The sequence below is a fragment of the Psammomys obesus genome, unplaced genomic scaffold, assembly GCF_907164565.1.
Source record: "Psammomys obesus unplaced genomic scaffold, mPsaObe1.curated_primary_1811, whole genome shotgun sequence".
NCBI lineage: Eukaryota > Metazoa > Chordata > Mammalia > Rodentia > Muridae > Psammomys > Psammomys obesus.
In genome coordinates, this window is record NW_026590656.1 from 336,564 (window position 1) to 480,742 (window position 144,179).

The window sequence follows — 144,179 nt, forward strand, 5'->3', positions numbered from 1 at the left end:
TTTACTATCTTATAATGTCTATATTTTAAGGGAGAATTAATTTCAAAATATTTTTAAAAATGTGCCTTGATTAATACGAGATAAAATGTTCACATACAGAAGTAATTAATGTCTTTTAATGCAGTGGGTGTATAATATATGCATGCATATAGATCAGGGGATGCTAATAATGTGACATTAGTTGTAAACAATGCTCCTATAAATATTAATGATCTCTAATCAGAAGATAAGCTGTAATTCTTTGGATTATTTGCCATTTTAATAAATTATAATGGTACTCTACATCAGATAATGATTATATGTAAAGCATAATTAAATTTTATCACTGTTGAACTCAGATATACTTCCTTAAAGTAATTATAAACCTCATTATTATTTTACTACCTTTCCAAACTTTATCTTATTTATTAATGTTCTTGTTTACAAACTGGCTACATACATGCAGAAAAAGGCATATATAATAGTGGAAAATACCTTTCGCACGTAGGATAGAACTTTTTTTTTTTTGTATTTTATTTTTTTCTTATCAGTTACATTTTATTAACTCTGTATCCCAGCCGTGTCCCGATCCCTCATTCCCTCCCAGTCCCTCCCTCCCTCCCTCATCTCCACCCTGCCCCTTGCCAAGTCCACTGATAGGGGGGACCTCCTCCCCATTCATATGATCCTGTTTTATCAGGTATCTTCAGGACTGGCTGCAAAGGGAACAAGGACTATTTCTAACAGGAACTCAATGGCTGGCTCTTTGGCCTCCCGACCCCCCAAGGGAGGAGCAGTCCTGTTAGGCCACAGAGGAGAGCTTTGCAGCCAGTCCTGAGGATAGAACTTTTTAGCTTATAAATCTTTTCAAGTCTAGTTACACTTGAAAATACTAGAATGTTCATAAAAATTTGGAAGGGCTTTTCTTTTTTTGAATTCAATTTTTATTTTTTATATTAATTACAGTTTATTCACTTTGTATCTTAGCTGTAGCTAGGTCTCTCCTTTCCTCCCAACCCCACTCTCTCTCCTTTATCTCCTCCTATGCCCCTCTCCAAGTCTACAAATAGAGGGGTTCCTCCTCCCCTTCTATCTGACCCTAGCTCATCTGGTCTCATCCAAACTGGCTGCATTGTCCTCCTCTGTGTCCTGGCAAGGCTGCCGTCCCATCCAGGGGAGGTGTTGAAAGAGATAGCCACTGAGTTCAGGTCAGAGATAGTCCCTGTTCCACTTCCTAGGGTACCTGCTTGGATATTTAGCTTCCATGGGCTGCATCTGAACAGGGGTTATAGGTTATATCCATGAATGGCCCTTGGTTGGAATATCAGTCTCAGAAAAGACCCCTGTGCCCAAATATTTTAGTTCGCTAGCTCTGCTTGTGGAGCTCCTGTCCTCTCCAGGTCTTACTATCTCCTCCTTCTTTCCTAAGATTCCCTGCACGCTGCCCAAAGTGTGTTTATGTGTCTCATTATCTGCTTTTATACATTGCTGGGTAGAGTCTTTCAGAGGCCCTCAATGGTAGGCTTTTGTCCTGTTTTCTGTTTTCTCTTTCTTCCAATGTCCGTCCTATTTGCCTTTCTGAGTGAGGCTTGATCCCCTTACCCAGGGTCCTCCTTCTAGCTCGCCTTCTTTAGTTGTACCAATTTTTGTAGGTTTATCCTATATTATATGTCTAGTATCCACTTGTAAATGAGTATATACTGTGTGTGTCTTTCTGTTTCTGGGATACCTCACTCAGCATGATTTTTTTTTTTTTTTTTTTTTTAGTTCCCACCATTTGCCTGGAAAAGGATCTTCGCCAACCTTATATCTGACAGAGGGCTAATATCCAGAATATATAAAGAACTAATAAAGTTAAGAAACAACAAATTAAGTAATCCAATTAAAAATGGGATACAGAGCTAAACAGAGAATTCTCTGTAGAGAAATATAGAATGACAGAGAAACACTTAAAGAAATGCTCAATGTCTTTAGTCATCAGGGAAATGCAAATCAAACAACCCTGAGATTTCACCCTACACCAGAATGGCTAAGATCAAAAACTCAAGTGGCAATACATGCTAGAGAGGTTGTGGAGAAGGGAGAACCTTCCTCCACTGCTGGTGGGAATGTAAACTTGTACAACCATTTTGGAAATCAATTTGGCACTTTCTCAGACAACTAGGAATAGTGCTTCTTCAAGATCCAGCTGTACCACTCCTAGGCATATATCCAAAATATGCTTAAGTGCACCATAAGGACATTTGTTCAACCATGTTCATAGCAGCTTTATTCAGAATAGGCAGAACCTGGAAACAACGAGATGTCCATCAACGGAGGAATGGATACAGAAATTGTGGTACATCTACACAGTAGAATACTACTCACCAATTAAAAATAAGAAAATCATGAAATTTGTGGGAAGGGGTTTTCTTAAAGTAAGTTTGCTTTGCCAGGAAAATTACATCTTTTGCTTAATTTTGTTTGTGATTAGCTCTTTTTGTTTCTAACTGCTAGAAAAGGTGACTACATTATTGTTTGTTCATTGATTTAAAAACTCTTGGTAACACTTCAAATCCTGTGTAATGGATGGCCAGTGATAAATTATCTTGGGGAGAAGACAGGGAGGCAGGCAGACAGACAGACCGACACACAGAGAGTTCTAGAGTCTAGAAATGACAATATTCACAATGTATATTCTCCTGTAAGGAGGTGCCTCTTTGTGCATATGCTTGTGGAAGGCTGTGGTTGCTGAGTGGCTTCCTTGGTTACTCTCAGGGTGTTGGGATGGGACTCTTGAGGGTTCCATAGCTTGCTAATTCTGTCTAGTGTTGGAGTGAGTGGCACCTCATGGGCTAGGCTTTCATCTAGGTTTTTACAGATTTGAACTTCAGTTCTCATGCTAGTGTGACAAACAGTTTATCCATAGGCATTTCCCAAGCTTTAATTTGTTGTTGCTGTTGTTTGAAACACATTAGTGTATACGGGTTTAAAAACCAATCAACCAACACAAAGTAAATGGTTCCAAGGTCATTTCACTTGTAGATTAAATATACATTTCTCTGTTCATAATTTTATTTTAGGATAATTACTTGTTGCTCTTTCTAGGCATCGGCAGCCAGTGCCATCCACAGAAGTGCAGTGTGTTTGCAATAACTGTTTCTCACCTCTGCTGGCTGGCACACAGAAACCTGAGCTGTACCCCTGGCTTAAGTAGTCAGCTGATAGAGACTATGTTATTAATCAGTTAGAGATTGTTTCCTTCTTGTGATCTCTAGACTTTAAAGATCCTGTAAATCTAAGGCTGTCTATGGTCCCTATAATCTCTGCTAGAGGCATCTACCCAGATATGGGGCCAGAGGGCAGTAGGAAAGTATTGAACAATAGAGAACACCTCCTTTGGGTTTCTTTGAGGACTTGGAGTCAACAGAGGCCAGAAGTAATGCAAGTCTTGGACTGTCATGTTCCATGAACTAAGCCAAACCCAAATGAAACTGCAGTGGAACAAACAAGCCATTCTTATTTAACTTGGCTGCAGTTGGACTTAATTCTTTTTTTTTAATAATATTTATTTTTTATATTAATCACAGGTTATTTACTTTGTATCCCAGCTGTAGCCTCCTCCCTCATTCCCTCCCAATCCCACTCTCCCTCCCTCATCTTCTCCCTGCCCCTTTCCAAGTCCACTGATAGGGGAAGTCCTCCTCCCCTTCCATCTGACCCTAGCTTATCAGGTCTCACCAGGACTGGCTGCCACAGGTGGTTAGCACAGAGAGGACAGGAAGGAAGAGATGATGGTTGAAGGACATACAGAACAAAGGAGGAAAAATGAGCTTCTGTGATTCAGGCCAATGAGTGTGGTGATTTGATTAAGACTCTCCCCATATTGTAGGACATCTAAATACTTGGTTCATAGTTGGTGACAGTATTTGGATAGATTTAGGAGGTATGGCCTTGCTAAAGGCTGTTTGTCACTGGATCTTTGAGGCTTCAAAAGCCACATGTCATTTCCAGTGAGCTCTGTCCATTTTCTGTTTGAGGTTCCGGATGGGAGCTGTTCCTGCTGCCATGTATTATGGTTGCAACCAACCTTCTACAATCCCATCCTGATAAACTCTTACTTAGTTATTTGAGACAGCTGTACAGGTTCAGGCATAGGTGAAGGCAGGAATCTGAATTTATTCAAATGTATTTATCAGCTTCTCATGGCTACAGTTTAATATCTAAGGCAAGCTATTTTTTAAACAGATTTTGCCTTGGCCTTATTTATAATAACAACATAGGACACTGGTCACCTGTAAATAGTGTGTAGGTAGGTGTGTCACACCAGTCCATCTGTCTTCATATTGGCAGAAGTCTTTACTATGGGGCCTTCACAGAGGACTGGGCACCTTTGGGAATCTGAGCTGGGGCTGAAGCCCGAACCTTAGCTGGAGCAGCGACCTCTGCCTTGGTTTGAACCCGGGCTTTGGTAGGCAGAGCCTACAACCCTTAGCTATGTAGCTTCTAATCCCCTTCCCAAGCTTGGGGTAAGTGATGAAAGCCATACAGCTGGGTTTGCGGCTGGAGCCCTTTGGCATCTTGGGCCTAACGGCCACAGGCTTCACAAAGTCCTTGATGGCCTCTTCTTGAGCACTCATACATTTGTGTTGTTTGTCCGCATCTTCTTCAGGCCTTCTTGTTGTGCTTCTTGGCAAAGCACATGTTCCTCAGGAACTTGAGGTGACCCCCTTAAGAGATTCATATTTTTGTGACCAGGCTTTCTTGATGTCATTTCTGTGCCATTTGCAGGTCTGGTTGTGTGTGGTATGGTTCTTGGACTTGGCCATGTCTGTACTGTAACTCATGGCTCCCAGAGTGCCAGGGACTGGAAGAGAAAGTTACTTTATTTAATACATATTTTTGAACCTTAAGTAGCAAGATATTGCTGTCTATTTTTTAACCTCTGGTGAGGACCAAACAGCATTACAGTGGAAATTGCTACTGAAGGAGTATCCCCTTGCAAAACAAGTTTCTTCTGCAAGAAATAGCATTTTGTAACAATTCACTGTGAGAATTACTTTAATCCTATCTGAGAAAGACCAAGAGCCCTATTTTGATCTTGCTTCTGAAGATTCTTCCTGTTCTTAAAATCACCACCCTGGGAACCTGCATTCCAAACATGCACTTTTAGAGTACTCTCAAAAGCATCGATGCCGTAGCATGATGGTTTGGGGCTTGTTAGGAAAACCGAGAAAGTTTATGCTGTCGGAAGAGACTACTACAAAATTTGAGAACTTCAAACCAAGTAAGAGTTTGTTGGAGGTTGGAGGGAATTAAGTCTAGAAAGTACTGGTGATCCATTAGGAGTATATGGCAAAGGTACTCGGTGGAGGCCGGGTGCATTGAGATAATGGACTGGGTGCACGTGTTTCTAATTGCAAGGTCTTGACTGTGACCATTATGGTGTGAGGGAGTACTGAGGAAAAAGTAAAAGGAGAAGGTGTTTTGACAGGCACATATTGAAGGTGCTGCCGGCCAGGGTGAGAACCGTCTCCAGGGTCAGCAAGATTCATTTTGGTTAGACCTTGAGTGACCTTGGAAAAGGCGTTCATTTAAAGTAAAACATCCAAACAGATGAGCTTATAGTTTCTGAGAAGAAATTGGATCTACATGTTTGTATCATTTACTTTTTTTTCTAATGCCCTTTTCAGCTGAGCTCAAGTTTAACTGACATACAACAAGCCAGTTGCTCCTACCGACACAGGTTTCCTTCTCACCTCCCTTCATGCCACTTATCACTCTAAAATCCAGAATTAGCTCCTAAAGTCTCTTTTATCCTTTAAGACCCAGAGAGTAAGAGTCAAGGAATCGTTAAAGCATTACTTGGGTCCCACAGGCAGAATTAATCACTTCTCCGTTCACTTGTTTATGTGTTTCTAAATTCCAAATTATAAATTCTAAGGGCTGATTCCATCTTACATGTAATCTTTGATCACGTCTCATTGTGGTGTTTAGAGGATGATAAAAGCTCCAGGACCAGTTGAGCCAATGACTGAATGGACACAAGCCAAATGGAATGAACTCCCCACAAATCTGATATTATATAGGGCAGCCTGGAGAAAGCCTTGCAAAAGCCTTGCATGGTTAGTTATCAAAAGGCAAGTGGACTGTGACTTCATAGATGTATATCAGAGAGAACTTGGGAAGAAGACTACTTCAAAAGACAGAAACTGTACCACTGAGGTTTGCTTCTGAAGTGTGGCAACTCCGGTCTGTCCCTGGGGCCTTGGGGGCTGGCTGTGATGAAATACCAATGCAGAACCTGACCAAGGGCATTTCTGAACATGGAACTCTTTTTTAGTGCGGTGGTTAGTATAAAGGCAACAGCAGTGTAGAACTCTCCCTGGGATACTATTAAAAGCAAGCTATTAGCAGGCAAGAAAAATGTGTTCTAATACTCGTTGGAGGAGCTAGGGCAGGGGCTGTTTCATCTGAGAATTCCTGGCTTACAAAGACACAGATAAAAAGTACTTTAGGACAGGTGCCTCAAGTCTAGGTTTGCAGACAGGGCGCTTTGCTGGCACAGCTCTATTTAGAGGCTATTCAATGCTATCACACTGTGAATAAGGGACTCTAACCATATAAAAGTTTTTATTTTATTGGGCATTAGTGTGTTGTGTGACTGCTTGTGCATGGCCATAGTGTGCACGTGGAGAACAGATGACATTTCTCAGGAGTTGATTCTGTCCTTTCAGTGTGGGTTTCTCAGGCTAGTCCTTTTACCCACTGAGCTATCTCTGATTTGCTCCTGTGTTTTTGTATAGGTAAATAACTTATTATGGGAGTATAAAAACTGAGAAATTCAGTAAGAATTGGGTTCCTAAGCTTAGCCAACTAGTTTCTTTCTAGTAACAAAGCTAGGTGCTCACTGACTGCTCTGTTTTTCCGTTTGTCATTAACGAGGGCTTTATTTTTGTATGGCTTTGCAGTATTTCCAATTGATCGCTTACAGCTGCTTTAGGGTTTGTCAGTTTTATTCTGTTAGTTTGATGCTCAATTTAGATATTTTTTTCCCCAAAGAGAAGATTTTATTTGTCTCTATTTCAGAGAAAAGACTAATATTTACTTTTATTGTCAAAATAAAGACAATTGTCCATTCCACACCAGTACAGAAATGTCCCAGCATGGCTTCTGAACCTGTCAATCAGGTTTTTTTTTTTTAATTAAATTTTTAGTCTCATCCAGAAAGAGTAGACCTTTTCCAGCACTTATAGAAGAATGACAAATTTAAGTCAGTATCCAGAGAAGAACCCCACCAACACAATATAAATTGTTATGGTTTTAAGCTGTGTATGCATGCTGGAATAAAAGGAGACATTCAGTATAATTATGAGAGCCCTAAAATTCTCCTTTTCTGGAAAAATTCTTTCCTCTCCAACTGCCTCTTCTTACCACATTTAATTTTGTTTTAAAATTGGTTAATTCTTCTTAGTTCATGATATCTGTACTGGTAGACTTCTCTAGGTAAGTAAAGGTCATTTTCAAAACAGTTTGACTTGCTAATTCCATATATTTTCCAAGCAACTGAGTTATATCATATAGTCATGGGAGGAGATGTCATTTTGGGGCAAACACTCTTCTCTTTGCTTAGAGACAGCAAGCTTGCCATAAGCATGGTAACACAAAGAAGAGATGGGAAAGTAACAAAACATAACCTCGATCATAGCTTTTCTCACTCTGGCCTGCAACGGTTGAAGCTAATTTTGGTAGCATGACCCAGGTTGGCATTTGATCCACAGCCTCTAAGCAACTAAGGAATTATAAATGCACTCTCCCTAGAGCACAGCTTCAGCTTACACTGCATTTTAACAGAGCCAGTTTTTCTCCTACTTAATCATCCTGCAGTCCAGATGCCATTCAGTTCCCAAGAAACAGAACAACAAATCACAAGCAGACACATTTTGTGAGAGAATAATGCACCTTACCATTGATGAGAGTTTTGTGAAAACATCCCAGAGTCTTTAAGGGTTTCATTTATACTAAGACATAGTAAAACTAATAAGAATTATTCTCAGATTTTAATAAAGAACATATGAATCATGAAAAGGAATGCTGTCATATCAATATCTTTCTCCAAAGCCAATAGAAATTCACCAGGCAATGAAATGAATGCATGTCATTTCCATCCACCCATCCCTCCACCTCTGACAGACAGACAGACAGACAGACAGACAGACACACACACACACACACACACACACACAATTGGAATCATTTGTGTAACAAAAACTATGTTTGGGTAACATATTAGTAATATTCAAGAAAAATGTACTCAGAAGCTAAAACAAATTTGCTTCTCACAGCTCTGAAGGTTGGAAGCTCAATGCGTCCTAGGACAACTTCCCATAGCTTGGAAACAAAAAGCGGCCCATGGTCTCAGATGGTATTTTGAGTCACTAATCTCTTGAGTCATTCTCTTTTTTCAAAAGGATCTTGTCATACTGACTTACTGCTTCATACTGAAGACCCAAATTTAAAAGTTCTGTCTCCAAACACAGTCACATTATGAGGTCCTGGAGACGAATCCTCGAGCTTATGAAATCTTGGGGGGGGGGACAGTTCAGTCCTTAATATTGGCTGTTTAAAGTGGCCAGTAAATCAGAAGCTTCTTCGAAGCACTTTGAAACATGACATTGCAAAGTAACACTGCAATAGGTTGACACAACTCAGCTGAAATGTTCTAGTGATTGACTAAGCTTTAGAAAGGCACGACCTTTCTCCAGCCCACAATTACTTTGCATGAGAAATGAAGTTTTTTATTTCTGGAATAAAAGTTCATTATAATTTATTCCCTCAAAATGTGGCCATATAACTCCCATCTGAGGGTATGAAGGATACTGTTAACACACATTTTCCTTCTGATAGAAAGAACTAGAAGGACAAAAGGAGCTATTGTTCTATAAAGAAAGTGTGACTTGTGGGCTTTGGTCCAGGATAAACCCTCACCCAGACACATAATAGGGCCTTGTGGTAGGATGCCGAGATGAACAGTGGATTGTAGACAGAGGAGGAGCCACTTTCTAAGACTCATAATTGCATGACTTTCAGGTTTAATTTCAATCACATCAATTAGAAAAGTGATTTTGGTGGGGGAGGGAGAGGAATAACCTCATTCTGTAGTCAAACTCATATTATCTCATATTTTTGTTTCTATATCAAACAGCATTAAAAATTCATTTATTTTATGTGCATGAGTGTTTTTCTTGCATTCATGTCTATATACCACATGTATGCCTCATGCTTGGGGATATCAGAAGAGGACATTGAATCCCCTGGATCTGGAGTTATGGATGGTTATGAATCACCTTGTTCGTGATGGGAACCTAACCTGTGTTTTCTGCAAGAGCAACAGGCACCCTTGACAGCTAAACAATCTCTTCGGCCCCCTCAAAAGCATTTTCAACTTTATATTTTATGCCTTTAATAACTTTCTGTATTCAACAATTGGGAAGAGAATATAAATATCTTGTACATATTGTTTGCATGTGGTCAAGTTAGGATTAAATACCTCAACAAATACTGAGTGACAACGCCAGACCCCAGGTTAGTAGTTTCAGTTATAGATTTGTGGTGCTTTAAGAAATATCAACCTTGCCCTTACAAGACTAGCTGTAAAAGGTTTAAAAACTTCTATATTTACACCTGTTGGAGGTTGTTCAGTATTTTACAGTATATTTTGTAGGAGTGTCAAATTGATAAAATTGCAGAAGCCAATGAAAGTGAGTCTATCTTAAAGAGTTTATGCACACACACAATTAAAATTGACAATAAAAATTGCAATCGTATAAAGTAAATTTTTTCATCACTTTATTTTATAAAAATATTGTACTTGTTTAAGTTCTTTCGGGATGTTAGGGTATTTATGGCATCAACTTGAATTTCTAGAATACTCACTTTTTATAGAGTCACTCCAAAATTAGTCCATTGGCCACTTTAATATAAATCAATTTTTTAAATTTTAAACATTGGTGAATGTTTGTTCAAGTTTGTCTTACAGAAATAATTTTGTGCTGTAGAAACTTTATTAGTATAGGTCTTCTTGGGGGTAGTGACAAAATCCCTTCATAGAACAAGCTAACAAATATGTCTTAAATACATACTAGCCCCTTGGTTGACTGAAAAAATTGGGAAAAACAAAGAACATCTAACTTTATGGAAGATACAGTTCTTTTTCCTCATTAAATAAACATGAAATAGAATTATTTGGAGAGAACAGTTAATATATAATTAATTGGATGCATTTATAATTTTCTCTGTTTTTGTTTTTTGAAACAGTCTTTCTACATAGCCCCATCTTGGAATTCAGTATGAAGGTCAACTAGGTTGGCCTCGAACTCACAGAAATTCAGAGATCTGTGTGCCTCTGCATTCCACAAGTTGGGACTAAAGGCATGCCTCACCACAATGGCCCTATAATTTCAAATTAATTTGATCTTTATCCTTTTTATTCCTCCTTCAACCTAAGTAAGCTCTTTGCTAAAAATTCTGTAAAGGCCCGCAGAGTTCTCGCTTCCCAGCAGATGGCGATGTTCAGTGAGTGACAGCTCTTCCCAAGCCAAGTGGTCCCATTTTTCAGCCTTCATTACACTTTGCATGCTATGCAACACAGCTATAAAATTATGCCAGAAACAGACTAAATGCTTGAAGTATATTGAACAAATCTGACAGGGTTCATAAAGCTTTGTTTACACGTGTAAATGAATGTATTTGTAGAGCCTCCTATGAGAAGGGGCGTGTAAAGGAATAGATTTCTATTCTTCAATTTTCCCAGAGTTTGTTATAAAAAAATCAAAATGCATTTTGTGAAGATTAAGCTGAAAGCCTCCCTACCGTTTATTTTAAAGGTACATTGCTTTCACATTTGTTCTGACAGGAAAAATCCATACATGAAATGAAAAAAAAACATTGTGGTTAATGTAAAAGTCATGTAATTTCCTTTTAGGGAGGCGGGGGTGGGGGGAGAAAAACACCGAATGACATTAATAAAAGAGCTGTAAAATAAATATTATAAAACTACACAGTAGCGATTTGATTAGAAATTGATCTTAGGAGGTTTGACCCACTTTCCTGTGAATTAAATACAAAACCCCCTGGTGGCCCTCTGAGCACACGCTGCCCCTTAAGAAACACAATTATCTGTTTTTAAATCTTTAACGCAGTTTTCCTAATGTGCTGATGTTTTGAACTGTGTCTTTTAACAAACTGCTCTTTTAGACAATAGTATGTCATCCGGACAGGTAAAGGAGAAATAAATTAGGAAAAATAGAGATTATTTGAAAAGTGCATTATAAAAATCCTTCTGAATAAGAAACATTAATGAGCCTCTGGGAGGATTCTTGTATGTAAGACTGCCCACATTTGGAGGCAGATTATTTAGTTATTGCACAGGTTCAAGTGGAAAAAATATGCTCTTGCTTGATGGCTTCCCAGTTGAAGACAAGCATCCTGAGACAGACTTTGGAAACCCACTACTTGCCCCTTCAGAGGCTCATGAGTTGGAATTCATTTTCTGATTTTTATCAACACACCAAAACAAGACCCACCTCTTTGAGACGTACTCGTGAGCAAAGCCCCAGAGATGGACGTATAAAAACACAAGGCCAATTTGTTTCATTCACAATGAGTTCAGTCATCACAGGAAGAGCAATACACGTGCTGGGTCATACACCTCTCTCCCTGAAGGCAGAACTACTTGAAAGGCTACACTACAATCAGAAGGGTTCTTGGTGATTATGTATTTTAAGACATCATTTAAATCAGACATAGTTCTAATCTTGGTTTTTAAAGATAGCAATCATTATGAAATTTCATGAATATCAGGAAACTGAAAATCAGAAAATAAATGTAATTATATGGCTTCTTTATCCTCAAACCAGAACAACATTATCAAATACCAATTAGCAGTAAGCTGGGTAAATTGTTGCACATTCATTTTCTAAATTATGAAAAGTACAAATATCAAAATAAGGGAGCTGGAAAGATAGCTCAGCTGTTAAGAGCACTGACTGCTTTTTCAGAGACCTGGGTTCAGTTCCCAGCAGCCACATGGCAGGTCACAAGTGTCTGACACCCTCACACAGGCATACATGCAACCAGAGCACTAATGCACATACAATAAAAATACATACATTGAAAAAGAAAAGAAATATCAAAACAAATCAGGCAATACTGCACTTAGAGATGGCGAACGGCATGAGTCACAAAGGCTTCACATGATTTCTTTTCCTTAAAAGAAAAACATAAAAACTCCATCAATTTTGTAATGCATTTTTGACCATAAAAGCTTACAGTGTAGGTACTGTGAGCAAAGCAGTAATTGTTACAAACCTAACGGGAGCTGATATCTCTAGAGAGAAGTACATGATACAATGCTGTTCATGGTTTTCATTGTTAACCAGGCCAGGGTTACGTGGGGACCTCCTAAACTATATATTTTACTTACTGTATTTTTTGTGTGCATTAGCTTGCTATAAGACTTTTGACAAAACAAATAATAGTTTCTTTTATTCTAGCCTAATTTATATTTCATGAAATGACACTTCTTAATACAATATTGATGGCAAAGTAGATTGTTATATAAGTAAACACACACACACACACACACACACACACACAGAGGCTTAATGCATAAGCATAGTTCCCTGCTCCCTCAGCTGAGGAGGCCTAGAAAGACTGACACTTCAACAGCATTAAGCCCACCTGACACAATTAGCTTGTTCTCTAATGTAATTTTCAATTGATAACAACTAGGGCACTTTGGAGAAATGACAAATTCTGAACTTTGTTGGGGATCTTGTATTGCTAGACAGTAAGGGGCTGCCCCAAAAGAAAAAATAGTGCGCACACACACACACACACACACACACACACACACACACAGGTCTGAGAAGGAGAAGGGCTGTGAGGGCAGGACTGGGAGAAGAAAAGGAAGGGGACTGGGATCAGGCTATAAAGTGATAATAAAATTAGATGAAAAATCTTAACATGATTTATTTTTGTCTTGGGGAAAAACATGTTATATACACTCAACATTATGCACATAGAAACATATTTTGGATTTCATGATATACCTTACTGTTGCCTGGACCTCTGATTTCACTCTTTTCTCTGTGTCTGGCACATACCTTTTCCTTTATTTGCTTCTTTCCATTACTGTTTTTAAAGCTTAAAGTTACAGATGTTTTTCATAATTTACAAGGAATATTTGAAATAAGAATTGTTACAGAAAATTTGGATTACAAGGGTTTATCCCTGCACCTTTTCCGTGGCACATCAATAGTCAAGATTAGTTAATTGACAGTTATCTCATTTTTTAAATTTCTTTTTAATTTTATAGAAAATAGTTTTATTCTCATATAATATATCTTTATTATAGGTATCCCTTCCTCTTCTCCTTCCATGTTCCTTCCTACTGCCCCTCCCATCCAGTTCCACCCCCATTCTTTCCTTTGTTAGGAAAAAAATCATGCTTCTAAGGAATAGTAATAAAATAAAATGGCATAAGACAAAATTAATACATCAGAATTGGGTAAAACAGTAGGGCAAAGCCTGAAAAAAGGGACAAAACCCAGATATTGACACATAGACTTATTTGTTTGCACTCTCAGAAATCTCATTTAAAAAATACACTAAACTGGAAGCTTTAATATGTATCCAAAGAATCTCTAGGGTAAAAGGAGAGAAAATATAAATAAAATTATTAAAATAAAAACATGATGAAAACCCTTGACAGCACATTATGAGACAAGGGTCCTTCAAAGACGCTTTTGAGTTCATTTTCTGTTGTCATCTACAGCTGGCAAGTAACCCGACCTTAGGAGTAGTTTGTATCCCAAGTGATACTCCCTTGGTTAGTCACTGAAGAAGAATTCTTCTGGGTTATGGATAAGGCATGTGTCCACTTTTCTTTTCAGCTCTATGACCCAATCTGTTGCAGACTCTTGCATGCCCTGTGCCTGCTGCTTCAGGCTCTGTGAGCTCATATGTCTGTTGATTCTGTTGATTTAGAGGGCCTTGTTTCCTTGGTGTCTTCCATCTCTTACACTGTATTGCCTCCACTTCTGCACTGTTTGAGACATTCTTCTTAGGGCTGAGTGTTCCAAGATCTCTCACTCTGCATACTGTATGCCTGTATTTGTTTTCATCTGCTGCAGGAGAAAGCTTGTCTGATGATGGCTGAGTAAGACACCGATCTATGAATATAGAAGATTGTCATAAGAGTCATTTTATTGTTAAATTATTTTAGGATAATAGTAGTATTTGGTTTACCCTAGATTCCTGGGCTATCTAGTTTAAGGTTCTTGGTCACCCAAACAATGTTGAGTATGGGCTCCACCTCATGGAGTGTGCTTAAGTCAAATCAGATATTGGTTGGTTACTCCACAAGCTTTGTGCCACCAGTGAGCTAGCATATCATGCAGGAAGGATGCCATTGTAGATTGAAGGGTTTGTGACTGGGTTGATGCTTGTGTTTCGGTAGCATGCAGAATACCTTCTTGTATCAAAGATGTCTAGCACACAGCAGTGAAAGCTCTATGTAGGCACTACTAGCTCGACTTCTCGGTGTTCAGTGCATTGTGTAGGTGTTGTCCTCAGCAATAGGGCTGTTTGAGAGTTCCCATGATACCCTTTTGGGCAAAGCCTCAGTTAGATATAACACAATTCTAGTACTGGAAGCTTCATTTGGAGATAAGAGATGGGCAGTTGGACCTCTGTATCTCCATTATTTGGCAATTCCAATTAAATTGCCTTCATATATGTATATATTTCAGGGAACTTCTACTGTACTAGGTTTTCATACTATCCCTCAAATGGTCCTTAATTTTGGCTGTCAGTTAGAGTGGTCCTAAGGATCTTGATAGTCGGTAGAAACAACTACAAGCAGCCAAAACCAAAATATTTTAAGTGGAGCCAAAGAATGAGCATAAAGTATTATTTGATGATAGCCCAAACTATGAAAGAAATATCCCAACACTATTATATAATGACTAAATAAATAAACAAATGGAAGAAGAATAGATATCTATCACATGCACATATTGCAAATAATTTTTATATGTGTTAAATTCCTGAGAAGATAGAACATAGCTAAATCCCCCCTTAGTAATACTGTTCCACCCACATGATCCCTCAGCTATGTTGTCCAACTAATTCTAAGTCCTACAGATTGTGTAACTGAAATGTTGTAAGAAGAATGTCACTTTTCCTCTATTCTTCTCTCCCATATACCAATAAGTCCTGTCTATTATGAGAAAAACCACCAAGAAAGTTCTATTTTATAGACATTGCACAAAGTTTGCATGGCCAGTACAAAACCTGTCACTGTCACCATAATGACTAGGAGTAGGAGAAGCTGTCACAACTCTAAAGAGCCTGAGAATGGATAACGGCTTAATAGAATGTGGTGCTCTGAATGAATTACTGGAATGGTATCGGGGACAGCTGCTGAAGTCAGAGTAAATAGTGAATGATAGCGAAAGATGATATATGAGAATTGGATCATTGATTGTCCTAAATGCCCCATACTAATGTATAGTGTTAGTAATTGGAGAATCTGGGAGATTATGGGATGTCTTTTCATTATCTTTGCATGTTTTTTTTTTTTGCAGTTCTAAAACTATTCTAAAATAATTTTATTTTAAAATAACTGAAATCATTGTATATTTTCTTTTTTTTCCCCAAGTATCTAAAACTTAGTGATTTTCATTTCTTTGGGTACATATGAAAAGTGATTTACATAATGGACACATTTTATCCCAAAAAGTATTTTTACTGTATTTATTACTTTTTTACTGTTTTATTTACAGTAAGAAATTATTGTATAATTACCAAGTCTAATACAAAGTGTTACATTGTATTAGTCTTTGATCAGCTGTGGTGAAGTCAAGGTGAAACTTCACCTACACAGTTAATAATAAGTTACTGTTATTTGTAAGGAAAATTAAACATTCTCAGTACAGACAAAGGGATATGAAAATGCTATTCTTGTTATATTTCAAGAGTGAGCCTGATTGACAAGATAGAGTTGTCTGTGATACTGAGGCTGAGAAAGCCAGCTCAGTATATTTTCAGAAGGCCAGAATGGTTGGGGAAAGTAATAGGCTCAACATGCCTGAATAAAATATCAGATCCAAAGTCAATTTATCTCACTTGTTGGTAAGTTTTATGTGCTTGTGTAAAGTATCTTTGATCAAGTGTCCAAATGCTGATCAATTAATATGTGCCTCATTAAGCCACTACTAGCTGATGGGAAGATGTGCCTGAGCCATCACAGTTTACCATTAGGTGTGATTGCAGGGACCAAAATACGTTAGGAAAAAAAATTGTGCCTGTGAAGGACATTGAGAATATTTATGCACAGAAAGGGGGACTGAGTATACAAAGAGACTGAGTATACAAAGCCACAAGTTCCACACTGACTTGGTCAAAGTGGCTTCAAAGTCTTTAGGCACAAGAACAGCTTTTCATTCTTCATTTTTTAATGGTCAGACTATAGCTGAGTCTTGAGCTTATTTCAGGTTAACGGTATTGAGAACAGCCACAGAAACAATGATTTGAGAGAAAGGAGAGCAAAAATGAGAACTGGGTACATAATATTACACTGGGAAACGGTGATGTGCTTGGTTTGAAGGGAAAGCAGTTGTTTCTCTTCATGAGGTGTTTAGGAGCTTTCTTGATGAAGAAGGGTTTGGGTTATTTTGTATTGTCTTAGGTAGATCAAAGTAACAATAGGTCATCATCACAGGCAAGCAGATAATGCAGTATTGTAAGTAGGCTAGTTTTAATAGAGCTTTTGGGTGACAGGTCACTTTACCGAGTGAAGAGATCCTTTTCATTACAAATTTCTAACAGAGTCCAAACAATTTCACAAACAATTGACTCAGCTTGAGAAACAGAACCAACACTTAACTTGGGAGTTAACTCAAATGTGTATGGGGCTTCAGGAGTGCTGATGAAACAGTTCCACTTCCAGAAGGAAGAGCTGAGATACAGAAAAAAACTAGTGTTTCATTCAAGTCCAAAACCAAGGAAAATATAATTGTTATAGCTGGAAAGATGACAGCCAGTCTTCTTGTATTTTGACCTCTAACTAAAAAATATAACTTAACTTCCATACAGGGAGTATCCTCTGCTTTATCCAGTCTACCAAGTGTTAATCCCATACAAAACACTCACAGAAACTTTCAGCTTAATGCCTGACCAAAAGTTTAGGTATCCTGTATGCTAGTCAAGATACACACCATTGGACATGGAAGTCTAGGGGCCACAGACCAGAATCCTCAGGCACCTAAATTGGCCTACTGTGAAGGTAGATAGGGTGGATCACAGTGAAAATGATACAAAGGTTAGACATGGTGTTGGTATCTAGCTATCTATTACCTGAACCACTTCCATTAACACCTTATCAGAGTTTACTTTAGCAAAACATTGTGTTAGACAAACTTTGTTCTTCTGGGACAAAACATCTGACACAAATAACTTAAGCTGGGAAAAATAAATGTTGTTCATGTGCCAGGGGCCTTTCCTGGCCTGTTGTTGACAGGATTCTTTCTGGAGAGGAGATAAGGAGGTGATGAGGGGAGGGAGGAGTGAGTCAGAAGATGTGGTCAGGGGAATGAGATTGCTTCTTTATTTATTAAGATTTATTAGCACAAGAAAACCCAACAAGGATTATCCAAGAACAAGTTATGTGTTTGATTTTTCAATACATGTCCAGGGTTACAGGTTCAGTCACACTAAAAAAATACACATAGAACAGATTTTATTTTTATTAAAGCCCTATAACTCCAATTTGAAGAATCTGAAGTATGTTTCTTCTAACGCAAACATATTTATAACATGACAGCCTACTTTGAGGCTGACAGTGTTTTCAGTTTTAAAACACTCCAAACAAACAGAAAACATTTGTACTGGTCTTTTTATGAATAGTGAATACTAACACTTAACTTCTTATAATGTATCATTTCATCATCTACCGTATAAAGTAGAAAAAGCTTATTTGAATAAATCTATCTTATTTACTGAGTTCTAGTCCTCCAGGAGTGTACCCTGTATTACCTCTGTCTTTGAATTACATTTTCAGAGAGTTCTAAGTGTATAATAAAAGCTCTTGGATCTGTAGCCTATTCTTTAGCTGTCTCTGTTTTCCCTCTTCCAATTATACTGTTTGAGTTTGCGTTGTGGCAGATAGCCCGGGAAGATTTATGGAGAAATGACCTCATCTAGCTATTTCTTATCTGTGCTTAATGATCTCTGGGGCAGAAGGAAGACTCCTGTTAGGGGTTTAGACACAAAGTCCCACCCCTAACCAGTTTGTTGTTTTACTTTTTGTTTGAGAGAGAGAGAGAGAGAGAGAGAGAGAGAGAGAGAGAGAGAGAGAGGGAGTAAAGTTCAGTGGATACGGAGGTGGGAAGAATTTGGGAGTTTGGTGAGGGCAAATATATGTAATATGATCAAAATATATTGTAGAAAAGTTTAAATATGCATATTAAGTAGATCTTAATAAAAAGAAAAAACCAAGCATAGTGGAGAACTATGTAATGCTTTAGTTCACATGTACATTGTACAAAATCACATTCATTACTTCTTTTTAGAGAAAACAATTTTATTTCTTTATTACAATTTATTCACTTTGAATCCCAACTGTAGTCCCCTCCCTCATCTTCTCCCAGTCCCACCCTCCCTCTTTAAAAAGTTTTATTGATTAATTTCTTTCTTTTGCAATTCCCTTTGCTGTATCCAATGGGGTTTGTGTAAGTTACTTTTCTATTTTTCATTTGTTTCAAGAAATAATTTTGTTTTCATTCTTGAGTTCTTTCTTGATGTACTAGCCATGTATATTTCTTGATCTACAATTCATGTGTATTATTTCCAAAGTTTTCTTTGTCTTTTAAAAAAAATTCTAGTTTTGTTGCAATTTAGTCAGAAAAAATAACTGGTAGAATTAAATTTTAAAAAGATTTATGGAGACTGTCTTGTGGACTATCATATGGTTTGTCATGGAGAGTATTCCTTGGGTTTACATGAGCCATACATATATAACTATGGGATAGAAAATTTTATAGGTGTCTGTCTATTAGGTCCATTTGGCTAAGGGTTCAGTTGAACTCTCTTTTTATACTGAATTTATATCTAGATAGTTGCTGCCCAATTTTGAAAGTCTCTAGCTATTTATTCCATTCTCTTTCATATGGCTCTTTATGTCTGTATATCCAGAATTTCTAAGCAGACACATTTTCTGAACCTGTAGTCACTTTTGTTATGTCAGCAGTGGATGATGCCCAGATCAATATTTTCTGGGAGTCTGGCATTGATATGTTGTCACTGTTCCAACACTAGTGGGCAATCCAAGCCCAGGTTTGTCTCAGATATACTCTTGGTTCAGAAAGAAATAGGAGAGTAGCTAGAAACAGTAGTTAGTTCCCTCATCTCTCTGAGTCCAGGGCTAGCCCAGATACCTTATCCATAGTTAGTGACTGATGGTTAGAAGCTACAGGATTCTGGCTGGTGCTGAACAGACTCACAGGTTCTTACACAATACCTTTGGTCAAAAGTGATGACAAAGTATGTCACATCCTGAGCTCATTAACTGCTGAAACAAGCAACACAGTTGAGGAGGACCAAAACCCGTGGTACAATGGAGTACCCTTTGTTGAGGTATTACTGTAGCCCAGCATTACTGCAGCTGGTCACAAGAGATGTTGGGATAGAAATCCAATATAACGGGAGCATGTAACTTTCCCTGACATTGGAGCCCCTCAAGAGGCTTTACCCAAAGGCAGACCTGGTGATGGGGATGATAATATCTGTCCAATAGTAGGGTTTACTAGAATTGCCTGAAGTTATTGGGAAGTGTTTTGCACTTATTGCTTTGTCTCATCCTCTGTAATTGGCTTCTTGTACCTTGTTATGCTACCCAAGGTTTGAATCAATGTTGTAAAGGACTTGCCTTGTCTACCTAAGTTGACTCCAAACTGGGTTGGCCTTAGTCTCCTTAAATCAAGAAGTGAACTTATAGTTTCAGGGACAGGGCAGGTGTGGCCAAGGCTGGAAATGACATGCCCAAATTCAAAGCTTTTGCAAACCCACCCATGGAGAGAGTGAGTGAAGTTCTGGATGACTGTGTATTGTTGACACGGGCAACTGTAACAAGGATCCCAGTACCTCAGCCCTATGGGAGTGGCAAAGCTTTCCTCAGGTGAGGCTTAAAGGGATGGTAAAACCCATGCGTGGAGCAGAGATTTTCAATTAATAACCTAAGAGCAACATGTTTTAAAATAATGTGTGCTTCTGTTCAAACTCCTTTGAAAATTGTATTTTAAAGTATCTTACCAACTTCATAAGGACTTCTTCATACAACCTTAGTTTTGATTGACCTACACCTATCATTTCTTTCCCCTACCTCTCTGTTGCCATACCCCTTAAACCTTATCTCCCAGTATTCCTTCAACCCCTGTTCTTTCATATCAAATGTGTCTTGCTTTTCCTTGTTATTATATGCATATATATCTTTTACTATCATTTCAAGATCATAGGTCCCAAAATACCTTCTTTGTGCATACTTCATTCTGGTTATGGTTTTACCTGGCTTCTCATTTCTCTGTCTACATCATTCTACTACGTGAACCATTTTGCTCCCAGTAAACCCCATCTGCTTTCATTTCACAATATTCTGCTATTCTCCACCTTAGTTGCAGCCTGCCCACACCAATAGCCTCTTTCTAGTTTCCTGGCTTCCACAATTGTTCCATGTTAACAATACAAAAGAAAGGATCTAAAACTAGGTTGTTCCTGTTAGAGAGAACATGCAGCATTTGTCTTACAGAGACTGGATGTCCTCACTCAGTATTATTTTTCCAGTTCTATTTACCTGGACATTTTTTGTTTCAGTTTTTTTATAGCTGAGTAACATTCCATTATGTGTGATATGACGTTTGCATTATCCATTTCTCAGTCGGTATGCATCTAGTTTGAGTCCATTTCCCAGCTATTGTGACTAGAGCAGCAGAGACTATGGATGTGCCAGCGTCTCTGTTGTGATATACAATAACTTTGGATACATGCCCAGGGATTGACTAGCTGAGTCATGTGGCAGTTATATTCATAGTTTTGTGAAGTGATTTTCACACTAATTTCCTTTGGCTTCACTGGTTTACACTACAAACAACAGTGTATAAAGATTTCCTTTTTTTTTTTTTTCGATATCCGTTCCACCATGTTTTGCCATTTGTATTCCCAATGATGGTCATTCTGACAAGAATAATGTGGATCCTTGAAATAGATTTAATCTACATTTCCATGTTGACTAGGGATGTTGAACACTTTACAAAGTGTTACTATTTTTACTTTTTGAACTCTCTATTACCTATTTTTAGATTTGTTTTTTTTTGTTTTTTTTTTTTTTTGGTGTTTAGTTTGTTGAGTCCTTTGTGTATTCTAGACACTAATCCTCTGTAACAGGCACACCCAAAACAGATTTCTCTTCCCTTCTGAATGTTGTTTTATCCCTTAATTGGCTCCTTCCTTTGGTGTACATAGCTCTTTAGGTTCACGAGGTTTAGTCTGACAATTGATCTTGCTTACTAAGTCATCAAGTCTTCTATATAGTCTATGCCATATCCCCTCTTCAAGGGTCAGGGACCAATGCATAAAAGGGACCAAAAGTTTATAAGAGCCAGAGGTCAAGGAAGACTAGAGCAAAGCTGGATCTACTATACACCCAGGAATGACACACTCATGACTCACAGCAGCTGCGGGTTCCTGTCCGCTACCAAGACAGCCAACATTATGACATGGAGGAGGGAAGAAATCATCAGCCCCTCACCCACACCTGAAATCTAGTGACACTGGTGGTCTCTCTCTTGGAGGGAGGATCAGTTTTCCTTAATGTGTGGCCCCTGTAAATAAATAGATGACGATCCAGTAGATCACCCCACAATCTCATTGCTCCATGTAGGTCTGTTTAAATTATTTATTGCATCTTGGTTGAATTTTGAAATGTTGTATGCATCTAGAAATTCACCCATTATTTCTCAAATATTCCAATTTAGTAGAGAGAAAGGTTCTTTTTTTGGAAACTTTTATTGTCTTTAATTTTTATTATTATTACATATATTATAAATTATATGATGTGCATAACATATTTGCCTTTTCTTTTTTATTTTTCGATTAATACAATTTATTCACTTTGTAGCCCCTCCCTCATCCCCTCCCAATCCCACTCTCCCTCCCTCTTCTCTTCCCATGCCTCTTCCCCAGCCCACTGATAGGAGAGGTCCTCCTCTGCTACTATCTGACTCTAGCCTATAAGGTCTCATCAGGACTGGCTGCATTGTCTTTCTCTATAGCCTGGTATAGCTGCATTCTACCCATGGGATGGTGATCAAAGAGCCAACCACAGAGTTCATGTCAGAGACAGCCTCTGTTCTCCTTACTAGGAACCCACTTGGATACTGAGTTGCCATGGGCTACATCTGAGCAAAGGGTCTAGGTTATCTCCTTGCATGGTCCTTGGTTGGAGTATCAGTCTCAAAAACACCACTGGGCCCAGATTTTTGTTTCTATTGGTCTCCTTGTGGAGCTCCTTTCCCTTTAAGGTCTTTATATCTCCTCCTTCTTTCACAAGATTCCCTGTACTTTGCCCAAGGTTTGACTATCAGTCTCAGCATCTGCTTTAATAACCTGCTGGGTAGAGTCTTTCAGAGGTCCTCTGTGGTAGGTTCCTGCCCTGTTCCCTGTTTTACTGAGAAAGGATCTTCACTAACTCTATATCTGACAGAGGGCTAATATCCAGAATATATAAAGAATAGAGATTCTCTTATATTTTTGGTTGTGAGCCTAGCCTTTAACAGCTGAGCCATCTCTCCAAGTGGATCAAAGACCTCAACATAAAACCAGACACATTAAATCGGCTAGAAAAAAAAGTGGGAAATACCCTAGAACTCATTGGTACAGGAGAAAACTTCCTGAACAGAACACCAACAGCACAGGCTCTAAGAGCAACAATCAATAAATAGGACCTCATGAAATTGAAAAGCTTCTGTAAAGCAAAGGACACAGTCATCAAAACAAAGCGACTGCCTACAGATTGGGAAAGAATCATCACCAACCCTTTATCTGACAGAGGACTCATATCCAGTATATATAAAGAACTAAACAAGCTGAAAAGCAGCAAACCAAGTAATCCACTTAAAAAATGGGGAACAGAGCTAAAGAGAGAATTCTCTGTAGAGGAATATTGAATGGCAGAGAAGCACTTAAAGAAATGCTCAACCTCATTAGCCATTAGGGAAATGCAAATCAAAACAACCCTGAGATTTCACCTTACACCCATCAGAATGGCCAAGATGAAAAACTCATGGGACAACACATGCTGGAGAGGTTGTGGATAAAGGGGAACTCTTCTCCACTGCTGGTGGGAATGTAAACTTGTACAACCACTCTGGAAATCAATCTGGCGCTTTCTCAGACAACTAGGAATAGCGCTTCCTCAAGATCCAGCCATACCACTCCTAGGCATATACCCAAAAGAGGCTCAAGTACACAAAAAGGACATTTGCTCAACCATGTTTGTAGCAGCTTTATTTGTAATAGCCAGAAGCTGGAAACAGCCCAGATGCCCCTCAACTGAATAATGGATGCAGAAACTGTGGTACATTTATACAATGAAATATTACTCAGCAATGAAAAATAAGGAAATCATGAAATTTGCAGGTAAATGGTGGGACCTGGAAAGGATCATCCTGAGTGAGTTGTCCCAGAAGCAAAAAGACACACACAGTATATACTCACTCATATAACCATACAACATAGAATAAACCCACTAAAATTTGTACATCTAAACATACTAAGCAAAAGAGGGGACCCTAACTAAAATGTTCAGTCCCCATCCTGAAAGGCAAAGAGGATGGACATCAGAAGAAAAAGAAAACAGGAAACAACCTAGGAACCTGCTACAGAGGGCCTCTGAAAGCCAGAAGAAGAAAACAGGAAACAACCTAGGAACCTGCTACAGAGGGCCTCTGAAAGCCAGAAGAAGAAAACAGGAAACAACCTTGGAACCTGTCACAGAGGGCCTCTGAAAGCCTCTGCAGTATAGACTGTCAAAGCAGATGCTAAGCCTGATGGCCAACTGACGGGCAGAGTGAATGGAATTTTATGTAAGAAGTGGGAAATAGAAAGAGCTGGAGAGGACAGGAACTCCCCAAGGAGAGCAACAGAACAAGAAAATTTGAACACAGGGAACTTCCCAGAGACTCATACTCCAACCAAGGACTATTCATGGAGATAACCTAGAACCCTGACAATGCAGCCACTTCTGATGAGAACTGATAGACTAAGATCAGAAAGAAGGAGAGGAGGACCTCCCCAATCAGTGGACATGGGGAGGGGCATGCATGCAGAAAGGAGGGAGGAGGGTGGGACCGGGAGGGGAGGAGGAAGGGGCTTATGGGGAGATACAAAATGAATAAAGTGTAATTAATAAAAGTTAAATAAAAGCAAAACAAAACAAAACAAAAAAAGAATAGAGATTCTTAAAATATGTGCCTATGATTTTCTAAATTTCATTGCTATCTTTTCTATTATCTCCCTCTTTATTTGATCTTAATGCCTTGGGTATTCTCTCTGTTTCTCCTGGTTAATTTGTTTAAGAATTTGTCAACTTTCTTTACTGTTTACAAGAGTCAACTCTTCATTCCATTGATTCTTTGCATTTTCTTTCATTTCTATTTAATTAATTTCAAACCTGATCTTGCTTCCTTCTGCATACCTGATTTTCCGTTTGTTTTGCGTTTGCTTATCCAAGACATTGCTGCTCGTAATTAGGTTATTAATTTGAGATCACTCATTTTTTAAAAATCTTGGTTTATCACTATAAACCTACCTGGATAGTGATCCCACTTTCATGTCAAAGTTATGCCTGGAAAAGTCCAATCTAATCCAGATAATAAGCTGAATAATTTGTATATATATTTAATATATTTTTATTTTTTAATTATTTATTAATTACACTTTATTCACTCTGTATCCCCTTGTAGCTCCCTCTCCCCTCCCCTCTCAACCCCTCCCTTTGACCCCTTATTTCTATTTTTATTAATTAAAGTTTATTCACTTTGTATCCAACCTGTAGCTACCTCCCAATCCCACCCTCTCTCCCCTTTCTCCACTGATGTCCTTTCCTAAGTCCACTGATAAGGGAGGTCCTCCTCTCCTTCCTTTTGATCCTAGTCTCTCAGGTCTCATCAGGGGTGGCTGCATTGTCTTCTTCTGTGGCCTGGTAAGGCTGCTCCCCTCTCAGGGGGAGGTGATCAAAGAGCAGGCCAATCAGTTCATGTCAGAGACAGTTCCTGTCCCCATTACTATGGAATCCACTTGGAGACTGAACTTCCATGGGCTACAACTGTGCAGGGGTTCTAGGTTATCTCCATGAATGGTCCTTGGTTGGAGTATTAGTCCCAGAAAAGACCCCTGGGCCCAGATTTTTGGTTCTGCTGCTCTCCTTGTAGAGCTCCTGTCCTCTTCAGGTGTTACTCACTTCATTCACAAGATTCCCTACACTCTGCCCAAAATTTGACTATCACTCTCAGCATCTGCTTTAATACCCGGCAGGGTAGAATCTTTCAGAGGCCCTCTGTGGTAGGCTCCTGTCCTGTTTCCTGTTTTCTCCTCCTTCTGATGTCCATCCTCTTTGCCTTTCTGAATGAGGATTGAGCATCTTAGCCAGAGTCCACCTTTTTAATTAGTTTCTTTAGGTGTACAAATTGTAGTATGTTTTTTCTATGTTATATGTATAATATCCATTTATGGGTGAGTATATATCCTATTTGTCTTTCTAATTCTGGGATACCTCACTCAGGATGATCTTCTCTAGTTCCCACCATTTGCCTGCAAATTTCATGATTTCCTTGTTTTTAATTGCTGACTAATATTCCATTGTGTAAATGTACCACAATTTCTCTAACCATTCATCAACTGAGGGGCATCTGCAAACCCTAGAATTTTAAGAATTAAAATAATTTTAAATGAAATCACTTTATCTAATTACTTCATTTAAAAAATAAATTACAAGGGAAATTTAACAGAACTACTCAAATACTTGCTAAGTCCCAAACAGTACATTGTGGTGAGTTTCTATCCAGTTAGAATGGACAGTTTTTAAAATATTAAAAAGTTGGTGGTAGGATCCAAGATGGTGATGCTGGGAGGACACTGTGTCTGAGGAGCAGGAAAACAGAGTCAGCAGAGTGACCAAGAGACTGAACTCTGGGCCCTAAAACACCAGCAATTGCAATTCCCAGATAAGAAGAAACCCCATGGTGTGGGAAGCAATCAGGTCCATTCTCAGGTCACCCGGCTAAAACCTGGAAGAGTTCCTGGGTCCAGGCAGGCACTTGGTCGCCAGCGTAGAGCCACATGCCTGGGTGTCTTGATCACCTTCCCAGGCTGGACTGTGGGCACCAAAAAAAGCAGAGACTGAGGTTCCCAGTCATGAGAAAAAACCCACAGGGAAAAAAGCAAAATGGACTGACCACAGGTCACCTGGTCAATCCCTGGAAAAGCTCCCAAGAAGATAAAGTCAAACAGATTATGGCCATATGTAAAGAAATACAGGAAGATAAAGACAAACAGATTATGGCCTTTAGAGAGGAAATACTTAAATCACTGAAAGAGATAAAAGAAATAGAGGATTGTTCAAACAAATAGCTGAAGGAATTGAAAGAAAAACAGGAAAATACAGTCAGACAGGTGAAGAAATCAACAAAATGGCTAAAGATCTGAAGATAGATTTGGAAAAATTGAAGAAAACGCAATGGAGGAAATCATGGAGAGAAAGAACTTAGGAAAGAAAACAGGAACTACAGAGGTAAGCATAACCAATGCGCTACAAGAGATGGAAGAAAGAGGTGGAAGATACAATGGAAGAAATCTATATATCCGTCAAAGAAAATGTTAAACCTAAACAATTCCTGACACGAACCATCCAAGAAATCCAAGACAACATGAAAAGACAAAACCTAAAATCAATAGGAATACAAGATTCCCTCCTCCAAGACCCAGAAAATATTTTCAATGAAATTATAGAAGAAAATTTTTCCAATTTAAAGGAGAAGCCTATAAGAATACAAGAGGCCTACAGAACACTTAATAAATTAGACCAGAAAAAAATTTCTCCCCCCACATAATAATCAAAACAGTAATTATACAGAACAAAAAAAAATACTAAAAGCTGCAAGGGAAAAAGGCCAAGTAACATATAATGGCAAACCCATCAGAATCACACCTGACTTCTCAACAGACTATGAAAGCCAGAAGGTCCTGGGCAAATATCATGCAGACCCTAAGAGAACACAGATGTCAGCCCAGGCAACTATACCCAGCAAAACTCTCATTCCTCATAGACGGAGAAAACAAGATATTCAATGACAAAAACAAATTCCAACAATACCTACACACAAATCCACTGTTAAAGAAGATACTAGAAGGAAAAATACAATGAAGGAAAGCTAACTACATTCAGGAAAACACAGAAAATGAATAACCTCCCTCACTATAACAAAACTAAAAGTAACCAAACACACAAACGCACTACCACAGCCAACATCAATATTAAAGGATCTAACAGCCACTGGTCATTAAACTCCCTCAACGTCAATGGACTCAACTCGCCAATAAAAAATACATAAACAGAATAAATACATAAACAAGATCCAACAATCTGTTGCATACGAGAAACACACCTAAGTCACAAACATAGACATTACCTGAGAGTAGAGAGCTGGAAGAATGTTTTCCAAGCAAATGGACCCAAGAAGCAAGCAGGAGTAGCCATTCTAATATCTAATAAGATATATTTCAACCAAAATTAATCAAAAGAGATGGGGAAGGTCATTTTATACTCATCAAAGGAAAATTCCACCAAGAAGACATCACAATTCTGAAATCTATTCCCCAAATACAAGAGCACCCACATTTGTAAAAGAAAAATTAATAAAACTAAAACCACGTATAGATTCCCACACATTAATAGTGGGAGACTTCAACACCCCACTTTCAACAAAGGACAGGTCAACAAAACAGAAATTAAACAAAGAAATGATGACTCTGACAGCAGTCATGAATCAAATCGACCTAACAGACATCTACAGAACCATTCACCCAAACACAGAAGAATTTACCTTCTTCTCAGCACCTCATGGAACCTTCTCCAAAATGGAACATATAGTTGGTCACAAAGCAAGCCTCAACAGATACAAGAAGTTTGAAATAATCCTTTGTATTCTCTCTGACCATCATGGTCTAGAGCTGGACCTCAACAACAAGAGAAATAGCAAAAAGCCTACCCAAAAAATGTCAACAGATTTTAGTTATAGGTGAAGAGCTTGTAATCTCTTCCCTTCTGAATGACAGAATGTTGAGCGGCTTGATAGCTATAGCTGCTGGGAGTTCATGACGGTACCTGTCTTGTCATGTTCAGAGCACTTTACTTTGCTTCTGTCTTCTTTGATCTCCGCTCTTAAAGGCTTTTCGTCCATCTTGTGCAATGGTCCCTGAGCCTTGAAGGGGGATGCTATAAAGATATCCCATTTGCAAATGAACATTCCGCTGACACAAATTCTCTCTACTTTGACAGGCTCTGAGTTTCTGCATTAACCATCATGCACTCCACCAAGAAGTTTCTCTGATGAGGACTGAAGACTGCACTAATTTATGGGCAGAGAGGTATGAATTTAGAGAGCTGTTTAATACTCTGTCCATTTAGATAAATAATAGTAGCAAGTTCACTCATGGGGACTTTCAGCTCCTTAACCATGTATTTTTGGCCAGATTTACAAATAAGGCATGTGTTTCCGTCTGTGGAGAAGGTCCCCAATCCAGCCAGAATGTAGTTGGTTATCCTTATATCATTCTTTTCACTATTGCTCCCTTAGGCATATCTTGCTGTCCCAGTCATTAATGATTTTCAACAGGCTTCACAGTTGGGTAAGGCCCTGATTACTTCTTCCAACCCCACTGTCACATTTTATATCTGCTTTATTTCTCATTGATATATCCTGAAATTTTCTTAATAGGTGAGAGCCCTAAATTAATCTTAATACCAATACAACAAACTGACTTTAAACCTTTTCATTTAACTATGGCACTGACTTTCTTTTTTTTACTACTGTACTAAAACATAATGTCAGCATTTTTCCTGCCTTTGATGTCAAATCTAGGCATTTCCATCTCATCTGCTCACCCACTCACCTCTTACTCAGGTACGCGTCTCTTTGCATCTTTCCTCTCTTCGTACCTCCACTCTGCTATGTTTCATTGATTTCACGATGCAGTTTTCTGGTCCCATTTTACATCTGAAATTGTAATGCTTAAAGTATGTGATGGTTTCTTAAGTGGGAATATTTGCTTTTTCTAGTCTATAAACTGGCAATATTAAATCAATATTTTGAGTCCATGAAATGCAATATTGTCACATCAAGTGATTTACAAGTTCCTGTTTGTAAACCATACCAAGTTTCCCCTATTTCTCTGCTACTTCTCAGGAACACACTATCATCATTTTGAGAGCATATCATTTTAAGAGCGCTACAGTGTTCTCTTCTGATTCTAATATCGCTCTTACAAACTGCCTGGGCTATGCACCAGCCTCAGCTAGCCACATTATCGCCAACATGAACTGTCCAGTGAAAATAAGTTTGTTTTAAGCATGTTTAATAGATTTTTTAACATTTCGGTTGCCTAGATATTAAAGCCCAGACGCTTCTGTATTCATTGTGTGCTTACTTGTCAATGCAACTCAAATTTTCATTTCACTGTGTGGGCTTTTCCCACACAGTGTTGTCATGATATGTAGAGTCTACATTCTTTACAATGTTTCAAAATGGCCTTGTCCAGCAGCAGCCTATGCCCACTCTTCCTTCACTGGTTAATGATTAATTTACCTCCCAGCTTTCAATTTAGATGTTAGTCTTTCTAAGAAGTTCCTTTGACCTCCTCAAGTCTGGGTTAAAGATCCGTGTGTAACATTTCAGAATTCCCCAGTCAGCATTTACCATCAAATTGCTTATATTTTCTGTAGAACAAGATAAATTATATCCTTACTAGCATGATTTGTGTTTCTCCTGCTTCATTTCCCTTCTTTCAGTAAGAAAGGCATAGTCTTTGCCTTGGGACATTTGTGTAAGGCTAAAAGAGGATATCATTTGCAAAACAAATTTATTGAAAATATTAAGACAGCAATACCTTCAGGATAGGTTTGGAAATGAAAAAAAAAATCCTGTGTTGCTGCCACACGCAGTAGTAAGAACTTGTTCCTATTTTGTGCAAATATTTAAGGTAAGTACTAAGTGACTGGCTAAGCTGAACAGCGGGGAGCCACATTCTAGACTCAGGCTCCCCAGCACCATCTCGGATTCTAGGCCCCTAAAGATGATAGATATGAATGCGTGCCCAGTGGGCTGGGAGACCATGTGGACTGAACTGTAAAATGCAATAGTTCATGGGAGGGGAAACCTCTGGAAATGAGGTGATGATGAAATACTGTGACTGCTATTGTGTTTTCTTGCCAAACTTTTGAGGGATGAACTATGAAGATGTTTAGGTAGGCTTAATTGCAGTTAATAAACACCATCTATGTTGGCCGACTACATTTTTGGAATACACTCAGGAACATAACATGTTGTCCTTTGAATATAAAGCATCTCTTCTCTTTCATCCCACAAACTTTATTCCTTCTAGAGTCCTCCTTTTCCTCTCTCTTGACTTTCCTTTCTTCTCATCTCAAAGGATTGTATAATTCTTAATCTCCCAGTTGCAAATACTTTAAAAAAGGAGATAAATAAATTTTTCTCGTTCTCTCTTAACAGAACAGAATGGGCAGAAATTATTAAATGCTGAACAAGAGCAGCAGCAATAGGCATGGTAAAGTGGTTTAGTGAAAGAGCACCAGACCCCATCTTCACAAAGAGATCTACAGACAACTGAGGAATTCTGACAACAGAAGAAATGATATTCCCAATGGAAGAGCACACAAATTAGTTATCCAATGATTGGCCCTAAAAACATGCATACAAGTAACATTACAAATACTGAGCAGGTTATATTTAAAAATATAAATGTATATACATATGTTTGTCTAATGATAATCCATAAAAAGGTCACAAATTTAAAAGAGAGGAAGAAAGAGCTTATGAGAAGGGTGAGAGGGAAGAAAGGAACAGGGAAATGATGTAATTATATTATAATTTATTATACATTATATTAAAAAATAAAAGTAATTAAGACTTCATCATATTCCATAGTTTGTGTATCTTTGAATATCATCTAAGAAACCTATTATACTTTTTCAGAGTTCCCTATATATGTGTGTGTGTGTGTGTGTGTGAGTGAGTGTGTGTGTGTGTGTGTGTGTATTAGTTTTAATTGGAGTTTATAATGCTAAGAGATAAGGGGTTGTTAACACAGTAACAAATGGACGTCTGATTGGTATGAGGCATTATCCTGCACACGCCACATTTGTGTATCTTCAGTGCATAGCATGGGCACACAGTGCCACTTCTACACAGCACAAGAGAATCTGAAAAGGGTGGATCATAGGAAGGCCGTTTTACAGACTGAATTCTTTTTAGTATATATATTCTATATGGAAACGGATTGAACTTTTGAACTGGCAGGTAGAAGGAAACTCTGCCAAATATGACAGTAAAAGCCCCCAGCTTAGCGCACAGTCCCACCCCTTCCATCTGCATGGACGGCACATTAACAGCATTTAAAGGTAAATGAGGCCCTTTGTGACAACCACAGCCGTCGTTAAGAACATATTGCACAAGTTTTCTAGAACGGTAGCGTGTAGCTTGTAACCTACTTTTATTTTTAAAGCTGAAACATTCCATGCTGCCGGTAAAGTCCACTTAAGTTTATAACCTGTGCCACAGCAAAGAATGGTGATGCTGTTTAACTCCCCTTTTATAATTATGGCAAAAATGTGCGAGAGGAATTACAGGGGACTTGGGATGTTTGGGGAACTGTAAGCCTTCTTTAAAGGTGTGAATGAGGGTTTTGATTTTAAATCTTTCAGTGTTTTTGAGAAGTCTTGCATACATTTATGGTGTAGTCATTGGAAATGAAAAAATGGGAGTATGTATTTACATATATATGTGTGTATATATGTATATATACATATATATATATACTCCCCTTACATACACACATACACACACATACATGTATATACATACTCTCCTTACGTATTTATATACCTATATATACATATACATATATATATATATACATATACATACTCCCCTTACTTTATTTCATTACCATCCCCATAGAATTTGACAAGAATTGCTATGACTGAAAAGTCTTTGAGTCCTAATGAAAACTTTATAACAGCGTTCACGATTAGCCTGAAATGCATTCTGTAGGTAATCTCTCCCATGTTTCTGGAATGCTTTCTTAGACTTTTTGGGTGTGCAGCAGCTTACGTGTCTGAAATGACTTGAACCCCATTTTTTTTTAACGATGTGAATTTTGGGACCAGCAGATCATTCAGTCATCAGGTAAAGCCATTTGTCATGGGTCCTAGAGCTGAATTATTACATCCTCGATGGTAGGAGAGAAACAAGCGCTGCAGGTTGTCCTCAGAACTTAACCCACTCCCACATTGACTAAATATATGTGTATGTTTTTTTAAGATGCGGGCCTTTGCTTGTTTGCTTGTGATTGGTAGAGGTTTTTACTCCCTGGGCATGGCAAAATTAGAAAGTTTCCCAGGGAATACAATAAAACTATACAGGTTCATTTTTCCTTTCATTATGGATAAGCAAATTGATTTCTTCATGTAAATCGTGATTTTATTTTACTCTTCTTCATTATTTGTTAGCTAGCACATGAGAAGAAATAAACAGTCCAGTCATCTGGACCACTGTTTTACAGCCTGGTGAAGTGCCTACTTCTTGGAAGATAAAGACATTATCAACCTGAAGATCCCAAGGTTGCAGTGAAACAAAATCAGAAATAAGAAGCTCAGATTAGGTGATCTCCTGTGGAGCCACACATGCTATTTGCATTAAAATTCTTTGTAACTTAATTTAGTTAGCTTTGCTTCATTCTATTTACTATTTCTAAAATTTATCTTTTTAGTTTTTACAACTATAAATGAATCAGCTATAAATCCAATAAGCCCTAATAGATTTTCAAACATGCTTATTGTTATTTATCTTTCTTTCCTTCACCTCCCTCTCTGTTTCCTTTCCTCCTCATCCTCACTTAAACCCTACTGCTGTATTTCCCTTCCTTCCTTCATAGCACTCAGGTCTACTTCTGCCTCTATAGAGTTCCACGTGCCCTCTTTCTACACTCAGGATTTCTGTGGTGACTGCATGTTATACATTCAAATCTAAGTATTTTAATTTAAGATCTATGAATTATTTGTCTAAATATGTAATGATTATTAAATGCTGGTTTTGGTTTCTAGAATTTGTATCACAAATTAATTTAGTGTTATATAAATATGAGTGGTTTTTACCATTTATCAATAACATTGGTTTTGGATTTGCACATTTAAAAAAATAAAATTGCTGCAAACATCTTAAATATACAGCTCTGTAATGATAAATATATTCATACTGTTTTACATACAGACTCAAGAACTTTCCAACCCTTGGATTTCTTGAGAGTCCTTTCTAAAAGGCCATTGAATATAGAAGTCCTGTGATTCCTCACTCCAAAGAATGAAATTTTAAACTCTATAGAGATTTGTGGTATGAGGATAATTACAAATTCAAAATAATCTGAGAAAAACAGAGAAATGTTCCATATTTTAAGAAAAGTCATACATTTTTTTTCCATTAATTACAAAAGCTCAAGTAACTTGGATTTCTCTTTGTGTAAAGGAACTAATGATTTTCTAATTTTATGAGTTACTGACATTTTTATGTGGGTTGTCACAAGGTTGTCAGAGACCTAAATTTACTGAACCCAGAAGAAAACCTAATAAAAAATGACAGATTTGTGAAAGCATAATCATAGTGAGTCATTATTTTATATTCATAAATCTACATTTCTATAGAACATGAATTTTTAGTTACATGTAACCTTTCTTAAAGAAGACATTAGTGCAATGGTGAGTACAGACCTGTCTATAAGAAAGAAGCAATAAAGATCTATAGAAATAAATAGAAGAAGTGGCTTTTTAAAAATAGAAAGATAAGCATCTTCCTCTGGGGCCTGAAATCTGAAAAGTAGGAAGGTTAGGCACCATCCAAGCTCCAAAAAAAAAAAAAAAAAATCAAGAGAGGATGCTGTATAGTGTCTGTAAAATAAGGTGTATGCATCCTGTTTTTGTCTCATTAGGGTCAACAGTACAGAACGCTCATTGCTACAAAACTATAAAGTGCCAGGGAAGGCTGTGTTGGCCACATTTAAGGTTTACACATTAAGGTTATGAGAAAAGAGATGATATTATCTGATTTATTCTTTTATCTTTTATATTTATATCTTTTATATTTTGTTATTGTTTGCTCAATGTTTGTTTGTTTGTTTAAGGGCTTCCTGTAGGGTGGCCTGGAATTGCCTATGCAGCCTCAATTTCTTTTTTATTTTTTTATTATTATTAACTACAATTTATTCACTTTGTATCCCTGCTGTAACCCCCTCCATCATCTCCTCCCAGTCCCATGCTCCTTCCCTCTTCTCCCTCATGCTCCTCTCCAAGTCCACTGATAGGGGACAACCTCCTCTGCTACTATTTGAGCCTAGCCTATCAGGTCTCATCAGGTATGGCTGCATTGTCTTGGTCTGTGGCTTGGCAAGGCTGACCCCACACCAAGAGGAAGTAATCAAAGATTCAGCCACTGAGTCCATGTCAAAGACAGCCCCTGATCTCATTACTAGGGAACTCACATGGAGACTGAGCTCCCTATGGTCTGCATCTGAGCAGGGGTCTAGATCCTCTCCATGCACTGTCCTTGGTAGGTACATTAGTTTCTGCAGGTGCCTCTGGGACAAGATTTTTTGGTTCTGTTGTTCTCCTTGTGGAGCTCCTGTCTCCTCCAGGTCTTTTTATCTTCCCCTCTTCCGTAAGATTCCCTGTACTCTGCCCAAAGTATGGCTATGAGTCTCAGCATCAGCTTTGATACCCTGCTGGGTTGAGTCTTTCAGACGCCCTCTATGGAAGGCTCCTGTCCTGTTCCCTGTCTTCTCCTACATTCAGTATGTATCCTGTTTGCCATTCTGAATGAGGATTAAACCTCTTCCCTAGGGTCCTTGTTTAGCTTCTTTAGGACTATAGCTTTTAGTATGTTTATACTATATTATACGGCTAAAATTGATTAATGGGTATGTACCATGTGCTTTTCTGGTTCTGGGTGATCTCAGTCAGAATGATTTTTTTCTAGTTCCTTCCATTTGTCCGAAAAATTCATGATTTCCTTGTTTTTAATTCCTAAGTAGTATTCCATTGTGTAAAAGTACCACAATTTTTGTTATCCATTCTTCGGTTGTGGGACATCTGGGTATGTTTCGAATTGGAGACCCAGAAATATTCCCACAAACCTACAACTACTTGATTTTTGACAAAGAAGCCAAAACCACAGAATGAGAAAAAAAATCATAGCATCTTCAACAAATGGTGTTGGTCTAACTGGATGTTTACATGTAGAAATAATGAAATAGATCCATATTTATCACCGGGCACAAAACTCAAGTCCAAGTGATCAAATACCTCAATGTAAAACCAGACACACTAAACCTGTTAGAAGAAAAAGTGGGGAAAGAGCCTTGAACTTATTGGTACTGGAGATAACTTCGTGAACAGAACATCAACAACACAGGCTCTAACATCAACAATCAATAAATGGGACCACATGAAACTGAAAAGCTTCTGTAAAGCAAAGGACACTGTCATCAAAATTATAGTCTACAGACTGGAAAGGATCTTCACCAACCCTATATTTGATAGAGGGCTAATATCCAGACTACATAAATAACTCAAAAAGTTAAACACCAACAAAACAAGTAATCCAATTAAAAAATGAGGTACAGAGCTAAACAGAGAATTCTCAATAGAGGAATACCGAATGGTAGAAAAACACTTACTGAAATGCTCAATGTCCTTAGTCATCAGGGAAATGAAAATCAAAACAACCCTGAAATTTCACCTTATACCCATCAGAATGGCTAAGATCAAAAACTCAAGTACCAATACATGCTGGAGTGGATGCAGAGAAAGGGAACCATTCTCCATTGCTGGTGGGAATGTAAGCTTGTACTTAGGAAATCAGTCTGGTGCTTTCTCAGAAAACTAGTAATAGTACTACCTCAAGACCCAGCTATACCACTCCTGGGTATCTATCTGGAAGGTGCTCAACCATACAACAAGGACATTTGCTCACCTATGTTCATAGCAGCTTTATTCTTAATAGCCAGAATCTAGCCTAGGTTTCTTAAACTCTTGATGCTCTGCCTCCTGCTGGCATTACAGATATGTTGCAGATTCTATTTTAAATATCACATGGTTTCAGCAGTTTTAGTGATTGCCAAGAAATTGAAGACCCACCCAGAGAGATCATGTAGGCAGCTGTGTCACCACAGCTGTTGAAATAAAGTTAAAACTTAACTAGAAGAAAAGGATAAAAGGGGGAGTGGAAATTAAGTACACCTTAAAAGAGATAAAAATAGAATTTAATCATTTGACAGGGAAAGCAGGCAGAAGAATATGGGATGATTCCTATTCCTGGGTCCTTAGACATTTTTGTTAGTAGATTAGCCTGTAGTCTGTAAGGTTATGTAATCACCAGGAAGATCAAAAGATGAAATGAACTGCATATGAAAGTCCCTCTGGAAAATATTAGAATATACCTAGAACAAACAAAAATTAGTTTTCTTTCTGCAATATACATACACACACACACACACACACACACACACACACACATATATAAAGAAACATTGACAAAGTCACTGCAAGTATGTAAGTTTTGTTTTCAGAAACTGAGTAAGAATAATAAAGCATAGAGACTTCTGATTATATGAAATGGATCATTAGAAAGGATCATTAGTGCTAGAATGTCATTGCCATCATTTATATTGTTTGTGTAAAAAAACCCAACTTGTTGAACAATATATTAAATGCTAACTTAGATGTTTCTGTTTGTGAGAATAGAACAACTTAAGACATATTACTTTTTAACACAAGAATTTCTCAATCCCTGAATGGATATAACACATATGCTTGCTAAGTGTGTATACAGTGACATCAGCTATCTAAGCGCCTCCTACCATGACTTTCCCACCATGATCAAATGTTCCCTTCAACTGTAATCCAAAAAAAAAAAAAAAAAGTCTTGCTTTCCTCAATATATTCTGTAACCGCAACAAGAAAAGTCATTAATAAACAAGCTTCGGGAGGTTGTCATGAATTTAGTCGTCAGCCTGGACTAGACCAGGCCAGCCTGAACTACAGTATGAGAGTCTGTCTCAGAAACACAAAACAAAACAAAAACTTAGGAAACAGCATCTCTAAAGAAACCCACACATGATTTAAAATGAGGACTCATATCCAATATATATAAAGAACTAAACAAGCTGAAAAGCAATAAACCAAGTAATCCACTTAAAAAATGGGGAACAGAGATATACAAAGAAAATTTTATTTGCATAAATGTGACCTACACTTCAGATAGGTTTTTGTACTTATGTAATTAATATTAGATAAAGTTTTCCTTCATATTTGAATGAAAGAATCCATATTTTCTATTTCATGCAAAACTAGAAATCCAGCATTCTTGCAATAGTTTCAAAGAGTCCCATTGCCAATCACCTTTAACAGGTCCCATTTTCATTCTTGCCTCTGTATTACCCAATTTCATAGTCATTCCTTCAGTTTTAGAGATTTTTTTCATTAATGTCCCACTTTTGGGTACCCAAATCTCTATTAATGCATGTGAGTTTCCATGACATCATACCATAAAATGTGATGGCTTAAGCAACACAAATTTATTCCACACATCTTTAGAGGCTGGTATACACAGTGTGTAGCCAATGTAGTCTTGGAATAGTCTTGATTTGCAGATATCCTAGCAAGGTGTGTAGAGCTGGTGAACTCTCTGAGGCCTCACACTGATCAGGTCTCCACCCTCAAAAACTCATTTAATTTCCCATACTTCCTTACTCAGACGCAGTCCTTCTAATGGGTAAAGCTCTAGCCAATACACTTGACTGGAGCACACTGCTACTTCCTGGAAATCTTATGTTGTGTCCTTTGTTAAGGATTTGACCACTCATGTGCACTTTGACCACTCATGTGCACTTGGTTTCATATGCATGAGCAAGACTGCATTCTTCAGTTTTCACAAAACAACAAAGCAATTCTTTGGAGCAGATTTCACAGCTGACTGACGAACAAGCCATATTCAATCACTTTAAAGTGAGTGTTAGTTAGGATTCTCTTTAAAGTCCTTTGATTTCTTCTGATAAATGGAATTCACTTTTGCATAGATTTCCCTATATATTTCTATCCTCTCATGGAGGTCATTTTTGCTTCTAACATTTTTTATTTTCTTCCTTCTGATCTCTCTGTGTTCTCCATTACTGGGTTTTCAAAGCCTTAGGTTGAAGCCTACATGTACTGCCTCTCCTCTTTAAATTTTTCTCAATGTCTAATTTTAGTCATCATTAAAAATATTGAAGTACAATACACATACAGAAAAGTGAAGGTATCTTAAAAGTGCATCTCATTGAGCTGTGATAAAAGGAAAAGATCTGTATTAACATCAGGTAAGTACAAATAAAGAATATGTCTGTTCCCTAGAAGAAGACATGATGGCCTATTTTCACTTCTTTCTCTTGTTTCCCCACTTCAGCACTATCACTGTGATTTTAACATTGTAGAAGTTTGGCTTGATTAAGTTTTAATCTTTTGTCAGTGTTACCACTACGTATTCTGTTTTGTCTGGATTGCCTGATCAGATTTTAATTCATTTTTTCTCACTATTTTGGTTTGGTGTGTATGTTGTATATGTGTGTATTACAGAGTATGTGTTGAAGTCACAGGACAAGTTTGTGGACTTGGTTCTCTCTTTGAACCCTTACGTGAGCTCTGTGACTCAAACTCAGGTCTCTAGGGATGTGTAGCAAACCCTGTTACATACTGACTCTGGAGCTCTGGATCAGATACAGGATGATCTCTGTCTTCTCTACTGTGACATATACTTTATTTAGTAACATGAAGTCATGGGTATTTGTGCCTGCCTTACCTTGGAGTTGTAATGAACAATGGTTCATGGGCATTTGTTTCCATTTCTCTTGATCATATCTTTGTGTGCATTTGTAAAGTTTCTCGGGGCATACTTTTAGCCTGCTGATTTAAACAGGGAGTATCCACAAGTTAAAGAATATATTTTCAAGTCTCTTGTGATTAATTACCATTTTGTTTTTATAATAGCATATATTTATGTCTTTGTTTCCTTTGTAAATTTAATTACCTAATGTGTACTCTTTTTATTTAAATTGTGAAATACATCCCCATTATTGAGTGTAGCAGTTTAATTAAAATTTTAAATCAAAAGGCAGTATTTTGTTGTTTGGATACATTTTTTTAAATCCTTAAAATTATTGGTAACTTAAAAAAAATATTAATTGTGAATTTCACATCATGCACCCCAGTTCTGCTCATCTCCCCATCCTCTCATATCTGTCCTTTGCCCTTGCAACCTCTCTCCCAAATAAAAATTACACAAACAAACAAATAAACAAAAAAGAAAAAAAAACCCTAAAGCATAGACAGCATCTCATAGAGGAAGCTGTAGCATGTCAGTTTGTCCCATACTGTATCCCTCTGTCCACATACCTTCACTTGCAAATGTTCATTGCAATGAGTCTTTGGTCTGGTTTCTGTGACACCATCAACATTGGTTCCTCACTGGCCCTCCTGGTTATCCTGTATCATGGAGGTCCTGCATCTTTGGATCAGCACGATTGGGCCTTTAATGCGTCCCATCCATTAGCAGATGGTATAGATTTTGGGGTACGCCAATTCAAATCTCTGGGACTGGACCTGGGTGGTAGTTGAGGTGGCTCTTCCTTATCTGCAGCACCAGGGTGAGCTCTCCAGCGCTGCTCCAGCTAGCCCACCCAATGCTTACATCAACAGGAGGTAGGTCGGCCTCCTGCCCTCATGCCCTCAAAGTTGGCTCACGTGCACCCACACATCCAGAACCAGCTCCACTCTGCTACCCAGTCTCCTACTCTCCCAAGTGCTTCAGCCATTGATAGGTTGGGTCAGCAGCTCTCCTGCTCTCACACTCTCGGGGGCTGACTCACCCGATCCCCCTCTACCAGGGTTAGCTTTCTTTGGGGCTCAGGCAAGGTGTAGGGCCTGCTTTTCTACACTTACACCCTTGGGCTGGCTCACCCACAACCTGACTACCAGAGCCAGCTTCATTGTGCTGTCTGGGTAAGGCACTGGGCCTGCTCTCCTGAATGCTCTTCAGAGCATGGTATCAAGTGAGGGGCAGAGCCAGTGCTGCGCATCCCCTGGACATCCTTGTGGTTCCTGGAAGCTGTCCATGACCAGGGACATCCCATTGTTCTCTAGTAATAATAGGAGCCACAGACACGGCCCCCTGGTGACGACAACTCAAGCTGGGGCCTCACTGTGGCCTCAGGTGGTGGGCCTCGCTGCTCACAACAGGTTACCCCTCTCTCCAGCCACAAGTCTCCAGGTTCATCTCTCTTCATTATGCTCAAGCTGCTTCACTTCTCTTTCTCTTCAGTCTGACCACCACATGCGCTCACATTGTGGTGGCTCTTACTGCATGATAGCTACATCTAGAGGCTGGTAGGCCCTTAGATGATATGCTCTGCCCTGTGTGGTACAGCTGCAGGCCAGTGTCTACAGACCACTTGTGCTATGTGCTGGAAGGCAGGTCTGTGATTGTTACGGTGGTCTGCAGGTCTCTGTCTGTCTTTCTGCACTGCCTGGTGGCAGGCGGAGCTCTGTGTGTCTATGGCCCACCCTCGCATCTGGGTGTGGGATAGGGGGGCATGTCTGCGGACATCTTTCCCAGTCCACACGACATGGCATAGTGGAACACAGGTTTCTGTCCTCCTCTTCCCGAGATACACTGACTGAATTTTATTTTTCCGTGTCCTAAGCATAAAACATCTTTGGCTGCCATGCCTGCCATCAAGCTAGGATGAACAAAGACTGCCCTCTGCTCTGCTCCTGACTAATGTAAGAACAACACATAAGAACTACTATAAGAAACAACTTGTTTCTTTGCCCATTGCCTGGGGTGGAAGTGTTGGGGAGTGAGGGATGGGAACGATTCTTTATTTTATTTTTTAACAGTCTTGCTATGACCCTTTTCCATGTATTTGTTCAATCTGATACACATTGATTTTCATTCTCCAAGTGAAACCATTTAATGATGTCTTAAGCATTAATTGACCCTCCTCATAATATGTGAGTTTCCAAGGCTCTGTACTCCTCTTCAATACCTGTCACTGTCAAAATTTTTACTTTCAACACCTTTTTTTCTTTATTTTACTGTCTTGTGTCCTATGACTACTGGAGTAGACTAAAGATTTTGTAATGTTATATATTTTCTTAAAACCATTTATGAAATTACCATTCATATATTTTGCTAATACTCTGATGGATTTTTATCTTTTTCATTTGTCAAATTCCTTAATGTATGACAGATAAAAATTATTTTAAAACCATGTATGTATTTATTATTTTGCTACTTGCCTAGTTATTTTATCTCAGCAGAGTTTTGGTTTCCTAGTCTCCTTTGTCCTTTTCAATAAACATAATGCCATTACTATATTGTGTAAGAAATCTTTGCTTACTTTAAGGTTATATGGATATTAGTCTATGAAATATTTTCTGTCTTATATTTAACGTTTACTGTATTTTACTCCATTTGACAATGGATTTTGACATATTGTGGAAGGTATGGCCTCCACAAAGACTTTCTTCATGTACCACAAAGTAGCTTTTGTCGGGTGACAGTTTCTTCACTGGTAGAGCACATGCTTCTTCTCTCTCCCACTGATTACTGTAATTTCATCCAGCCCTAGGCCATGCCCATCCTATGTGCTGTGGATTCAACCCAGGACCTGCTACATGTTTACCTAGTCAAAGTAATTCCACTGTCTTAATTAGAAGAGTTCTACAGTAAAACAGTATAATAAAGTCAAAGAAAATTCTTGAGCAAGTGTTTTTTTTTTTTTCAGGACTACTTGACTTAGACAGTAACATTTTGATTTAAATGGCAGAATGCCACAACTCTTTCAGACATTTAAATTCAGTCTTTTTACTGAATGGGTCAATGCATGTATTTATAATCTTGAGTTCTCCAATCTTCATTAGATATATTACCTTATTTATAATGATCTTCAATTTTTTTATGTAGTATCCTCTAGATTTTATTGGTGATGAAATGCTAACATTTCCTTAGAATTGATCCCTACCTGTTTATATTCATACATGTTACTACATTTTACTAGTAGAAAATATCGGTAAAGTTTTATTTAATTTTTGAAGCATAATTATTTTCTTTTTTTTAAAAGATGAATAACTTTTGTGGAATAGGAATGTTGCTAGTAAGAAGGTTGCAAAATGTGTGCTTATCACAAGGCCACACTGTTAGTGCTGTAGGCTTGTCCTTGGTTTATTTGTACAATAACATGATTTTGTACTTCTTTTTATGTTAATTTGGTAAATAAGATGACAATTTAACAGTGATTAACTAAATTTACAGAATAAAAATAAGCATAACTTGAATGTGGTATATTGTCATTTTGTATTTTTATTTTCTTTTGTTTGTATTATTGTTAGTTTTCTTTGCTCCTATTTTGTTAAGGAGTTTTAGACTGACATTCTTGAGGGTTATTAGTGAATAATTTTCTTTCTTTTAATGTTCTTTCCAGTCTTGGTATCAATGGTGCATTAACTTTCTCACATAAGCTGCAAAATAAGGTTTTTAGTTCAAATATTTTTTAGTTTTAATTATAATTTTATGTAGACACATTATTTATAAGTAAACTCTTTAATATTTATATAGATGGAGCTTGACTGTAATTTAATTACAGTAAGCCAACAGAATGGTAGTGTGCTTCCATTTTGAAATTCTCTTTGAAACTGTTAAGGCTTTAGAGTTACTTATTTGTACATGGTTCATACGAAGTGATCATATATACACAAGCAGATTATTAGAGCAGTTTTTTATATGTCACTGCAATTAATTTTGTTAAATATTGGCTTCAAATTTCCTAGTTTTCGATTTGCTATATATTAAAATTATTCTATTAGAAGTGTTTACTGCACCAGTTAATTTGGTTATTTGCTTTATATCTTTGTAATAATATTATTTTTCGTATACTTAAAACTGATTCTTTCATTATTACATAATATGTTTTAAACCAGTAATAATTTTTGCCTTAATAAATACTTTAATATTTGAATAGCCCCATTGCTTTTTCATGCCAATTTTATTCTTCTTTAATGTTTCTATGTCTACGTACACACACAGGTAAATATATTTAAATCTAATGGGATGTATATATAATATAGTATGTACTGCTATATACAGTTGTAATGTACTTAAATTTACTGACATAAGCTTTTCCTCTAGATGTTCATTTGTTTCTATATCTTTGTCTTTTCCTGTGACGTAATTTCTTTTTATACCTTTCATTACACTATTATAACGATAAAGTATTCTGAAAGTTTGTCTTTTTTGTTTAAAATACTATCTGATACTAATTTTGAAATGTTTTTTTTCTCTGAATAGAAAGTTGAACTTGTTTTCTTTCAGTACTATTAGGAATGATCCTAAGTATTGTGCTTATATTTATTTGTTTTGCAAATTTAATAATTAGTCTAATATTTGCTGCTTTGAAGCTAACTTTTTCTATGTAAAGTTATAAATATTTTCTTTGTCATTTATTTGAAGCAACTTTAATATTATATATTTGAGAAGACCAAATGACATCTGCTCTAAAATTAATGTCTACTGTCAATGCAAAACTAGCTTAAATGGAATAAATTATGAGTGACCATGGCCACAAGTATTTGAGTAACATGACCATGTATATGAGTGAATACAGATTTAGGTTACTCAGTATTCCATTTTCCAGTGTAAAGAATTTTAATAGTAATGTAATAAAGAATGTGATAAATCAAAACACTTAAATGCTTCAAATTTATTGGTGCTGTTGATGAAAAAATTAAAATCCTTCAAACTAAAACCAACCAACCAACCAACCAACCAACCAACCAACCAACCAATCACTTCTCACTCTTAAAGGAATTAAAGAGAGTTTATTATAGAGCCATTTTGAGGAACCATGTCTAAGGAACACATATTCATGTTACCCCAAATTTCATGTACATGAAATTTTATAGTTTTATAGAACAAAGAAAGTTATAGATTAAGATGAGTTTAAAAGTATGTTGGTGGGTATGCCAAGAAGAGATTACAGAAAGTTGGGGAGGCTTTTCAATAGGCTTCAATGGCTACTGACGTTCATTGCTTTTGGGTTGGCAGAAGCTTGTGTTCTGCTAATGAATAGACTTCAAAAAGGTTTGCCCAGCATGTGTGTTCTAGGCAAGGAATGTCTATCCAGGGCTATAAAGGAAGCCCAAGATATAGTAATTAGCTTTTTGATCTGCAACATTCTGATGTGCCCAATTAACTGTAGTTTTAATCACTAAATCAGTCTTTGTAGACAACTATTTGTTGTTTTTGTTGTAGAAATCCTCATTTGCAGAGACAACAACAGCGAAGTGAGAGGTAGACAAGTGGGGAAATCTGTTGTCATCCCCAGATTTTATCTGGAGTCAGTTTAGGTTTGGATTACCAGAAGCTAGGTGGCTTGCCAACCGTATAATTTAAAGTTGTCTATAGTCACAAGGTTGTTAGGGCAGACACTGGGATAGGCAATGCATAGCTTTCAAGGGACTAATAACAGCTGAAGACAATAGAGTTTTGGCCTATCACATTTTAACTCTCCATAATTGCTAGTTAAGTCATTTGGCTAATCTTGAGCATAGATGTTGCTCCTTTCTCCCCTCCTGCCGCCCTGGAAACTTCAGTTCACATGACCAAAAACTTTAGCATGTGCTCATATTTGGAAAATTGGAAAAGAATTCCTGAGAAGGAGCTGTGTTTACAAAGGATGGCAATCTTCTTTTTTTAATTAAATTTTTATTTTTTACATTAATTACATTTTGTTCGCTTTGTATCCCAGCTGTAGCCCTCTCCTTCATTCCTTCCCAATCCCATCCTCTCTCCCTCATCTCCTCCCATACCCCTCTCTAAGACCTCTTAGAGAGGATGGCAATCTTGGTTTCTATCCTTTCCTTTGAAGAGGGGATATCAACACCTTGGTACCATTTCTCTAGCCTTAACTGTGAACTTTCTAGTTCTGGTTGTTTTCTTCCTATAATCAATTCAAGGCCTTCTGTGGCTCACTTCAGGCTCTCTGCTTCATGAGGGCACCAACCATGCTATCCCTGGAGGAAATAATTACTTTCTAGTTATTATTCCTCTTTCTTACCCTTTGCATGTGTGTGTGTGTGTTTGTGTGTTTCTGTATGTATTTTTTAGAGGGAGCATGTAGAAAATATGGTTTAATAACTCGTGATGTTTAGAATATTTTTAGTCATTCTAGTTAAGGAATGTTTCTTTGTTTTCACCATAGGGTTGCAAGAATACACAAATTCAATGTTTTTATTAGGTTCTTATATGACTCTTAAATGTTTCTTATATTTTGTGCTATCTTTATTCAGTGTGTTTCCTTCTGGATATTTTAATCTAAATGATCTATTGTTTTACTAAATTTCTCTTCATTAGTAAATATTTATCTATTAAAACTTTTCATGAGATTTAATTTCAATGTTTATATTTTAAATTTTCTATTTTTACATTACTTTTTCTTATATCTTATTTTACTAGTTGGTTTTTGTCAGCTTGATACAAACTAAAGCCATTTGGGAAGAGGGAATATCCTTTGAGAAGATGCCTCCATCACCTTGGTCGGTAGGCAAGTCTGTGGGGAATTTTCCACATTAAAGATTGACGTGTAGAGCCCAGTCCACTGTGGAAGGTGGTGCTCTGTTAGGAGACTGTTGTCTGAGCCCAGCCATTTCAGGAACAACCTCCATCTTAATAGCAGGGTCAAAACTGAGTTCATGTGCACAGGCTCTGGAACTAACTGCTATCCTGCTTCTTCAGGTGTTTCATGTTTGTCCATTAACTAATAAAAAAAAAAATGTAAGAAGCGATATTGCAGCTTATTTAAATAAGGCACAGGAGTCATAAATGTACTGCCTGTCATGACTTAAACTGAATATGTACAAATTACGCACTTCTTTGTTCCCTTATCATTCTGAATTCTAGGCCAGAAGTCCAAGAGGGGATCTGTCTGCAAAAGGTGAGTCAAGGTCCAGTCCCAACTTTCTCACTCAATTCCTTGGGACAAAATATGATTGCTCCCCCTTCCTTTGGGGTTCTTTTTTTTCTGAAAATACTGTACAATTTTTCTTCAGGTTCTCAGTTCAAATCTTCAGTCTGTTGTGAGGCCCTGATCCACCAATAGCAGCCTGAGTGCAATAAGATTGTGTCATCTGCTTAAATACTCACTAAGATGAATGTTCAGAAATACTCACAGCTCCTGAGTCTGTGCTGTTGTCTCTGTCTGGTCAGATTTTGCTGCTTAATCCAAATAAAGATCTTGCTTTGCTGGATTCTCGTGATTGCCTGGGTTGTTTTGTTTTTCAGACCCCAACACTTACAAATATAGGAATGATACTGAGTCTGAGCCTCGCTAGCAGTTTAGTATGTATAGTTCTAATTTGTGCTCCTGTATCTCACTTCCTGCCTTGAATTCCTGTCATGACATCCCTCAGGGATGAATGGTGACTCAGGATAAATAGGCTAAATAAACCTTTTCCTACCCAAGCTATTTGTGGTCACAGAGAGATTTTTCACAACACTAGAAATCTAACTAATGTGGCTTGTTAGCCTTTAGTATTTCACCAAAATAAAATGATATACTTTCATTTCTTGAGCATATTAAGCAAAGTCACTTTTACAGTCTGTATCATCTCCTCTTACTGAATTTCTCTAGAGCAGTGGTTCTCAACCTTCCTAATACTGTGATTCTTTAGTAAAGTTCCTCATGTTGTGGTGACCCTAACCATAGAATTATTATTATAATTTTGCTACTGTTATAAATCATAATGTAAATATCTGAGATGACATGAAACCACCGTGAAAGAGTCTTTGGACCCCCCAAGGGGTCACAGACTGAGAACCACTGCTCTAGGTTATGGCTTCCAACTATTTGCTCTGGTTTTCATCTAAAATGTACCTCATCAGCTCACATGTTTGAACAGTTTGCTCAAAATTAGTAGTAAGCTCTATGATACAGTCTTGCTGGAGGAAGTTTATCACTAGAGTGGACCTTCACAATTTTTTTTTTTTTTTGCCATCACTACTTCCTGTGCTCCTTCCTCTTTCTGGCTGTGTGGCCTCATGCTCCTGCTGCTATGGTTTTCTTTACATGAATGAGCTGTGTTCCTCCAAACTGAAGCTAAAATAAGCTTTCCTTTTGAAGTGCTTCTTAATAGGTATTTGGTCATAGGGGTAAGAAAACTAAGTAAAACACTGCTTAACGATAAAAGAATGATAATAACTGGGAACACAGTTTCAGTCACCGTTCTACTGGTGTGAAGAGACACCATGACTATAAAACAAATTCTTATAAAACAAAGCGTTAGACTGGAGGTATGCTTTCAGTTTCAGTGGTTTAGTCCGTTATCACCATAGTGGGGGGGGGGGCAAGGAGGCATGCAAGACACTGGAGCAGTAGCTGATAGCTACATCCTGATCCCTAGGCAGAGAGAGAGAGAGAGAGAGAGAGAGAGAGAGAGGCTTTTGAAACCTCAAAGCTAATGACATATTTCCTCCAAATGCTACACCTCCTTGTCTGTCTAATCTTTTCAAACAGTTCTACTCACCTACTCACTGTTGAGAAAGCATTCAAATACATGAGCCTTTGTAGGTCACTTTTATGCAAACCACCATACTCCCCTCCCTGACTCCCATAGTCTTGTAGTTATATCACAATGTAAAATGTCTTTAGTCCAGTTTCCAAAATCCTCACAATCTCTCACAATTTCAATCCTGTTTAAAGTTCAAAGCTCAAAATCTTTTCAGAGATTCATGACAGTCTCTTTACTTTAAACCCTTATGTAAACAAAATAAAAAAGCAGATCATATATTGCCAAAATGACACTGAACAGCTATGACCATTCAAAAATGGAGGAAAAGGAGTATAGAAAGGAAATATTGGACCGAAGTAAGTTGAAAGCTTCCAGGCAAACTCCAAATTCTTCATCTCCATGTTTGATTCCAAAGTATTCTCCAGATCTCCAGCTCCTTCCATCTTTGTTGACTGAAACACACCTCTAGCTCTTGAGCTGTTGCCACAACTGGTCTTACTTCTAGCCCTTAGGCTGTTTCCACAACTGGCCTTCAGCTTTCCTTGGCAGGAATCCCAGGACTTTAGCATCTCTATCAGCTTGGGGTTACAATGGAAATTTAGACTTCACCATCACCACCAGTGGCCTGTCTGCTTCTCCATGTAGAGTTGCCCGTGGCAAATACCTGGCCTTTGCCACTTCCCTTAGCTACAGAGGGAGATTCTATAACCTGTTTCTTGTGTCCTTGACTCGAAGTTTAGAACTACATGGCTAGACTTACCAAGTTCTCCTGCTTAGTAGGGCTGGTACTTGGCTCCCTGTTTCAGACACATTTGTTTCAGTTTTTTGGTGTTGATGCTTTCCTTCACTGATTAAGCTTTCCTTTAATTCATTTTAACAAGTGGAAGCTTAGCTTCAGGTGGTTTTGCCATGAGGTTACCTGTCCCTTTATTTCATTTAGCATCAGACTTTTATTTAAACTTTTTATCTTCTTGAGCATTGAACTTATTAGCTGCATTACACTGCCTAGTGAACCTTTCCTCTTTAGCCTCCACATTTTATAGTTTTCTTTGTCTAGCTTGTTCCTTTTCTTTATATGTATTTATAAAGGTGATTATTAAAACCACACAACAAAGTAAGTACTATGATGTCTTAAAATGGCCTATGCCAACACCATTAATCAAAAATTCTTCAATTTAGCCTCAGTCAGATATTTTGTACTAGGACAAAAATCAGCCACATTCTTCACCAGAATATCACAAGAACAGTCTGCTGGTCACTTACTAATATTCTTCTGCTCTGAAACCTTTTGAGCTGGACTGTCATAATTTAAATTGCTCTCAGTACCCCTATCCTTTCATGTTTCTACAAGTATGGCTCATTAAGTTCTGCTATAAGTGTTCAGTTGCTTTACTAATGCACAGTCCGAAAGTCCACCAATAAGCAACATGGTCAGGCCTGTCACAGCAACACCCAACTTTCCCGTACCATATCTTAGTCCTTATTCTGTTGTGAAGAGACACCATGACAAAGACAACTCTTATAAAAGACACCATTTAATTGGGATTTGCTTTCAGTTTCACAGGTTTAGTCTACTGCCATCATGGTGGGAATCATGGCAGCATGCATGGCCTTTGAGAAGTAGCTGAGAGTTAATTTTTATCTACAGGCCAAGAACAAGACAATGATTCTGGTATGGGCTCTAAAACCTCAAAGTCCACCCTCCGGAACACATTTTCTTCAGCAAGACCACCTCTTTGAATCCTTTCAAATAGTTCAATTCACTGGTTACTAAGCATTTAAGTATATGAGTATATGGTGGCCATTCTTATTCAAACCACCACAACAGCAAATAAAAACAAAGGTAGGCAAAACTAGGAGGATGAAGGATCCTTTACATTACTGGTGAGAAAGTAAACTGTGCAGCTCCTGTGGAGATCAGCATGATTTTCCTCATAAAGACAAAGTCATAATTGCCAAATGATTTAACTGGACCTGGGAATATGTCCAAAGAAATTTCAGTCAGCACACCACAGAGAGACTTTCTTATTCATGTTTATTGTAGCAATGCTCATAATAACCAAGATATATGGACCATCCAGGATGCTTATATATATATACAAATATATGTTACATAGTATATGTGTATAAAACTTTAATATTTAGTATCGTATATATGTCATATACATTGCAAAAATAAATCATATATGTAAGATACTAATGATTAAAATCTGAAATAGTGTTTTTAAAAAGAAACCTATATTATTTTTTAAAAAATATTTATGTTTATTTGAAATGGTTGTTCTTTTCTTGTACATCAATTACTTTTTGAAAATACAGTGAAAAATTCTTATCGGTATGTGAGGTTGAGGCAAACACAACTTAATGTAAAACTGAAAAGGACATTAGTTTGTTTTAGACACTGGAAGAGAAAGTTATTGAGAGCACCAATTTTTTAATTTTAGTACAAATTTAGAATTTTATTCAGGTGTGAAAAGAAATATAGTTATGTTAGCTGTAGGAAAATGGATGGAATTACCATATTCTGTTAATCAGTTTGGGCTAGATTCAGAATAATCATCATATATTTTCTCTCAGATGTAAAATATAGATTGTATGTGTGTGTGTGTGTGTGTGTGTGTTTGTGTGTGTGTGTGTGTGTGTGTGAGAGAGAGAGATCTGTGATGGGGAAGGATGAGTTCTAGAGGATGGGAAGAGGATACACTAGGAAAGGACAACGTGAAAGACAATGGCAGTTTATTACATATTCTCTCACATGTAATGTATATGCATCTGTAGATATCTGTGGATCATCATTTCTTCTATCTATCATCTGTGACTGTCTAATCTTTTATCACAACAACAGAAATAGGGCTTTTGTTAAGAGGAGGGGAATCAATGAGGGGAGGGATGATGAGTGTAGTGCTAGTCAAATATGAACAAATATTACCATGGCTTTTCTGGATGAACATGTCATAGAAACATTCTTTTGAACACTAAGAACCTAAAACAGAAACAAAAAAAAATAAAATGAAAGGAAATATTTTGACTTTAGTCTTTCTTTATTTATCTTCTTTAAATATCTACCTTGTGTTGACTAGCACCATTCTTTGCTGGAATCTATGAAACCCAATTTTTCTGCATCTATTTCCATTAGATTTATTTTTTTTAACCTACAGAATATTTCTTTGTCTTAGTTTCTGCTCCCAATTTGGCAGCAACATCTGGATACAAGGCAGCCTCAAATCCTGGTTTTCATTTCCAGCTTTTTTCCCTCTCTACCCAGTGTGCTTGTGTACTGTGACAGGGCTTTGTAGATATTCTCCATAGGGAGGTTGATCCCAGCAACCTCCTTTGCTGGTGCTGGAGACCAGCCCAAGGGCTTTTTGTTTTTGCACAAAGGAGTGTTCCCCTCAGCCTCACACATGGTTCAGGGCTTTGCTTTTCATTCTGTGAAATTAATTAATGTATTCCACTAGAAAAGACAATCAGACTTTCACCTTTAGCAGCAGTAAAACGTGATATTTCTGGGTTTCCTTTCTGTCACCCTTCAAATCGAAGTGGAAAGAAGAAAAACACACATTTATTTTCTTTCCATTCATATGCTTTGCGCCATCCCCATGAAAAGCAGAAAGAGCTCAGTGTATGTTTTTGTCTTTGTTTCTAATACAGCAGAAAATTTCTATCCTATCTTGCTAGTTTAATAGAAAGTGTAATGCATAATAAGAGTTGTACCATAATGTGTGTGCTTCAGATACTGAAAGTGTGTAGTGCTGTTTTTTATTTTAAGGTCTAGGATCTGAAGGTATGAGGTAATCCTCTATTATGGAGGTATATATTATTGAGCAAGTAGTATTTTGTAATTCCAGAACCCCACACCTGAAGTTTACATTATCATTTTTCAAAACAAACAAACAAACAAACAAACAAACAAAAACACTGATAACGAGCAAAGACCTTCTTTATTGTGCAATGAAAGAGAAGTCAATAAAGATTGTGTAATCTGATCAACAAACATATTTGTCATGTGCTCAGCTAATCATTTAAGTGAGATATTACTTATACAAAATACATTTTCCTTAAGTTTGTTGTAAAAAAAAACACTATACTAATTTTGAAACTGTCATTTACTTATATATCTGGATCATGCAAGGCACATTAGTACTGAAGGAAAGACAAGTCAGCCTGTCTCTTCTGGTGCACATGTTCCTCCTGCTTTTTCTACGTTTCTTCCTCGTCCTTTTTATGTCTCTTCCTCTTTTTCCTTCGTTGTTTCAGATCAACATATGACTGAGCTGTATCTCCACTCTGTAAATAGTTTCTTGACTTTTGGGTGAGTTAATTCAGAACTTTACATAAGTATGACAGATTAACTTAATAGTTTAATCTTGTGTGTAAGGCTGTTGTGGACAGGAATATATCAAATTTTGTAAGCTATTGAGAAGAGTACAGACAAAAGTCATGACAAGAGCAAATCTAAGACAGTTGTCTGCGCAAAATTTATTGATGCTCTACATACAGGTTGCTAGGCACACTATAATGCAATCAGCTGCAAGAAAGTTATTTCAAGCCCGTTCACAATCCAATTCATTTGTTATGTTAAAGTCTTCAAATCAGAATTTGGATGCGTTGACAGGCTTAGGGGTAAAATTACGGTGTTCTATCATTTCTTAGTGAACTGAAGAAAATTCTAAAACATGACAGCTTTTAAATGACATAGTATACCACTTAAGCTTAGGCTTGGATATGTTAAGTCACTTATTAAAGCTTGATTTATGATAAGTATGCCTCCCTTCATGCCCAAATTATCTTATATTGTGCTTCAGCTTCCTTTCTCCTGTGAGATTCAAGTTCACGTTTAAGTGACAAGAGCAATAGGACGGGAGAGGGAGCAGTGGAGGGGGTATTGTGGCTTGACTGAACACCGAGCTAAGCTGTTCAGGATTGCTTGCGACTCAGATCTGCAGCATGAAGACGCTCCAAGTTCAAATGAGGGAAAAATTAGATGATTCTAATATTCTTCCTAGTGTTGGTGTTGTGATCCCAGGCTCTTCTACCCGCTTGAAATATCCTTCTCAATGATATGCCACCCACTCAAAATTTCAACAAAGCTTCTTTTTTTTCTGTATATGCTGTCATGATGCAGCTCCTCCAAGTTACAGAAGGGGGAAGAGAAGGCATTTCCTGTTAAAAATTTTTATTTGGCTACTTTTAGCCTCATATGTAGGGAAAATAAACGATTAGAAGTTGTTTCCAAAAATATTTTATCTATTTCACTTAACTGAAACTAGTAGTAAACATAGCAAATTCAGGCACAGTATTCTTAGTCTCATTTATTTCCTTAAAACAACATTTTAGGCAATTATAGCTGTGTATTGAGTGTCACCATCGGGAGTTTAGGACAATAATATATAGATTATTATGTGGAATAGGAAGTTATCCATGCAAATTTTTACCTTTATACAGTCAAATCACTTTCTGTTCATTGAATATATTTTATTTTAGTATGTTTTAAATTGTGTGTGTGTGTGTGTGTGTGTGTGTGTGTGTGTGTGTGTGTGTGTAGTTCGAGACGCATGGTGCTTTCTGTCTAGCATGGTCCAGGTCTCCCAGTGCCCTCTTTCCTACATGAGTGAGGGTCGCAGATCCACTCCAGCAATCAGAACTCTGATCACTCACCCTCCCCTGCCTGGATTCCGAAGCCAGTATCCCAATCCTAATTCACGGGGCCAAAGGGCCAAGCCAGCCCAGGGCTCACTGCCATGGTGCTTTCTGCTTACCTGAATGTCCAGACAGCAGGTCCAGAGGTGCTTCGTTTCATCAACCAGAGCTCAGATCACTCCTTCCTCAAGGGCAGTGTCTGGATGTCAGGCAGCACCCCAACCCTAACCTAAGGTTCTTCTGATCCCGGTGTCGAGACCAGCTGGACGATACAAATTTACAGCGTCTTAGATCCAAGAGAGCAGAGCCAAGCCAAATCTGAGTGCCAGGAACTCATCACCTGCTGGGCCAGCAAGTGGATGCATGGCTGAATCCATAACACCAGCACCCACTTGCCCTTTTGTTGGGGTGGCTGATCCTATAACACAAACGTCCACCCTGAATCTGCCTTATCTGTCTGACCGATCCCGGCCGCAGCCAGCAAAGAGGTCTTCCATCCTGTGGAGGCCTGAGTTGGGCCTGGCAACGTTCAGCTTAGAGCCCACTCCCTGCTGACTCCTGGTGTACCTGACCCACCTGGGACAAGGCCAGCAGAGGCTAGCAGTACTCAGCCTCTGACCCACCTTGTCTGTCATCCCCAGACAGCCTGTGAGAGGCCCTGAGCAACATTCAACTTAGAGTGCTTTCTACCTATTCATGAACTCTCTGACCACCAGAGACCACCAGACCTAACACCAGAGACATCAAAATGGCAAGAAGTCAGCTTAAGAACACAAGCAACAAATCCCAGGGCCATTTGACATCATCAGAAACCAGTGGTCTTAACACAGCCTGGATATACTATCATAGCTGAAGTACAAAAAAAAAAAAAAAAAAAAAAAAAAAAAAAAAAAAAAAAAAAAAAAAGATTTTAATTCTGAGGTTATGAAAATGATAGTGGCCTCAAATGATGAAAATAAAGCCTTCCAAAGTATCTCAGGGAAACACAATCAAACAGGAGAAAGAATTGAACAAATCTCCTAAGGAAATTAAAGAAATACAGGAAAACATAATCAAACAGGAGAAAGAAATGAATAAAACTGTTCACCACCTAAAAATGGAACTAGAAGCTATAAAAAAAACCCACAATCTGAGGCAATCTGGAGATAGACAATCTAGGAAAGGGGGCACTAACTACAGATACAAGCATCATGAACAGAATACAAGAGATGGAAGAGAGACCTCAAAGGTAGAAGGTATAACTGAAGAAATCAATACATCAGACAAAGCAAATGTTAAATCTAAAAAGCTCCTGACACAGAACATCCAAGAAATCTGGGACACCATGAAAAGACCAAACATAAGAATAGTAGGAATAGAAGAAAAAGACTCCCAGATCTTTGGCCCAGAAAATATTTTCAAAAAAATCATAGAAGAAAATTTCAAAACCTAAAGAAAAATATACCTATAAACATACAAGAAGCCTACAGAACACCAAATAGATTGGATCAGAAAAGAAAATTACCCTGCCACATAATAATCAAAACACTAAAAGTACATAACAAAGAGAGAGTATTAATAGCTGCCAGGAAAAAATGCCAAGTCACATATAAAGGCAAATCTATCAGAAATTACACCTGACTTCTGATCAGAAACTCTAAAAGCCAGAAAGCCTGCAAAGATGTCTCATAGATAGTAAGAGACTACAGATGTCTCTTGTAGCCCTGACTACTATACCCAGCAAGACTTTTAATCACTGTAAAGGGAGAAAATAAGATATTTCATGAGAAAAACAAATTTCAACAGTTCCTATCTACAAATGTAGTTTTATGGAAAATACTAGATGGAAAACTAAAATCCAAGGAGGCCAACTATACCCAGGAAAAGACAGGTAATAAATAACCCCACATCAGCAAAACCAAAAGTAGGAATCACACACACGCATTCTCTACCACCGCCAACATCATGAAATAAAAACTGGTCATTATTATATTTCAACATCAGTGGCCTCAACTCCTGAATAAAAAGACACAGGCTAACAGAATGGATGCAAAAACAGTCCCTATCATTCTGCTGCATACAGTAAACACACCTCAGCAATAAAGATAGACATTGCCCTCTGTGGTAGATTCCTGTCTTGTTTTCTGTTTTCTCCTTCTTCCAATGTCCATCCCATTTGTCACAGAGGGCATCTTAAAGACTCTACCCAGCAATGTATCAAAGCAGATGCTGAGACTCATACCCAAACTTTGGGCACAATGTAGGGAATCCTATGAAAGAAGGGGGAGATAGTGGGACCTGGAGAGGACAAGAGCTCCACAAGGAGAGCAACAGAACCAAAATATCTGTGCACAGGGGTCTTTTCTGAGACTGGTACTTTAACCAAGGACCATTCATGGATATAACCTAGAACCCCTGCTCATATGAAGCAAATGGCAGCTCAGTATCCAAGTGGGTTCCCTAGTAAGGGGGACAGGGACTGTCTCTGACATGAAAGCAGTAGCTGGCTCTTTCCCCACACTCCCGAAGGGGGAGCAGCCTTAGCAGACCACAGAGAAGTACAATGTAGCCATTCCTGATGAGACCTGATAATCTAGGGTCAGATGGAAGGAGAGAAGGACCTCCCCTATCTGTGGACTTGGAGAGGTGAATGGGAGGAGATGAGGGAGAGAAGGTAAGATTGGGAGGGAATGAGAGAGGGGACTACAGCTGAGATACAAAGTGAATAAACTGTAATTAATATAAAAATAAATATTTAATTAAAAAATAGACATTGCCTCAGGGTAAAGGGCTGGGAATATGCTTTACAAGCAAACAGACACAAGAAGCAAGCTGGAGGTTGTTTCAGGTTGCTGGAGGTTGTTTCTTGTGGAAAAGTAGGAGGAAAGAGGAAAGGACCTGGAGTGGACAGCGACTCCATAAGAAAACCAACAGAGCCAACTAACCAGGACCCAGAGAGCATCAATCAAGGACCATGCATGAACAGGACCTACCTCCCCTACAAAGATGAGGAGCTTAGGATTCATATGGGTCCTATAGTAAGAAAAGTGGGGACTGCACTGGACATGTACTCACTTGCTAGTTTTTTTGATCACTTCCCCTCCTGGCAGGACTGTCTTGCCAGGCCATAGGAGAAGAGACACGTTCAGTCCTGATGCAACTTGATGAAGTGGAGTGGATGGGAAAGGGAGCTCACCTTTTCTGAGGAATGGAGGAGAGAGAAAAGGGGAGAGGGAAAGATTGAGACTTGGAGGGGAGAAAGGATGGGACTACAACCAGGATGTAAAGTAAGTAAAAATAATCAATAAATAAAAATTAAAAACTGTAATATATATATGTATATATATACATATATATAAAGAAAAGTATTCCTCATGTATGAAGTTGAGATTAATATAATTATTGGCTCAACATTATGACAATGTGAGTGAGATTTTATAGATAAGTGACCACCAATGTAGGAGCTTAATTCATATACTTCTCCCCCAATTTATTTAGATACTTTCTTCCCTTCCCCAAATCCAGATGCCTAATATGTTGGCAGAAATGTGAAGCATTTTGATAAGAACTGTAGGGCAAGGGAAAGCAAGGCAAAGCTTTCTCCCCAGCTATGCCTCCTCATCACTTGTTAGTCATTAGAAATTACAGCACGGGGTTGGTGGTGTAGGGGACAGAAAATTACTCTCATTCAATAAGTGCATGCTTTTCCTTAGAAATTGAAATGCGAGATTACAAGAAAGTAAAATTCAGCACAACAAGGAAATCATTAGAGTGAAGAAGCTACTGTGAAATGGGAGAAAAAATTGTTAACATGTATGACAACGAACTAATATTAGCATCTATAAAATACTAAAAATTAAACCTCAAGATCTATTCATTTAATCAATAAATGGGTTAAGAATCTGAACAGACATTCTCTGAAAGGAGAACTGTTTGCAAAAGTTTCCAACATCATTAGCCATCAAGGGAAATTGCTTTGAGCTTTTATCTTAGGCCTGTCAGAATGGCTTTATTGAGAAAACAGATGCCAATAAACGCTAGTGAGGATTGGGGAAGGAGAAATCCTTATTCACTATTTGTAGCAAGTGTGCGAAAACAGTTCAGAGATTCCTCAGCAAACTAAAAGTAGAACTACCATATAAGACTTTTTGGTATATATCCAAAAGAATCATCAGTCAACCTGCCACATCTGTGTTGACTAATACAATATTCGAAATAGCTAAGAAATAGAACCAGCTTTGAAGTACATCAAGAGATATGGATAAAGAAAATGTGGTTCATGCACTCCATGTAATTTTATTCATATGTAGGGAATGAAATTATGTCATTTGTAGGGAAATGGATGGAACCAGAGTTCACCATTTTAAGCAAAATAAACCAGATTCAAGGGATACTGTACTTTTTGCATTTCAGAAGCTACACTTAAAGAACCATATTGCATATAGATACAGGATATCTAGCAGGCTAGATGATCCGTAGATGATAGATTTTGTGTTTACTGTGTGAAAATAGAAAGAGTAAGTGGAGATCAGAGTAAGTAGAGATTTTCAGGGGGTGAAAAGAAGGTGATGGAATGCATGTAGCATGAAAACAGAGGAGAGTGAAAAGGGACCATCAATATTCTGTAGGAGGTTATGTTGTTCTCCTGTGGAGCTCCTGTCCTCTCCAGGTCCCACTATCTCCCCCTTCTTTCATAAGATTCCCTGCACTCTACTCAAAGTTTGGTTATGAGTCTCAGCATCTGCATTGATATGCTGCTGGGTAGATTCTTTCAGAGGCATTCTGTGGTAGGCTCCTGTCCTGTTTCCTGTTTTCTCCTTCTTCCAATGTCCATTGTGTAAAAATACCACCTATTTGTCTTTCTAAGTAAGGATTGATCTTCTGACCCCAGGCTTTTGTGAAAGGGCTCTTCTAAAAGGTTTTGTTCATCCATAAAATGAGTGGCTATCACTGGCTAGTTAGTTCAGTTGGTTAAGCTCATTGTTGCTGTAAATGAATGGTAGACTTAAGTACAGTGCAGTTATAAAAATTTATGTTCTGTATATTTAGGCATAAGTATAGTGATTATTTTATTGTTTAGAAATTCTAATAATTTTATAAAAGTTTTATAAAATTTTATAAAAGTTACCCATGAATTATAAAAAATTATGATAAGGAGCTCTAAAAGGAGAGCGACAGAACCAAAATATCTAGGCACAGGGGTCTTTTCTGAGACTGATACTCTAACCAAGGACCATTTATGGATATAACCTAGAACCCCTGCACAGATGTAGCCCATGGCTACATTAAGGGGAACAGGGACTATTAAGGGGAACAGGGACTGTTTCTGATGTGAACTCACTGGCTAGCTCTTTGATCACCTCCCCTGAGTGGGGAGCAGCCTTTCCAGGCCATAGAGGAGGACAATGCAGCCAATCCTGTTGAGACCTGATAAGCTAGGTCCTCCCCTATCAGTGGTCTTGGAGAGGGGCATGGGAGAAGATGACTGAAGGAGGGTGGGATTGGGAAGGAATGAGAGAGAGGGCTACAGATGGGATAAAAATGAATGGACTCTAATTAATACAAAAAAGAAAAAAAAAGATTTTGTAGGAGGAATGGGGAGGGAAAGTGGGGAGGTGGATGAATGAGTGCAAAGGATAATGGCAGGTTCATGCAAGTGTCACAATGAAACCCATTACTTTGAATGACAAGACTATTTAAATTGTAGTCTTTAGAAGTTTCAATAAATACCACCCGTTTATATTTTATTTATTTTAAACCATTTGATAAAAAACAAATTAGGAGGATCATTAGGATGCAACTACAGTTATTGTTTGAAGCAAGTTAGAAGACTGATCTTCTGTAGCAGCAAAAGACTTTCAAACCTTGAACATCAACACTAAAACTTCCCATCATAGCCATGCCTGGTGTTTCAAATCTGGTAGCACATCCTGTGATGGGGAGAAAGACTTCAAAACACTGTAATAAGCACCCCCTTGTAATTGAGTGCTTCAAATGTCAGAGAGAGGCCAGGAACAGTGCTCAAAGATGTCTCTGAACATGGGATGAAGTTCCAGAGTGCAGCAGAAATATCCTCCTTCAATATCGATTTCAGACCCATACAGATTTCAAATTCCAAAATACTGTGGAGTGTGACACAGACAGTATGTGTAAATTCTTGTTTATTTGATTTGGTAAGGTTCACACTCTCATGTTCATGAGGTGACTAAGTATGTAGAGATATGTAAATTGACAAAACCAAAATCATAAAAAAAATGATACGTTCTTGCTCATTTGTGGATTACATATTTTATAGGGATACACAAAAGTATGTGTCCATAGGCACAGGCATTCATTTAGACACATGCATGACACGAAAGGACAAGTGAAACTGGGTGAAGGAAGAGCCTTATTGAGAAAGGGAGGGGGAAAACATGAATGAATGAGGTCACATGATCAGTATACAGGATGCATTCAAATTAAACACCTTTGTGGAAGCCATAGATACAAACAGTAAACAGAAAATGTGGAAAATAATAAGAAAGATTGGTTAGTGGCTGTGATGACTGAGCTTTTATATACAGCAGAAGCAGACAAGTCATCCTGACTCCAGGAGGAGACAAACTGGTGTAGTTGTCTAGTTATGTAGGGTTTTTTTCCAGTATTGGAAAAAAATGACATCACCTGGAGTACTCAGTGTAATCATATTAAAGCAGGAAGCAATAGTAGTTAGTGGCTAGGACTATGCAATCTCTTCTCCCACATGAGCAGATTTTTTTTTCCCCTGTGCTGGGAAGGACAATGTACTTGTTTTTTTTAAAAACAAGCAAATAAAACTGAATGGCAAAAAGTCTCCCAAACTCCAAACTAGAAAAAACATTCATATTTTCCTGGAATAATTACCTCACAAATGACTCCACCACAGTGTAATTTTTAAAATAGTCCCTCATTGAAGACAATTACTTGTTTAAAAACAACCTTGCTCTGAACAGGGTCTGCTATCAATATAACCTCACTGTACGCTTGAGTAGCCCCTGCCCTGTTTTACTTACAGGGATTTGTTCTGACACATGAAAATGGTCATGACACACAGTGAATTTCCACTCATTTGCAGGCCTTTCTAGTAAGGAATAATTTATGTGCGTGGTGATTTTAATTGCAAATTGTGCCTATATATATATATATATATATATATATATATATATATATATATATATGTAAAGTGTTGCAAGAACATAGGCACTTATTATGTTGTTCACTAAAATATTTGCATTTAAATAATAACATATGAAATAAAAGCAAATGAAGGTCCCTGCTGAAATTTCCATTTGTTCCAACCATTCTCGTGGTTAGACAAGTTATAATAGAAATTTATATCTTTTAAGTGAAAAAGAACCAGTTGTAGATGTGATAAATGACCAAGTGGCAAATTTTGGGTCACCTAAAACTATCTAGTTTTTTTCAGTTGTCTTGGCATAGTAACAATAGAGATTACTTTTCTATAGATCTGTCTAAAGCTAGGATAATAAGTCACTTCATTACCTTATATGAAATTCGAATTGATCATGATTAATGTTTGGGTGTGCATGAAGGTTCACAAGTAAGTAAATCTCCGGCTGCAATAATAGTAAAATTATCCCACGTTAAGAACCCCGTTCTAATTCAAAGGGGGAAGTGCCTTATGATAACTTCCTGAGAGTCCTTTTTAAAGCTATCTAATACTATTGTCATATTTTGTAGCCGTCTCTAGGAGCAGAACTCCAGGGTGTGGTCAGATAGTCAAGCATTTGGAATTTTGGAGTAAAAATGTGCATTTAGCCTCTCCATCCCGAGGTACACATACACACACACGTATGTTAAGAGCTGTGTTACCTTAATTCATAACTCTGAGAAAGGTATGGTGCTACAAACTTATAATTGAAGCACTTTCAAGACAGAGGAGAAACAAGAGTTTGTTCAGGTATGTAGTGAGTTCAAGGTCAAGATGAGAGGCCCCAACTCAGTACAACAACAACAACAACAAAACAACCCACAAATATACCTTGAAACAATGACTTGAAAATATGGTCATTTATTTCAGTCCAAAGAAGAGAAAAATTTAATTGCCTTAAGTTAAATTATTTGTTTCAATTTAGGTTCAGAAGATCTGCAATCAGTTCTCTGATGATATGAATGAAAGTTGCAGAAAATATATGTCACAGTGGCCACAGGCCACAGTGGACTGTCAGAAAATGCACTTCCAGTGGTATGTTTATAAAATAACATAGCTATAATCATGTCTGTGGTGTTTGTGTGTGTGTGTTGTGTGTTTATGCACAAGAAGACAACTTATGGCATTTAGTTCTCTCTCTCTCTCTCTTTTACCATCACGTGGCTCCTGTGGAGTAGAGTTTAAATGCATAGCCTTGGCTGCAAGTTCCTTTACTTGTTCTGGCTTGTTGGTAGCCTGGGACTGGTAATTCCATCAATCTGAGCTTGTTTTTATAAAGGGGAACCAGCAAAGAGACTGAATCTGGGGGCAAGGCACTTGCTAGATGCTACTGTAGGTCAGTAGCCAGAATACAAGTGAAAGGAATCAAAGTGAGAGTATACAGCAGAGGCCCTGAATATGAAAGCGATCCTTCAAAATTCTTCAAAAGCTCCGTGTTTCCGAGGTGTTGTACGATGCTTTCTTTGAGTTCTGGCAGGTGCATATATGAGTGCATGTCTGTAGTAGGAACATGTAAGCATCCTCATGTGTAACAAGGACAACATTCTGGTGTGGCTTTTGTTTGTTCTTCTTATGTGACAGAATCATCTGATTCTTGGCTAGCCCAGGATTCTCTTTCAAGTCCATGCTGGCTTTGAACCTGTAGTCTTTCTGCCTCAACCTCCAAGGGAATATAAACCCATGCCACCTGCTTACAGTTTTGAAAGATTTTTGTTAAGAAATAGTAGGTTTTCATTTTGTAGACGTTGCAACTTGTCCTTAGATAAAGAGTGTTGTGACATGTATTAAGATCTTTAATCCTCGTTCAGAAGGGCAAACAGGATAGACAATGAAAGTGGTAGAAGACAGGGAACAGGACAGGAGCCTTTCACAAGGGGCCTCTGAAAAACTCTACCCAGCAAGGTATCGAAGCAGATGCTGAAACTCATTGCCAAATTTTAGGCAGAGTGCAGGGAATCTTATGGAAGAAGCGAGAGGTAGAAAGACCTGGAGGGGACAGGAGCTCCACATGGAGACCAACAGAAGCAAAAAATCCTGGGCTCAGGGGGTCCTTCAGAGTCTGATGAGGGGAGGGAGAAGAGGAAGGGAGTGTGTAACCAGGAGGAGATGAGGGAGGGGGCTACAGTCAGGATACAAAGTTTATAAATTATAATTAATAATAATAATAAAAAGAAAAATTAAAAAATAGCTTCATATAACATGAAAAGATATGTTTTGACCTCCATATTACTAAACTGTTATAGTCCCTGTAATATAAGAAATATCACACTTCTGTTTGTAAATGTCAAGGATATCCAAATATTCTGTGATAGATCATTTGCTTATAATTTGGTTTATCTAGCAATATTACACATGTTCACAATGCAATTCAACCATGACCAGTATCTATTTCCAGAAATTCAAAACAACAACAAAAAATAACACCAGAAATTTCAAGCCTATAAAAATAAAACACCTCCCCTCCACTCTCTTTTTCTTACCTTAGCCATTATTTTTATTTGGTCACTTAATGTTTTGGAGATTTCTTCTTTGATGTACTCTTAAATTTATTTTCTTTTTTTGATAGAGCCATAGTCCACTATAGGGATACATGACTTTGGATTTTTCATTCATCTTTGGGGATATTTCAGTTATTGCCACCTTTTGATTGTAGTGAATTCCACAGTTGTGAACGCTGTGGATATCTGAGTCACTGTCTTCAATCCTATGGGGATGTTCTTAGGGCTGGAATTGCTGGACAATGTGGAGATTGTGTGCTTATTCTTTTAGTCATGACTAAATTGTTTTCTATAGTACCTACATCATTTTGCCACTCTGCTAAAAGTCTGAGGAGTCTCAGTTTCTCCCCATTTTACCCAACACTTTCTTTTTCTGCTTCTTACTTCTCCCAAATCCTTTTCTTACTCTTCCTTTTCATTCTCTTCATTTCCTTGTCTTCCTCCCCTTCCTTTCTCTTTCTCTTTTCATACATCCTCTTCCCTTTTCCTCCTTCCTCTTTTTGTCCTCTCTTTCCCCTCCTTGCCATCATTTCCTATTCAATTTCTTCACCTCTTCTTTACCCCTTCTTCTCTCAAGTAGCTGGCATTACCATGGGTCAACTCTACCAGGTCTGGATAAACAGAAAATCTCTACTTGCTTACGTGTAAACAGCCATATTATTCTTACCATCTGTTGAAAGGACTGTTTTATGCTTTTTCATACCTACTACAATCCAAAGACAGTGAACTCTGAATATTCATGCCTTGGAAACATGGTTCTCAGTGTAGTTATAGCAAGTGGTAGAGCCTGTTGGGAAGTTACTATTTCTGAAATGCTATTGGAAAGATTTAAGGAGAAACAAATTTCCTCTGCTTAAATGACCCAACCTATGGCAGCCTGAGATGATTAAGACAAAAATGAAGGGAATTAAATACCATTATTCATCATCTATCTACCTAACTGTCTGTATGTTTGTTTATTTATCCATGTATCCCTCTACCATCTATTATGTATATATGCATTTTTCTTCATATTTTCTTGACTAAAGAAAATACTAAATTTATTATATATTCAGAATTTTTCACTTATGGATAAATGCATTTTTCAGTTCTAATTTCATTTGGATTTGGTTTAAAATTATTTTTACATAGCCCCAGTTAATTATCTTGGTTACATATAACAAAGAACAAATAAAAGGATTAAATAAATTTTATGAATTAAAAAAATTCCTCTAAACTCAAGGAAAAAAATGCCCATGTTTAAATGTTTGAATTCTGAACAAGGACTTATCATTGTGTGGAAGGTCAAGCTAGATGGCTTTTTTGACCTCTTTCCATTCTAAGTTCTGCAACTTAAGAAATTGTCACTGTGTTCAACTGTTTGGTAGGATCCAATTAGCCATCCTGTCAGGACCTTTGTGAACCCAGCAAAAATTATGCAAACTTGTAAGGAGCGTTAACAAGGAGTTGGGCAACTCCTTTATCTGGCACGAGTGAATTCATTTTAATAGGACCAGGGCAATGCAATTGCCCTAATTGCCAAAGTAATGTCATTTAAAGTTAATCAAGTGCATATGAACATATAAGGCACTGTACAGAAAATAAAGATGATGTAAACCCCTGGCTGATATTATTCACAGCAGACTAAATTTAGACTATCATTTTATGAGCTTATTGCTTAGTTTCTAGTACAACTGTCAAGAAGTAAAGTAAAAATAATTAGACCTTTAGACAAATATGATTTTAGGACCTCTATTTAAACATACAATCTGTATTTTTCTTGATATATAAAATATATGCATGTAAAGCTATTACATATTGCTATAAGATAAGCAATATATAATATATAGCACAATTACATATTGTATATACTTATATCATGCATAGTTACATGGCAAATCATCAAGTTCTTGATGTATATATGAATTAATTTTTGGTTTGGGTTGTGAAAGTAATGCTTGATTAGCAATATCAAAACCTTGTTCACTTAAAAGCTCAAACTTCATTTGAAATCAAGACCACACATAAGAACATACAGTCTATTAATCACGGTTCTCTAGAACAGAGGTTCTCAACCTTCAGAATGCTTTGACCCTTTAATATAGTTCCTCATGTTGTAGTGAAACCTATCTGTATAATTATTTTTGTTGATACTGCATAAGTGTAGTTTTGCTACTATTATGAATCATAATATATATATTATATGTTATATATATATATATATATATATATATATATATATATATATATATATAATTTAGTAGATTGGCTTATATGCTGTGCTTCAGATAATCTAACAATAGCTTCCTACCAGTGGAAAGTTCAAGAATCTAGTAGTTTTTCAGTTCATGAGACTGAATGTCTCAGTTAGGCTTTAGTATATGTTGGACTTCCAAGAAAGTAGGCTCTAATAGACTTGCTACTGAAAGCCAGGACGAGTGGGCAGAAAGGAAAAGCTTTCTTTTTCTATGTCCTTTATAGAGGTTACACCTAGAAAGTACGGTCTAGATTAAAACTGGATCTTCACATCTCAAGAGATCTGTATTAAAGTTAGGTATTCCCACTTACAATTTAATTAAGAAACATCCCTTGTAGGTGTATCCAGATGTTTGGGTTTTAGTTAATTCTAAATGTGCAGTCATGTTGATGTCTAAGAATAGCTATCACATAAAAATACACTGAATTTTAGCATATTAAATTGTTATTATTAATGTTTTTACTCAAGGAATAAGGAAAAGCTTTAGGGTACCATCGTGGCTTCCAAATGAGATAATCAGGGGGTCAGATGTTCAAATTTTGTTAGTTATGTAAAAATCATCTAACTAATTATAATAAACTTAGTCTTGCATGAACTTATGTCATTTATGTATCATTTTTGATGTTTGTTTTCATTTTATGTGTGTGAGCATTTTGTCTCATCTGTGCAGTTCCCAGAGACCCTATAGGCGTTACAAACTGTTGTAAGTCGTTATGTGCTGCAAACTGAACCCAGGTTCTCTGGAATAACATCAAATGTTCCTAGTATTCTTAACCACTGAGCCATTTCTTTCGCTAGGTACAATGTCTTCTAGGACTACCTTAATCCTATGGACACAATATGAGATATAACATAATATATATAACATTATATATATATATATATATATATTTCAATGAAATTTAAGTGCTCTTGTGAGCACAAATTCTGAAGATTCCCTGAAGAATAACATGAATGTTGTAATTGCCACCTATGCTAATGAAATCGCTGTACAAAATAAAAGAAGTAAGATGGAAGTGGTTTCTCTTGTTCACTCAATTGGACACAGATCAGTAATACTTGGAACGTAGTCTTAGTTTCCATGTAAGAACCGTAGGGATGGTTTTGAAAATCCAAAGCTTGAAGAAGTCTTTCCAGAAGTTGAGAAGTCTTTGAATTATAGAAAATGTTCCATCCCAAAAAGGAAGGAACTTAAAGGCAAAATTCATCAAATATGAGATTTGTTCTTTGGGAAAACAAAACTGTCTTTTGTTTATAATGCCTCAGGGCAGAAGTAGCCCCTGCGTGTGTGGCCACTGGTGTGAATGGTAGACTGTCTAGACAAGTGAAAGAGCTGAGATGTCTGAAAAGAAGGGAGGATGTTTCCAGAGACATTGAAGGGATGTAAGTACCAGACTGGGAACTGGTTTAGATATTCTTTCACATTTCTCCACACTCTGAGACTCTGTGTGACTGTGACGTTTAAGACTTGTAGATTATCCAGTACACAAGCAATTAATGAAAGCAAATGTTGAGGCAAATAATTCTCTTAATCCACGTTCACATTAGTACGTTAATGAGGTTATCACAATTGAGTCATTCGAGTGTAATTTACTATGACCCTCTAACATTGACAGTTCAGTAAAAGAGTCAGTGTCAACGCCTAAGTCACAGATGTAGAGGAGGAGTGAAGATGGGCATGCTCACGCTGTTCAGAAGTGTGACACTGTCAGGCAGGGCAGTTGTAATTAGGTCATTTTACCAAGAACTTGCATAATTTTCACTTCAGCCTCTCCTCTGTCTTTTCCTTATTTTAACCTATGCACAGCTCTGTTCTTATTTAAACCCACTCATTTTCTATTTTCCCTTCCCTCTTAATGCACTATTACTTGTTTTCTCATTTTTTTCTGTGTTTTTCCCTCACTTAACCTTTAGTTTTGTGATCTTTTCATGATGATTTATGTCATCACTAAGTACTTTCTGAGAATCTATGATGGGTTCAGAATTCTAGCAGTATTGTTTCATGTAACAAACCATGTAAATAATAAATGTTTTGTGCTTATTTATTTACATTGATACGGAAGACAGACATGGAATAAACAGATAACCTGAACACTATTAGAAGATAATTATGCAGGTATAAGAAAATGTTAAACAGTCGAAATAAAAGTTAACAGTCTAGCCTCAGATTTATTTGTGTCTAGAAAGACAGGTGATGCTCAGGAGGAAGACCATAGTAGTAGTATTGAAATGAGAGAATTTAAGCCAAGACTTGATGGAAGAAAAAGGCATATAACCAAGCAATTACGTATGGAAAAACTGTGCCAGGAGAGAGACATGGCAGGTTTAAGTCTCTGAGCTTGATTATTTGAGGTATGATTCAACAGGGAAGCAAAGCACATTAGAGCTAAAGCAGTCTTGTTAGAGGCACAGGATGAAGAAATGAAGTTGAAGAAAGCAGGTTCATATAAAGTCTTCAATATTTTCAAGACTTGACCTGAGTTATACCTCAAGAAAAATCTTGCTGCCTGCTTAATGAAAAGTGTTTTTTTTTAATTTTTATTTAAATTTTTAATTACAGTTTATTCTCTTTGTATCCCCCCTGTAGCTCTCTCCCTCCTCCCCTCCCAATCCCAACCTTCCTCCCCCTTCTCCACCCACAGTGTACATGAAGATAAATCTGATGATTTACACAGTGAATTAAGAGAATAGAAAAACACCCAAACCACAGAACATCAGACAAAAAGCAAATGAAGACAAAATTAAAATTTGATGCTTCACATTTTTCATTTATATTGCTCATTGAGATTGTTATTTAAAATCCATTTGTAGTGACATACCTGTAATCTCAATGCGCTAAAAACTGAGGCAGAAGACTATTCAGTTTGAAACCAACCTAGTAAGAGTGATATTGTCTAAAAGAAATATTTTTTTCTCTTTTTATAAAGTATTTTTTTTTATTTTTTGAATTATAATAGAATTACAGTTCATCCTTCTCTTTCCTCCCTTCAAATCCTGTCCCCAAGGTGTCTTTCAAATTTATGGCTTTTTTATTAGTTTTTGTTTCATATGCTTTCTCTTTCCTTTATCTCACAAACACACACACACACACACACACACAAATTCCTAGATGCATGAATACAGCCTGCTTCATTTGTGTAACATTACTTGTATGTATGTTTTCAGGACCAATGACTTGGTATTAGATAATCAACTTCCTTGTTATTTCCTGGGGAAGACAATTTCTCCTGATCTCATTACTTCCAGATGGCTTGTAACCTTTTGTGTAGGGCTGAGGCCTCTTGAGCTTTCCCCTGTCCACTTCAGCATGTTTGTTGTTGTTCTCCTTGTTCAGCTCATGTTTTAGCAGTCCTGTTGGTGAGATTTTATGAGTGTAGTTTCTGAAATTTGTAGAAGACACATCTCATCGAAAAATCCCTGTTCCCCTGGCTCTTACAATCTTTCCACTTCCTCTCTTGCAATGATCTCTTAGCCTTAGGTCTGGGAGTTGTACTGTAGATATATCCATTGGTACTGGCCTCTACAAATATGTGCTTTAATTGATTGTGGTTTTCTGTAGCAACATTTTTGCCAAAAAAAAAAAAAAAAAAAAAAAAAAAAGGTTTCCTTGCTGAGTGGTAAGGATTAAAGGTATCTTTCTAATGGTGTAAAGACAAATATTTCAACTGTAGTTAGGGATTATAGTTGGTCTAGTAAATTGGTGACTGTAGGTTCTCCTCCAGGATACATTACTTCACTAGCACAGAGTAGTTAGCTAGGTTTCCAGCAATAGCCATTATGTCTTTCTTGATGAGTAAGCAGTAAGTCCAATTAGAGAGCTATTGGTTACCAGCAAAGTATGTGTACCACTACTGCACATTTAAGCTTTACCTCGTCGTGAAGGCAATTTCTTAAGCTCACAGGAAGCTTAACTAGGTAGAACTGTTGGTTGTTTCTCTCCTTTGGAAGTTTGCATGGCATTTTTTTTTTTTTTTTTTTTTTTTTTTTGGTGCCAGGAAAGATAGTCCTCAGGGAGGATGTTTTCTGATCAATTTCAGCTCAGACACCTCTGGTGTCTGAAGTGAATGAAGTCTTTTCAGCACTAGTGACTTACCTTTCACCTCTGGTGCAACTAAAGTCAATAGCGATATCTTGTAATGTTTTGGGAGTCACATGATCAATTATGACAAACAATTCAAAAGAGGCTTCTCAGGTCTTGTGGGGTTTTTGCTAAGTGATCTTTTGGCTCTTTGAGGGAGCACTGTGAGTATTGATGGGAAAAGTTCACTTAAATCATATAGTATATTCATATACAAACTTATGTGTATCATAGTTATTTTTTAGGTATCCTCATTGAAATTTTACTTTCCTCTTCTTTCTTCAGCTTGGTATTTTTTCCCCTCTCTAACGAGAGCCTCATTCCCATTTTTCTCAGTTTCCCTATCAGATGTTTATACTCTGCTATCTGCCAATCTGGCAATGTTTCCTATAAACAAATCATATAATTAATGTTCAGTATTACGAAGGTCTGTGGAATTTCCTTCTTCCATAAAGCTTTCTACTAAAATTAAATAACTAAGCATGCATTATATAGGTTTATCTCTAGTTAATCCAATTTCTTAGTTGCTCATTACTATGTACTGTATTTTTATTTGTTCTAAAATACTCATCCACTTTCTAAGAAATTTAACATAAATCTTGCTAACAGTGCTGTACCGAGAACACTGCTTCTTCATTTCTAGTGCAGTAAGACTTTACCATCATGCATCTGTTCTTTAATAAATCTGTGCTCATTTCAATATGTTTGTCACTGAGAGGAGAGGAAACGCATTCCCACTCTATACACTATATTATTATTATTATTATTATTATTATTATTATTATTATTATTATTATTATTTTGGTGGCAAATACAATGCTATTTTATGTAGCCCCCAATTGACATGTCCTAGGTATCACTGATAAAAAGATGAAGTCTGTAGGCCACAATTTAGAGGTAATAATTATGTTCTTTAAATACTTCTATTATATTTAACATTGGTAGTTTTATTACCTAATTCTTTAAAAAAAAATGTACACTGACAGCATGAAGTCTTGCCTTCACAGAAGATCTGGACCAATTTGTTAAAAAGAAATAAAGTTACAAGAGACTTTCATTAAAAAAATCATGTTCTCTCCTAGCATAATACACATATGTAATGTACTTTCACACGTAATTTGACACTTTAATGTGTCTTGTTAAGATGAACTATTTTGTTTGAAATTTATAATCAAGTATTAATAAAGTGTTGTTGCTCTGGAAACATCCTTTTTATTTGTTTTTAATATGTCAATGCAATATATTTTTGCATTGATATAAGACAACTCTTGTGAGTGCTTGTGATGGGATATATGCATCAATCTTCACAGAAGCAGATTTATACATTAATAGATTAGTAATGCCTCACTCTATCTTCATGAAGGTGGATCTCGAGCCCCTTGAGATAAGAAGGCAAAGTTTTTATTTTATTTTATTTTATTTTTTTAATTTTTTATTAATTACACTTTATTCATTTTGTATCCCCCCATAAGCCTCTCCCTCCTCCCCTCCCAATCCCACCCTCCCTCCTCTTTCTGCATGTATGCCACTCCCCAAGTCCACTGATAGGGGAGGTCCTCCTCTCCTTCTTTCTGATCTTAGTCTATCAGTTCTCATCAAAAGTGGCTGCATTGTCCTCTACTGTGGCCTGGTAAGGTTGCTCCCCCATCAGGGGGAGGTGATCAACGAGCAGGCCAATCAGATTATGTCAGAGGCAGTCCCTCTTCCCATTACTATGTAACCCACTTGGACACTGAACTGCCATGGGCTACATTTTTATTAGGAATGTGGCACACGTATTTTAAGTGGATGTGAGCTAGGAACATCTCACATCTACTAACATACATAATTGGTAGCTTTGTTACTCATAAAAGTAGCACAGTTATTGATGAAACTCTAGTCTAGCGGTAAATGGTAGCAGTGTTCCAGTTTTACCACTGGAATGGTTTGTTCAAGTCGATATTTCCATTTTGGATAGCAGCTCAGATATGAGAAAAATTTACAGATAGAACAGATGAATGAAAATTTGATCCTTGAAAATTAGGAGTTTAATATTCTCCTGAATTTTAAGTGACATGTGTACTGAATGGTGATAATCTTCAAAAAGAAGAGACCTGATAGGGTAGGGTGAAATGGAAGGGGAGAAAGACCTCCTCTATCAGTGGACTTGGGCAGGGGGCATGGGAGGAGACGAGGGAGGGAGAGTGAGATTAGGAGAGGATGACGGATGGGGCTACAGCTGGGATACAAAGTGAATACACTGTAATTAATTAAAAAATAAAATTAAGTTTAGCAATACTGCTGTAAATTATTTTATAATTATTTTATAATCTTGGCACATTAATTTTCAGATTGCAGAATCAATCCTCTCTCAACTTTCACAAAGAGCCAAAAGTCCTTTGGACTTATAAGAGGTCCATATGTTCAAAGTATAAATTATATACATTAATTGTTACAGGAAATTAATATATCTGCTTTTCTGCCATTTACAAATGAAGGAAATGATTTGAACATGCAAAAGTTTTGAATTTCTACACCTGTATTTCTGTAATCATGTATTCTATATGAGTGAATATTTTATAGAAGTAGGGATACAGATATAAGATATATATATTTGAATGTATGAAGAGGGTAGGATTATAATGTATCTCATAAATCAACTATTTATCAGGAAATGCATTTGCAAGTCAGTTTTACACTCCTTTAAAGTCAAATACAGAAAGCAAGGGCATACTGGAATTCTTAATAGGTAAAAGTCCATTTTTGAGCAATAGAAATACAAAAGATGATTGAATATCATCAACTGAATTGATGCATCTGCTGAAGGCAGACAGGAGATTTTTGAAATACACCTTATTTTCTTAATACCTGCTTATTTTCGTCTTATTTGAAGACATAGGTTTTTATATTTAAGGAAAGATTTAGATAATGCGAATAATAACCCTCTCAGGTTCAGGAATGGTGTGTGAATATTTAAAGACACTTTCATAGAGGCTTAAGGCTGCACCATCTAGAATACGGTAATCATTTTGTAAATTTGCCTTGTGTGCTGTTTGTTTATTTGTAACAGAGTCTCAGGGCGCTGCCCAGGCTGCCTGGGATCTCCTGAGCTCAAGGGATGTTGTTACTGTAGCCCTTGAGCAGCTGAGGATAGGAGTACATGACTGTTGCATTGTAAATAACATTTTTTTTTGAATTTTATTTTTTTCTTATCAGTTACATTTTATTAACTCTGTATCCCAGCCATGTCCCCGATCCCTCTTTCCCTCCCAGTCCCTCCCTCCCTCCCTCATCTCCACTGTGCCCCTTGCCAAGTCCACTGATAGGTGGGACCTCCTCCCCATTCATCTGATCCTGTTTTATCAGGTATCTTCAGGACTGGCTGCAAAGCTCTCCTCTGTGGCCTAACAGGACTGCTCCTCCCTTGGGGGGTGGGTAGGCCAAAGAGCCAGTCACTGAGTTCCTGTTAGAAATAGTCCTTGTTCCCCTCACTATGGGAAACCAATTGATTACTGAGCTACCACAGGCTACATCTGAGCAGAGGTTCTAGGTTATATTCATACATGGTCCTTGGTTGCATGTCAGTCTCAGAAAAGACCCTGTGCCCAGATATATTTGGTCCTTGTGGAGCTCCTATCCTTTCCTCATCAGACTAACTCCCCTGTAAATAACTTTTTTATACTGATAAACAAGATAAAAAGACTGATATATAGTGCTACATGCTACTTGTTTATAAGCCACTAAAATTTATTAGGGTTAACATACTTTAAGTGGTGGAGAATGGTTTCTTTGGAGACCTCACTTAACTAAAATCATTTTATAAGAAAAGATTGTGATCTCCAGATTTATTAATGTGTTAGTTTACAATTAAAAGTTAAATCTATTCACATAGGATAACTTTCTTTTTTTCTCCCAGAGTTTTCCTATATAACCCGGTGTTGAACTCAGTATCTTCTCTCATTGTCTTGAGTGCTTGAAGTTTTGACGTGTGCCATCATTCTTGGCATGTCATATAACTTATAAAGGGACAAGAGTTTTTTTTTTTTTTAACATCCCTCAGAAAGTAGGTCATTTTGAAAATGCATAACAATAAAGTAAGCTGAAGGGAATAAAAAGATAGTAAGCAATTTAGTTCTTCCCTTACACGTGAATCATTATTCAAATTACAGTTTTTGCCGGTTCAGTTAGCCATTTCCTCTCATTATTCTCTCTCTCTCTTTTTTTTCTTCCTCCATTTCTTCCTTTCTTTCTCCACTCCTTCTTTCTTTTTTCTTCATTCCTTTCACTTTCCATCTTTTCCTCCCGTATACCAGTATTTACTAAAATTTACAGACATTTTATTGGTGGTATTAAAATCCACAACTTTATTTTTGAGAGGAAAGACGTATTTGGGAGGAACCATCTACATAGATTCTTAAACGATTGTAATTCTGGTGCAACTCTCATTTAACTAGATTTTATTCAGTCATTCACATATGCAGAGGTAACAAAACAGGGCTATTTTTATAATTATCCCACATATATAACCACAATACAATGCATATTATTTGAGAGACATTGCACAGACAACCAGCCTTTAGATAGCCCATTCCACATAACAGAGTCCTATTCTTCATAATGCTATCTATGGTGAGCACAGGCCATTGGACAGCAAAGAGCAAGACAGTGAGATCCATCCATATGATCAGAAATATCAAGAGTCTCCAAATTTTTACGGAATAAGCTAGAATTTCTTTCATTTCTTGTTTTTGCTAGAAATGAAAGAATTGATGAGGGCTTTCCAGAAAAGATTGTATCTGTGTTCCGGGAGAGGAAGAATCATGCCCACGAGTTCCAATCTGAGAAACTATGTTGGTCTGGTGCTTCACTGGGATTGGTACAGACTTGTTAAAATTCCAAGCAGCATGAGATAGTAGCAGTCATCCTATTTTTCCCTATTCTTTGAAAGTGTATTATTTAGTAGAGTTTTGTGGTGTGGATAAGCAAGCTGTTCCTTTTACCTGCTGGATTTGAAAGTACAGTGGCTCAATTAAATACAATGTATCTATTTGATAGATTACCTGGAAGTTGGTAATGACTTTAGGTAGGAAATAGCTATGATCCATAATCCAGGTCCTTCCTTCTTATTGCTCCCAGTTTATTGTTGTAATTTGCTTCTCCAACATAGACTGTGTTTCTATTTAATCACCTAGTGCATGGATGAAACACATAAAAATTACAGCTATTTTTTTTCTTTTGAAAAGGAGATACAAAAATTGTAAAAATCTTTTTTCCCCAATCTGTGGTTCTAACATAGTCATGCAATTACACTTTACTGTAGGGGAGACTGGACTGTATAATTTCTAGCAGAGATTTTGCATTCAGATACATGGCTTTGCTCTGGAAAAAGGAATGAACAGACTTTGAGAAAACCTACATGTTAATTACAGCTACTCAACTACACTTTTTTCTTTCTTTCTTTCTTTCTTTCTTTCTTTCTTTCTTTCTTTCTTTCTTTCTTTCTTTCTTTCTTTTTTTCCTTCCTTCCTTCCTTCCTTCCTTCCTTCCTTTCTTTCTTTCTTTCTTTCTTTCTTTCTTTCTTTCTTTCTTTCTTTCTTTCTTTCTTTCTTTCTTTCTTTTTATTACAGTTTATTCATTTTGTAACCCAGCTGTACCCCCTCCCTCATCTCCTCCTAATCTCACACTCCCTCCCTTCTCTCTCCCCCATGTTCCATCCCAAGTCCACTGATAGCCTGATAGCAAAGGTCCTCCTCCCCTTCCATCTGACAAGAGCCTATCTGATCTCATCAGGACTGGCTGCATTGTTTTTCTCTGTGGCCTGGTAGGGCTGCTTCCCCCTCAGGGGAAAGTAATAAAAGAGCCACCCACTGAGTTCATGTCAGAAGCAGCCCTTGTTCCCCTTACTAAGGAACCCACTTGGAGACTGAGCTGCCATGGGCTACATCTGTACAGGGGCTCTAGGTTACCTCCATGCATGGTCCTTGGTTGGAGTATCAGTATCAGAAAAGACCCCAGTGCCCAAATCTGTTCTCCTTGTGGAGCTCCTGTATCCTCCAGGTCTTGGTATCTCCCTCTTCTTTCATAAGATTCCTTGCATTCTACCCAAAGTTTGGCTATGAGTCTCAGCATCTGCTTTGATACTCTGCTGGGTAGAGTCATTCAGAGACCTTCTCTTGTGGTTCCTGTCCTGTTCCCTGTTTTTCCCTTCCTCCAATGCCTATCCTGTTTGCCTTTCTGAATGAGGATTGAAAATCTTACCCAGGGCCCTCCTGCTTGCTTAGCTTCTTGAGGTGTACAGATTTTTGTAGGCTTATCCTGTATTGTATGTCTAATACCCACTTATAAGTGAGTATATACCACTTGTGTCTTTCTGTTTCTGGGATACCTCTGCAGGATGATCTTTTCTATATCCCACCATTTGCCTACAAATTTCATGATTTCCTTGTTTTTATTTGCTGAGTAGTATTCCATTGTGTAAATGTGCCACAATTTCTGTATCATTCCTCAATTGAGGGACATCTGGGTTGTTTCCAGATTCTGGCTATTATGAATAAAGCTGCTATGAACATGGCAAATGTCCTTCTTGTATACTTGAGTGTCTTTTGGATATATGCCTAGGAGTGGTATAGCTGGATCTTGAGGTAGCATTATTCTTAATTTTCTGAGAAAGTGCCTGATTGATTTCCCAAGTCACCACCATCTTGGGTAACAGCTACTAAGTTCTGAAACATCATTATGACTTTATGAAAATCTTTATGCAACAATCAGAAATATAGTTGATGGAATCTGGTGGGGACTTTAGTATGAAAAGTGTCTCTCTTTTACTTTGAAAGCAGTGAAAGTGATGCTAGTTCTGGGTTGTAGTGACAGGAGTAGTGCAACTGGCAGCTCAGTCTCCATGTGGATCTCCAAGTGAGGGGAGCAGGGGCTGCCTCTATCATGAACTCAGCTGACTGCTCTTTGACCACGGAGGAAGAGGATCCAGGCAGTTCTGATGAGACTTAACAAGCAATTAGCAGATGGCAATAGTGGAGAACACCCTCTTTCAGCAGAGTACGAGAAGGGGATAAGAAGGAAGAAGGAAAGATGAGTTCAACATTGGATAAAACAAAATTTAGTCACTGCACTAATTAAGTAAAACCCTGAAAATCCAGATTAATCCTCAAAGTACCTGTTCAATGTTGGCCTAGAGGGAAGAGACAGACCCAGACTAAATCCCAAGGAAAGCCCAAGGGTAATAGTTTGAAGTGTGGTTTAAGAGGTTTTCACGCATTTCCTCACTAAATGAAAATACCTTAAGTTCATCTCAACCCAGTTTATCAAATACCATCTCACAGAAGAGGATATTTTCATTTATACTGATTTCATTTTTTGATATTTGCTACAAATATAATATTCTCCAAACCCAACTGTGAGTTACACCAATTTCATTGTTGCAAAGTGTCTGAAATATGATATTTTCAGTGAATTACTGAAAAAAAAGGATACTGCTGCACTAATTTTGAAGTTAAATAACTCAATAGTGAAGAAACTGGAAGTTCAGCAGATACTGTGTCTCATGAACATAACAGTTTTTTCCATGTCCAGATTTCAAGGAAGTTGAAAGTTGGTAAATGCCATCAGAGATACTGTTAATTTCTTCCATGGGATTAATTTTATGTGAGAAACTGAACAGAAGTTGGACTTGAGAGGACAGAAGAAAGATCAGAGGTAAAACGTGAAGATTGCAAGTATAAACACTCTTTTGAGAAGTTTGAATAAGCAGGTACAAGGCAAAATGATTTTTTGTGACTTTTTTTAAATTACAACAAAAATATGAGGATACTTTAAAGAAATAAAAGACTCTTTAGAGAAGAAATTAAAATGTATTGAGTATCAGCTGGCCAGGATGCCATGGAGAAGGAGCATGCTACAAACAAGACCCAACTATAACCCAACGATCCATCTGCCCTTTAACAAAACAGAGAGGAAAGGGAAATGTGATGGCTCAGGGTTCTAAAAAGAATCCCTTCTATCACCACAATCACCTTTAAATTATTTCTACAATTAAAGGAGAGACTAACGTTATTGTCTTTATAAGAAAATTCCCCTGTTGCCTGGTGTTTGTTAATACAAGATGATTTTATTATTCATTTTCAACCTGTTGCAAGAAGCAAGACAGACCTGAAAAAGCAAAAAGAAGGGAATCAATGGAATCAATTAAGAAGCCTGTTGAGCTATGCTTAAGTGAGAACAGAGACCTTACCTGATTTGATCCTGGGTCCTTAGGATGCTCCATTAACAGAGTCAGGGAATTTTTTTTTTCCTAGCACCCAAGCAAGTCCAGTGTTGCTCAGAGAGCAGATTAAGAGTTTCTTTATCCTAAATACCTTTCCCAGGGCACAAACTCTTGTGTTTCCCCTGTTGACAAGAGCACTACCATTGTTAGAGCCTGGGAACACGAGTATTTGGAGTGGGTTTTCCTTTTCCTGTGGCCAAATGTACGCAGGTAAACAGTGTTCTTAGTCGGCCACAAGCCACAACTCACCTCTCATCTTCAAATGGTTAGGCACTTTCCAGCTGTATACAAAACAAATGGTTCTTCTTCACATATTCATGCTTGCTTGATAGCTTACTATTTGTGAATTATCTGCTTTGGGACAACTTTATGCTATTATTGGACTATTTCACTGATTTCAAAGCAATTACATTTTAAATTTCTAAGATTTTGGATTATTTTTGTTTATAGCAACATGTTTTTCCTTTATAAATGCGATGCTCTGTATGCTATTTTTCTTGCTGGATATTAGTTTTAATTTGTTTTCTGTTTCTTCACTTAGTTCATGTGAATGCTCAGACGTTCTCCAATTTTATATTGGTTGTTTCTATCAAATACTGTTACTGGGCTTTGACATCTTAACAAGCCAAGATTTGCCATTGATCCTAAATATGATATATATGTACATATATATGTAACAATAATAATTACTGAAGAAGAGGTCAATAATTTGAGAGATAGTGAAGATAGACATAGAAGGGGTTGGAAAGGGAAGAGTAGATAGAAATGATGTACTATAGTATTCACGTACAAAATTCTTAAAGTTTTAAATAATAGACAATTTAATAGTAAAAAGCAGAAAGAAAGAATTGTTCACAATAGTTTCATAGAAAATAAGAACAAAGAGCTCCAATATTTTACCCCATGTCCATGTTTGTGGTCCTAATATAAGACTTAGGTTTAAATAGAAAGTACATCTGAATCCTGGTGTGGCTCAGCTTTTATCACCAGTGTCTAGGGGCCAATTACTTTTACAAAGAGGTATGACCAATTTATCTACTCTGTATGAAATATCTTTCCAGAAGGCAAAATCCCTCTCTGATTGATAAGAGGTTGATTAGCTTTTTCTTTCTCCCAATAACATATTCTTGGAGGAACTGTACTTTAGTAGAAGACATTGTCTCAGTTGTCTGGTAGTCAAAGAACACAAATGTGTCTTTAGAATACTTTCATTCTTCCAAATGTCTACAAGAGCCGTGGTTATTTACAGTATGTTCCTGCATCACATCACATCACATCACCGAAATGTGATGGTTAGTGTGTGTTTTGATTTGCTTAGTAATGCCTTCTCACCTTTTGCCATCAAATCTCATGGTAATAATTTCAGTATGTCCTAGTGTTAAAGAGTCAAGCAATACAGGAATTATATTCTGTAAGAAATACTATTCCTGTGGAAAGGAAGAACAATCTTTCTTCTGTGACCTTGCAAAATGACCTTTAGGAAATAACAGAAACTATGTATGATTTCTTTTTTTTATATCAAATGTGGTCCTCTGAAACAATTCTTTTACATACTCACATTGGGAGGAGGATTCTGAAACGCTATTGAAATACACTATCCAAATCACACAGTACACTTCCATTTTGTGAAAATTGCTCAATTTCCAAATAAATTTCCTCTTATTTTCTATCACTTTTTGTTGTCTACAGCCATCACCCTGAATGCACATGATCTCATCTTAGACTTTAAACTTAAAATAATTTTCATCATCATTTAAACAGGACTGTGCTGGTCTCTTCTCTCCTTTTCTAGGTATTTTTTTTTCCTCTGGTTTCATCTTGTATTACAAGGGCTTCCTTGAACATTTCTTACCACCAGCACTGTCTTCAGGTGATGAATCCTTTCAGCTTTTGTATGTCTGAAAATATCTTTCTTGAAACTTTATTTTAGAACTCTATTTTCACTGAGATGAAGATTCTGGGTTACCACTATATTTTCTCTATCACTATGTACTTTCAACATATTGTACTCTTATTTTTTGGAAATGTTACCAATGACAATATGTGTTTAATTAGTGCTGTTCTTGTAAAGAACTTTTTTTTTTCTGAGTAGTTTTGAGATTCAAGAAATTGGATTATAATGTAGAGTGGTGGACTAGTCTCTTCAGCCCCCCCCCCACCCAGGGGTTTGTTGAGATCATCAGATTTGCTTGTGTATGTTAATTTTTATACTAGGGTCAGTAAAATCTAAGACCTCCTACTTGATACCTGACATTTGCGTGTGTGCGTGTGTGTGAAAGAATGTGCTGTTTATCATCTTTGAATGAAAGGATGGGGTACATTAGATATTTGAAAGGGCAAAACTATTTTCACCTTGAGAAATGTAAGAGGGTAAGCTGATATTAAGGGATACTAATAATTTCAATTTTTTTGTTATGTTCTCACAAATTTCTTATGATAAGTGGAGAAAACAAAAGTATTCAAGTTGAGAAAACTAAACATGTTTCCTTAGGCAAGAAATAAAGAAAAGTGGTTGAATGAAAAGAAAGAATTGAGGGATTTAAACAATGACAGTATAGAATTATGATAGGAATATGTATAGATTTATGTTTTAGAGATAAGAGAGAGCAAAGTTGGAAAGAGCTATATGGAAACCACAATTTGTCTTTCAAGGAGATATTGGAGAACTTGAAAGCGCCATTCAATACCTTTTTGCAAGAACCCAGGACTGTGTATCCCAAGAAATGAAATATGTATTTTGGTTACAGGTAGTGATGTCTGCAGAATAAGGAATATTCTTTCAAGGTATTGTATTATTAGAACACATGGCACCATGTGCCAAGCTTCTGTGTGTGTTTTTGTCTTTTTTTTTTTTTTTTGCTGTAATTTTTTTTTTCTTAAAAGAAATAACTCTTACATAAAATTCCATTCACTCTGCCCATCAGTTGGCCATCAGGCTCAGCATCTACTTTGACAGTCTATACTGCAGAAGCTTTCAGAGGCCCTCTGTGGCAGGTCTCAAGGTTGTTTCCTGTTTTCTTCTGGCTTTCAGAGGCCCTCTGTAGCAGGTTCCGAGGTTGTTTCCTATTTTCTTTATGTAAGAAGTGGGAAATAGTAAGAGCTGGAGGGGACGGGAACTCCACAAGGAGAGCAACAGAACAAGATAATTTAAACACAGGGAACTTCCCAGAAAATCATACTCCAACCAAGGACTATTCGTGGAGATGACCTGGAACCCCTGCACAGGTGTAGCCCATGGCAGTTCAGTGTCCAAGTGGGTTACCTAGTAATGGGAAGAGGGACTGCCTCTGACATAATCTGATTGGCCTGCTCGTTGATCACTCCCCCCTGAGGGGGGGAGCAGCCTTACCAGGCCACAGTAGAGGACAATGCAGCCACTTTTGATGAGAACTGATAGACTAAGATCAAAAAGAAGGAGAGGAGGACCTCCCCTATCAGTGGACTTGGGGAGTGGCATTCATGCAGAAAGGGGAGGGAGGGTGGGATCGGGAGGGGATGTGAGAGGGGCTTATGGGGGGATACAAAATGAATAAAGTGTAATTAATAAAAAAATTTAAAAAAAAAGAAATAACTCTTTGGCAGCTTAATGGTTTAAGTAAATATATGAAGATGATGAGGGCATCTAGTATTAAGTCAGCTATTTAAAGTCTGAAAAAATATGTTAAATTTCTTGGATCTGATCATTTATTGGGCTTTTCTTTTTTTTTCCTAAGGTGGCATTTCAGGAAATTCTTTTATACAAACAGCGGATCTATTACTATAGTCTTTGAATTGCCATTGTTCTTTACTAACAAAGAACTTTACTGGTAGTCAAAGCCTCTGAGGGAAGAAGATGAGTAGTTTCAGCACCCTGAATTTTTGCTAGGAACCAAGGGAAAGGCAACAGTTAAGATATATAAGGAATGATTCCATCTTGTTTTAAGGATGCTCTGATTTCTGCTCAATTTGTGTTTCTCTAATTACCTTAAGCTGGATTGCCAATACATAATAGCATTTTATTTCTTTCAGGTATGGAGGCCAAGAAGTCTAAGTTTAAGTACTGAAAACATAGCTTGTATGAAGATGGCATCCTGTGGCTCTGTCCTCCAGCGGGGAAGCTTGCAAAATCCTCATATGTTCATGAAGGAAGGTGTATCATTATTTAGTCATATCCCAAAATGCCCCAGCTATTTAGGCTATCATTGTGGGTGCTAAGCTTCACTCTAGATGTTGGAGGCACATAAGGATTGGAATCAAAGCAACTCCATAGCCATGCTGAAGTTCTAAGGTTTTGTTTTATAAGCCAGAGCATAATTGGTAGTTGATGATAGAGTTTTACATGTTTAGGGTTTGTGAAAAATTTTAGTTTCCAGAAAAGACAAGAAGGTAGCCAGTTGTTTATTATTTGTTCTGTATTAGCAGTAGATAACACAAGACAAAGAGGTGGTATTATCCATGGAAATCATGAAATTTGCAGGTAAATGGTGGGACCTGGAAAGGATCATCCTGAGTGAGGTGTCCCAGAAGCAAAAAGACACACACGGTATATACTCACTCATATAGACATACAACGTAGGACAAACCCACTAAAATCTATGCATCTGAAGAAAGCAAGCAAGAGAGAGGACCCTAACCAAAATGTTCAATCCCCATCCTGAAAGGCAAAGAGGATGGACATCAGAAGAAGAAGAAAACAGGAAACAACCTAGAAACTTGCTACAGATGGCCTCTGAAAGCCAGAAGAAGAAAACAGGAAACAACTGTCGGCAGAGTGAATGAAATTTTATGTAAAAAGTGGGAAATAATAAGAGCTGGAGAGGAAAGGAACTCCACAAGGAGAGCAACAGAACAAGATAATTTGAACAGAGGGAACTTCCCAGAAAATCATACTCCAACCAAGGACTATTCATGGAGATAACCTAGAACCCCTGCACAGATGTAGCCCATGGTAGGTCAGTGTCCAAGTGGGTTACCTAGTAATGGGAAGAGGGACTGCCTCTGACATAATCTGATTGGCCTGCTAGTTGATCACCTCCCCCTGAGGGGGGAGCAGCCCTACCAGGCCACAGTAGAGGACAATGCAGCCACTTTTGATGAGAACTGATAGACTAAGATCAGAAAGGAGAGGAGAACTTCCCCTATCAATGGACTTGGGGAGGGGCATGCATGAAGAAAGAGGAGGGAGGGTGGGATTGGGAGGGGAGGAGGAAGGGGCTTATGGGGGGATACAAAATGAATAAAGTGTAATTAATAAAAAAATTTAAAAAAGTTAAAAAAAAGAAATTGTGGAACTTGATTCTGTCTTTTAGGAATAGGGAGGGCTGTTACGAACATGGTTGAGCAAATGTCCTTGTTGTATAGTTGAGCATATTTCAGATATATACCTAGGAGTGGTATAGCTGGATCTTGATGTAGCAATATTCCTAATTTTCTGAGACAGTGCCAGATTGATTTCCAAAGTAGCTATATAAGTTTACATTCCCACCAGCAGTGGAGGAGGGTTCCCCTTTCTCCACACCCTCTCCAGCAGGTGTTGTCACTTGAGTTTTTCATCTTAGCCATACTGAAGGTGAGATCTCAGGGTTGTTTTGATTTGCATTTCCCTGAGGAGGAAGGACGCTGAACATTTCTTTAAGTGTTTCTCTGGCATTTGTTATACATCTCTGAGAGTTCTCTGTTTAGCTCTGTACTCAATTTTTTAATTGGATTACTTGTTTTGCTGGTGTTTAGCTTCTTAAGTTCTTTATATATTCTGGATACTAAACCTCTGTCAGTTGTAGGTTTGATGAAGATCCTTTTGCAATCGGTAGGTCTGTTATTTTATTCTGAGGCCTAAATGTCCCTCAATGGAGAAATGGACACAGAAATTGTGATACATTTATACAATGAAATACTACTTAGCTATTAAAAACAAGGAAATCATGAAATTTGCTGGCAAATGGTGAAAAATAGAAAAGATAATTTTGAATCTATAGTCCCAAAGAAGCTAAACAACAAGGAAGACCCTAGGAAAGATTCTCAATCCTCATTCAGAAGAGCATATGCCATAGACATTGGAAGCAGGAGAAGACAGGGAACAGGACAGGAGGCTACCACAGATGGCCTCTGAAAGACTTTGCTGATCGAGGAATTGAAGCAGAGGATGAGATTCATATCCAAACTATGGGCAGAGTGCAGAGAATTTTATGAAGGAAGGGGAAGAGAGAAAGACCTGGAGCTCCAAAAGGAGACCAACAGAGCCAAAAAGCAACTGCGCCCTTGGGGCGCTGAAGAGGCTGATACCCCAACTGAAGACCATGCATGGAGAGGTCCTAAAACACCTGCTCAGATGTAGTCTATAGACTCTAAGTGAATTCCTTAGTAAGAGGAACAGGGGCTGTCTCTGGCATGAATTCAGTGGCAGTCTCCCTGATCACCTCCCTCTGGGGAGTGTTAGGCCACAGAGAAAGACAAAGCTGCCAGTCCTGATGAGACCTCATAGGCTAGGGTCAGATAGAATGGGCAAGGACCTCCCCTATGAGTGGACTAGGGAAGGGGTATAGGGGGAAGAGGGAGGGGCAGTGGGATATGAAGGAGATGAGGGGGAACACAGCCTAGATACAAATTGAATAAATTATAATTTTCTACTATCCTAGTATAAGAGACATCTGCAAGAAAGTGAGTAGGAAAGAGAACTATGAAGAAGCTAAAACGGTATAAACTTGATAGTTAGGAAGTTGCTCTCTGCCAGGGAGTGCTAAGTGGTTTTCATGCTATGGTCATATCTGATTAATTATGCTTTCTCTGATTTCTGTACAATGGTGATTAAAAGATAATTGTCAGGTTTGAGATCAAGTAATAAAAGGTACTACTAGAAAAAAAATAAAAAAAATAAATTATACATAAAAAATTAAATAAAAAGAAGCTCTGGAACCAACAAGTGCAATCACAAGTGGTCCTTAGACTCCAGAAAGTACAAGAAAAGAAACCCTTTACCATGAAATTGTTCTTTTGAGGGAAGTAATAGAAACAGCTGTTAGCACATTTGTCACTAGAATTCAAGGAAAGGCTAAGAGTTGTAGATGTGATATGAGTGTCATTAATAAATGTGTCAAAGGAATCATCTCAGGTGAGGAGGTTATCTATATAGTGTCACATTAATGCCCCTAGAGTAAGGAAGATGTTATGATCTTTTCTGAGAAACTCCAAGATACCCCATGGATTGCCTGGAAAGGATGTTTTATGTTCCTCTAGGTGGAGCAAACTTTATTTGTTGGGCAGTTTTAAATAGACACTGGGTACAAAAGCAAAAGCATTGCTTATTGAGTAGAGTCAGTCATTACAATAATATTGAGTATAGAGGACTTGTCTGATTAAACCACAGTATTAAAGCTGTAGTAATCTCAGCGTCTGTTTTGATCCACTGCTAGGAGGAGCCTCTCAGAGGACAGATATGATATGATCCTGCCTGTGAGAATAGCAGGGTACCATTAGTAGTGTCATAGGTTGGCTCTCTCCCATGGAGTGGATCTCAGATTGGGCCAGACATTGGTTAGACATTTCCTCAAACTCTCCTCTGTCTTTATCTCTGCACTTCTTACAGGAAGGGTAAGTTTTGGGTCAAGGCATTTGTGGGTGGGTTAGTTTTCCTCTCCCCCCACTAGGAGTCCTGCTTAGTTAGACTCTTCAGACTCCATGACCCCTTCCACTAAGTGTCTAAGCTAGAGTCACCTCCATATCTTCCCAGAAGGAAGATATGTCACAGATGCCCCCTCGCCCCATGGTATCAATTCTATATGCAAGCTTTCTGTCTTCCTTTCCCCTGTTCTCCCCATATCTGATCTGCACCCTCATTTCTCTCTGTGATTCCTTGGTAGGAGCATAGGGATTATTGTGGAAAAGTGGGGGAAATGATAGAAAGAACTGGAGGTGACAGGAGCACCACAAGAAGACCAATGGAGCCAACTAACCAAGGCCCAGTCTTGTGGAGACTGAAGCACTAACCAAGAAAAATGAATGGATTGGACCTAGGTTCCCTACACAGATACAGCTGAGGGGCAGCTTGGGCATCAAGGTAGTTCCCAGTAAGGGGAGTAGGGGCTGTCTCTGACATGGAATGTATTGCCTGCTTTTTGATCACTTCTCCCTGGCTGGGCTGCCTCACCAGAGGAAGGGGATTTGCTCAGTCCTGATGGGACTTGTTGAGCTAGAGTGGGGAAGCTCCCCTTTTCTGAGAAATAGGGGAGTGATGATGAGAGAAGAGGAGGAAGGGTAGGGCTGAGAGGGGAGGAGGGAAGGGACAGTGATTGGGATGTAAAATGAGGAAGTAAATAAATTAATTTTAAAAAGTTGTAGTAATCTACAAGAAAGTGTCATTTATTGATTTGATTATTTCACATTTCCTTTTAGATTTAAGAATAGGCAAATATTGGCTATCAAATGCAGTAGCTATGAGTTTCATTTTGCTTACCTTGTTAGGTTTCAGGTGTGCTTTAAGCTTTGAGTTGTATGCATGAAGTACCACTTATCAAGATGTTGTACAGCTTTATCTTCAGAACCAATCATTCTTGAGATTACAGTGTCCACTTTCACGATCAGTTGATCCATTCATCAGTCTGTGGATGGACAGCACTCCTACCTAGAAGGAGGAGGCTACTTTTTTCAGCTGTGTGTATCACAACTTACCCTACTTACACAAGATCCTCAGGAAAGGGCAAGAAAGACTAGGGCATTTATCTCTGTGGCTGTGCTGAAGATATCATTCATGCTCCATGCAAGTGTATTAGGGTCACGCATATTCTGGTCAGTAACCATTTACTTGTGCTCTGAAAGTAAACCCAATAAAATTAATGGTTCTTGAGGATAAACAGTGGTAGAACTGTACTCTGATTCTTCTTGTTATTTTTTAGGTGGAGGGGCAGATATTATTTGAGTCTCCTCTAGAAAAGATATATTAGCAGGAGAAGCATATTTTTAAAAGGTACTTATTGTAAGCTTTTGAACTTCATATTAGAATAACTATGCCTAGTATAAAGTATCTTAGAAAAACATTTAGAATATATTAGATACCTCTGACTAATAGAGACTATTTTAAGAAAATGCATTCTAGGACTATGGGAGATTTAGGGAAGATAAATTAAACCAAAGCATAGTTATTGACCTTAATTTTATATTTAGTTACTTTCTTAATGTTGTAGTCCTACAAAGTTTACATTTAGAAAGGGTTTCCTAACCTTGCTTTGCTTATTAGATAAACTTTAATCTTTGAAGCCCTAGTTTAATTCATTTGACTCATATTAACTATTTGAACTGGGATGCATGGAGTATCATTCATCAAGTTGTTATATAGCTGTATCCTCAAAACCAAACTGCCTCCATTTTTATGAGATCATCAGTTGATACTTTCAAGGTCATGATCAATTGATCTATCCATCAGCCTGTGGAGTGCTGCCATTTCCTAGCATAAGGACAAGAATACAGCAATAATTTGAGGCTCAGTGAATCTTTGTGAATGAACACAGTTTAGCCAATCCTGATGTTAAATTAGAACATTTTACATAGGCACAAAGGAGAATCATAACTTTTTATTCTTTTATTATATGTGATTTTCTATATAATATTAATATAAAATTCACATTTTTATGAGATTAAGTTGCACAATTTTATCTTAATTTAGTTACACATTGTCTCTATATTTTATATATATTTATATCAAATATAATGAATACTGGAGATATTGCCCAGCAGGTAAATGCATTCTCCATGCAATCCTGATGACCTATGCCTAATCCTTAAAACCCTGGAAGAAGATAACTGAGGCTTCAGGGTTGTTCGGGGTTGCTTTCTGAACTCCACATGTACCATACATAGAGCATGCACACACAATGATGATAAACGAAAAAATCAAAATAATGTTTTTATATATAATTTATTTTATCCTCCTGTATGCAGGGATATTGTGTGTGTGTGTGTGTGTGTGTGTGTGTGTGTGTGTGCTCTTCATCAAGCTAGTACTAACATTGCATTTGCTAGGCCTTGTGTTTTTCTTAGTACATCATGCTTAAACACTTCTTTCTACCTGTTTGGGTTTGTAGATACCGACATGGTGGTTAGTCTTCTCTTACACATGTCCCCTCCTTTTATTCTCTTATTTCAGACTTACCTGCCTAAATCCTGTCTATTAGTGTCTATTTATGGCTAATATGAGTAAAAAGAGTAAGGCATATTTGCCCCTTAGCAACTCTCCCTGCATGATCTCAATCCCTGTCCTTTTCCCTCAGAATGATTTTTTTTTGAGAGGCTCCTGTTGGTGTACTTTTTATCTACTTTATTGGTTTCTTATGCCTCTACCTCCCTTCTCCATGCCTTATCCCTCCTAGTTATTTCCAACACCCCAACACTAGGTAGGAGAGAAAGATGACTAGTAGGGAGAAGGGGCATAGGTCTCTTTACTACTTCTAGCTGGTTAGGGTATTCGAATTTTTTGGGGACAAGACACATCTCAGTCTTTAGAATATCTAGCAGTCCAGCAAACTAGCAAGAGAAAACAACAGAAGGATGAACCAGCAACGGCACAGGGATCAGCAGTCTTCTTCTTTCTCAGAGTTTTTGGCTCTCTCTTGGTATTTATAAGCTCTTTGAGTCCTCAGAATTTTACTAACTGCTGCTGACAAAGACCACATCCCTCTTAGGGCCCTATGAGGCAATTATCAGTTGTGGATAATCATATTTCTAGGTTAATCAAATTTGTTTTTCTCTCTTTGGAAGTTTAACCTGGCAAACTCCTAGTGATCTCCTGGTGGCCCTTGCTGGAATCTTCTTTGGAAACTCAACCTGATAAAAGCTGACATTTTTATCTTAAAGAGTAGTAGTAGTTTTAGTTTGTTCTTTTGTCACTTGACAGTTTAATTTGAAGAGAATTGATTTAATTTAATTCATATGTTAGCAGGTAACATTCCAGGCACATTGATAGGAGATGTATAATCTGAAATGTTATCAGAAACCTCCTCAATTCTCTTTTAGTTACTTCTCTATTGCCATGAAGACAGCATGGCCAAGGCAAGTTATGGAAAAGTTATTGTGGTTTAAAGTATTTAAGGATGAGTCCACTACCATCATTCTGGGGACCATGTCAGCAGGCATGGTGTTAAAGCAGTAGCTGAAAACTTGCATCCTAAGACAACAACCAATAGGCAGGGAGAAAGAGAGAGAGCCATCTGGAGTGGTGTGGTCTTTCGGAGCTTTAAAGACAGTGACACACCCAGTTACAGTCCTCCTCACACAAGAGCACATCTCTTAATGAATGCTTTCCAAACAGTTCCACCAGCTGGACACCAAACAATTGAACTTATGAGCTAATGGGTCCCTTTACATGCATACCACCACCAGCATGTAAGGATCAGAATAAGGTCATTCCTTTCTTTTATTTTAAGGATTTAAGATTTGTATTGAGCTACTAATCTACACAGACTGGACTTGTCATACCTTACACAGTCCCAAATGGTCAGGAACGGTAACATCGAGGTACACATATAGAAAGGGCCACTGGTTATGTAGGATGAGGCCTATTTCAGGGCCTTAGACAAGAGAGACTGTGTGAGAAGAGACCAAATATCCCTCTGTCAAATGGTTCTCCAGTATATATTGAGTGGCAGAAGTGTTCCTCTGCCCAAACTGCATCCTCTGAAACCTCAGCTTTTAGATGTTGCATTCTGTGGGACTCTGTTACAGGACAATTCTACTGCTCTTGATAGGGGCCCTTCTTTAAGCTGTGACTGCTTAGAACTTCAGTGAGAAACAGAGGATCACATGCTCCATTTACTCTGGCTCTCGGGAATCAGAAGATAACTACTTAGCTCTTTCTGGCATCATAGCTAGGGAATTTTATTTTATGGTATGCTAACAGACTGGGGCTAGAGCATGGCCTGCTCTTTAAGATGGAGAGTCTGGACAGCATCCCACAGAGGCATTAGTCCACTGCAGCAACCCACAAGGATTTCCAGCAGGCAGGGGCCTCAAAATTGGCAAAACACAGCTAGGGTTGTCAATTAATAAGCCATAGGTTATCAAAGAATATTGTTGAAAGATTCTCTAGAAAAGTATATGGTGAGACTCATTGCCAATTGTGTCAACTGAAATAATTACATGGCGTTTTGTTTTATTTGATGACTAGTCTAGATACTATCAACAGACTCAAAAGAAAATCAATGGAATAGAAGATAATATTTGAAAATTATATATGATATAAAGGTAATGTATAGACCTAATAAGAAGTCTGGAATTACAACAATAAAGTACCTCAAACAAAAGGAGCAAAGTTGAGACACTTCTCCCCAGTAGGAAGGCAAGTAGGTAAAAAGCAGAGACAAGTGCTTAGTAAAGAAAGAAAAGATGCTCAATGGCACCAATCATTAGAAAAATGCAAATTAACAACCCAATGAGATGAAACTTGTACTGCCAACACCTTCACTCCCCCAAACACACACAAAGTAATAACTGGAAGTGAGGAAATGGAGAGATAGAAATAATGTTAGTAAGAAATTAATTAACAAAATTACAGTGATCTTTTCTCAAAATATTAAAACAGTTACCATATAATACAGAAATTTCCCTTCTTGGTGTATATCCAAAGGAACTGAGAGAAGAGTCTGGAAGGTAGAACTGCACATAAGTGTTATATTTTAATATTCCCGTAGTAACTAAACTCTGGAAACAATTCAAGTGACTACCAAGGAATGGGCAGCTAAATTGTGGAATGTACAATTATATGACATATTCAATACTTTGGCCTCAAAATAAAAGAAATTATGACATATATTTCCACATGGATGAAACGTGGGGACATTGTACTAATTAAACAAGACAGTTACATGGGTCAAACAACTGTAATGCCACAAACAAAAAAAAATATTGTATGATTTTTACTTAGGTTCTTAGAGTATTCAGAACCATGGAGACAGAGGGAGTTGTCTGGAGTAAGATGTGGGTGGTTGTTGGGGGTGAGGAGAGGAGAGGACATAAAGCATTATTGCATGTTTGTAGACCACCAGTTTTACAAGATAGAAAGTATTCTAAAAGCAACTGTGCCAATGATTGCATGACAGAAGTGTGCTTCATATCCCTGAATTGTAGCTCTGGAATTGGTCATGGTGCTAAGTGCTATGCACATTTTATCAGAACTCAAATTATATAGACAATGATAATGAAACTTCTACATAAAAACTGTTTGCATTTTAGAAAATTTTTAAAAAAATATGTACTATGGGTTTAATTCAGTGAAGACTATGTTTGCTTGCCCCTGCTTGCTGGCTGTGGGACTCTCTTTCCTGAGATACAAACAGTTCGATACGTGTTATTAAGAGGTGAAGTGGCATTATCAAATTGTCTTTGACAAGATCTCTTGGAGGTATGGGGAAGTGTCTTTACTTAATAGAAGTGTTAGTGCTTTCTGGCATCATTTCTTGTGTTGCCTCATTCCAAACAGACATAAAGGTCATTGCCATTATTTTCTGTTAAATCTTACAGAGTTTTCACTGAAGAATAAGTTAAATTCAACTTCTCTCAAGGTAGCTCATTGGGGGTATCAAGTGGATGGGAAGTACTCGTGCTGAGATCTTTAATAAGAAGTTCATTTATTTCACCACAGAAGATAGAGAATGGCATTGATTTTTTTTTCCTTAAGACTAGGGGAAACCAACTCAGAATGGACAGACACTGTGCAGTCAGTGTACATTGGAATAGTTTTGGACAGAAAATATTATTGTCTCTATGATATAGAAAAGAAACACACATGGAAAGCTAAATGTGTGTCAGGATGACTTGGAAAACATTTTTCCCTGAGAAAGTTCTAGTACTGAGTTAAATCCAGAAAAGGGAATGCAGCATTAGTTCCAATCTGCTATTAGTGTAAGAGCAGAATGACCCAAAATGTCTTTGAACATTTTGTTGTCATTTCTTTTAGGTTTCTTTTATTTACAAAAGTGACCATTGCTTTCTTTCTTTCTTCTTCCAACCGTATTTTATTCAACGATGGGGAAGCAAATCTAAAACAATTTTGTTTGAGGAATTTAGAAAGGTTTCTAAACTGTCTTAAAGGCTCTAAACATACTATCTTCTTTGTTTTGAATGTGTCTAAAGAGTATGGTTATTCACTGGGAGATGAGGTTTATTAGGCAAGTTGTCCTACTGAGGTCTTCAGCTTTTCATAAGATCAGTTACGTGGCTTCATTAACTTTTGTAAAAATCCCTGTAAGTTGCAAATGCCTTTAAAAGTGAAGGTATCCAGACAGAGTTACACAGTGATGGATGGTGAAGCAGCAATGAGGACTTCTTAAGCAGCCTCAGACAACAGGGATAGGCATTCTCAATGAACATAACTCATCTTGCCCTCTGTGTTCCCAAAGCCCATGATGCTGCCAATGAGTCTGTTTAGAACGACTCTGGGAATTGGGATTAACAAGCAAGAGCAGGAGATATAGGTCAACCCAACAAAGAAAATAGTATTCACATCATTTCCCCCCCAGACCCTCTCCTTTTACTGTTTTATGGAATATCTGAATTTATAGATGAGAATCTCAGCTAACCTTGTACTTAGTGAGAGATAACTAGAGCGCTGCCTACTTTCAGGAAAAATGTCTTTTTCTTCTACTTCAGAGGCTAGTCGTGGAAGCAGATTCATCGGTGCTTTCCCACTGTTTCTGCAATCCTATTGGATGGTGTGGCATGCAGGTTAGGTGATGAGATGAAGCATTGCGGGAATCTCCCTTCCTAAGTGAGAACAGGAAAAATGGTAAAGGGAGGCACTTGTTCTAACAGAACAGAATGAGTAAAATCCTGTTTGAAAAGCTCCTGCTATTTTTATTGGAATTCATTTTAGCTAATAATAGCTGTCATTCATTAAACATTGTCAGGGATTATTTTAGGAGCTTTACACATATTAACCCGAGCATCCGGAGCACAAACCCCAAGAGATGGGAATTATTATTTCTCCCCCAATTTATAGTCAGAAATGAGTTGAAGGACATTCTGTGTCTTGCCTGGGGCTTCCTGATGAGCTACTCAGAGAGTTTTGCCCCTGGGGCTGTGCTTTTTACATCTGTGACAGATTTTTCTCTTGCTATGAAGATGGTTTCCTTATATTGCTCTTAATGCTGAATCCCAGCACAGTGATGGGTGTTTCTGCTGAAAGTTCACAGGGCCTAAGCACAGTCTGAAAAAAAAAAAAATCAGAGGCCACCTCCAGATTCACAGCATGACCACGGGACTTAGGGCAGGCAGCAGGGAAGATAACCAAGGGCCACCTTTTCAATGGCAAATCAGAAACTACACTGGGAGCAGCACCAGGTCTGTGATGGCTTGATGATGCAAGCTTTATTGGCTGCAAGCATTGCCAAGATCTCAGTGCAGGGTTTCAATCCACAGATGTGGATACATACGTGGGCGGGTAGGTCAATAGACTGGTAGACCAAATCAGCAAGGTAATGTTGCAAAATAAATGTGTTCTACTGCAATTGACACAGCTGGTAGTGTTCAGACATTTCCTGGTTTAAACACACCGCTTATTTAGACGTTTAGTATACGTTCTGCAACCCTGTCCTTGGATCTTAGGAAACAGCCAACGAACAAGGCAATTTAGGCACCACTGTGAGCCAGACTGACAAGGCGAGGCAGTGGTGGTTGAAGCAGTTTAGCTAGCTTGCTGATATTCGCAGATTAACCCAGGCTTGCTGCTCTCTGCGACTGCCAGTCCTCCCTGGAATTGCTTCGATCTTTGCTGGATACACTTTCTGACCTTTTTCTTGTATTCCGGGCTGTTTCCTGAAACCCCCCACCCCCGCCACTGAATCCCTCTTTACTTTCACTGTTTTAGCTATTCCTCATAATTTCTGATCTTCAGCAACCTATCAATGCAACCATCTTTTAAAAAAACAGTTCTTAAACTATATATAGGATTTATGCTGAGAAAGGAGACATCAGTGTGTTTTCATTTGCCATCTCTGGTGTGAAAATCGATTTCGCCTGTGTTGAAAAATATTTTTTTTTTTTTTTTTTGAAAATGCTGCTTTGAAACTGTTCCGATCTAGAAATACGTCCGTTGGAATTGATCAGAGTATATGTTTTCACCCTGGAATTGGCCACAAAACTTTTTGGAAATTAAATTTAGATGAAATTGGTGTTAAAGTAGTGTAAAGAACACTTTTGGGAAAAAGTAAAACTTGTCAGTTACATGGCCTCGAATCCTGGCGGTGACTGCCTCTATAAAGACAGCACATGGAGTTGCCTCACTCATTTGCTCACTTTTTCTGTTTGCTCAAAAAATACTTTATTCTGTGCCAAATATTTGCTGCGAATGCTTTAGGCGCTCCCACCATGTTTTCTGATTATTTTCAGAAAACATTCTAAGTGAGCGTGCAGTACCACACAAAGAGACTTGATGTGCCCAGAGAATTTCCTTAACTGCTCTCAATCTCCTCGAATCTGTGTGAAGGGGTTGCTATTTGTTGCAGCCTCCACCTTAGAGAAAAAATAATGTAATGTGTAAATTAAGATGAAATTACTTTCAGAAAGGTAATAAAATAAAAAGTTCTGTATTTATAGATAGCTATGCATGTTAGCCCCGAAGCCTCAATAGCATTTGGTACAGGACGCTTGCAAAAATCTTGTTCTTCTCTAAGTTTCCTATAATACTTTTTCATTTTAAGGTTATAATACTCTTACATCGTGTTCCTCCCTTCACTTTTTTTCCTCCAGCTTCTCCCACACACTCCTCACTCTCTTAAATTCATGGTCTCTTCAAAGAGTCATATTAACATCATGGTTACATTAATTTCTGAATTAATACCTTCTGTTTCTCTCACATGTATTTACTAGTGTGACTAAAAAAAAAAAAAAAAAAAAATACAGCACTAAGACCTAAAGAGTTTCTACCCTTATTTCCCATATGTATCAAAACTGCATTTGTGGCTTTGTCAGTTTCAATATTCTGGTATCTGAGTTTTTGCCTACCTCAAGGAAAGAATTTCGTTGATAAAAATGTTTTCTATATCATATTCCAGATTTGGAATCTGTATATGGAAAGTTGTATAAAAGAAAACTATTAGTTATTTTTTAAGTGTATGCTTATAAAAACCACTTATGAAAGATATTACTATCATATAAAATGCATACTGCCATTCACATTGCCAGCTACACAGTAACAGAACAATGAATATACCTGTTTAGAATTTTCTTCTTTTTTAATTAATTTATGTGTTTATTACAATTTACTCGCATTGTATCTCATCTGTGGCTCCCTCCCTCTTCTCCTCCCAGTTGCACCCACCTTCCTTTTTCTCCCCCTATGCCCCTTCCCTGGTCCCCTGATAGGGGAGGACCTCCTCTCCTTCTATCAGACCTAAGCCTATCAGGACTGTCTGGCTCCTCTTTTTTGGTTGCCTGGCAAGGCTGAAACCCCCAAGGGGAAGTGATCAGAGAGCTAGGCACTAAGTTCATGTCAGAGACAGCCCCTGTACCCCTTACTAGGGTACCCACTTGGAAACTGAGCAGCCTATGGACTTCCTATGAGTAGGAGGTCTAGGTCCTCTGCATATTTGCTTAGAATTTTATAAAATATATTTTTATTAGTTAGCACTGTACTGGAATTTAGGATAATATTTTGGTTTTATTTAACAATAACTTGTTTAAAAAGTTTAATAAAAACATTTCATGATTTTAAAAATATAATTTGGGGTTAATTTTCTATCATTTTATTGATGGAGTTGAAGGTGAATTTTATAAATTTTCTATTTTAATATATATTCATCTTAGTAATACTACACACCTTTAATAGCCAATTATTTTCTCTGAAAAGTAGAAAAGGATAGGATCCAATATAAATCACAAATACAGTAAGTACAGTAATGCATAAATTAGAAAAAAATTATGGAGATAAGCCATGTCTCTTGTGTGAATTCATAGTATAAAGAGGAAATTAGTAATTTACTAGAATACCTAGAAAATGACATTAATTCTCTGCTTTGTCAGGACAGGTTTAAAATTACACAAACTCCATTTTCAGCTAATTCTTAAATAATGTACTTTATGATTTTAAGAGGTACTGAAATGCATTAAGTTAGTCTACTTTAACTCAAGGTTTCAATCTAAATGTGATTTTAAATATATATATATATATATATATATATTAGAATATTTATATTTGCTTAAAGATTATTGTTATTTTATTTATTAGGTTATATTACTGTTGATAATACTATTGTTAACAAAGTGATTGCTTTTGAGAACAGAATTTCTAAGTTCTTTTGTGATGAAATGGAGTTCCTTTCTCCCTCAAGATTTCTGTCTACCATCATAGGGATGAGAGACAGGCTTTAGCAAGATGGTAGTCTTTGTCATTTGAGCAAAAGAGGACAGTGAGTGAGATCTGAGTTCAGTTTGTGACTAAGGCACTTGACCTCATGGTCTTGGGGAAACAATGTAAGATGAGTTCACTATGTTGTCTTCTTTAATGCTAAGAGAGTAAAGCTTCCAATCATATAACCTTCTCATTTTTTTTTATTGTCTTAGTCCTGGTTAGTATTGCTGTGATGAAATACCATGAGTAAAGTACCTAGGGGAGGAAAGGGTTTATTTCAGCTTACACGTCCATGTAACCATACAACACTGAGGAAAGTCAGGACAGATACTCAAACAGGGTAGGAACCTGGAGGCAGAAACTAACACAGAGGCCATGGAGGGGTGCTGTTTACTGACATGTTCCTCAAGCTTTCCTATAGAACCCAGGATCATCAGCCCGGGGATGGAACCATCACAATGGGCTGGACCCTCTCCCATCCATCACTCATCAAGAAAATGCCCTACAGCTGGATCTTATCGAGGCATCTACTCACTTGAGGTTCGTATCTTTCAGATAACTCTACCTTGTGTCAAGTAGACATAAAACTAGGCAGTGTCATGTATCCATTTGGTCAGGCTTACAGTTGTCAGTTTGCTCCCAGACACTGTGGAAGTGATAGGTGGGGAGAGATGGCATAGTGAGATGGTAAATCAGAGTGGAGGAAACAGAAAGCTCTCTGGAGTTTCCCTACTCTGAGATAGCAGGAAGACAGATCTTGTATACCACTACAGGCCCCATGTGATGAAATGGAGCCTGAGATACTGCATGGAACAGTCATGTGATGACAATATGAGCAGTTTAGGGGAAAAAAATGAAATATGAAGCTACTCAATGAGAGTTAGCAAGGAAAGTATTTTTTTAGTTTTTCAGTTTTTTAGTTTTTAGTTTTTTAGTCTCACCAGAGAAATCCTCTGAAGGAGAAAGATTGCTTCCAATTCAGATAAGTTTTTGCAGAGAAGAGTTTATTTAGGGAAGGCAGACAAGGAGCAAAACAAAAGACTGTGATCAAGTACCAGATTATTAAATGAAAGATCTGAAGTCTTAAAAACTAAAGTACATAAAAAAAAATAAGAACCGGATTGTCTTGATATTAAGGAAATATAGTACCCAGTGGAAAGAAGAAGCATTACAAAGTTTCAAAGTACCTGGAAAGTAAACTTGATGTTGGTTGGACATAAGGTTCATTTTACAAGAGAAAACTCATGCTTGGTACAGAAAACATGACCAAGAACCCATGATTCATGAACTCATAGACCCCACAGGTGAACCTACTTCTATTATTATGCTATATGGATATAATATTAAACTGGTTTATTAATTTAAATTTCTATACTTATAAATTAATGCATCTCTAAGACCTTATCAGAGTTTTATTTGTGTAGTGGCCATTGGTTAACACAGAAACTCAAAACTGAACAAATTTCAGACAGTAAGTATTAGTGGAATGTTCACCGACAAATAGTAAATCTTTACCATTCTGCTCCTCCTGCTAATGTTTTGGAACCATTGAAGAAAGATTATAACAACCAGAGAATGGAGGACAGGAGAAAAATAGTATCTTTAAGACATGACAGGCCTGCTGTACTCATGAATCATAGAAGCTTGATTGTCTTCACAAAATCAAACCATGAAACTTTCTAGCTTAAAGAGGAAGGACTAATGAGGTACTGTCCTCAACTGTAAGTTGACAGTGATAATTGATCTTTGGGGAAGAGAGTATCAGTTTAAAAAAACAAAAAGGTTTTATTTATTCTATTACATTCTCTTTTCTCTGTCTCTCTGTCTCTCTCTTTTTCTCTTCTTCTTCTTCTCTCTCTCTCTCTCTCTCTCTCTCTCTCTCTCTCTCTCTGTGTGTGTTTATCTGCAATGTGAGTGCCATAGATTCTTGATGCAGTTTATGATGTGAGTTCTGTCTCATAGAGTAGACCTTGAATCCAATCAGAAAACCATTGGTTACTTTCATAACATACATGCTACTACTGACTCATGTCTTGCCAGGTGTGTTTTTATTTAGCTCTCAAGGTTTATAACTGGGTAAGATGTTAAATTCACAATGACTGCTTTTGCCTGCATGAGACATGGACAAGATCCAGATAGTCAAAATTGTAGCATGTCTGAATGGAGGGAGACTAAAGTCCCATCCCCAAACAGAAGCTACTGGCAGTTGTTGGCTAGAGGAGTGAGAATCAATATTACCACTAATGTGGCTCCTGGTAGCATGCCCACATATTAGTGAATGGATTTGTACTCTTGTATATGTTAAAAGCTGGACTCAATAAATGGAAAAAGAAGAGGGTATGAAGTTGGCAGGGAATGTGGTCGAAGAGAGTCTGAGAGGAGTTTTCAGGGGAAATGGAAGGATTATGTTATAAAAAAATCATGTAAAATTTCTCAAAAATAAAAATAAATAATGTAATACTACTCAGCTATTAAAAACAAGGAAATAATGAAATTGGCAGGCAAATGGTGAAAACTAGAAAAGATCATTTTGAGTGGGATAAACCAGAAGCAGAAAGACACCCATGGTATATACTTACTCAGAAGTGGTTATTAGACATATAATATGAGATAAACATCCTGAAATCTATAGTCACAAAGAAGCTAAACAACAAGGAAGACCCTAGGGAAGATGCTCAATCCTCATTCAGAAGGGCATATGTGATAGACATTGGAAGCAGAAGGCAGGGAACAGGACAGGAGCCTACCACAGATGGCAACTGAAAGAGTCTACTGACTGAGGTATTGAAGCAGAGCCTGAGACTCATAGCCATACTTTGAGTAGAATACATGGACTTTTTGAATGAAGGAGGAGATAGAAAGACCTGGAGGGGACAGGAGCCCTCCAAAAGACCAACAAAGCCAAATAAATGGTATCCTGGGGGTCCTGCAGAGACTAATACCCCAACCAAGAACCATGCATGGAGAGGCCCTAAAACCCCTGATCAGATGTAGCCCATAGACTCATTCTCCAAGTGGGTTCCCTAGCAAAGGGAGCAAGGGTTGTCTCTGGCATGAATTCAATGGCAAGTTCTCTGACCACCTCCCCCTGGGTGGGTGCATCCTTGCCAGGCCACAGAGGATGACAAAACTGCCAGCCCTGATGAGGCCTGATAGGCATGGGTCAGATAGAAGGGGAGTAAATTTTGTCACCTTACTGTGTAACCAAACAATAGAATTTATGTCTCTAACTTTAGGGTAACTTAGCACCTGTCTAAAATTTCTCCTCTCCTTCCTCTGATTCTTTTAGGCCTCTGGCAACCAACTTCTATGAAATCAACTATTTTAGATTCCATGAATAAGAAAGATTATATAATAGTTGTCTTTCTATGCCTCATTTATTTCACTTAATTAAATATCCATTAAATATTATTATATCCATATTTTGTGGCTGAAAACATTCTCTTGTATATAAAGCCTTCTAAAACAAAACAGAAACCAAACAATAATTTTGTTGATAGGCACGTATCTTAATTTTATTTATTGCTTTCATGAATAGTGTTGGAGTAAATTTGAAAGTATAGATGTCTCTTCACTATAATAATATTATATTTTCTTTGTATGTGTACTCAGTAGTAGAATTTCTGGGTTCTTAATGTATCTCCATTCTTTAGACTAGGATGGTTCATAACCCACTATGTCAGCCAACACTCCTTTTTCTATTTTTAAATTTAATTAACCTGGAGGACAATGCTAGCAATCGTTGCTCCATCCTAAACCTCCAAGCTGCATGGTTTCCTCTCATTCAGATTTCCCACATTACACTTGCTTGCAGTCATAGCTTAGGTCCGGTTCATCTCTACTCATGGTTCCAAGTCCTCTCCTGCTGATCTCTGCTCTCCTATTCTTCCCTCTTGCTTCCTTCTCTTCACCTCCAGACCATGATACCCCACTCTATTCTCTTCATTGCATAGCATTGGCTGGTTGTTTTAATGACAATACAAAGACCAAATGATGACATGTTTACTTGAGACAGGTGATGCTTAGAATAAACATCACAATGCAACTGCAACGTCCTGACTGAAACCAAATAGTGGGGTAGAGAATTCGGCATTTGAATGAACAAGGGTAAATTGCACACATTCCACAAGAATGTTATACCAACATGCAAACAACATTATATGGACTAAACAGGTTGTATTTATATATGTATTCAGGGAAAATACACATATATACATATTCATGAACATATAAGTCTGTAACAACAATTAATGAAAGAATGAGCCTTGAATTTGAAAGAGATCAAGGAGAGGTCTATAGGAAGGTTTTGAGGGAAGAAAAGAGGAATATGTTGAAATTTAAATCTCAAAAATAAAAGAAGTTTAAAAATGTCTTATACGAATCTAATGGAAACAAGTTAGGTAAAGTTGGGGACATGATAAGGGTACTACTGTTCATCTGAATACAGGAATCAGAACTGAATACAGGAATCTGAATACAGGAATGAGAATGCCCTTCCGATTAAAAAGGCCAGCAACATGTGGAACATAATCCTGACCCGGATCTATTTTCTATAACGGATATTGTTGTGATAGCTGGTAAAGCTTCAGTGATGTACAGAATGTAAAGTAGAAATAGCTAGCATATCCTAACTATTACAAAGGCTGCTTCAGTCCTACCCTCATCAAGAATGCCCATTGAAATCATTGATTTTTAAATTTATTTATTTTTTATTTATTACAGTTTATTCACTTTGTATCGCAGCTGTAACCCCCTCCCTCATCTCCTTCCAATCCTACCCAACCTCTCTCACCTCCTCCCATGATGTGCATGGAAGGAATCCAAAATTCTTGGCAGTCCTCCTGCCCCATCCTAATATGTGCTTGTAATAAAGGTTTGAGCCATTATGATTGGCTCTATTTTTATTTTTAAAATGAATCTTTATACTGTTTTCCATAGTGGCTAGGCTAATATAGGTGCTAATATCGTACCCTGTAAATACCTACTAAAAGAACCTCAGTTCAAATTCTAAGTTTATAGAATATTAAATATTTTTTATTATATGGAGAAATACATGTGGATTTTTCGTTAGTTTCTCAACCAAATCTTGGTATAATTATTAACTAAGATTTTTTTAAAAATCATTCTGTTGGTGAAGAAAGATAGGTAAGATTAGGTAATGAAACTGAAAGCTTTCATGAAATTAGCAGAAATGTTTGGGAAGACAAACTTGTAGGACCCTAGAGACAATAATGAAAATGATTAATGCATGCTTTCAAAGTATTGTCCTCTGCACTTCCATTTTTAGCAATAAACACATTCATGGACACTCAAAACTACTTATATGTATACTGACAAGAATGTCCAGCAAAACACATGGTGTGGCATGTTATGCTCATCTTGCTTCTAAGAGAAGACAATAGATTTGCAACTTTTATATCACCACACTCTGTGCAGTCTCCTTAACATTCCATCTGTTGACAGTGCCCAGTGCAAATGTCTATGTGACAGGACTTTTTGGAGAAGTGGGTTGGTTACTGAAGCAGCAAAGGTCATATGTTAGATAGCTGGCAGCAAATAACACACAAGCTATTGAATACTACAGATTAAGTTCTTCCTGTATAAAGAATACAAATAGGTGCATAATAGTGGTAACTTTCAATATTTGATAATTCAGAGAATTTTTGATGATGTTGGGAAGCAAATTTAACTATCTCCCTGAGACAAGATCAAGAGTAGTATTATGTAAGACTGTGTAGACATTTTTTTAACTCCCAACACCATTTTCTATGTCAATATAAATCCCCAGAAGAAAAAAATAAGTTGATTTAAAAATAAATTTCTAAAACATGCGATACTGCAGTTTGTTCCTTTGACAGTTTTAAATATTTAGTCTCATTCTAGCCACATCATTGATGAGCCTTCTGCTCTACAGAAACCCCAGATGGCAGCAGATGTATAGGAAAAAGCAAAACAATCTGGGTAGAAGGGTAAAAATTTCTCCTACCTAGTAGAATCCCTTCTTGTGAAAGTTTGATCTATTTCCTCCTACTTCTATTTCTTCCAGCTTTGAATATTGTGATCCAGGAATGGCTTTCTAGATGCAATATTTTATAATCCGTCTCCTGATGTGGTTTAAGTATATTTAAAAAAATATTTATAAAAGTAATTCATGCTATTTTATAGGCTTTCATTCTATAATAGTTTTAGTTGGGAACTGTAACTATTTACCTCTCAAAGAGGAGTGGAGAAGTGAGAGGTAGTCTGAGAATAGATGTACCTACTGATTATTACTAAGAATGGCTATTATGTTAACTATGTGCCCCACATGTGGAGAACTATGGTGCTAAATATGTCATCCATTATTACGAGGGGTGTAATAGTCTCCAGGGCAACATCAATAAGTAGAACAAAGTCTAATATCAGATCACTGGAAGAGAAAGCTACACTATTATTTGAATTGATACTGGAAGAAGGATGCCTTGTCCCATTTGTACATTAATTTAGAAACTAAATAAGGACTGTGTAGCCTGGGAGTTCATGGAGCTAACTAAGTTTGATCACTTGATTTCAGGGTTCTTTATATAACAGTGATAAATATAAAAGAGTCTTGATTTGGTTTGTAACTACAACAAAGAGGACTGAGATGGGGACACTTACCATCCTAGGTAATTTTTGCTACTATTCATTGATTATTAATTCTCCATTCATTAACTGCCTTTCCACAAACAGGTTATACTATTTTAAACCATTCCATTCAGAACCAGTCCACATATTCTTTGAAGATGTTGCTTATGTTTGCATTTGCTCATGATAAAATTCTATTGAGAACCTCATATTTGGTCATATTTTCAAATTCTGCAATGTTTTGTTATGCTCTCCTTCTTCCATTTGTTACTGGTATGTTTTACATTTGTATTCCTTTTTATTTTCTTTCAGCAACTGACATGGACATGATATTTTTATATATTTTTAAATCATTTTACATATGATTTGCTACTCTTAGTTAAAATTGCCATACTTAGGTCTTATCTTGAATCAATAATTCGTGAGCACCTGTTTCTTTCTTTCTTAATCAGGTACATCTTGAGGAGAGCAGTTTAGATTTACTTTCTGTGCTGTATTGCCACCTCTCCACATTTTGTAATTTTAATTATTAGTCCAAGATTTAATGAGTCCTTGATTGCCAATTCTGCTCTGACTTTGAAGTCTCCAAGGTTCTGTCCTCTTTCATGCAAAGACAAAATGACCACCTCCACATACACCTTCTACCTTTAGCTTCTACAGCTTCTGGAACCTATTTTTTCTCACTTGTTTCCAAATTTTTTAATTAATTATTTTTTATAAATTACAGTTTATTCACTTTGTATCCCAGCTGTAGCCCCCTCTGTCATCTCCTCTCAATCCCACCCATCCTCCCTCATCTCCTCCCATGCCTGTCCTCAAATTCATTGATAGGGGAGGTCTTCCTCCCCTTCCCTCTGGCCCTAGCCTATCAGGTCACATTAGGACTGGCTGCATTGTCTTTTTCTGTGGTCTGGTAAGGGTGTTCCCCTCTCAGGGGGAGGTGATGAAAGAGCAGGCCAATCATTTCATGTCAAAGACAGTCTCTGTTCCTATTATATTGTATGTCCTTCTCTTACTTTTCCACATTTTGATGTTTACCTCTTCATAAACTTGTGTATTTTTTTACTGTCAAGATTGTCATCGTTCTTATCTTCATTGTCCATAACATGCTTCTAGTCTGTGTTAGATTATACACCCTTTAGCTGCCTCATTCTGTCTCCAGAAACAAGGCAATTTCTGGACCTTCTGGAACTTACAGGGCCCTGCTGTGACCATTGGACACATAGGCTTCTTTACGAACTAGCAAATTAAATTACATAAATCCATCTCAAGCTATGCTTGCATTTTCCCTCCTTAAGCTTAGGTATTATTGATTTATTTTGTCTGTACTCCACATCCCAATTACAATACTTATTGAATCCCCAGGACTTTCTGAATCTGCACAAAAGTCTTTGCTAATTTCTTCTCCACACTTACTTTTTATTCTGTTTCTCCTTGTTGACAATTAAATAAAAATATACTTTTATATGAAAATTTTCATGAGTTTTGAAAGTCTTATGGTAGAATCACCTTTTCCTTAAAGATGAGGAGGGAATTACAGATGGGAAATCAGTTTACAGAGCACTAATCTGATCTAAGGGGACAATTGTAAGGTTGTGATCAGTGACTGAGGCTCTTACTGTAAGATGACAAAACCTAAATGGGGATGGATAATTTCAATGTGTATGGACAAACCAAAGAGACTACATTAAACATTACAACAGAAAGCAGGACTTCTCAACCGAGACAGGGCTTTAGAGTGACATTTCACAGGCAGGTTTGAGAGGTAAATATGTCATGGCCTAATTTTTATTTTTTTACTTTTTTGTCCTGTTTTTTTATTTTTTATTTATTTTTTATTAATTACAGTTCATTTACTTTGTATCCCAGCTGTAGCCCCTTCCCTCACTCTCTCCCTCCTTCCCTCCCTCACCTTCTCCCTGCTCCTCTCTAAGTCCACTGATAGGGGAGGTCATTTTCCCTTCCATCTGATCTTTGCTTATCATTTCTCTTCATGACTGGCTGCAATGTCCTCCTCTGTGGCCTAGCAAGGGTGCATCTCCCTGGGAGATGGGGAGGTCAAAGAGCCAGCTACTGAGTTCATGTCAGAGACAGTCCCTCTTCCTCTTACTAAGGAACCAACTTGGACACTGAGCTGCCATGGGCTATGTCTGAGCAGGGGTTCTAGGTTATATCCATGCAAGGTCCTAGAATGGAGACTCAATCTCATAAAAGACCCCTGTGCCCAGATATATTTGGTCCTTGTGATGCTCCTGTCCTCTCCAGATCTTACTAACTCTCTCTTCTTTCATATGATTTCCTGTACTCTGCCCAAGGTTTGGTGAGTCTCAGCATCTGCTTTGATACACTGCTAGGTAGAGTCTTTCTGAGGCCTTCTGAGGTAGGCTCCTGTCCTGTTACTTGTTTGCTCCTACTTCCATTGTTCATTCCATTTGAAACTGAAAAGCTTCTGTAAAGCAAATGACACCGACATCAGAAGAAAACAGAAACCTACAGACTGGGAAAGGATCTTCACCAACCCTATATCTGACAGAGGGCTGATATCCAGAATATATAAAGAAATAAGGTGTTAAAAAGCAACAAATCAAGCAATCCAATAAAAAAAATGGGGTAAGGAGCTAAACAGAGAATCCTCTGTAGAGGAATATAGAATGGTGGAGAAACACTTAAATGCTCAATGTCCTTAGCCATCAGGGGGATGCAAATCAAAACAACCCTGAGATTTTACCTTATACCCATCAGAATGGCTAAGATAAAAAACTCAAGTGACAACACATGATGGAGAGGTTTCAAAGAAAGGGAAGCCATCCTTCATTGATGGTGGGAATGTGAACTTGTACAACCACTTTGAAAATCAATCTGGCACTTTCTCAGACAATTAGGAATAGTGTTTCCTCAAAATACGGCTACACCACTCCTAGGCATATATCCAAAAGACGCTCAAGTACACAGTAAGGACATTTGCTCAACCATGTTTTTTAGCAGCTTTATTTGTAATAGCCAGAACCTGGAAACATCCCAGATGTTCCACAACATCTGGAGGAATGGATGGAGGAATGGATACAGAAATTGTGGTTCATTTACACAGTGGAATACTACTCGGCAATTAAAAACAAGGATATCATGAAATTTGCAGACAAATGGTGGAATCTAGTAAAGATCATCCTGAATGAGGTTACCCTGAAGCAGAAAGACACACATGGCGGTATTGGTCTGGGGGCGGAGCCAAGATGGCGACTAGCACACACAGTTTCCCAGCTGTGGAAGAGATAAAGTTCTGAGTTGATGAGTGGAAGAACTTCTGAAGCCAGGGAAACAGCAGAGAGACTTTCTAAACAACAGGGAACATCGCAGGAGGTGAAAACCTTGGTCTCGGGTCACCCAGGGACTTGTTTGGGGAAGGTGAGAAACGATCCTTTGATCTCTCGGCACTCCCCTCCCCCAGACCTCCATCCTCCTCCTCGGCACAGCGGACTCCCTTTCTCAGCGCAGACCTAACTGCCTGGGGCCTGCAGCCACTGAGGCTGAGCCCCAAGCCCTTTATCGGCAAAGGCCAGCAGTACTGTGTCTTGGAGCCCCAGATTCGCGCGCGGAGGCTGCACCATCCTCCCAGGGCCCGAGTCTGCTAGACGCCATACTAGCTCCGCAGGATCGTGATCACTGACGGTACGGCCCGCCCAATCCCACAGTGACAGAGAATACGCTATATACTCACCAAAACCAGATAGAAATGCCATACAAGCTAGACACACCAGGCACTGGGCCTCCGAAGCTTGGAGAGCACAGTGAAGAGACCCCAGGACTTCCCAGAAAGCATCTGGACTAGCAACCCAGTCTCCAGTTACAGCGGGACTTTCTAACCTGGCAGCGGAGCAGCACTGAGCTGGCGGGGCACATCAGCCCTCCAGTTTAAGACTAACCAGGGCCAAACCAGAGAACAGAAAGGCTGGTTACCCCGATTCCCACTGACGTGACCACCCTGAAATCTTCAGCTGCAGCAAGACCTCATAACCTGGCAGTGACAGCAGCACGGAACTGGCAGAGCACATCAAAGAAGCAGGGCCAAACCAGAGAGCAGAGAGCTCAGATACCCCGATCTCTGCCAAGTGTCCTGCCTGTAAGTGAGTGAACCCTTGAGAATCTGCAGCTCCACTGATCCTGGGTCCTTCTAAAACAGAAGCCAGGCATCGAACTCCCTCCCACCCATATACCCACTTTGGGAAACAGAGGGGCACTTGGAACATTGAAGTTCCTGCTCTGTGGGTCTAATTGAGGAGTTAAGGCAGTTAATGCCAGAAATTGCGCTGCGATCATCACTAGCTCCTGCGACATATACATTGCAGAGCCCCTCCCCCACACTCAAGGGTTCAACAATAGCCATCACTCTGTCCCTCGAGACACACGCTCATGCCCACTTACACACACACACACACACACATATATACACACGGACGCACGCTTGCATTTGCCTCTGTTTGCACCTGCGTACTTTCCTCCCACAGGTACAGCTAGTCCTCAGCACACGCTAAGGACACGGGATCTCTCTCAACTTCCTGAAGAATTCTCCAGACTCGAGAGAGAGACAGTACCAGTCTGATCGGCAGAATCCAAAAACAAACAGGGACGGTCTCAGATAAGCCAATGGCCAGGGGTAGGCGAAAGAACACTTCCAACATAAATCAGGACATCATGACTTCACCAGCAAACCCCAAAATCGATGGATACTCCAATTCATCAGAAGCACAGGAAAATGACCTTAAAGCCATGCTTGCTCAATTATTTGAGGCTCATAAGGAGGAAATGAACAAATCTTTCAAAGAGTTGGCGAGTCAATTGGAGGTAAAGAAAGAAGAAATAGACAAAACCCTTAAAGAAACACAGGCAAACATAGCCAAACAAATAGAGGCACAAGTAGAGAAAAAATTAGTGGCATACAAAAAGGAAATGAACAAAGAAATAGAGTCCATCGTAGAGAGACAGGAATCCAAATTCAAACACATGGAAGAAATGGTGCAAGGCATGAAAACAGAATTAGAATCAATAAAGAAAACACAAAATGAGAAAACTCTTGAGCTGGAGAACTTGGAGAAAAGATCAGGAACCACAAAAGTAAGCATCACCAACAGAATACAAGAGATGGAAGAGAGAATCTCTGGAGCTGAAGACACACTTGCAGAAATTGATACTTCTCTCAAAGAAAAAGTAAAATCAGAAAAGTTCCAATCACAAAATATCCAAGAAATCAAGGATGCTATGAAAAGACAAAATGTAAGAATAATAGGAATTGATGAAAAAGAAGACTCCAGGCTCCAAGGTCCAGAAAATATTTTCAAGAAAATCATAGAAGAAAATTTTCCCAACTTAAAGAAAGAGATGTCCATAAATATACAAGAGGCCTACAGAACACCAAATAGACTAGACCAGAAAAGAAACACATCACGTCACATCATAGTCAAAACACTAAATCTACAGAACAAAGAAAAGATATTAAAAGCAGCAAGGGAAAAAGGCCAAGTAACATATGAAGGTAGACCTATCAGAATCACACCAGACTTCTCATCAGAAACTATGAAAGCCAGAAGGGCCTGGGCAAGCATCATGGAGACTCTAAGAGATCACAAATGTCAACCCAGACTACTATACTCTGCAAAGCTTTCAATCAACATAGATGGAGAAAACAAAATATTCCATGACAAAACTAAATTTACACAATATCTATACAGCAAACCAACCCTACAGAAGATACTAGAAGGAAAACTCCAATCAAACGATAAACGAATTCACCCAAGAAAACAGGGCATACAGATAATATCCGAACAAAAATGAAAAGAAAACAAGCAATGAAACAAGGTAAGATCATCGACTCCATTACAAAAGGAACTAACATGCATTGGTCAATATTATCTATCAATATTAATGGACTCAACTCACCAATAAAAAGACACAGGCTAACAGAATGGTTATGGAAACAGGACCCAACATTCTGTTGCATCCAAGAAACACACCTATGCAACAAAGATAAATACTACCTCAGAGTAAAGGGCTGGAAAAATGTTTTTCAAGCAAATGGTTCCAGAAAACAAGCTGGAGTAGCCATCCTAATATCTAATAAAGTAGACTTTCATCCGAAGTTAATCAAAAAAGATAAGGACGGCCACTATATTCTCACCAAAGGAAAAATCCAACAAGAGGACATCACAATTTTGAATATCTATGCCCCAAATACAAGAGCACCTACATTCGTAAATGAAACAATATTAAAGCTTAAATCATACATTGATCCTAATACCTTAATAGTGGGAGACTTCAACACCCCACTCTCATCAAGGGACAGATCAACCAGACAGACACCAAATAGGAAAATAAAAGCACTCAGAGAATCCCTAAATCAAACGGACCTAATAGACGTCTACAGATCTTTTCACCCAAACTCAAAAGAGTACACCTTCTTTTCAGCACCACATGGAACCTTCTCCAAAATAGACCATATAGTTGGTCACAAAGCAAGCCTCAACAGATACAAAAGGATTGAAATAATCCCTTGTATACTATCTGACCACCATGGACTAAAGCTGGACATCAACAACAACAGAAACAACAAAAAGCCGACACGCACATGGAAACTGAACAACTTACTACTCAATGACAGCTGGGTCAAGGAAGAAATAAAGAAAGAAATTAAAGACTTTCTAGAATTCAATGAAAATGAAGGCACAGCATACCCAAATTTATGGGACACATTGAAAGCAGTGCTCAGAGGAAAATTTATAGCACTAAGTGCCTACAAGAAGAAATCCATAACATCACATACAAACAACTTAATGGCCCAACTGAAAAACCTAGAAAAAAAAGAAGCAGATACACCCAAGAGGAGCAGACGGCTGGAAATAATCAAACTAAGGGCAGAAATCAATCAATTAGAAACAAATAAAATTATCCAAAGAATCAATGAAACAAAAAGCTGGTTCTTTGAGAAAATCAACAAGATAGACAAACCCTTAGCCAAACTAACTAAAAAGCAGAGAGAAACCATACAAATCAGCAAAATCAGAAAGGAAAATGGGGACATAACTACAGACACTGAGGAAATCCAAACGATTATTAGGTCATACTACAAAAGCCTATATGGCACAAAATTTGAAAATCTAAATGAAATGGATAACTTTCTTGACAGATTCCATCTACCAAAATTAAGTCAAGATCAGGTAGAAAAAATTAAGTCAAGATCAGGTAGAAAGACTGAATAGCCCTATATCTCCCAAGGAAATTGAAGCAGTCATTAACAGTCTCCCCTCCAAAAAAAGCCCTGGACCAGATGGCTTCAGCGCAGAATTCTACAAGACCTTCAAAGAAGTACTAACACCAATTCTCCTCAAACTATTCCACAAAATAGAAATAGAAGGAACACTACCAAACTCATTCTATGAAGCCATAGTCACTTTGATACCTAAACCACACAAAGATCCAACAAAAAAAGAGAACTTCAGACCTATCTCTCTTATGAACATTGATGCAAAAATACTCAATAAAATACTTGCAAACTGAATCCAAGAACACATCAAAGATATCATCCACCATGACCAAGTAGGCTTCATCCCAGGAATGCAAGGGTGGTTCAACATACGGAAATCCATCAATGTAATCCACCACATAAACAAAATGAAGGAGAAAAACCACATGATCATCTCCTTAGATGCTGAAAAAGCATTTGACAAAGTCCAACACCCATTTATGTTTAAAGTCTTGGAGAGATCAGGGATACAAGGCACATACCTAAAGATAGTAAAGGCAATATACAGCAAGCCTATAGCCAACATCAAACTCAATGGAGAGAAACTTAAATCAATCCCACTGAAATCAGGGACAAGACAAGGCTGCCCACTCTCTCCATATCTCTTTAACATTGTACTTGAAGTCCTAGCCAGAGCAATAAGACAACTAAAGGAGATCAAGGGGATACAAATCGGAAAGGAAGAGGTCAAAGTGTCACTATTTGCAGATGATATGATAGTATACATGAGCGACCCCAAAGATTCAACCAGAGAACTTCTTCAGCTGATAAACACCTTCAGCAAAGTGGCAGGATACAAAATCAACTCAAAAAAATCAGAAGCCCTCTTGTATACCAAAGACAAAAAGGCTGAGAAAGAAATTAGGGAAACCACACCCTCACAATAGCCACTAATAACATAAAGTACCTTGGTGTTACTCTAACCAAGCAAGTGAAAGACCTGTTTGAGAAAAACTTCAAGTCTCTGAAGAAAGAAATTGAAGAAGATCTCAGAAGATGGAAAGATCTCCCGTGCTCATGGATTGCTAGGATTAACATTGTGAAAATGGCCATCCTGCCAAAAGCAATCTACAGATTCAATGCAATTCCCATCAAAATACCAACTCAATTCTTTACAGACCTTGAAAAAAAGATTCTCAGCTTCATATGGAGAAACAAAACACCCAGAATCTCCAAAACGATCCTGTACAACAACAGATCATCTGGAGGTATCTCCATTCCCGATCTCAAGCTGTACTACAGGGCAACAGTAATAAAAACTGCATGGTATTGGCATAGAAACAGAAAGGAGGATCAATGGAATCGCATAGAAGACCCAGAAATAAACCCACACACCTATGAATACTCAATATTTGACAAAGAAGCCAAATCCATTCAATGGAAAAAAGACAGCATCTTCAACAAATGGTGCTGGACCAACTGGATGTCTACATGCAGAAAAATGAAAATAGATCCATATTTATCACCCTGCACAAAACTAAAGTCCAAGTGGATCAAGGACCTCAATATAAAACCAGATACTCTAAATCAGTTGGAAAAAAAAGTGGGAAACAGCCTAGAACTCATTGGCACAAGAGACAACTTCCTGAACAGAACACCAACAGCACAGGCTCTAAGAGCAACAATCAATAAATGGGACCTCATGAAACTGAAAAACTTCTGTAAAGCAAAAGACACTGTCATCAAAACAAATAGACAGCCTACAGATTGGGAAAGAATCTTCACCAACCCTTTATCTGACAGAGGGCTAATATCCAGTATATATAAAGAACTAAAGAAGCAGAAAAACAACAAACCAAGTAATCCACTTAAAAAATGGGGAACAGAGCTAAACAGAGAATTCTCGAAAGAGGAACATCAAATGGCAGAGAAACACTTAAAGAAATGCTCAACCTCATTAGCCATTAGGGAAATGCAAATCAAAACGACCCTGAGATTTCACCTCACACCCATCAGAATGGCCAAGATGAAAAACTCAAGTGATAGCACATGCTGGAGAGGTTGTGGAGAAAAGGGAACCCTCCTCCATTGCTGGTGGGAATGTAAACTGGTTCAACCACTTTGGAAGTCAATCTGGCGCTTTCTCAGACAACTAGGAGTAGTGCTACCTCAAGACCCAGCTATACCACTCCTAGGTATATACCCAAAATTTGCTCAAGTACACAACAAGGACATTTGTTCAACCATGTTCGTAGCAGCTTTATTTGTAATAGCCAGAACTTGGAAACAACCCAGATGTCCATCAACGGAGGAATGGATACAGAAATTGTGGTATTTTTACACAATGGAATACTACTCAGCAATCAAAAAGGAGGAAATCATGAAATTTGCAGGCAAGTGGTGGGATCTACAAAAGATCATTCTGAGTGAAGTATCCCAGAAGGAGAAAGACAAACTTGGTATATACTCGCTTATATAGACCTACAAGATATGATAAACATAATGAAATCTACACACCTAAAGAAGATAATCAAGAAAATGGACACAGACGAAGGTGATTAATCCTCATTTAGAAAGTCAAATGGGATGTGCATTGAACTTATGACAGGAGTCTACCACAAAAGGCATCTGAAAGACTCTACCTAGCAGTGTTTCAAAGCAGACACTAAGACTCATAACCAAACCCTCGGCAGAGTGCAGGGAATCATATGAAAGAAAAGAAGTTAGTATGATATGGAAAGGATAGGAGCTCTACAAGGACCAAATATATCTGGGCACAGGGTGTTTTCTGAGACTAACACTCAACCAAGGACCATCTATGGATATAACCTAGAACTTCTGCTCGGATGTGGCCCGTGGTAGCTCAGTAACCAAGGAGTTTTCCAAAGTAAGGGGAACATGGACTATTTCTAACAGGATCTCAAGGGCAGGCTGTTTGACGCCCCCCCCCCCCCCCCGGGGGGGGGCGGCTGGTTAGCCACAGAGGAGGACTTTGCAGCCAGCCCTGAAGATACCTGATAAAACAGGGTCAGATGAAAGGGGAGGAGGTCCTCCCCTATCAGTGGACTTGGAAAGGGGCAGGGAGGAGACCAGGGAGGGAGTGTGGGGTTGGGGAGGAAATGAGGGAGCGGGATACAGCTGGGACACAGAGTTAACAAAATGTAACTAAAAAGAAAAAAAAAAAAAGACACACATGGCCTAATTTATCGGGTGTTAATGAAAGCACAGCATGTCTTGCTTTGAGTTCTGGTGATCAGTGTTGTTTTTGTTTCTAAGAACTCTCTGACTTATTTTGTTGCTTTAAACAGTCAATAATTCAGATTTCTCTCTCCAGGATAATGATTCCCCATGATAGGAACTCTCAGGGTTGGTCAGACTTTATCAGGAACACCTCCACGGTGGAGAACACAGGAGTCTTAGAGGAGGAGGCACACAGATTTTAACAATATCTCAGTGTCTTTCACAATCCCACACTTTCCATTTCTCCATGCCCAAGATACTCACTTGTCTCCATTTTTTATTAAAGGCCAAATGATAAGCCCTTTGGAGGAAGATATTATTTTCATTATGGTATGTCTTAAATCCTATTTAATATAGTATATGGCATAAAAATGAGACTAAATAAACCTCTGTTATGACCAAATGAATAGAAAATTTAGAAGAAAGATCCCTCCATATTGTCCCTTAACTATAAAATTAGTGTAATTTTTTTTTCCTGCTTGAATATAATGTAAGATTCTCTTCAGTAACAATCCTTAAGGGCAAATACCATGATTTCCTACTTTCTTCAGATACTTATTCAGCAAATAACTAACTGTACTCTTTTCTTAGAACATTGAAACTCAGAAAGTTATAGTTTTAATTATTCACAATGGAATGTAGTTTGACTCTCGACTCCAGTCTTCTAATCTTTAAATTACTTTTTAAATGTGAATATAATGAGATTCTAAGGAGAAATTAGAAAAAAAAATTGAATGAGTCTGATTGTTGAAACACACATTAAAGAAAAATATAAGACCTATATAGGTTATTTTGTTGAGATAAAATTAAGCATGAAGCAACATTTTTTAATCAATATTCATTTTTTGAAAACAAATTTGCTATCATTTCAAAACATGAGAATTAGGAACAACACAAAAGGCTCCAGATAAATAAATTATTTTAAAGATAATATTAATAAGGAAGACCTATGAGTTTCAGACAAACGTGCAATGGAAAGTCCATTTTGATAATCAAGTTTAATATATTGCAATTTAGACACCGCACATTATTAAAGAAACTTAATGTTGACTGTTGAAGCCTTTCTCTGAAGCAGGTACTTTCTGTATTATATTCCATATCTAATATTTATTAATTATTAGCATAATCGGCACTTATATCCATTGTTTATCTACCTCTATAACCTTGAAGAGAAAAAAGAAACTAATGTTTCTTCCCTGGAGACAAAAGAGAACTAAAACTATAAAAAAGCTGTCCAGTTGTTGTTGTTATTGTTCTTCTTCTTTGCCAACTTGATATTAGCTAAAATCACTGGGAAAAAGGGAACTTCAACTGAGATGGACATATAAACAAGTCTATGGAGCATGTTTTTCTTTGTATTTCTAATGATTTCTTGATAGAAATTATAATATTACATCATTTCCACCTTCTCTTTTCTTTCTCCAAAATCTACGATATACCCATCATTGTTCTTTCCAATTCCTGGTCTCCTTTTTCCCATTATTTCTTATTACAATCTATGTGGAAGGGTACATCCCACTGTGGACAGTGCCATTCCTGGCCAAGTGGTCCTGGGCATATAAGAAAACAACTTAATAAGCCAGTAAGCTTTTCTCCATGGCTTCTGCTTCATTTCATTTTCCCTGAGTCCTTCCTGCATTCTTGACTTGACTTCCTTTGATGACAGACTCTGAGACGGAAGTGTAAGATGAAACAAACACTTTCTTCCCAAATTGTTTTTTGTCATGGTGTTTATCACAGTAGCAGAACTCCAGACTAAGACATAGACTAATGCTGTATCATATATAGGTATGGATGTTCTGATGATGAAGACTTTTACCACACAGAAAGTATTTTATAAACCACCCTGTCGTATTTGATGGATGATGTTGTGACAAAAAAAAAGTGTATTTTTGTTTCTTCTCTAGCTTCTCTCAGGCCTCAAGGAAAGTCAACTCAAAGTAGTAGTATAGTTTGTGATTAGAATGTCCCCCAGCAATCTATAGCACAAAAGCCTGGCCCACAGCTAGTTGCTGTCAGGAGTTAGTAGAATCCTTTAGAGATAGGAAGTACCAGGGTACATTTAGGTCATTGATAGTGTTCCCTTGAGTATGATAGAGATGGTGGCTGTCACTCTTCTTCTTCTTCTTTTTTTTTTTTTCTTCTGTGTACCCACCATGAAGTGAAGATTTCGCTTTGCCATAAAGACTCCACCTGCTTTGCTTCAGGCTCTAAAGCAACCACACAAAGAACCATGAACTAGAGTGTCCAACACCATGAACTAAAATAACCTCTCAGCAGAAGCTGGTTTTCTCGGGCATCTACTAGGGTGTCAGAAAGCTAACTAATATAGGTAAGGTAAAATAAGGAAATGCCTCTGCCACCAAAAGAAGTCTTTCTTCTGTAAACCATTCTCTTCATACCACACCATCTTTCTTTGAACATATTGAATAAGAAGAAACAGGAAGCATATTGATATTAGCCTTTTTATGGACACAATGTTGTGTCTCCTTCAAATTCAGTTGGTGAAATCTTAACACATTATATGGGAGGTGAAGATTTTGGGAAATAATTAGTGTTAGATCATAAGAATGACACTTCTATTGAGGAGATTTGTTCTCCTTTTAAAAATTTTATCATTTATTTATGTATTTTTTATTATAATTTATTCACTTTGTATCCCCACTGCACTCCCTCCCTCATCTCTTCCCAGTCCTACCCATCCTCACTTGTCTCTCCCTATGCTCTTTCCCTAGTCCCCTGATAGTGGAGAAACTCCTCCCCTTCTATCTGACCCTAACCTATCAGGACTCATCACCTTCCTCTGTGGCCTGACAAGGCTGCAATCCCTGGGCGTGGGGTGATCAAAGAGACTGCCATTGATTTCAGTTCATAGACAGCCCCTGTACGTTTATTAGGCGACCCACTTGGAAGCTGAGCAGGCCATGGGCTTCCTCTTAACAGAGGGTCTAGGTCTTCTCCATGCATGGTCCTTGGTTGGAGTATGGGTCTCTGAAGGGCCCCTGGGCCCAGGTTTTTTGGCTCTATTTTTCTCCTTGTGGAATTCCTGTCCCTTCAGCAAACAAGAGAGGAGACATGCTTTCTGCCATTTCTCTCCCAATTTTTCACCATTTGAGAAGTCAGTGAGAAGATGGCAACCTTTGTGTCAGGAAAAAAAAGCTTCATTTGATATATAATAGGTGACTTCTCAGTTTGAAAAGCTGTGAGAAATAAATGTTTGTTGTTTACAGTATCTAGTGTATGGTACCTTTTTACAGCGACCCATTGATTTGTGCACTAAAATATCTATAATAATTTCTTATAACTTGATTCATTCCCTTGATATCTACTTTGAATATAATTCAACTTTGTCACACAAGAAGCAGTGTTAGTAACTCTTGATAAAGGTTTAATTTCTACATCTCTTCCTAACTTGTCAAGATAGTCATCCCAGAAAACTCATTTTTGATGAGATAGCTAGATACAACGTATGACTCTCCTAGTGCAATGCATATTCTGCATGCTCTGCTTATATATTCTGCTCCAGCCACCTATCCATCACAGCACAAACATATGGAACTCGTGACGGATTACACTAAATCCACTAATTATGCAGGTCTATAAAAATCTGCTTGATGCTCCTCTGGGCCCCAATGGAAGCTTTGATCCAAGTGTTTTCCACTCTATCTGTTTTGTTATTTACTTGCTAGTTAAGCATGTGTATCAGGTAGCCTTTTCCCATACTGTGAGCTTTGGGAGAATGCTATTCTCTTCCTTCTGGAATATGTAAATAATACAATACTGGTATTTTATGTGTTTTGGAATGTTGTCTTCTCTCTGACTCATCTGAACTATATAATTTATTTTTTGGTCAAGGCTCTTGGAGCTTGACTATTAAGTGGGAACAAAATGGGTACAAGTTAAGCAATATCCTTAAGGGTTCTACCACCCTGAAAAGGTTTCCTGTAAGAGGCAAATGTGGTCATAGATGGAACACTTAGATTGTAGGCTATCCAAAGTTTCTGGATTCTACAAGTTCCCTTTCAAAATAATACAAAATCAACACTTGAATCCTTTGTCAATTTTTTTAATATTTGTTGTCAAGAAGCATTGATATATGTATATGTACCAAATAATATATGTATGATACATATTTGTATATCATATATATATATATAATTATTACATTGTATTTGACTCTTTATTTTGAGACAAGAAAATGTAACCCAAGCTTACTATGTTGTTCTCTATAGACCTTGAAAGAACAATTCTAAACTTCATATAGAAAAAAAAAAAAAAACTCAGAATAGCTAAAACAATCCTATACAATAACAGATCTTCTGGAGCTATCTCCACCCTTGGCTTCAAGCTATACTCCAGAGCAATAATAATAAAAAATACATAGTACTGGCATAGAAATATACTGGTTGATCAGTGGAATTGGATAGAAGACCCCACAATAAACCCACATACCTATTGGTCACTTGAATTTTGACAAAGGAGCCAAAACCATACAATGGAAAAAAGACAGCATCTGTAACAAATGGTGCTGGCCTAACTGGAAGGCTACATGTAGAAAAATGCAAATAGATCCATATTTATTTCCCTGCACAAAACTCAGATCCAAGTATATCAAAGATCTCGATATAACACCAGCTACACTAAATCTTTTAGAAGGGAAAATGGGGAAGAGCCTTGAACCCATTGGCACAGGAAACAATTTGCTGAACAGAACACCAACAGCTCAGGCTCTAAGGTCAACAATTAATAAATGGGACCTCATGAAACTGAAAAGCTTTTGTAACACAAAGGAGGATGTCAATAGAATGAAAAGACAGTCTACAGACTGGGAAAAGTTCTTTACCAATCCTACATCCAAAAAAGGGTTAATATCCAAAATATATAATGAACTCAAGAAATCAAACATGAATAAACAAAATAAACCAAGTAAAATGGGCCACTAAAGGATATTAGACATATAATATACTATAAACATACTAATCTGTATACCTAAAGATGCTAAACAATAGGAGGACCCTGGGTAAGATGGTCAATCCTCATTCAGAAAGGCAAATGAGATAGACATCGGAAGAGGGAGAAAACAGGGAACAGAACAGGAGCATACTACAGAGGGCTTCTGAAAGACTCTACCCAGCAGGGTATCAAAGGAGATGCTGAGACTACTAGCTAAACTTTGGGCAGAGTGCAGGGAATCTCATGAAAGAAGAGGCAGATGTAAAGACCTGGAGGGGACAGGAGCTCCACAAAGAGACCAACAGAACCAAAACATCTGGGCCCAAGGGTCTTCACGGTGATTGATACTCCAGCTAAGGACTATGCATGGAGGTAACCTAGAACCCCCTCCTCAGATGTAGCCCATGGCAGCTCAGTATCCAAGTGTGTGCCCTAGTAAGGGGAACTGGGACTGTCTCTGACATGAACTCAGTGGCTGGCTCTTTGATTACTTCTCCCTGAGGGAGAAGCAGCCTTACCAGGCCACAGAGGAAGACAATGTAGCCAGTCCTGATGAAACCCAATAAGCTAAGTTCAGATGGAAGGGGAGGAGGAGAATCTACCCTTTCAGTGGACTTGGAGAGGGGCATGGGAAGAGATAAGGAAGGGAGGGTGGGAAAAGGAGGGAATGAGGGATGGGGGTTACAGCTGAGATACAAAGTGAAAAAACTGTAATTAATATGAAGAATAAAAATTTAATAAAAAAAACAAAAAAGCAAGAATACTCTTAACTGCAAAAGTCAGAAAAACAACTTTAATTTTTAAAGAAGTGATAATTTGAGTGGACATTTCACAAAAGGAGAATTTATGGATAGCAAATAAGCCTATTGGAAGATATTGAACACCAGGAAATGAAAATTAAGGCCATGATTGAAATCCAATATGTACTTAGGTCCAGCTAAAATAGAAGTGCAGACAATATAAAGAGTTAGTTCTAATATGTTAGAACGTGTCATTTATGAATTACTGGTGACACACACTCTAGAAAAAAATATTCCAATAGCTCCTTGTTTTATATTTACTTTTAAATTATATGTGTACAAGAATTTTGCCTGCATGTGATTTTTGTCTAAGCACCATGTTCATACTTGGTTTCCACAGAAGTCAGAAAGGGGCATGAGATTCCCTAGAACTGGAGTTACAGATAGTTGTGAAGTGCCACATTGGGTTTTGACAATCAAACCTGGGTCCTCTGGAGGAATAGCAAGAGCTCTTAACTGCTGAGCCATCTCTCCAGGCCCCTGATGGCCTCTTATAGAGTAAGAGCCGTTAAGTATGCACTTATTTTATCACCGAGCATTTCAATTCCCATAACTCCAGACTAATGAGAACTTTCATCCACATGTAGTCCATAGAGGGAGTTTTACTGTACCTTTGGTCTGATCTTCAAACTGTAAATGTAATTGTCCTTTAATGGTTCAAAAAAAAATAAAGATAAGCAGTATGTGGTTCAATCATACAGGAATAAATAGAACAAACAATGTATAGAACTTACAAAATCTCAGTCTTTATATAGGATGGAAAAGCTGGTCACTGAAGATTACATAGTGTATAGTTGGTTATTATTTTTTTTTATGATTCCATGATATGCCATGAAAAAGAAGATTACAGAATAGAGAGTACATCTGTATTTGCCATGGTTTGGGGATAGAGGTAAGAATTTGTTTTAGCAATTGGGTTTAGAAAAGGAGGCTCTAGAAGAAACACCTCATTTGCAAAATCCCTACTGGATTTTTCAGCTCTCTGACTAAGAATTCAGGTCCTCTGTCCTCCTCTTTCTCCAGCTGCACAAGGCAAAGGTTCATGGTTACTTCAGAAAATTGCAGTTCACAATTGTTCAGTCATTTTGGGATTTAATGTCTTGTACTCTTGGGTCATGACTAGGCTGATGAGTTTTAAAATCCTTACACTGAGTGCATGCAAAGATTACCCTAAACATGTCCTTCACCATTAGTTAAAACACAAAGCTACTAGCAATGCTAATAAGCATGACTGATTTCGAAGAGGAAGACAGTATCTGCAGATAGTTTCACATACTTATTTGCTCTTGAAATTCCCTCTTCTTTGTTTCTACTGAACACATTGAAAAATCCCTGATTAGGGAAGAGACCTGTGGAAATGCTCAAGACAATGTATTGCAAAGTCTTCTGAGAAGTAAGGAGTTAAAACAGTTGGAAAGTTAAAAAAAAAAAAAAAAGACACTACATAGTTATCTGAGAATAGTTGGCAATATTGCCGGTAAGTTGTCATAATTTCCTTTGAAATGTGAGCTGAGGCCATCAGATACCTTGATCATCCATTATTCGGGGTGAATAAGAGTTTAAGTGGAATCTAGCATTTGTATAGGCATTAACTTTCCTGGCCATAAATAACAGTAAGACAATCTGGAAAAGAGAGGGCACAGTGAGAAATAAATTTTATGTTGGCTTTATGCCTAGGACTAATGAAGGCAGAAGAAGGTAGGTTAAAAGGAGCTGTAAGTCTAAGTGGATGATGTAAAACCTCTGTTTTATTCGTAGGGGTCATCACCCTGGCATATCAGAACCTGTTACCAAAACTGATGTTTGTCAACTTGATATCAGACGTGTCACCTTGAGGACTTTATGCCAGACACCAAAAGAGATAAAATAAAATTTTAACTCTCTCCTTCACCAATTTCCTAACACCAATACTGGCTCAGGCAGTAGCTGCCAACTTCATGCCTTTTACTCGTTCACATTTGATCCAAGCATCATACTTCACAATCACAATTCAAGACCTACTTTATTCATGTTTAAAGTGATAGTCGTGTTTTGAAAATGTGTTTCAGTAATCACATATCATTTCTCAATTTTCTCAGTTACACATATATAGTAGCAAAATGTAAACACACAGTAGCAAGTAGTTGGATTTAACAACTAGATCCATCTATATGGATCCATTACATAAAGTTTTTAAAATATTACCCATTTTTAAGTCCACTTGGAAAGGGGCAGGGAGGAGATGAGGGAGGGAGGATAGGATTGGCAGGGAATGAGGGTGCGGGATACAGCTGGGATACCAGAGTGAATAAAATGTAACTAATAATAAAAATAAAAATAAAAATAAGTGGGATATAAAAATATTACCCATTTTTAATAATTATCTGAATTCTTACACCTTTTGGAAAATTAACAAAGCAGGTTACAAGTGAGACACTTAAATCAGGAATCGGCAGTAGTGCAGAGAAAAATACTCTAGGCTTATATCACTCAAAGAGAATTAAATGTTTTAACACTGGAGATGTAAATATTGTATCATACCTTTGTTCCATAGCTTATGGATAAATTGTACAAATATTTTCACAGGATTTCTCACCTATAACGTTGGTGTTTCCACATTTTATATTTTCTAAGGCTTTTCTTGTTTAGATATTATGTAACAGCACAGAGAGAGTGGAGTTGGGAAACTGATATTTGAAATCAGGCTTTGTCTCTGGTGTATGCTTAGCGAGTGTGGTTCATCCCCTTTACTGATCAGGTAAGAATAATGCCTGCCCTAAATATGTCACTGAGTCATTGTGAGCTCCTGTAAATGTGCAGCAGTCAGTAAAATCGGGCTTATGGAACTGTAGATTTATATCATTACATCGTCACAACATCATGACTCATCCTTCTCACGTTTTCCTCTGTGTGTAATTCTTGCTAAAATACCTCCTTCACTGAGATTTCTTTGTCGCCGTTTCTTTATATATAAACTTTACATTTCCACATTGCCCCTTTAATCTTGTTTTTTGTAGCACTTCTTTAAGGATTCACAACAATAGAGTAACGTGTGGATCCTTGTGTGTGAGATATAGCAGTTTTCTACTGCTTTCTATGGATTTCTTGTTACACGTTAAACATAAAAAAATGTGTGTACGGAGACTTCAGCGCAAAGGCAGGCAAGCAGCAGAGCAGATGGTATCTTCATTTTCTGGTTGAAGCCCTCATAGCCTTTTCAAGACTCAGAGCAGGGTAGAAGAGAAGAGATTGGAAGAAACAACAACAACAACATCAAACAGATCTTCACTTCTGTGTATTTAGCTGTATAATGCAGCTGGAGCGAAGGTCTACTTCCTAGTAATGTTTAGAAAGACAAATGGGATGTGCATTGAACTTATGACAGGAGTCTACCACAAAAGGCATCTGAAAGACTCTACCTAGCAGTGTTTCAAAGCAGACACTAAGACTCATAACCAAACCCTTGGCAGAGTGCAGGGAATCATATGAAAGAAGGGAAGTTAGTATGATATGGAAAGGATAGGAGCTCTACAAGGACCAAATATATCTGGGCACAGGGTCTTTTCTGAGACTGACACTCAACCAAGGACCATCTATGGATATAACCTAGAACTTCTGCTCGGATGTGGCCTGTGGTAGCTCAGTAACCAAGTAGTTTTCCAAAGTAAGGGGAACACGGACTATTTCTAATAGGATCTCAAGGGCAGGCTGTTTGACCCCCACCCCAGGGGAGGAGCAGTCTGTTAGGCCACAGAGGAGGACTTTGCAGCCAGCCCTGAAGATACCTGATAAAACAGGGTCAGATGAAAGGGGAGGAGGTCCTCCCCTATCAGTGGACTTGGAAAGGGGCAGGGAGGAGACCAGGGAGGGAGTGTGGGGTTGGGGAGGGAATGAGGGAGCGGGATACAGCTGGGACACAGAGTTAACAAAATGTAACTAAAAAGAAAAATAAAATAAAATAATAATAATAAAAAAATCATAAGGACTGGAGAAAGGCCACCACACAGCTACCCATACAAGGGTTTAATATAGACTGTAAGCTAATAGTTCAGAATATTTTTAAAGCACAACTTAGAAGAGGTGTAATGGATAGTTGTTACTTACTCTGCGTTTAGTCTAAATTAGACTTAATGCAAATGATCTTCCTCCTGTTCCACACACAGTTCTGAACAGGTTTTCATTAGTGTCTGGTTATTTCCCCACCCTCTTTTCTCATTATAAAGGCAGCAAATGGCCTCAGGTTCAGATTATTCTCTGAGCATTTTTAAAAGAGAGCTGACCAGGCCTGTTTATCACTTTGTTTTCCAGATGTTGGTATCTTCTGTTAATCAATCCACAACTAACATTCTAGAACTTATTAAGAAGAGTAAATTTGAAATCTGCTACACCCTAGGCTTGACTTCTAGAGGAAATGGTAATTTGCTAAGAAGCCTATAGGAGAGCCCATTTAAAAGATCCACATTTTATTTTAAGTAAGAGCTTTGCCACAATGGATAATGCTGTCTCTTTTCTCTAATGAATCATTAACATCCATGTATTGTAATATTGTTGAGAAGCCTTGATGAAGATTCACATCATACACTATGTAGTACCAGGTTGTATGAAATCATTAGTTACTCAGCCATTTCCTGAGCATCCTCTAATTGTCATTCATGCTTCCTAGTGTTGATGAAATAGTGTTGAACAAGACAGGTATGAGTCTGTTTCCCATGAAATTCACAATTCGCTGCTTGAGTTTGTGGTGATGGTGAGATAGAGAGGAGATAGGAAGAATGCAAACAAATACATAAAGAAGATAATTATATAATGTTAGTTATTAATAAGAAAGTTAAACACAGAAATATAGTACACATGCAATCTTTGTGAATAGATTCATCACCACGAGGCCTCAAATTAGAATTATAGAAAATGAGATGAGGCAATGGGAAGAATCAAGGTAGAAATGAATTTATTGCTTTCACTGTTTCTCACCTCACCTTCTCTCACTCTTACATAATGCTCGCTTATACAAAGTTAGAAGAAGGGAAATCTTTTTTGGCTCATATCTATGGTCACTTGATCTTGTTGTCTTATATCTATGGCAGCACAGTGTTTTATAGAGGACGCAAGCACTGGGGGAATCCCATTCATTTCCTAACTGGATGGAAGTAAAGTGAATGGGAAAAGCGGAAGGATGCTGCTACTGTGTTTAAAGAGCTCATCATCAATGATGTAATGTCCTTATAGTAGGCAATCCTACTTCAGAGTTACATCACCTTTTAATATCAGTGCATCCTAGAGCCACGTGTTCAGCATATTGACCTTTGGGGTAACTTCTAAACTGTAAAACTAAGTATTGTGTAGTGGTGACTGAAACAGTTTTTCTCTAAATTATGTGAAAGTGTAGGAATCCATGGGATATATTTCAAGAGAACATGCAGCCATTCAGCTTAGGCAATCTCATAGTGGTTTGTACCAAAGTCTATTATCTACCAGGTGACTGCAGCAACCATCCCATGTATTACAAAATTAAAAAAGAAGACCAGATAAAATGTCTGCTACATATAGATATTAAATAGCTTTCAATTTTATACTCTTTTATCAATGATACTTAGTATATGTTTTAAGTAAATAAATATAATGGATGTTCCATTTAAAATGTAGTTACTGAGTATCATTGATCTATTGATTCTACAGACTTGGGAACACTCCTAGGAGACTTAAATTAAGTTGGTTATTTTGTTTTAAAATTAAACTTCCAGTCTGATCAAAAGAAAAATATAAGGCGAACTTCATCTGTGACTCATTTCCCACCATTTGAAAGGAAAAGGTGAAAACGGAGTATATTTTAAATTTGAGTAGAAAATTACCTGTCAAAACAAATACTTCCATGTGACTTATTAAAAATCTACTTAGAAGAATTATGAGGGATTTCTGTCTAAAGTCTTTAAGCTTAAATGTACAGCATTGGGTTTGACATCACATTTCTACAGTTGGAGGTAACTTATAGGTAAAATAAGATTTTGCTTAAGTAATTTGTTTTTATCCTTAACTGCCACAGAATTCACATGGGGATTTTGACAGACAAATTATTTATAAAAGGATAAGCGAGCAAAATGAATATTGAAGGGCTAGTGTGAAAAGGGGAAAATTTTAAAATGACTAAGTAACCCTTTAAAAAAGTTATAGAATGCATGTTTTTCATGCAAAAAGAAGAGCTGTAGGGGTGCCCAGAACGTTTTGATACTTGATTGTACAACAAGAATTTTTATACAAGTGGTGTATCATTTTAGTTTCTTTTCTGTTGTGATATTCTGTGATATTCTATGACCAAAGCCAAGTTATTGAAGAAAGGGTTTATTTTCGCATATGTTTCCACAGAGAGCGCCTACTGTTAGGGTAGGCACTGCAGCAAGAAGGCATGGCAACAAGAGCAGGAAGCCAAAAGCTCACAACTCATCTGCACTCAGGAAGTAGAGAGAGCAAAACCCATAAATGTGGTGAGGCCATCAACCCTCAAAGTCTGCTCCAAAGGCATATTTTACCCATCAAGTTTCTATCTTCTAATAGGTTCATAAACAGGGGACGGAATGTTCAAATACATGAGCTTGCAAGGGAAATTTATCATTTAAACTACCAGAAGAAGACATACTATTAAACAGAATAGCTTTGAAAACATTTTTTCTTATTTTCCAAATTTTTAATTTTTATATTAATTACAGTTTATTCACTTTGTATCTCAGCTGTAGACCCCTCCTTCATTCCCTTCCAATCCCCAACCACCCTCCCTCATCTCTTCTCTGCCCCTCTCTAAGTCCACTGATAGGGGAGGAAGACCTCCCCTTCCATCTGAACCTAGTTTATCAGGTCTCACCAGGGCTGGCTGCATTGTCTTCCTCTGTGGCCTAGCAAGGCTGCTCCCCCCTCCAGGGGTGAGGGAGGGAGGTCAATAAGCTAGCCAATGAGTTCATGCCAGAGACAGTCCCTGTTCCCCTTACCAGGGAAACCCACTTGGATACTGAGCTGTCATGGACTACATCTGAGCAGGGATTCTAAGTTATATCACACATGGTCCTTGGTTGGAGAATCAGTCTCAGAAAAAACCCCTGTGTCCAGATATATTTGGTCCTTGTGGTGCTCCTTTCCTCTCCAGGTCATACTAACTCCCCCTTCTTTTATATGATTCTCTGAGTGCTGCCCAAAGTTTGGATATGAGTCTCAGCATCTGCTTTGATACAGTGCTAGGTAGAGTCTTTCAGAGGCCCTCTGTGGAAGGCTCCTGTCCTGTAACTTGTTTTCTCCTACTTCCAATGTCCATCCCATTTGTCTTTCTAAGTGAGGTTTGATCATCTTACCCAGGGTCCTCCTTCTTGTTTAACTTCTTTAGGTGTACAGATTTTAGTATGTTTATCCTATTTTATAGGTCTAGTATCCATTTGCTCAATGTCCTTAGCCATCAAGGAGATGCAAATCAAAAAGACCCTAAGATTTTACCTTACACTCATCAGAATGGCTAAGATAACTCAGGCAATAATCCAGTTTATGAAAGCAGACAATAGGCGTCATTTATTCTAAATGTTAGCCAGAGATTCAACTAAGGCAATTGAACACTTATACACCCTTGTAGGATAAAGAAAGTGTCTAACATTTTGTGTCATTTCAGCATCTATTTGAAGACAGAAGGCTTAACATACATTTGAATTAAATCTGGAAATTCCTAGTATTTATTTTCATAAAAATACATAGGGGAACCATTACCTCAAATGGGATAAAATACAATAATTATGTTGTAAGACATGTCATAAACCCATCTGATAAAAGTGAAGGTAAAGGAGACATGTTAAAAATGTTAAACACCAACAGAACAACAATCAATAAATGGGACCTCATGAAACTGAAAATCTTCTGTAAAGCAAAAGACACTGACATCAGAACAAAACAAAAACCTACAGACTGGGAAAGGATCTTCATCAACCCTATATCTGACAGAAGGCTAATATCCAGAATATATAAAAACTAAAGAAGTTAAAAAAACAACAAAACAAGTAATCCAATTTAAATATGGGGTATAGAGCTAAACAGAAAATTCTCTGTAGGGAAATACAGAATGGCAGAGAAACACTTAAAAAAAAAGTTTGACCTCCTTAGCCATCAGGAAGATGCAAATAAAACAACCCTGAGATTTCACTTTACACCCATCCGAATGGCTAAGAAAATTCAAGTGACAACACATGTTGGAGAAGTTGTAGAGGAAGGAGAACCCTCCTCCATTGTTGGTGGGAATGTAAACTTGTACAACCACTTTGGAAGTCAACCTGGCTCTTTCTCAGACAAGTAGGAATAGTGCTTCCTTGAGATCCATCTATACCATTCCTAGGCATATATCCAAAGGAGGCTCAAGTACACAACAAGGACATTTGTTCAACCATGTTTGTAGCAGCTTTATTTGTAATAGCCAGAACCTGGAAACAACCCATATGTCCCACAATTGAGGAATGGATACAGAAATTGTGGTACATTTACACAATGGAATACTACTCAACAATTAAAAAAACAAGGAAATCATGAAATTTTCAGGCAAATGGTAGGATCTAGTAAAGATCATCCTGAGTGAGGTATCCCAGAAAACATTTTTTTTAATCAGAAAAAGAACCTAACCTCTCTCACTGTCTCTGTCTCTGTCTTTCTCTCTGTCTCTCTGTCTCTCTCTCTGTGTGTGAGTGTGTGTGTGTGTGTGTGTGTGTGTGTGTGTGTGTGTGTGTGTGTATGTGTATTTCTTTTCCCACTACAGATTTGGAGGAGGTTGGGAAATCCATGTCAAGATACCGACACAATCTGTATCTTCTAGTACTGCATTTCATTGTGTAAAGATTTGGAATATGTCACATTTCAAATTTACCAAGTTTCTATTACCCTTGGACCAAACTCAAATTTCTTACCACAGCCACAGAAAGCAGTGAGCTCTCTGTTTGCTTAGTCCTAACTTTACTATTTATCTTTTTGCCATAATGAGTGATCCAATGACTTGGTCTGTTATCAGTTTCTCCAAAGCACTAACTTCATCTAGTTTTGGATCCTTCTACTCACTGTACTCATTACCCTCTAATGTCAGACTTAAATCTTTATATGACTAGATCCCCCTCCCCCATCTCCTTATCCAGGTCTCCGCATAAACTTTACTGTTATATACAGAGATACGAATTGAAAGTAGCTAGCCATCTGTTTCATCATACTACTCCACATTTTTATGTAATTACATTTTTTCACGATGCTCTTCATAGAGGTAGTCCACCATGTGTGGTTCGGTGTCAATGTATTTTACCCTATAGTCTATATCTTTCCAAGTTTAATCTTATCAGATCATATTTCTTTTGAGGGGATTTCATAGTTAATGTTTATTCCATTTTGTATATTTTATTTTCTAAGAAATTTCTTTTAGATTATTTTGAAAACAAAATGCTGCAATCTCCATTTTTCTCTATTGCTTCCCAAAATAAGCATAAGCACATGATGTTTTTTTTTGTGATTATTGTTTCATTTAAGTTTATTTTTTCCAAGCTGTTTGTTTACATCTCTTTCGTTGGTTATGTTGCTTCCTTAGTACTGAATTAACTGTGTTGACTTAACTCTGTATTTATATCACTCTCTACTGATTTGAAGTTGCACATTGCTTTCTCTTCCTTTAGCAATTAATTTCAATTTAAGAAGTTTTAAATTATTCATACAAGTTATTACAAACATGTAATTAGTAATGTTTCTTCCTACTTCTAAATCAACAAAAAGCAAATTTCATGATTTCCTCGTTTTTAATTGCTGAGTAGTATTCCATTGTGTAAATGTACCACAATTTCTGTATCCATTCCTCCATTGAGGGACATCTGGGTTGTTTCCAGCTTCTGGCTATTACAAATAAAGCTGCTACAAACATGGTTGAACGAATATTCTTGTTGTGTACTTGAGCATATTTTGGTTATATGCCTAGGAGTGTTATAGCTGGATCTTGAGGAAGCGCTATTCATAATTGTCTGAGAAAGTGTCAGATTGATTTCCAAAGTGGTTGTATAAGTTTACATTCCCACCAGCAATGGAGGAGGGTTCTCCTTTCTCCACATCCTCTCCAGCATGTATTGTCACTTGAGTTTTTGATCTTAACAAAAAGAATTTCTCGATGCCCCAATCCCTATTTGAAGTTCTTATATATTCCTTCCTAGAGTTTGTTTTTTTAATTATTTTAATTTTTATTAAGTACACTTTATTCACTTTGTATACTCCCTGTACTTCCCTCCCGCCTCCCTCCCAATACCATCCTCCCTCTTCCTCACCCCTGTCTCTCTCCCAGTCCACTGATAAGGGAGGTCCTCCTCTCCTTCCCTCTGAGAGTTTTAGTTTTATTAAACAGAACTAATTGTAGTATTACTACAAGCTGCTAAATTTTACAAAATAACTTTTTCAATATTTTTACTAATTTATGTGTTTTTAGTCTCTAATTATCTGTCTAAACTTATGTTACCAATGAAGCACTTGGGTGCTGGAGTTGTGTCTTAATGGGAGAGTATGTGTTTAGCCTGGAGGCTGAGGGTTCAAGCGCCAGCCCACACTGCTAAAAGAGGATAAAGTTCCTAGGGCTGTAAAATGTCTAACTTGGTCTTTGTGTATTTGAAATGTCTTTATTTTGCCTTAGCTCTACAAAGACTATTTAGATGAACATAACACTGTGTTCTTTTCCCTCAGCACTTTGAAGATATTGTTCTATTATTTTTTACTTTTTATTATCACTGTTGAGAAGTCAGCTTAAGGCTAATTTGAAATCCTTTGTAGGTAATCTGTCTTTTCCCTCTGGTAAATTTTAAAAATTAAAAATGAAGTCTTTGATGATTTGCAGGTTCACAGCGCTGTGCTAAGTCTGCATAGGTATTTTTATTCCTTGAGGAAACATTTGATCTGAGAAGATTTTTTTTCTCACTTCTGTTTTAGTCAAGTGCAATTTCTATGCTGTTTTCTCCCTTCTTTTTAAACTAATAGAATAGATGCTGAAAATGTTCAACCACAAGTTCCTATATGTTATTATTCCTTTCATATTTTCACCCTTTTATGAGTTAATTTTTTAATTATGTAGAAGTTGCTGTGTTTCTTTTCCTCTGGGTCTGTTGTCAAGTTCATCTCTTACGCTGCACATTATTTCAGTGGGTTTTACTCACACGTGAGATTCTCTAGTAAAGCTGCTTCTAGACTTACATACAATTAAACATATCATAACTTTAAAATATCCTGTATCAAAGAAGCCTGAGAGCAAGGTACAGTAAGTATTTTTTTTTTTTTCTGTTACCTCTTAGGAGAAATCTGTCCCATTCATCTCCCCTAGTTACTGGTGGTTTGGATGCCTCTATTTGGTGTTTCTTGAATTTTAGGAACAATGTCATGACTTTTGTCCGTACCTGAACAGGATGATATCCCTATGGGGGTGCCTCTCAAATACCGTATTTGAAAACCTTCCTGGGGAGTTTATTATTTCTGTACCTCCTGGAAAGAGAAGGCAACAGAGTAAGGAAGGAACCATTTCCAAGCCCATCTTCGTAAGCCATTGAGTTCATTTGTACTTCTTACAGGAACATGGTAAGTCTGGTGGATGCATTTTTGTCACCCTGTGTGTCAACTCACTTCAGTCTCCTGAGCAACTTGCAGGCAGTTATGATACAGAAGAGTTACCTCTTGCCCAGCATTATTTAACTCTTATATAACCTGCTTGTTGGTTTGTGATATTTTTTTGTCTCAAGAGGTCTATGATTTTTCTGAGCCTCTTTAGCTCGTCACCATCTATAAGTTAATGATCCTACAGAATGTCTGAAAATGAAGTTAACATTCTGAGGTTAGGACCTAGATAGAGAAACTTTGAAGGGGACATAATGTCATTAATGACTCACGGTCACAGTAAATTTCCTTAATGATATTCGTATCGGGAGTTTCGTAGCTTGCTTCTGTGGGTGACTGCTAGGAAACACCTGAACTTCTGATTTTCACCCTTAAGAACAGTCAAATGTTGGGTAGAGAGAGCGCAGGAAGTCTTATGGAAGAGTAGGGGGATAGAAGACCTAGAGGGGACAGGAGTTCTACAAGAAGACCAAGAGATCCCACAAACCCTGACTGAGGGGGGCCTGAGGAGTCTGATGTACCAACCAATGAACATACATGGAGAGGACATAGGCCCTCTGCTCAGATGTAGCACATAGGTAGCTCAGTCTACATGTGGGTCCTCTAAATAAGGGAGCAGGGGTGTTTGTTAAATGGTCTTTGTTGCCTGCTCCTCGATTACTTCTCCTTGGCAGGCAGCCTTACAAGGCCACAGAGGAAGGGGATGCAACGAGTCCTGATAATCCTTAATAGGCTGGGTTCAGTTAGTAGGGGAGGAGGGTTCCTCTTTCTGAGAACTGGGGGTGGAGGATGGGATGTGTAGAGAGAAGGAGGTGGTACCAGGATGGGACGAGGGGGGAGGCTAAGACTGGGATGTAAAGTGAATATTTTTTTTTAAAGAAGAATAGGCTTTGATTGTCTGATTCACAGATCCTCCCTATGAGTTCCAAGCTGAGCAGCAAAACCTTAGCTTCGGTTCTTTTCATTTTTCTTTAGTGTTTTTATCAGTCTTTATGTTTGTTGTAAAGATGGTATATAAAAGTATGAACTATCACAAGCATGACATACATGTCTATTTCAATACCACTAAGAAAAGAAATGAATTATATTTTTGGAATGCAGAGTCTATAAAGCATGCAACATAAAGGTGAGAGGGAAAAACACCAACTGCATGATTGTGTTATGAACTGAGGCATGCTAAAATGCATCTTGAGTTCATGTTAATTAAAGCAGTATGGTATAATCAAGAGTGATAAATCAATAAATAAAAGACAAATCTCAGAGATCAACACCAGTCCATGAAAAGAAGTTGTAGGTACTCCTGGCTTGTCTTAAATTTAGCAGGACCAATATGGTTACCCAACAAGTAAAAGAAGCTAAACTCCACCTCATGCTCCTCAAAATGATGACTATACAAAAAATTAACAAACTACAAATATTGACTACAGCATGAGAGTGTAGATAATCTCTTACTCCCCTAAAAAAAGGGCATAATGGATAGCAAAATGACATTTAAATAGATCAACAGATACTGCAACAGTAAATGTGGAAATGAAGAAACACAAAATGATCACACAACCTTTAGGATCCTGAAAATGATCAGTAGATTCATTTGGGAAATGGACAGGGAGTTCATGAAAGAGGCTAAAATGATGATGAAAACACCAAAGCCACAGTTCTCCTTCTCCATGTCTTTGCTGTCAGTGGATTTGGTCTGGCATAGTTAAAAGCTGCCTAGGAATATTAAATTAAATTATAATGGTTCTTTTTTAATCATTAATTAATGTTAGCCTCTTACTTGTATTTTAATTTCTTTTCTTCTGCATCTTATTATAATTGTGAACTCACGTTTATTGTACCAAGTGATTGGAATCTCTGACCATTCCATTTATGAATCTGATTCATGAAAATCTATTCTCTGTTTTCTTTCCCTGAATCTTGTTCCTTTTCTCCTACATTTTGGTCCCTTTTCTACTTTCAGTTTATGTCATGGCTGTCTTTTTGGTTTTGTTTCCACACACGAAGGGCCAACACACTATCTGGGCTGACTTCATGTCATTGCAATTTGAAATATTGCTACAAGAAATGTGGAGATGAAGGTAGCACTCTTAAAAATATTTATTATTATTATTATTATTATTATTATTATTATTATTATTATTATTTATTCACTTTGTATCCTGGCTGTGGCCCCTCCCTCATCTCCTCCTATGCCTTTCTCCAAGTCCACTGATAGAGGAGGTCCTTCTCCCCTTCCATCTGACTCTAGCCTATCAGGTCTCATCAGGGCTGGCTGCATTGTCTTCCTTAGTAGCCTGGCAAAACTCTACCCCCCTACTCCAGTAACACTTTTGTTTGCTGATTTCATTTCCAGTTGGAATAGCTCTATAACATGCTAATTTTAATGTTACAGTTTTGAGGAATCTCAATTTTGCTTTCTGCAGTGCCTATACTACTTTAGGCTATGGACACCAAGATGTGTTTCCCTTTTTCTACTGAGGGCTGGGAGCATACATGTTTAGGTAGGCGTTAACTTGAGGGAGTCATTATGGAGGTTTTTCTTTTAATGCAAAGCTACAACTGTATATTCTTTAAACCTCCATATTCCATGAATTCAGGAAGACAACACAAATCTTGGCAGAAATTACTATTAAAGGCATGATCTACCACAATAGCAACATGCTGCTATATATACTGTTTTGATGTCTTAAAAACACCCTATGTCCCCTCATCTACCTCTTTTTATAATATATTCTGGAACCATTGTAGTTGTTTCTGTCTCCATAATTTGATGATTTCCCAAATGCAAACTAGTTGTGATCTCAGAGTTAGCTATTTTTTTTACTGGCTACTTTCATTTAAGATACGTATTTAGATTTCTTCCGTAGCTTTTTATTACTTCACTGTAAAAAATGGCAATGTACAATGTACTATTTGTTTAACCAACAAAGATCAATGATAATATTAAATATAACTAAATTCACATCAAAATTATAAATATATGATGTATGCAAATTATTCCTTAGCTTGTGAGACATTATGTGGGGAGCAGATGAAGTCCTAGGTGTGTGTGTATTTTTGACATAAGTATGGCCATGTCAAGAATGGCAATCCCTTAGACCTCTGGGAATGGAAAGTTCTTTCCTGTGTCAGACTTATTGGAATGTCAGGTCCTCCTCTTTTTCCAAGTCCAGATTTTCACAGTGTGCAGAAATTATGAGCCACGGCTTCTTCCTCCTAGAGGATTGCAACCGGAGACTCTTACAATGTCCCCCCACAGAGACTTCTATGAATTTTATCTATTTTGCCTCTTCATTCAGCTGTATAGAATAAAGACACCTCCTCGTTTCATTGTGTATAATAACTGCACTGAGTTTCCGGGCTGCTAGTGTGTCTCCATTAGGGTGGACTGCTCACCTGAACCCAGCTTTTATGTATGTTTGTCTGTGTCTCCTCATTCATCATCACACCTGTCTGTTCAATATCAAAGCCATGAACATTGGACAACATTTATTGGATATGATTCTTGAAATAAAATATAGGCAGTAACCAGAGGAATACCTCAGTATTACACTTTTCTGGTAATAAAAATATCCTTCCTGGCTTTGATTTCTAAGACCTTCAAAAAAAATCAGAAATTGATGAATTAAAATTTATCTTGCTCATATCCATGTTATTAGTAGTCATCTTTGACAATAGACTTAGGTGTGATTTTTTTTTAATTTTTTATTAATTACACTTTATTCATTTTGTATCCCCCCATAAGCCCCTCCTTCCTCCCCTGCCGATCCCACTCTCCCTCCCCTTTCTGCATGCATGCCACTCCCAAAGTCCACTGATAGGGGAGGTTCTCCTCTTCTTTCTGATCTTAGTCTATCAGTTAGGTGTGATTTTTATTCTTATATTTTATTTTTGTAGTTAGAATAGTTTTCTAGTCACACACACAGGGGCACACACATGAAAATAATGATAGTTTTTACTCATTTTGTCAGAAAAGTTTCCCTTTATCCTTAAATCAACTCTCTTATGTCACTGTTAAAATACTGATCTCTATTTACTTCTGTGGTTGAAATATCAGATAATTACTATGCTTTTACAATATATCCTTGACAAATAATCCTTAGGATCCTAGGACTGTTTTAGCATAGACATTGACCTTCTTAATCTCTTGAATAAATATATCAGTTTGTTCAGTAATATACCTTATGTCTAAGTTAAAATCTCTGTGGCCATCATGGACTTTGTGCTGAACTTCCTCACCTTTTATGTAACCAAAATAATTTAATATAGGAGCAAGAAAATATCTGATATGGGAAAAATTGTCAATGTGGAAATTCAGAGATCTGCTTCAGAGAAATGCTGCATTGGGAAGTTGATGTTTAATGGTGAGCATCAATGTGTCTCTTAGTACTTTTGTGTGGCTAGACCATCATGTGTCTCTGTCTCCAGGCAACAAATGGGACTCCTGTGAGAAGAAAGAGTTAATGTTGCTTTGAAAAACGCCCAATTTGTTTCCAGGGACTGTTTGGTGCACTTAAGGAATTTGTCACACCATAACACAAACCCCTTTGGTAATATCACCAACAATAAAAACTTCTAACTACTCTTTTGTTGTTTTCTATTGTAACTGTTTATTTTTCCACAACTCTCATATCAAGCTTATTCAGAGCTGAATGTGCTGCTTTCCCAGGTTTGTGGAGATTTTAAGTTTAGGACTGTTTATAGACAACTCTGTTCATTTGTCATGAGTAACTGAACACCTCTAGGATCCTAGAAATTTGCCTGATACAGATACAGAGACTAGGCCAATTTGTTTAAAAATGTTATTAACATTCATATAAGTCAGCTTAGTTTATAAACTTAAGATGAATATATCTTTTGATACACTGATAGAATCATAATTGGAATATATAAATATAAAATTAATATATATTCTATTAATCATTAATGTGCTTCTACGGGATACAGCTCTTTATATTTCTTTCCTGCTTTCTAGTGTGTTTCTATCAGAAAAATACAACTATGACCTTATATATGATATGTCACTGGGACTTGAGGTAGACTAGTAAATGTGCCCTGTATTAAGGTCTATACCTACTACCTAAGTGTTGCCTTCTACATGTATCTAGTATGTACCACAGACATATTTCTATCAACCTTAACCTTCATGGCAATTTATGATTCTTTATATTGTTGAAACTTGGTTCTCCTAAATAAAAGTGAATCACTGATTATGAATCTAGTCTTTTTCAAATTATATATTTTTCATTAGATTACTAATAATTAGCTATACATTTGTACTAAAACTGAGAGAAAGTATGTGCAGTTATTTTCTATAATATTTTAACCCAATACTTACGTAACTAACTTGCTATATGTCTCCCCCCACAAAACACATCTGAGATAATTTATGATCTATAATGACATGCAAACTTCATAACTCCTATCAGATATCATTCTTGATAGAATATTGTCTAAAGTTCGTACAGATGTGTGTTGACGTGTGTCCATCAATACAGTGTCATACAGAATACTTTCATCAACCCTTAAAGTCTTCTATACTCCACCTGTCCATCTGCTGACTACTTTCTTTCTATCCCATAACTCCTCCGCAATCTTTTTGGCAACCCCTTATTTTGTCTTTTTCAGAATCTTTTCCTGTTTTGATGAGCCATAATTAATTGGTACGTTTTGTTTACTCTCTATTTTTTAAATATAGGCTTGACTTTATCTCTTCTCTAAGCATGTGAAATTTTCTGGTTTTTAAACTATTTCAGTGTGTGTGTGTTTAGGTGAGAGGTCAAACTCAGATGCCATTCCACCAAAGCAGTTCACTTTGCCTTTTTTAAATTTAATTTTTATTTTTTATATTAATTGCAGTTTATTCACTTTGTATCCCAGCTGTAGCCCCCTCCCTCATTCCTTTCTAATCCCACCTTCCTTCCCTCATGTTCTCCCATGCTCCTCTCCAAGTCCACTGATAGGGGAGGTCCTCTTCCCCTTCCATCTGACCCTAGCTCTCAGGAATCCTCAGGACTGGTTGCAGTGTCCTCCTCTGTGGCCTGGTAAGGCCAACCCCTTCCCTAAGGGTGAAGTGATCAAGGAGCCAGCCCCTGAGCTCATGTCAGAGACATTCCCTCTACTCCTTACTAGGGAACCCATTTCGGGACTGAGCTGTCATGGACTACATCCGAGCAGGGGTTCTAGGTTTCTCCATGAATGGTCCTTGGTTGGAGTATCAGTCTCAGAAAAGACCCTTGACCCCATATATTTTGGTGCTCTTGCTCTCCTTGTGGAGCTCCTATTCCCTCCAGATCTTTCTATCTCCCCCTTCTTTCATAAGATTCCCTGCACTCTGCCCAAAGTTTGGCTGTGAGTCTCAGCATCTGCTTTGATACCCTGTTGGGTAGTCTTTCAGAGGCCCTCCTGTCCTGTTCCCTGTTTTTTCCATCTTCTGAGATCTGTCCCATTTGCCTTTCTGAAAAAGGATTGATCATACCCGGGGTCTTCCTTCTTGCTTAGCTTCTTTAGCTGTACAAATTTTAGTATGTTTATCATATATTATATGTCTAATATCCACTTATAAGTGAGTATATTCCATGTTTGTCTTTCTGTTTCTTGGATACCTCACTCAGGAAAATCTTTTCTAGTTTACACCTTTTGCCTGAAATTTTCATAATTTCCTTGTTTTTAATTGCTGAGTAGTGTTCCATTGTGTAAATGTACCACAATTTCTGTATTCATTTCTCAGTGGAGGGACATCTGGGTTGTTTCCAGGTTCTGGCGATTATGAATAAAGCTGCTAAAAACATGGTTGAGCAAATGTTTTTGTTGTATGCTTGAGCATCTTTTAGATGTATGCCTAAGAGTGGTATAGCTGGATATTGAGGTAGTACTATTCCTAATTTTCTGAGAAAGCACCAGATTGGGCCTTTTTCAAAGGAAAATATTTATTAATAAGTCACAGATACTGCATTTAATAAACCAATCATTCAGATACCAAATACAACTATTAGGAAGGAGAACTGATTGAAAAGTGTTTTTGTCTACTTGGAGTAGAGTCTTAATAGTGAAAATTGTCTGAAAATAAAGTCTGGAGAAATAGATTCAGAAAAAAAAAATCAAGAAGTTTTGATAACTGTTTTACTGGTGAAGAATACAGGAAAATCATATGTGTTACTTTCACTTAAGATTGGGAGTCACAGAAATAAAATCTTGTTCAGGGAAGACTCTACAGATCAACTTCATATGTATATTGAATATATGAAACCGATGGTTTGGTCAGAGATTGGGATTATTTTTCAGTGTAAAATATAAAAATTTGTTTGTCTTGTACATATGCATGTGAGTTTCATAACCACCACATGTCCACAAACTACAATGTTTTGGATGTGATTTTTCAGAGAGACATGTAATGAAGAGCAACATGGGCAGATAAATTATCCCTTATACAGGAAGTAGGCAAAGGAAAGTGAGCAAGAGAATCCAGAGGGGTGGGGGGGGTGTAAATCATAGATCTAAGACGAAAGACCAAAGAAAACAGCAGCAGCAGGATTGTGAAGACATTCATGCACAGTAGAACAAAATAAGACTAGAACCAACCTAAAAGTAATAACTTAGAATTTTATATCCCCAAGTTTAAAAACAGCTGTTATTGAAATATTTGGGAACAAAGACTTTCACTAGTGAATGCAACTGATTGCAATACAAAAAATTCAGCTATGTCACTTCTCCGTCGTCTTTCCTGTATTGTAATATTATCTTGTTCTTATTTAATTTGGGAAGTATATGTTCTCATAAGCGATCAATTAATATTTATACAATTAAATTATTTATTTCTAGACATTTTTAGATTTGTGTGAGAGACATTTATAGGATGAAAACATTTAAAAGTCGCAAAGATGGGGCAAACTGCCACGGTTTGACAGCTTGGGGAAGTATGTTAGATGGAGAATATAATAGGCAGCTACCAGAGAGTTCTAAAGAAATGGCTGCTGAAGTCTGATGTGATGTAAAATATAACTCAGTCTTCATTATGCACTATAGCTTGAAACCAGAATGTGCCTAAGGGTTCATGTATTGCAGGATCAATCCTGAGTCTGTGATGCTATCGAGAGGAGTTGAAACATTTTTCTTGTTATTGAAAATAGATTCTCAACCATCATTTTCCCTCCCTCTACTTCTTCCAGGTCCCCCAACCTCTCCCCAAAATCCATTCCTTTTCTGTCTCCTTTTCAGAAAAGTGCCGGCCTCCAAGAGATAACAGTCAAGCAGGAGAAAACAAGATACAATAAGGAAAGGTAAAAACCATTTATTGAGGTTGCACAAGGCAACCCAATAGGAGGAAAAGTCTTAAGAGCAGGTAAAAGCAGCATAAATACACCTCATCCCACAGTTAGAATTCTTCCAAGAATACCAAGGCAAGAGCCATAACATATGTGCAGAGGACCTGGTGGAGACCCATGCAGGCTCTGTGCTTGCTGCTTCTGTCTCTGAGAGCCATGTGAGCCATTTGTTGCTGATTCAGTGGGCCATGATCTTCCAGTGTTCTCCATTTCATTGACTCCTACAGTCTGTCTTTCCTCTCTTCTGTGAGGTTCCCCAATTTCCTAGATTAGAGACTCAATGGAGACCTCCAATTTAGACTGTCAATAAAGTCTGGTTATAGTTCTCTCTACCTGCTCCCATTTTGCTGCTGGTATGAAACCTCTCTGTTAACAACTGGATAAGGGTACCAATCTATAGAAGAACGTCATTAGGAATAATTTCCTTTACTATTATTACTATGAATTACTAATTATTTTGCTAGTCATGTTTTGTTCTTCCTTAAGTTTCTGGGCTATCCAGTCTCTGGTTCCTGGCCGTCCAGGCAGTGGAGGGCAAGGGCTCCTTCCCATGGCATAAGCCCTAAGGTCACCCAGTATTGGTTGACCATTCCCACTAGTTCTATGCCACTATTGCCCCAGCACATTGATGCAGGATGGTTTGTGTTGGTATCCAGGTTTCTCCTTCCATAGTCCGCAGGTACCTTCCCAAGCAGGAGACTAGAACATAGGGGTGAAGGCTTCAAGCCTGCACCAGCTAGACCTTACAGGTATAGCTTCTACACCAGCTGGAACCTTTAAGGGGTGGGGTTTAGTATAAGCAAGTGATGCATTGGGGACCTTTTGTGAAGGTTATTTGAGAAATAGTCCCTTCTTATGTGTGGTTTTAGCTTAGCTGCCTCTGTGAGTTGATCAGTTTCCACCACATGCCCCTGTCAGGATAAACTGAGCCATCACAGGCCATAAGGCAAAGGGCCAGGCAGTGGCAGTGTGAAATCTATGATGCTGCAAGCCAAAACTATCACTTCCTCTTTTTAAAATATATTCTGGCTTATATCTGTCACAGAAACTTGACTAACACGAAATGTACACATCGCCATTATTATGGTATCCCTAGACCCCAGCATATTTTTTTTCATGTAATGTAGATACTCAAGAAATAGATGCAGACTGAAAATAAACACATGGGGTCTATGAAGAATAACACCCTCAAGATAAATGACGTAGGCACAGGGTCGGAGGCAGGTAATGGTCTGACATTTTCAGAAACTGTATATTGGGCCTACAGAAGTATAAGCTCATTTTGTTGACTGGAACCTAAAGCTAAAAGATTAAGTCTTATAAGAAATGTCAGGAAACCTTGACTTTAAAACAACTTGCATTGGATTTGCATTATTGAGATGGATTTAGATGGTGATCTGGATAAATCAATTTTAAAGGTATTGAAGGTTAACAATCCTACAAATGTAAAAGAAAGCACCAGTTAGACTGGAAATGCAAGAACAACATTACGGAATCTGTGCAAGAGACTTAAGGAGAAGTGATGCAATTATTAATTTCATAAAGTAATACTGTCTCTGTAGCTTGCCTTCCTTCCCCCTAGCTGGGCCTCAGTGGGAGAGGATACATTTAGTCCTTCCATTTCCAGGGTGGGTTGGTATCCCCTGAGGACCTCCAATTCTCTGAGAAGAAAGTAAGAACATGGGAAGGGTGGCCTGAGGGTAGGATTGGGTAGAGAGGAGGAAGGGTTCTGAGATCAGACTGTAAAGTGATTAAGAAAAAGAAAGAGAGAGAGAGAGAGAGAGAGAGAAACAAAGAAAGAAAGAAAAGGTGATTTAATAAATTTACAAAAAACAGTAACAATTTTAAAAACACAATAGAGTAAGTAAATTCACCTTGCAAAGTAAAAGAATACAAAACTCAAGCAGAGGAAATACCTAACCCTAAACAGCATGTGGAGTGCCTGAGTCTAGGGTGGGAGGAAGGATGAAGGGTGTTACTGCAATTGTGGAAGCAAGGCAGTCTGCACTGGGAGTCAAGAGGCAGGCTGTGGAAAACATGGGCTGCCCTGGGCCAAAATGCAGAAATGTGTTGCAGAAACTCATTAAGCAATTTTCAATTACTGAAGTAAAAGTTAAGGACTTAATGTTTAAATTGAAGTAAAAAGTACCACTGAGGCCCATTATACAATAGTTGAAATAAAAACAAATTTACAAGCTAATAGTGTTATTTTTCACTTTAACTATTATATTTGTTTAATTAATAATATGCCCTGAGCAAGAATATTACATATGAGCACATTATTATTATTTTTATGAATTTGAATCAATAAATAAAAATTGAGACTACCTCCTTACCATATTTTCCTTCTGAAGAATTTTCTTTATCCTGCTATAATTCCCTCAATTGTTATTTTTATAAATACCTCAGCGCAGCATGTAATTACGTTACTATCATCTTTAAGAAATGAGACTATTGTCTTATTTCATATAATTCTGAAATTGTCTAATGGACCATGTTAGAGCCATCAACAATGAGACACCCCGCTTCAACATGCAGAAACTTAATAAAGGGAAACACACAGAGCAATGCCCAGAACAGAAGAGAGTGCTTGGGGAAGCCAAATGTCTACTGGCAAGCAGGGTCTGGCGCAGGCTGTTCTTCTGAGCCTTTGCTTTGTCCTGGATGCATCAGCACTCCTGACTGTGGGCAGCCTCAGTGCAGATTTTAGCCGGCATTGGCAGGCACAGCCTTGACACTGGCAAAAGCTGTGTGCGGTGGAGGCACCTTGGGGAAGCTCAGTGGTGATTCAGCTGGAGGGCCCTGGAGGCCTGGCTCCTGACATTGGCACGAAGGTACTGCAGAAATGCACACAGCGCAAATGACAGACACCATGCTATTATGTAGGAACTCATCCCTGTGGACCTGTGAGGCATGTCCCTGTCTTTCTCAGGAGAAATAGGGGAGAAACTGAGGTGAAAGTTGTTAAGTATTTGGGACACAGAGACAGAGATTTATAATCTAGCAAATATTAAAAGTCTCATATTATTCCCCACATAGGATAAATACAAAAACAACTTTATAAGTCTTAAAACCTCCTTTTCCTAAATTCATATTTATTTATCAACTCCTATTCCTAAATTTGAATTCACTTATAAACAAATTAGATTGGCATATTATTTATACATATCTGTACATTATCTACAATATAATTATATAAATGCACAGAATGTGTTAAGTATAGTGATAATAATACAGATAACACAGGATATATAAGGTATAAATAAAATAGAATAAGTAAATGCATATTAATAATATTTCACTTTGGCAAAACGTAAGTTCTATTTATCTTTGTTCTTTATATGGATTGCAATATTTACTGTTGGGTATATCTTATGTGGATACAATTTACTACTGCTAAAATGATAATGACAGTAGCAGTGTTTCTTTGCAAGCCTTCCCTCTATGATTTAATAATTTGTTAAAAGTTTTATCTGAATCATCTTATTTCGGTTTCAGGATAGGTAGAATCACTGTTTTATGGACTGTAGTAAGTTAAAGAGATGGGTATTAATAACACCATTCACACACCTGCTCTGAGAAAGTGGGATTTAACACCATTGGCTCTGCTTTTACTACTAGAAAACTATCACCTCCTATTAAGGATCTAACTTTAAATCTTATGATTTTCTTCTATATATTTAATATTTGTCTCTTTGTATATATGGTCTCATTCTGGTTTACCTAAATTCTGCGATTCCATGAGATGGTATTAAAGCCAAAGCCTTTATCGCTCCTTGTGTGCGTTTCTTTGCACACTTTACCATGTTGGCTGGAGCACACGTAGTCTGAAAGTGAGTGTCTGGAACAATTTGCTTTGTTCATCTCAACTACTCTGTTTCTGAACTAATGGGTTGTTTAATATAATGAAATGTTCCCATTAGAGGCTTTTACTTTGAAAACACCTGGCTCTTTTTGCAGGTCACACGCTAGGCCGTAGTACTCAGGGCCTTACATATGGGAGGGTCACAACAAGTGTTTATGAATGAGATAGCCAACGACGAGTGAAATTATGATATAGTATTATAAACTCCAGGATAAAGTTCCAGAGGCATATATCTTCCAAACCTTTTAATTTATTGATAATTATGCAACATAGGATATTAACAATTTTAAACAAAATTAAGCATATTAATGTCTTACTGGTTTTTATTATTAAGTGTATATAGCAAGACCCCATATGTAAATATTCATGTCTCTATTTCACTGCTAATATAATATGGAATATTTTGATTTTGGTAAATCAACAAATATGGAAGATTCTCTAGGCAAGTAGTTCTCAACCTTTCTAATGCTCTGACCCTTTAGTACAGTTCCTCATGTTGTTAATTCACAACTTTAATTTTGCTACTCTTTTGAATCTGATGTAAAGATCTGATGTGAAGATTGTAATGTAAAGATCTGATATGTAGGATATCTGATATAAGGCCCCTGTGAAAGGGTCATTTGATCCCTCAAAGGGGTCAAGGCATTAGAGAATCTCCACATTTGCTCACATGTATGTTATCTTCTAATCAGTGCTATAGCAATTCTTCATTTTGTGCTCTTCTGGAATCCAGTGGGTATGTGTAGTGGCACCCACCTCCTAACAGAAATCATGTATGACATTAAAAAATATCTTTTCACACATGCTCCTTAGTTGATGTCTCAGTCTCTGAAAGCCAAAATAATTTCTAGAGAATTTCTCAAGTTTGCTTTTTTTCTTTACTTTTCATCCAGAAGTACCTATGAAGTGACTTAGTTCCCCATGTCAGGATATCAATTGTGAATCATAGTGTTCCATGACGATAACCTAGCAGGCCCATTGCCATTAGTGGCATGTAAGTTAGATTACTCATTTGCTGAACTTTTAGTTCAAGGGCAAAACAACTCAAAGACAACAGCCATGATATGTCCTTGTTATCTGGGTTTGACTGGGTGCTAAGAGAAAAAGATATGAGGAGTGAAGTCAAGAAAATAGAAGTAACCTAGAAATCTGGAATACCAAAAACACAGAAATGTTAGTTAGTTTTACATACCATAAAGCAAATAAAAAAATGCTAAGAAGCTTTCATATAAAAAGGAAAAAGGTCTTTCTAGTAAAGTCAATCATATCTGTGGCAAAGATTGTAGTTGTCAATGTTTTCCTCACTTATATCCTCTAGCTATCTTTTCAGAAGACCACTTACTAGTTTAGCAAAGG